The sequence below is a fragment of the Haematobia irritans genome, chromosome 4, assembly GCF_050003625.1.
Source record: "Haematobia irritans isolate KBUSLIRL chromosome 4, ASM5000362v1, whole genome shotgun sequence".
Taxonomy (NCBI): Eukaryota; Metazoa; Arthropoda; class Insecta; order Diptera; family Muscidae; genus Haematobia; species Haematobia irritans.
In genome coordinates this window covers 101,881,108-102,025,286 of record NC_134400.1, presented here as the reverse complement: position 1 = coordinate 102,025,286, position 144,179 = coordinate 101,881,108, and the positions used below count along the sequence as shown (strand labels likewise).

Genomic DNA, 144,179 nt, shown 5'->3' with positions numbered 1-144,179 from the left:
TGTTCTCTAATGATCATGCAAAAATTGGTCCATATCGGTCCATAATTATATATAGCCCCCATATAAACCGTTCCCCAGATTTGATCTCCGGAGCCTCTTGGAGGAGCAAAATTCATCCGATCCGGTTGAAATTTGCAACGTGGTGTTAGTATAAGGCCGCTAATATCCATGCCAAAATTGGTTCATATCGGGCTATAGTTATATATAGCCGATACCCAATCACACAAAAATTGGTTCATAATCATGGTTGCCACTCGAGCCAAAAATAATCTACCAAAATTTTATTTTTATAGAAAACATTGTCAAAATTTTATTTCTATAGAAAATTTTGTCAAAATTTGATTTCTATAGAAAATTTTGTCAAAATTTTATTTCTATAAAAAATTTTGTACAAATTTTATTTCTATAGAAAATTTTTCCACAATTTTATTTCTATAGAAAATTTTTTCCAAATTTTATTTTTATAGAAAATTTTTTCCAAATTTTACTTCTATAGAAAATGTTGTCAAAATTTTATTTCTATAGAAACTTTAAACTCAATTATATACGAATTTAATCGGCCTTTTTTAGTTTAATATATACCACGTATGGACTGTGTGGTATATATTACGGTGTTAGGAAGTTTTAAGATACCTTGCCATCGGCTTCAGTAGAAGTGTCTACGCCATCCATGGTGGAGGGTACATAAGCTTCGCCCTGGCCGAACTTACGGCCGTATATACTTGTTTCAAATAAATCTTTAAGTAAAATAAAGTTTATAATCTTTGCTTCAAATTTTGTTTTCATTAAATTTAGGACACGCATCTTGGAAATTTGCGTCTCATCGGTAAAGTGGTATGTCTCTGACCTAAGGCAGAAGTTCCTTAAACTAAAGGAAAACATAATATATTGAATCTTTAGATTTAAGATAAACAAGTATATACGGCCGTAAGTTCGGCCAGGCCGAATCTTATGTACCCTCCAACATGGATTGCATTGAAACTTGTACTAAAGACTGTCAACCACAATCAACTTACTTAGGTGGCGGTAACACTTGCCTATGGCAAGGTATGTTAAAACTTCTTAACACCGTCTTCTCAATCCTAAGTTAGTCCCTACGGGGTATATATTAAACAAAAAACAAGTACATACGGCCGTAAGTTCGGCCAGGCCGGAGCTTATGTACCCTCCATCATGGATTGCGTAGAAACTTCTTCTAAACACTGCCATCCACCATCGAATTACTTAAGTTGCGGTAACGCTTGCCGATGGCAAGGTATCTTAAAACCTCCTAACACCATCTTCTAAAGGGTGATTTGTTAAGAGCTTGATAACTTTTTTTAAAAAAAAACGCATAAAATTTGCAAAATCTCATCGGTTCTTTATTTGAAACGTTAGATTGGTCCATGACATTTACTTTTTGAAGATAATTTCATTTAAATGTTGACCGCGGCTGCGTCTTAGGTGGTCCATTCGAAAAGTCCAATTTTGGGCAACTTTTTCGAGCATTTCGGCCGGAATAGCCCGAATTTCTTCGGAAATGTTGTCTTCCAAAGCTGGAATAGTTGCTGGCTTATTTCTGTAGACTTTAGACTTGACGTAGCCCCACAAAAAATAGTCTAAAGGCGTCAAATCGCATGATCTTGGTGGCCAACTTACCGGTCCATTTCTTGAGATGAATTGTTCTCCGAAGTTTTCCCTCAAAATGGCCATAGAATCGCGAGCTGTGTGGCATGTAGCGCCATCTTGTTGAAACCACATGTCAACCAAGTTCAGTTCTTCCATTTTTGGCAACAAAAAGTTTGTTAGCATCGAACGATAGCGATCGCCATTCACCGTAACGTTGCGTCCAACAGCATCTTTGAAAAAATACGGTCCAATGATTCCACCAGCGTACAAACCACACCAAACAGTGCATTTTTCGGGATGCATGGGCAGTTCTTGAACGGCTTCTGGTTGCTCTTCACTCCAAATGCGGCAATTTTGCTTATTTACGTAGCCATTCAACCAGAAATGAGCCTCATCGCTGAACAAAATTTGTCGATAAAAAAGCGGATTTTCTGCCAACTTTTCTAGGGCCCATTCACTGAAAATTCGACGTTGTGGCAGATCGTAAGTCTATTCATGATGAAATGTCAAAGCATACTGAGCATCTTTCTCTTTGACACCATGTCTGAAATCCCACGTGATCTGTCAAATACTAATGCATGAAAATCCTAACCTCAAAAGAATCACCCTTTAAATTGTATGTAAGTCCATACGTGGTATACATTAAATCAAAAAAGATCGATCCAATACGTATATAATTCAGTTTGACAAAGTAGACATAAAATTTTGACAACATTTTCTACAGAAATAAAATTTTGACAAAATTTTCTATAGAAATAAAATCTTGGTAGATTATTTTTGGCTCGAGTGGCAACCATGATTATGAACCGAATAAAATTTTAACAAAATTTTCTCTAGAAATAAAATTTTGACAAAATTTTCTATAGAAATAACATTTTGGTAGACTATTTTTGGCTCTAGTGGCAACCATGATTATGAACCGATATGGACCAATTTTTGTGAGATTGGACCAATTTTGGTATGGTTGTTAGCGACCATATACTAACACCACGTTCCTAATTTGAAACGGATCGGATGAATTTTGCTCCTCCAAGAGGCTCCGGAGGTCAAATCTGGAGAACGTTTTATATGGGGCTATATATAATTGTGGACCGATATGGACCAATTCTGGCACGCTTGTTAAAGATCATATACTAACACCATGTTCCAAATTACAACCGGATTGGATGAAATTTGCTTCTCTTGGAGACTTCGCAAGCCAAATCTGGAGATCGGTTTATATGGGGTCTATATATAATTATGGACCGATGTGGACCAATTTTTGCATGGTTGTTAGAGACCATATACCAACATCATGTACCGAATTTCAGCCGGATCGGATGAAATTTGCTTCTCTTTGAGGCTCCGCAAGCCAAATCTGGGGATCGGTTTATATGGGGGCTATATATAATTAAGGACCGATGTGGACCAATTTTTGCATGATTGTTAGAGACCATATACCAACACCATGTACCAAATTTCAGCCGGATCGGATGAAATATGCTTCTCTTAGAGGCTCCACAAGCCAAATCTGGGGATCGGTTTATATGGGGGCTATATATAATTATGGACCGATGTGGACCAATTTTTGCATGGTTGTTAGAGACCATATACCAACATCATGTACCAAATTTCAGCCGGATCGGATGAAACTTTCTTCTCTTTGAGGCTCCGCAAGCCAAATCTGGGGATCGGTTTATATGGGGGCTATATATAATTATGGACCGATGTGGACCAATTTTTGCATGGTTGTTAGAGACCATATACCAACACCATGTACCAAATTTCAGCCGGATCGGATGAAATATGCTTCTGTTAGAGGCTCCACAAGCCAAATCTGAGGGTCCCTTTATATGGGGGTATACGTAAAAGTGGACCGATATGGCCCATTTTCAATACCATCCGACCTACATCGATAACAACTACTTGTGCCAAGTTTCAAGTCGATAGCTTGTTTCGTTCGGAAGTTAGCGTGATTTCAACAGACGGACGGACGGACGGACGGACGGACGGACGGACGGACGGACATGCTTAGATCGACTCAGAATTTCACCACGACCCAGAATATATATACTTTATGGGGTCTTAGAGCAATATTTCGATGTGTTACAAACGGAATGACAAAGTTAATATACCCCCATCCTATGATGGAGGGTATAAAAAAGACGACGAAATACGTATATAATTCAGTTTGACAAAATTTTCTATAGAAATAAAATTTTGACAACATTTTCTATAGATATAAAATTTTGAAAAAAAAAATTCTATAAAAATAAAATTTTGACAAAATTTTCTATAGAAATAAAATTTTGACAAAGTTTTTTATACAAACAAAATTTTAACAAAATTTTTTATAGATATAAAATTTTGACAATATTTTCTATAGCAATAAAATTTTGACAAAATTTTGTATAAAAATAAAATATTGACAAAATTTTCTATAGTAATAAAATTTTGACAAAATGTTCTTTATTAATAAAATTTTGACAAAATTTTATGTAGAAATAAAATATTGATAAAATTTTCTTTAGAAATAAAATTTTGACAAAATTTTCTATAGAAATAAAATTTTGACAAAGTTTTCTACAGAAATAAAATTTTGACAAAATTTTCTATAGCAATAAAATTTTGACAAAATTTTCTATCGAAATAAAATTTTGATAAAATTTTGTATAGTAATAAAATTTTGGGAGATTATTTCCGGGGATCGGCTATATATAAGTATAGACCTATATGGATATTTGGCATGGTTGTTAGCGGCCATATACTAGCGCTATGTACCAAATTTCACCACGTACAAAATTTCAACCGGATCGGATGAATTTTGCTCCTCCAAGAGCTCCGGGGCTCAAATCTGGGGATCGCTTTAAATGGGGTTATATATAATTAAGAGCGATATGGACCAATTTTTGTATAGATGTTAGAGACCATATACTAACACCACGTACCAAATTTCAACCGGATCGGTTGAAATTTCGCTCTTCCAAGGGGCTCCGTAGGTCAAATCTGGGGATCGGTTTATATGGGGGCTACATATAATTATGGACCGATATGGACGAATTCCTACATGACCGTTAGATATCATATACTAACACCACGTAACAAATTTCAACCAAATCAGATGAATTTTGCTCATCCATGAGACTCCGGAGGTCAAATCTGGGGATCGGTTTATATGGGGGCTATATATAATTATGGACTGATGTGGACCAATTTTTGCATGGTTGTTAGAGATCGTATTCTAACACCATATCAAATTTCAGCCGGATCGGATGAAATTTGCTTCTCTTTGAGGCTCCGCAAGCCAAATCTGAGGATCGGTTTATATGGGGGCTATATACAATTGTGGACCGATGTGGACCAATTTTTGCATGGTTGTTAGAGACCATATACCAACACCATGTACCAAATTTCAGCCAGATCGGATGAAATTTTCTTCTCTTTGAGGCTCCGCAAGCCAAATCTGGGGATCGGTTTATATGGGGGCTATACGTAACATAAAAGTGGACCCATATGGCCCGTTTGCAATACCATACGACCTACATCAATAACAACTATTTGTGTCAACTTTGAAGTCGATAGCTTGTTTCGTTCGAAAGTTAGCGTGATTTCAACAGACGGACGGACGGGCATGCTTAGATCGACTCAGAATTTCACCACGACCCAGAATATATATACTTTATGGGGTCTTAGAGCAATATTTCGATGTATTACAAACGGAATGACAAAGTTAATATACCCCCCATCCTATGGTGTAGGGTATAAAAATGCTACAAATATAGGCAAAGTCTTATTTTGTGGATTTTGCATCTTTGGTTTAATATTTTTTTTGATAATTAGGAAAACTGATTTTACTTTGAAGTTTCTGTTATACTGGCATTTATTTTTACGTAAATAACTTTATCAGTATATCGCAAAAGATAATGAAAATTCAATAAATTATATCTGAATCCTAATTTCAAATTTTTCGAGTCTTGTTTTAAAGCTAGATATGTCGGTCTTTATTTTAAAGAAGCCGAATCTTTGGCTCGGAATCAATACAAAAATTCTTAAGGGAAGGTCAAAATCTTTGAATTCAGGTAGAGATTTTTTTGGGTGTAATCATTGGCCAAGCTTTAAGGATTTTTAAAACAGAGATTTCTTTCGAAATGGTATGAAAAGGATTTCCCACACACAAATGAGCAAGTATTAGGTAGCCTGCTATAGCAACTTTACATAAACATAAAAACTAGGAATGTAGTTGAAAAGCTAGAGATTCAAAATTTCCATTAATTAAATGTGATTTGCAAATGAAGTCCTTAGGATACGTTTGTTGATAACTTATTGAATATTGTGAACAGAAATTTATTTATCTTTTAATTAGAGGTGTGCACAGGTCACATGAAATTGTCGTGATTCACTCGTGGCTCGTGAGTAACGAATTTCAGAAATAGACTATCACGAACATACACTGAAAAAATATTGACCTAATATGAAAGTTTATGTATCTTAAATTTTGGACACGCGATTTACACAATATTAAGGACAACTTTCTTTACAAAAACAAAAAATGAAATTTAGTTTAAAAGATAATAACGTGCGTGAGTAAGATTTTTCCGCCATGATTGCGCGTGAGTAAAATATTTTCCACGTACACACCTCCATTCTTAAAAAGAAGTTTGATTTGCATTTTGCAACATGTGATTCTCACCAAAACACAAACTGTTAGAAAAATATTTTTTTTTTCATATGTTCCGATATAAACAAAATGTGTTTCGGGCACAAAATATTTAAGTGCAAAAATTTAATGTTCCTAAACTAGCATTAAATGTTTGGGACAAGAATGTTTCATAAAAATAATATGTGTGAACGTAAACATATATAAATTTACTAATTTCGAGTAAACATATATATGTTGTGATATTTTATTAATTCATATCTCAAAACGATTTAATGTACACCTACCACAGCAAACACAATATTATTATATACTATCATATTATAATATACTACGTTTAAGTCTGTAACATTCATACATCTAATTAAATGAAACAAATGGGAATACTAAAATAAGACTTACCGTAACATATTTTCAATTTCTCCTTATCGAAATCACACCCATCCATCATATTTTAAATGTCGAAAATTCTGAAAATAAAAGGAAAGGACAAGTAAATACATAGAAATTTCCAAAGTTCGTACAGACTTTAATATTACGTGTAAACGGTAAGGAAAAATGTTAGAGTTTTTTCCAAGTCAAGCTGAATAGCAATTTTCATGTCTCATTTGCTGCCATATTAGCATTAGCCTTTTTAAGGGTGTAGTTATTTCCCTCCGGTTTTTTTTATTTTATACTAATATACAAACTCATAAATCATCACATTTATTATTTGTCAACATTTCCGAATTATTTTATTTGGTGAATAATACAAAATGATTTTGTCGCTGTTTAACACTTTTAGTTTCTTTCCAATTTTGCGTGACTACTCGGTATAAGCCGCAAAACTTGGCTACAATACAATTGAATCCAGTCATAAGCGTGGATATGTTTAACATAAACTAAGCCATTATTGCAAGATAAACATCATGCTGTAGTCTCTCAGCAATATCGCGTTTCAGATGTAAAACAATATAAGCAAGTATATACGGCCGTAAGTTCGGTCAGACCGTATCATATGTACCCTCCACCATGGATGGCGTAGAAACTTCTACTACTACAGACTGTCATCCACAATCGAATTACTTGGGTTGTGGTATCTTAAAACTTCTTAACATCGTTTTCCATACGTAGTAGAGAGCCAGAATTGAAATAAATATGGGGGTCGCTTATATGAGGGCTATATACAATTATGAACTTGATATGGACCAATTTTTTGTGATTGGGCATCGATTTATCTGAGGGCTATATATAACTATAGACCGATATGGACCTAGTAAGGCATGCTTGTTAACGGCCATATAACATACTAGCACAATGTACCAAATTTCAAGTGACTCGGATGAAATTTGCTCCTCCAAGAGGCTCCATAACCAAATCTCGGGATCGGTTTATATGCGGGCTATATATGATTATGGACTGATATGGACCGCTTTTGGCATGGCTATTAAATATCATATACTACCACCACGTACCAAATTTCAACCAGATCGGATGAATTTTGCTTCTCCAAAAGGCATCGGAGGTCAAATCTGGGGGTCGGTTTATATGGGGCTATATATAATTATGGACTGATATGAACAAATTCCTGCATGGTTGTTGGATAACATATACTAACATCACGTACCAAATTTCAACCGAATCGGATGAATTTTGCTCTTCCAAGGGGCTCCGGAGGTCAAATCTGGGGATCGGTTTATATGGGGGCTATATATAATTATGGACCGATTTCGACCAATTTTTGCATGGGTGTTTGAGGCCATATATTAACACCACGTACCAAATTTCAACTGAATCAGATGAATTTTGGTCTTCCAAGAGGCTCCGGAGGTCAAAACAGGTGATCGGTTTATATGGAGGCTATATATAATTATGGACCGATATGAACCATTTTTGCATGGTCATTAGAGACCATATACTTACACCATGTACCAAATTTCAGCCGGATCGGATGAAATTGGCTTCTGTTAGAGGCTCCGCAAGCCAAATCGGAAGATCGGTTTATATGGGGGCTATATATAATTATTGACCGATGTAAACCAATTTTTGCATGATCATTAAGGACCATATACTTACACCATGTACCAAATTTTAGCCGGTTCGGATGAAATTTGCTTCTCTTAGAGGCTCCGCAAGCCAAATCGGGGGATCGGTTTATATGGGGGCTATATATAATTATTGACCGATGTGGACCAATTTTTGCATAGTTGTTAGAGACCATACACTTACACCATGTACCAAATTTCAGCCGGATCGGATGAAATTTGCTTCTGTTAGAGGATCCGCAAGCCAAATCGGGGGATCGGTTTATATGGGGGCTATATATAATTATTGACCGATGTGGACCAGTTTTTGCATGGTTGTTAGAGATCATATGCTGACACCATGCACCAAATTTCAGCCAGATCGGATGAAATTTGCTTCTCTTAGAAGATCAATAACAACTACTTGTGCCAAGTTTCAAGTCGATAGCTTGTTTCGTTCGGAAGTTAGCGTGATTTCAACAGACGGACGGACGGACATGCTCAGATCGACTCAGAATTTCACCACGACCCAGAATATATATACTTTATGGGGTCTTAGAGCAATATTTCGCTGTGTTACAAACGGAATGACAAAGTTAATGTACCCCCATCCTATGGTGGAGGGTATAAAAATTAGCAATGTGGGATTCAAACACGTAATTTGTCTTGTAATGACATAACTTTGGAAAAGGAAAAATCAGGGGTAATTAAATTGGTTATAGAAAAAATTATTTGTCCTGTAACAATCTATGAAGTATATTAATGTTCTGTGAACAAGTTTTTTTTTTTGTTATAAGCTCCATCATAGGCTGCGGTTAAGAATTTTACTCTGAAGTTAGTAAAATTTTGAACTTTAAGCTCTTAAGGAAAATCAAAATTTTTGATATTATATCAAATCTTTCAAAATTTTGGGAGCTATATAAAGGTTTATATTGTCATATACATATATTTAAATTTGAACTAATTTGACAAAAGTTTTTTAAAACCCGGCCATTACAGTATGTAGGATATGTGTATTTTATGGGGAATCATCATTGACATTGTGTGTAAAATGTGGGTATACATTAGAAAGGGTCACGAAAAAAAGTTGATGCGGTCACCCCCCGGTTTTGTAGCATATTCGAAGACAATTTCAGAACACCAAAACTTTTTTTTTCCGTGCACCCTACGACCCCCCGAAATACAATTTATTGTGCTATGTCGTCATTTGAAGTCCGATCGAAAAGAAACGCATATCGTTATTCGTGGTTGATCAGGGGCTATATTTCGTGCATTGGTCATTTTTGACTCCGACGTCAAATTTGATTTTTAATTTTTTTATTTCGCTTCGTATACCCCTATGATGTCCATTTCTGATAACCATTATAAATATCTTAACAAAATATGAAACTTTTGCTTTTGAAGTATTTACTTATATTCATAAACAAAAAAGTTACAGAGTTTTTAAAAAGTCAATAGGTCACCCTACACACCGCCAAATAGTTTTTGCTGTGTTGTCATGATGTCCGATCGAAACCACATGCACATCGTTATTCACATCTACGAAATTAATTTATAAGGCATTTAGAACACAAAACCTGTTTATCTGTAAATTTCTAACGGTACCTTTGTATACATACTCGTTGTTTGCACTACGGCATTTTCTGCGTTATGCAAAGTGCATGTGTTTTTGCTAGAACAATTTGAGAGCCTACTGTTTTAAAATTCTAACAATCACTTTCGCTACATGATTTTTAAAGTCTGTCCATATTTTTGTGAGAGAAGACTGTTGATAGTATTTGAAAAAAGTGAAAACAACAGCCTTCTCTCACACAAATATGGACAGACTTTAAAAATCATGCAGCGAAAGTGATTGTTAGTCAAAAATGACCAATGCACGAAATATAGCCCCTGATCAACCACGAATAACGATATGCGTTTCTTTTCGATCGGACATCAAATGACGACACAGCACAATAAATTGTATTTCGGGGGGTCGTAGGGTGCACGGAAAAAAAGTTTTGGTGTTCTGAAATTGTCTTCGAATATGCTACAAAACTGGGGTGTGACCGCATCAACTTTTTTTTTTTCCTTTAGGCCGTGACATATTTGCCCAAATCGGAAGAACATACACTCAATAAAAAGTTTACTTGGATCCAAAGATTTTGACCTTCCTTTAAGGATTTTGTATTGATTCCGTTTTTGTATAAAGCGAAACCCTTTTATAAACATGGTAGTTTGGATACAATATGAAAGCTGCTACATTTACCTCATTCTCTGTCTACCTATTCGATGAGGAATACACCAATCCACGACAATTTCGTACACAAACTGATTAATCAAAACCCATTAGACTTGTGTCACATATATTCTCAACCATATGAGTATAAACCAATTTCACTTCAACTCTTGTACATGTGCGTGTCTGAAAATTTCGTCCCAAAATGCTGGGACACGGATTTTGTAGTCTGCGAACTATTTCATGAATAACACACAACAAAATCTTCATCGCTACTTCCTTTCAAGTCATTTAACTATTCTAGCGATTTGTTGTCACGACATGCTTGTACCTTAAATTTGGTGTTGTTGAATCTAATCATAAAAAAAAACAGAATATAATATCAACATGCAACTTGAAGCTAGACGAAAATTTGATAACAATTTTTTACATATTTAAAAAAAAAATACAAAAACGAAAAGCTCATATAGTGTAAGAAACCTACCATATTTGGATAAGTACAAAACAAATCTTTGGAGACCAGAAGGTTCCTAGCAAAAAAAAAATCTTCGCCAAAAAACTAGTAAAAATTATATTTCTGGATCCGGAAGTGATGCAAAATTGGCTCAGAACGATGAATTTACCATGGGCTTGTCGTAGGACCGAAATCCACCATTTCAACAGCATTAGCACAGAATTTATATCACTTCTTAAATGTGATCCAATTTCAGAGTTTTGAAAAAAAAAAAAAAATATGTAAATTGTTATGATTTTTATCGCATTCTAACCCTTGTCTGAAACATTTGACCTCAAATATTTTCAAAAATTTGCTATCTTTCTAGAATGGATTTTGCATTTTTTCGACAAAATTTCAATAATTTGCACCATTTTATTAATTTTTATTCTTTTGTTAACTTATTTAAAACAAACAAAGTTATAATTACCCATTAAAAATATGAAAAAATAGCGAGTTATAAAAAAATGGATCAAAAGAACTGTCTGTGTCATTAAAATAAAGAGAGAAGTTCACCAATGTGGTATCACAATGTACTGAATACTCTAAGTGAGCCTGATACATCGGGCTGCCACCTAACCTAACCTAAAACAAGTAAGGCAAGTCTAAAGTCGGGCGGGGCCGACTATATTATACCCTGCACCACTTTGTAGATCTAAATGTTCGATACCATATCACATCCGTTAAATGTATATAAAGGTTTGTCCCAAATACATACATTTAAATATCACTCGATCTGTACAGAATTTGATAGACTTCTACAAAATCTATAGATTCAAAATTTAAGTCGGCTAATGCACTAGAGTGGAACACAATGTTAGTAAAAAAATAGGAAACATTTAAATCTGCAGCAATTTTAAGGAAACTTCGCAAAAGTTTATTTACGATTTATCGCTCGATATATATGTATTAGAAGTTTAGGAAAATTAGAGCCATTTTTACAACTTTTCGACTAAGCAGTGGCGATTTTACAAGGAAAATGTTGGTATTTTGACCATTTTTGTCGAAATCAGAAAAACATATATATGGGAGCTATATCTAAATCTGAACCGATTTCAATCAAATTTGGCACGCATAGCTACAATGCTAATTCTACTCCCTGTGCAAAATTTCAATTAAATCGGAGTAAAACATTGGCCACTGTGGTCATATGAGTGTAAATCGGGCGAAAGCTATAAATGGGAGCTATATCTAAATCTGAACCGATTTCAACCAAATTTGGCTCGCATAGCTACAATGCTAATTCTACTCCCTGTGCAAAATTTCAACTAAATCGGAGAAACAAATTGGCCTCTGTGGTCATATGGGTGTAAGTCGGGCGAAAGCTATATATGGGAGCTATATCTAAATCTGAACCGATTTCAACCAAATTTGGCACGCATAGCTACAATGCAAATTCTACTCTCTGTGCAAAATTTCAACCAAATTGGGGTAAAACTCTGGCTTCTGGGACCGTATTAGTCCATATCGGGCGAAAGATATATATGGGAGCTATATCTAAATCTGAACCGATTTCAATAAAATTTAGTACACTTGACTATAGTACTAATTGTTCTTCTTGTGCAAAATTTTATGCAAATTAGGGTAAAACTCTGGCTTCTGGGGCCAAATAAGTCCATATCGGGCGAAATATATATATGGGAGCTATATCTAAATCTGAACCGATTTCTTCCAAAATCAATAGGGATCTATTCTGAGCCAAAACACATACTTGTGCCAAATTTGAAGTCGATTCGACTAAAACTGCGACCTAGACTTTGATTACAAAAATGTGTTCACGGACAGACGGACATGGCTATATCGACTCAGGAGCCCACCCTGAGCATTTTTGCCAAAGACACCATGTGTCTATCTCGTCTCCTTCTGAAGCAATTTTAAGGAAACTTCGCAAAAGTTTATTAACGATTTATCGCTCGATATATATGTATTAGAAGTTTAGGAAAATTAGAGTCATTTTTACAACTTTTCGACTAAGCAGTGGCGATTTTAAATTTAAAAAAAAAATTTTTTTCATGAAACCTAATATTGTAATTATATTATATTTATTTAATTGTACATTATGATTTTAAACTTCTCATGCTGAAATATGAGACTCAAGTGGTCTTGTGCATGGGAAAGCAAATAAAGAAAGAAAGAAAGAAAGAATGTTGGTATTTTGACCATTTTTGTCGAAATCAGAAAAACATATATATGGGAGCTATATCTAAATCTGAACCGATTTCAACCAAATTTGGCACGCATAGCTACAATGCCAAGTCTACTCTCTGTGCAAAATTTAAATTAAATCGGAGTAAAAGATTGGCCACTGTGGTCATATGAGTGTAAATCGGGCGAACGATATATATGGGAGCTATATCTAAATCTGAACCGATTTCAATAAAATTTGGTACACTTGACTATAGTACTAATTGTTCTTCGTGTGCAAAATTTTATGCAAATTAGGGTAAAACTCTGGCTTCTGGGACCGTATTAGTCCATATCGGGCGAAAGATATATATGGGAGCTATATCTAAATCTGAACCGATTTCTTCCAAAATCAATAGGGTTCTATTCTGAACCAAAACACATACTTGTGCCAAATTTGAAGTCGATTGGACTAAAACTGCGACCTAGACTTTGATTACAAAAATGTGTTCACGGACAGACGGACATGGCTATATCGACTCAGGAGCCCACCCTGAGTATTTTTGCCAAAGACACCGTGTGTCTATCTCGTCTCCTTCTGGGTGTTGCAAACATATGCACTAACTTATAATACCCTGTTCCACAGTGTGGCGCAGGGTATAATAAAGAACATCTTTAGGAGCCACCGTGGTGCAATGGTTAGCATGCCCGCCTTGCATACACAAGGTCGTGGATTCGATTCCTGCTTCGACCGAACACCAAAAAGTGTTTCAGCGGTGGATTATCCCACCCCAGTAATGCTGGTGGCATTTCTGAGGGTTTCAAAGCTTCTCTAACTGGTTTCACTGCAATGTGGAACGCCGTTCGGACTCGGTTATAAAAAGGAGGTCCCTTGTCATTGACCTTAACATAGAATCGGGCAGCACTCAGTGATAAGAGAGATGTTCACCAATGTGGTATCACAATGAACTGAATAGTCTAAGTGAGCCTGATACATCGGGCTGCCACCTAACCTTAGGAGGACATTTTTGGAAGTGCTTTTCAATTTATGTCTTTAGAAGAACTTGCAAATTTTTTTGCTTGGGTCCAGAAGGTTCCCAGCAAAAAAGGCTTCGCCAAAAAACTAGTGAAATTTATCTTTTTGGATCCGGCAGTGGTGCAAAATGAGTGCAGAGCGATGAATTTAACATCGGCTTGTCATAGGACGGATGAGCACCATTTCAGCAGATGTTGCACTGAATTTGCATCATTCGAATTCAGAATTTTGGATGTGAATATATAATTTTTTACGATTTTTAATGCATTCCAATGCGTGTCAGAAAGATTTGCCCTGAAATATTTTAACAATTTTTTTTGTGAGGACATTTTTGAAAGAACTTTCAAAATTGTGCCTTTAGAACAACTTCCGAATTCCAAACTTGCTGGATTGTAATAAAAATTCTATTAAAACATATAAACTACATCATGGATGGATTATTGAATACAATGAAATTTTATTCGAATACGTTTATAACGAACTACCGACAATAATGAGCAGTTCGTTAGGTCCACACGATTTTTCTTGAATTGTTCCTACAAATGACTGCGTTTATAAGAAACTATACTTGTGGTCCTACAAGAACTTTTTCATTTTTGTAATTAACAATTTTTTGTTTGTAGTTAGATTTTATTATTTTTTCGAAATTTTTCACAGCTTAATGAAATCTTATTTTTTAGGTATGTCTCAAACATTTTATGAACTAAATGTGCACCCAGAGAAGGAATATGATCACCTCAAGCATGTTTTAAGAGCAAAATGTTATTTTTGGGTGGTGACCATGTAACATGGTTTTCGCAACCATGTTATTTTCTCGGAAATCATGTATCTGATTTCAGCAAGCAGGTTATATTTGACGAGAAAATAACATTTTAGTGACAAACATATTACATGGTCACCATACAAAAATAACATTTTGCTCTTGAAACATGTTTGAGGTGATCATATTCCTTCTCTGCGTGTGGGTGTAAAGTTTAATGACCATACACATAAGTTCAATATGAACTAAAGCTAAATAAAATATTCGTACGATTTTCAAAAATAGTAAGAATGAATGGTTAAAATGGTCATGATGTGTGTACTTTCGTGAACTGCAGTTTAAAATTACAACATGCATTAAATTTTCCTGGTTTTAACAACGCTTTGTGGGAATCTCAAAATTTGGAGTACAATCTTCGCACGACGTAGTTCATTCTTGATATCAAAAAGTTCTGTGTAGACCTTAATTGTAGGTTTTAAGCCAATGTCCGAATTGGAGCATTGTCTAAATCTCAACCGTTCTGTGGAAATTCTGGCATTGTAGGTAGGATTTTACTACAATATCATCTCAGAATTTTGTGTAAAATGTGGATATTATGGCCATATTTGCCTAATCCGGAACAAATATGTGAAGGTTTATCTAAATCTGAACCGAATTGGATTGAATTCAACATACTTGAATATAATGTCAAATATTCTCTGTAAAATGTCAAGTAAATTGGAGTAAAACTCCATTAATTTGAAATATTCTGCGTATAATATTTGAAATATTCCATCATATTTACCTAAATCAGTCATATATGAGTATTAATAGATTTAAACCAAATGTGGCAGATATTGCTAAAATATTAATTATAATATCAGTGTAAAATTTCAAATGAATCGGAAACTATGGCTTCCAGTTGTCATATAAATCTATATCTCTCGTAAGATATATATGGGAGTTATATCTAAATCTGAACCGATTTCATATGAATCTAAATCGGATAAAAAATATCTATGGGAGCTATAAATAAATCTGAACCAATTTCAACTAAATTTGTCCCAATTGAGAACACTATCAAGACTAAGACCTGTATGGACCAATTTTTGCACGGTTTTTAAGACCATATACTATCCACGTACCAAATTTCAACCGAATCGGGTGAATTTTGCTCTTCCAAGGGCCTCCGGAGGTTAAATCTGGGGATCGGTTTATATGGGCTACATATAATTATGGACCGATATGGACCAATTCCTGCATGGTTGTTAGAGACCATATACTAACACCACGTACCAAATTTCAACCAACTCGGATGAATTTTGCTTATCCATGAGGCTCCGCAGGTCAAATCTGGGGATCGGTTTATACGGGGGCTATATAAATTTATGGACCGATGTGAACCAATTTCTGCAAGGTTGTTAAAGACCACATAACAGGTTGGCTGATAAGTCCCCGGTCTAACATATAGATGGCGTCGCTAGTATTAAATGCATATTATTTTTATATAGTACCAACCTTCAAATTATTCGTGTCAAAAGTTGACGTCTGTACGTCAATTAGTTTGTAAAATAGAGCGTCTTTTGTGAAGCAACTTTTGTTATTGTGAAAAAAATGGCAAAAACGGAATTTCGTGTTTTGATAAAATACTGTTTTCTGAAGGGAAAAAATACGGTGGAAGCAAAAACTTGGCTTGATAACGAGTTTCCGGACTCTGCCCCAGGGAAATCAACAATAATTGATTGGTATGCAAAATTCAAGCGTGGTGAAATGAGCACGGATGACGGTGAACGCAGTGGACGCCCGAAAGAGGTGGTTACCGACGAAAACATCAAAAAAATCCACAAAATGATTTTCAATGACCGTAAAATGAAGTTGATCGAGATAGTAGAGGCCTTAAAGATATCAAAGGAACGTGTTGGTCATATCATTCATCAATATTTGGATATGCGGAAGCTTTGTGCAAAATGGGTGCCGCGCGAGCTCACATTTGACCAAAAGCAACAACGTGTTGATGATTCTGAGCGGTGTTTGCAGCTGTTAACTCGTAATACACCCGAGTTTTTCCATCGATATGTGACAATGGATGAAACATGGCTCCATCACTACACTCCTGAGTCCAATCGACATTCGGCTGAGTGGACAGCGACCAGTGAACCATCTCCGAAGCGTGGAAAGACTCAAAAGTCCACCATCAAACGCTCCAATAACGCCATATAATAGGGCGTTATTGGAGCGTTTGAAGGTCGAAATCGCGGCAAAACGGCCCCATATGAAGAAGAAAAAAGTGTTGTTCCACCAAGACAACGCACCGTGCCACTAGTCATTGAGAACGATGGCAAAAATTCGTGAATTGGGCTTCGAATTGCTTCCCTAACCATCGTATTCTCCAGATCTGGCCCCAGTGACTTTTTCTTGTTCTCAGACCTCAAAAGGATGCTCCCAGGGAAAAAATTTGGCTGCGATGAAGAGGTGATCAACGAAACTAAGGCCTATTTTGAGGCAAAACCGAAGGAGTACTACCAAAATGGTATCAAAAACTTGGAAGGTCGTTATAATCGTTGTATCGCTCTTGAAGGGAACTATGTTGAATAATAAAAACGAATTTTGACAAAAAATATGTTTTCTTTGTTAGACCGGGGACTTATCAGCCAACGTGTTATATGTACAGTCATTGAACTTTATACCCACGTTTAGCTCATAAAATGTTTGAGACATACTCAAAAAAGAAAAATTTCATTGGCCTGTAGAAAATTGCGACACAAATAATAAAATTTAACTACAAACAATAATTTTTTGCAATAAAATAAGTTAAATTTAACGTTACTTTACAAACGGATTTTTTTTTGTCGGTGTACAGTCAAAGAGGCTCCCTCAAAATATAAAAATTTCATGAACTAAATTATAATTAAATTGGCTTTAGTGCCATATAGGGTTCACTTTTTTTTTTTTGAATGCAACGCCATAAATCTTTTCGGTATTTGGCCGAAACTTGTATAGAATCCATGAGCCTTTCTTTTCTTGCCAGGCGGTATATTCTTAAAAATGCATAAGTATAAAACCATCAAAAGTTTGCGTGAGTAAAAAAATTTAAAAAAAAATTCTTGTAGCTTGTTAATACTTTTTTCTTGTTCCATTAAGGCACGTTCAAATTCGTGAATGTTTATCGGTAATGAATTCCAACATGCCTCCTTGGTAGGTAAAAGAAGACATTTTATGTACACTTTCATTGGATTAAGTTGATGGTTATATAAAATTCATGAAATTTGAGTTCGTGGGGAGATTGGCATGAAAATGGGTCCACTTAAATTTAATTCAAAAAGTCTTAAGGAAATAAGTATCATTTTTGTTTTAAATACAAATTCGATTTGTTTTATATACTTTACTTGCAAGATTTTAATTAAGATAATGTTCGTGAGTATTTGAACTTCTGAAATTGTTACAGCATAATTCAGCATACCCGGTTGTATTTATGTACACAGAAAAAAAAGTGTCTTGTAAATTTAACTTACACATAGTTCAAAAAATTTACTCTAATATAGTTCATTTTTCGTAACCATAACGAAAATTAACTTAGCTAAAGGAAAACTTGTAAAATTTCAGTAAATACTTTTTTGTTCACTAACTACGAAATGAGAAGAATTTTTCCTTAAATAAATTTCCAACACAGTAGTTAATGCATCGTTGATTGTATTATAACAAGTATATACGGCCGTAAGTTCGGCCAGGCCGAATCTTATGTACCCTCCGCCATGAATTGCGTATAAACTTCTACTAAAGACGGTCATCCATACTCGGGTTGCGGCCGATGGCAAGGCATCTTAAAACTTCTTAACATCATCTTCTAAATTGTAAGTTAGTCCATGCGGGATATAAAGTAGACAAAAAAAGGTCAATCAAATATTCAATTCTTGACCGCTATATAAGGGAAGAAATAATTACGAACCGCTATGAACTTTTGTGCGGTAATTATAGGGTCAGAATTGAAATATGGGGTCGCTTTATATGGGGACTATATACAATTATGAACACGAGTCTACCAAAAATGGCAGATTGTTTACTATTTGGTAGATTGTTAGAATTCTTGATGTTTTGGAAGATTTTGCAAAATATTCCTCTCCAACTATGAAATGCTTCAAAAATTTTTTATAGAAGTAACATTTCAACAAAAGTTTCTACAGAAATAAAATTTTGAAAAAAAAATCTATAGAAATATAAAATTTTGACAACATTTTCTATGGCAATAAAATTTTGGTAGATTATTTTTGGCTCTTAGAGGCTCCGCAAGCCGAATCTGCGGATCAGTTTATTAGATGATTAGATTAGATGTATGTTTATTGATATATATTATTTACAATTTGGTTAACCACTATATGTACAATTCAAAGAGTTTAAGGTTTTTTTATACTTTTTCTACTTAAACATAGCACTGGAATTAATGAATTAACTTAATGAGATTAATATTTTAATTGAAGGGAAAAATTTACAAAAACCTATACAAATTTTGTTAGTTAAAAATCTTATAAACTAGGCTCATATCTTAGGAGACTAGCTCGGAGATATGATTATATTCAGAATATGAACATTTGACATTAAAACGTTCTATTAAATCGTTTATTTTGACATGTACAAGTTCGATTCCAGCGTCCTTGTGTAAACGGGCCGTAGAATAATATCTAGGCAAATTATTGATCAGTTTTAAGATTTTATTTTGTATTACTTGAATCCTCTTAATGTGAGCTATGGCTGTTTTACCCCAGACGGGAGCTGCATTATATATAACAGCCTGTAAAAATTACTTTAAATATTAACATTTTATTGTCAATGTTCAGAGCAGAAGATCTATTAATGAATGGATACAAAGTTCTAATTAATATATTACATTTATTTACAATATATGAAATATGTTCTTTAAAACTAAGTTTAGGATCTAAATAAACACCTAAGTATTTGACCTTATCTTCCCACTTAATAACACCACTGCTAATACTAATATCTTCCTGAGGGAGGAAACATAATTTCCTTTTCCTTGTAAAGTATATAGCCTGACTCTTACTGCAATTCACAGATATTTTCCATTATGGGAAATAGTCGAATAAGATTCCAAGTCCCTGTTGTAAATTTGCAATGATATCGGCAGATAATTTTCCTGAACAAAGAATCGCGGTGTCGTCCGCGAATATCGAAATGACGCAGTTATCCATAATGGGGATATCTGAAGTATATATGTTGTAAAGAACTGGGGATAAACATGAGCCTTGTGGACAACCTGTGTCAATACTAAATCTCTCGGAGTAAGATGAACCAATATGTACCCTGAATGACCTTTACGTAAGGAAGTTCTTAATGATTCTAACTAAATAAAGTGGAAATTTTAAGCGAATAAGTTTAAAAATTAGCCCTTCATGCCAAACCGAGTCAAACGCAGCTTTAATGTCAATTAAAACCATTCCGGTCGACATTTGTTTATCGAAATTGGATTTAACTAATTCTCTTATCCTCACGAGGGGATGCACTGTACTGTGATCCCTACGAAAACCGAATTGTTGTGGAGGCAAAATATCATGATTGTCTATAAAATCAGTTATTTGATTCTTAATTACCCTTTCTAGCAATTTGCTAATAGTTCAAAGCAGACTGATTGGGCGGTAAGAGGTTGGTGAATCCGCGGGTTTATTTGGTTTCACAATAGCTATAATTTTTGCCTCTTTGAATTCATTGGGGAAATACCCCGTTTTTAGGCAACTGTTGATGAAAACTGTTAAAAACGATATTCCTTTTTTTGGAAGCGATTTCAGACATACGTTATTGATACCATCAAGACCGGGAGATTTTTTGCGTTTAAGGCCCTTAATTATGTTGGTGATTTCGGCTTCTGTAGCAGCAGTAAATATCTGGTCAAGGCAGAGATTGAATCGAGTGACTTCCCCTCTGACAAGATAATCTACAGAGGAGTTTGCATTTTGAGAAATCTGGTGTTTTCCACTAAAAGTTTTAACGAAAATGTGACATTTGTCAATAGTAGTTACGTAACGGACACTATTCTATTTTAAAATAGGAATGGCCCTCGATTTCTTCCTTATGACTTTCGTGAGATTGTAGAAAGGGGCGGAACCCTTATTGAGTGATTTTAATAGTTTATTCCACGATTTGTTTCTGAACTTCTCGATCTACCATTTATGGGCTACATATAATTATGGACCGATATGGACCAATTCCTGCATGGTTGTTAGAGACCATATACTAACACCACGTACCAAATTTCAACCGACTCGGATGAATTTTGCTTATCCATGAGGCTCCGCAGGTCAAATCTGGGGATCGGTTTATATGGGGTCTATATATAATTATGGACCGATGTGGACCAATTTTTGCATGGTTGTTAGATACCATATACCAACATCATGTACCGAATTTCAGCTTCTCTTAGAGACTCCGCAAACCAAATCTGGGGATCGGTTTATATGGGGGCCATATATACTTATGGACCGATGTGGACCAATTTCTGCATGGTTGTTAGAGACCATATATCAACACCATGTACCAAATTTCAGCAAGATCGGATGGAATTTGCTTCTCTTTGAGGCTCCGCAAGCCACATCTGCGGATCAGTTTATATGGGGGCTATATATAATTATGAACCGATGTGGACCAATTTTTGCATGATAGATACCATATACCAACACCATGTATCAAACTTCAGTCAGATCGGATGAATTATGCTTCTCTTAGAGGCTCCGCAAGACAAATCTTGGGGGGTCCGTTTATATGGAGGCTATACGTAAAAGTGATCCAATATGGCCCATTTGCAATACCATCTGACCTACATCAATAACGACTACTTGTGCCAAGTTTCAAGTCGATAGCTTGTTTCGTTCGGAAGTTAGCGTGATTTCAACACACGGACGGACGGGCATCGCTTGATCGGCTCAGAATTTCACCACGACCCTGAAAGTATTGACTTTATGGGGTCTGATGCAAATATTAGTGTGTATTACACATGTAATGAGAAAGTTAATATAGTAATATTTTGTTTGCAGGCAGATCAAGTTCAAAGATGGGCTGTATCGGTCCAGGTTTGGATATAGCCCCTATATAAACCGATTTGGGGTCTTGGGTTTCTAAAAGCCGTATTTTCTATCCGATTTGAGTGAAATTGCAAATCTAGAGGTACTTTAATGGGTGTGCCGAAAATGGTTCCTATCGGTCTATGTTTCGGTATAGCCCCATGTAGACCGATCTGCCGATTTTATTTCTTGAGCTTCTAGAAACCGTATTTTCAATCCGATTTGCCTAACATTTTAAATCTAGAGGTATTTTATGACCACAAATAGGTTTGCAGAAAATAGGGTCTATCGATCCCTTTTCTGGTATAGCCCCCATATAGACCGATTTTCCAATTTTACTTATTGAGCTTCAAGAAACCATAGTTTTTATCCAATTTTCCTGTAGTTGTTCCCAAATTTGTCGGAAATTTTAACGGATTTAGTTTTTATCGGTCCATTTGGTAAGGTCTCCATATAGACCGATTTCACTTCTTGAGGGTATAGAAGGCGCACTGATCATGAAAACTGCATGAAACTGAAAGCAAAATTTCAGGATTTTATTTCTTCTACAGTGTTAGAAAAATATGTTTTTCATATGTTCCTATATAAACAAAATGTGTTTCGGGCACAATTTTTAAACACAATATATTTAAGTGCAAACATGTAATGTTCCTAAACTAACACAAAATGTTTGGGACACATATGTTAATATGTTAGAATATATTATGTTTGGGGTATGAATGTTTCATAAAAATAATATACTATACTTTGTTCAAAGAGCGACAGAGAGATATGGATTGCTTAGTATAGAGAAAGAAATAGAGATGGAAACCGGGAGGGTTGAATAAAAAGATATCAACATAACACAGCGAGAGAATGAAATGAGAGCAATTTCTGTGAAACCGCTTGTATGTTGTTTCGGAAAACTGTTTCATGATAAGGCCAAATATGCTTAAGTCTAAATATTATTTAATTTGAATATTAGAAGGAGTATTCGGAATAAAGACAATAGACATTCGGAACCAAGAGAATAGACATTTGAAAAAAAACCGACATATTTGTATTACAGAAAAGGATGCGAAGAACTAAAAAATTTCGTGGAAGTGAAAATTATGTGAGGGAATGAACACAATCTTCTTTGGGAAATTCTTCCAAGCATATACTATTTTTGGACTCAAAATGCTTCCAAACATATAATATGCTCACATAAAACAAACATATTAATGTTTCGGCGGTATCCAATAATATATGTGCTTCCTGCAAAATAGGTTTGGAACATATGTTTGAGGGTGTAATCATTTGAATAATGGGGGTAAAAATCTACAGATTTTGGATTTCAAATCAAGGCGTTAGTTCTTGCACACCTACACGAGATGTTTGTGATTCCCCTAAATCTCAAACAAAAATGGTTGTTATAAATCCAGAATCTGATCTAGTCTTCATAGGTAGAATCTTTAAATTTATCTTCGGGAAGCGTACTGGTTGAACTGGACTGCATAGAAGAATATCTGTCATAACCCACCCCCCCTGGAATTTTCAAAGGAAACTATTATAGTTGATTCATGGTGGTGGGCATTTAAGATTCGGCCCGGCAGAACTTACTACTGTATATTCTTGTTAATTATAAAATTACATGAATTTTGCAATCAACACAATTTATATTTTTAATTGAATCAATTAAATGTAATTTGTTAACGAAATTAGTTAATTTTTTAATCACGTATGTTTTTGGTGCTCAAATAAAACAGTGATTGATACTACAAATTTTGTATGTGAAGAAATTTTATTTGAAAAAATTTTATTGGATCAATTAGTTTCGTTATTGAATCAGAAAAAAATGTTTCTGTGTGTGAAAACTATAAATTGTCGAATTTAACAAAAACCAAATCCCTTAATTGATAATTTATGTCCATTTTTATATCTCAACCGTTTTTGTAATGTTGTTCTAGTAGACTGTCGATTACAAACTATTTATAAACACTTCTCCAAATCGATAAAAACAAATCTTTAAAAACTAAGAAACAAATTTTCCTCGATGCTTGGAAAATTGTAAATAAACTATAAGATTCATTATCCATGGAGAATTAATTTCATAAAGCAACAAAAAACAAAGAATTGTTTCAAACATTTACTTTAAAACACACACAAATCTAAAAGTTTTTCATGCCAGATATTTAACTAATTAGAGATACCAACCCGTGGGACTGGTGCCGGTTGAGAGCAACATTCTTCCTTTATCCAAATAAAAATTAAAATAAATTATTTCTGTATATCATTTTGCCGTTGATGTGGTGGTAACCACCATTTACTCCATTACCTCTGTTGGGAGTTTGGCATTTTTTCCATCACTTTAAAACTTTTTCAGCTTTAATGCTCATTCGTGCCATAACACTTAGGACTTAAGTTCAGTTTAAGCTTTTTATGTTTTGGCTCTTTATCCTTAAATATTTTCATCAACACTATTTTTCTTTATAATTTTCAATGTCTGCAAAAGAAAGGCTTTTGCCAGTTTGTGTGGAATAAACGTTGAACAATGTCATAAACAAGGCGTACACGTACATACCTAAAGTGCATGTACAGAAGCAGAATTTCGTTCAAAGACATACGTACACTGTGAAATTGATAAATAGAGAAGTTTTAAAAACAAAAAGCGTTTCACAACATGAGTTGTTTTCCTGAACTATGCGGTATTACTTTATGAAGTCTGAGACCAATATTTCGATGTGTTACAAGCTACACTCGAAAAAAAAAACAATATACGTGGACGTAAAGGTTTTTATCTTCCCCTAAGAATTTTTGAATTGATTCCGAGCCAAAGATGATTGGCCTTTAAAATAAGATTTTTTTTAGGAAAATATCTAGCTTTAAATCTACGCTACAAAAAATAATAATTAGGTTGCATATCTTCTTCTACATATTTTTTTTCTTCAATCACGAAATTAATAGATACAATTAATTTTTAATTGAAATGTCTTCAATCGCAAAAATGATAGTATCAATCGCGAAAGTCAATTAAAAAATTAATTGATACAATTAAGTTTTGTAATTGATTTTTATTTCATTAAAAAATTTGTTGAAACAATTAAATATTTAATTGAATATTTTGTTAAATTAAATTAAAATTTTAATTTGAACAAGTATATACGTAAGTTCGTAAGTTCGGCCAGGCCGAAGCTTATGTACCCTCCACCAAGGATTGCGTAGAAACTTCTACTGAAGACTGTCATCCACAATCGAATTACTTGGGTTGCGGTAACACTTTCCGATGGCAAGGTATCTTAAAACTTCCTAACACCGTAATATATAACACATAGTCCATACATGGTATATATTAAACTAAAAAAGAACGATTAAATACTTATATAATTAAGTTTAAAGTTTCTATAGAAATAAAAATTTGACAAAATAAAATTTTGACAACATTTTCTATAGAAGTAAAATTTTGACAAAATTTTCTATAGAAATAAAATTTTGACAACATTTTCTATAGAAATAAAATTTTGACAAAATTTTCTATAGAAATAACATTTTGACAATGTTTTCTATAAAAATATTCTACAGAAATAAAATTTTGACAAAATTTTCTATAGAAATAAAATTTTTGACAAAATTTTCTATAGAAATAAAATTTTGACAAAATTTTCTATAGAAATAAAATTTTGACAAAATTTTCTATAGAAATAAAATTTTGACAAAATTTTCTATAGAAATAAAATTTTGACAAAATTTTCTATAGAAATAAAATTTTGACAAAAATTTCTATAGAAATAAAATTTTGACAAAATTTTCTATAGAAATAAAATTTTGACAATGTTTTCTATAAAAATAAATATTTGGTAGATTATTTTTTGCTCGAGTGGCAACCATAATTATGAACCGATATGGACCAATTTTTGTGTGATTGGGGATCGGCTATATATAACTATAGACCGATATGGACCAATTATGGCATGTTTATAAGCGGCCTTATACTAACACCACGTTGCAAATTTCAAACGGGTCGGATGAATTTTGCTCCTCCAAGAGGCTCCGGAGATCAAATCTGGGGAACGGTTTATATGGGGGCTATATATAATTATGGACCGATATGGACCAATTCTTGCGTGTTTGTTAGATACCACATTCTAACACCATGTTCCAAATTTCAACCGGATCAGATGAATTTAGCTCCTCCAAGAGGCTCCGGAGGACAAATCTGGGGATCGACTTATATGGGAGCTGTATATAATTATGGACCGATATGGACCAATTCTTTCACGGTTGTTAGAAACAATATACTAACACCACGTACCAAATTTCAATCGGATCGGATGACTTTTGCTCCTCTAAGAGGCTCCGGAGGTCAAATCTGGGGATCGGTTTATATGGGGGCTATATATAATTATGAGCCGATGTGGACCAATTTTTGCACGGTCATTAGAGAACATATACCAACACCACGTACCAAATTTCAACCGAATCGGATGAATTTTGCCCCTCTAAGAGGCTCCGGAGGTCAAATCTGGGGAACGGTTTATATGGTGGCTATATATAATTATGGACCGATATGGACCACTTTTGGCATGGTTGTTAGAGACAATATACTTACACCACGTACCAAATTTCAATCGGATCGGATGACTTTTGCTCCTCTAAGAGGCTCCGGAGGTCAAATCTGGGGATCGGTTTATATGGGAGCTGTATATAATTATGGACCGATATGGACCAATTCTTGCACGGTTGTTAGAGACCATATACTAACACCACGTACCAAATTTCAACCGAATCGGATGAATTTTGCTCCTCTAAGAGGCTCTGGAGGTCAAATCTGGGGATCGGTTTACATGGGGGCTATATGTAATTAAAGACCGATATGGACCAATTTTTGTATGGTTGTTAGAGACCATATACTAATACCATGTACCAAATTTCAGTCGGATCGGATGAAACATTTGGTTCTCTTAGAGGCTTCGCAAGCCAAATCGGGGGATCGGTTTATATGGGGGCTATATGTAATTATGGACTGATATGGACCAATTTTTGCATGGTTGTTATAGATCGTATACTAACACAATGTATCAAATTTCAGCCGGATCGGATGAAATTTGCTTCTTTTAGAGCAATAGCAAGTCCAATTTGGGGGTCCGTTTATATGGGGGCTATACGCAAAAGTGGACCGATATGGCCGATTTGCAATACCATCCGACCTACATCAATAACAACTACTTGTGTCAAGTTTCAAGTCGATAGCTTGTTTCGTTCGGAAGTTAGTGTGATTTCAACAGACGGACGGACGGACGAACATACTCAGATCGACTCAGAATTTCACCACGACCCAGTATATATATATACTTTATGGGGTCTCATAGCAATATTTCGATGTGTTACAAACGGAATGACAAAGTTAATATACCCCCATCCTATGGTGGAGGGTATACAAATTTTTTTGATATTTTTTTTTCTGTGTAATGCGTAGTACTAAGTTCGTTTCTGCGAAAAACGAATATCTTCATATTTCTCCGTAAATAGGGTCTCAAACCCAGGGATGTTACCTTATTTATGTGAAATTATATATCTGCCTATTTTTTCGTGGGAAAATTCCAGGGTTGTATAAATATATGTCTGAAAATGCTCAAAACAAAGATTTCGCATTTATTCCGCTCTAACGTTTTTTATATGGAGTATAACAGTTTTTCATGCGAAAACGTGATCTTAGTACTAGGCTTAAGCTATTATGGGGTATCATTGGGGTATCAAATTTCCCACTTATTACAGAATAATTTTTTTTAAGAGGAAATAAAACCTAATTTTTGGAAAGCGTTGCTAAGATAATCTCTAATTTCTATTATTTTTGGCAGCCTTAGTTTATACTGTCTTTAAATTTTCGACATTTTGTTTCTTCCTTACAAAGCAAAAAACGCTTCATTAATACCGAAATCGGTAGTATTAAGACAAAATCGTTGGAACCGGACATGCTTTTTGTCAGTGTATATCTAAATCGGAACACATATAGTACGTACAACAGAAGATTTCATTAAGCTAACTTTGGGTAAAATCGTTTGGTTTTATGGCCAAATTTGGGAATATTGGGCGATACATGGGAGCTATGGATTTCGATGAATGTTTTCACTCTTAAAGGGTGATGAATTGGAGGACAATGTGACGAAATCGGGCGACACATATATATGGGGGGCTATATCTAAATTTGATTGGATTTTTTTAAAATTCAATAGCGTTCTTTCCTGTACCAAATTTCATCAAAATCGGTTAATAATTTCGACCAGAATCCTGCAAACAACAAATACATGGACAGGCGCACGGACGGACACCAAGGGCTAGATCGACTCAGGCGGTGATTCTGAGTCGTTTGGTATATATTTTACTAAAATCAATTATTGTGCGACATTTTTTGGCAGATCAAAGTTACTATACACTGATCACTATGTGGTTTAGGGTATACAAATGGTATTTGGTTACGAAACGCAGTCCTTAATAGTAAATCATAATGAATCATTATCATTCTGGACGGACTATTAGATCAAGCACAATAACAAATTTCTATTTAATTTATCCCCAACAAGGTGGGAAACTTAGTATTTTTTCTAAGTGCTAATGTCAGCTTATCTTATGAATGGGATTGCATTTTGCCTTCTACATTGCCAACAAAATTTAAGTTTCTATTGTTCGTTCGATGCAAGAAATGTGATATTTTTTCATTATCTTCAAATGATATGTTACACATTTCTTTTTTTTTTTTTTGTGGGAAAATTGCCATAGTTATTTGTGTGTCCGTATGTCGATGGTACTAGATTTGTTCTTCCAAGCCATACACAAGACAACCATTATTTATGAATGTGTACATATATATTTCAACATCTTTTCTTGTACTTAAGGCATGTATCTGTGAGCGGCAAAGGAACTTAAGTACAACTTCTACCATTTTCCAGAAATACACTTACTATAAGTATTTTTCTTTATATACACAATAAATTTTTAACGGCAATTTAGTTTATCACACTTGCAACTATTTAGTTAAATTTTTCGAAAATAAATAGAGCAAGTATATACGGCCAAAAGTTCCGGGCCGGGCCGAACCTTAATTACCAACCCCACTATAAAAATAAAATTTTTACAAAATTTTGTATATAAATAAAATTAAACTTATTTTTATTGCAAAAAAATTATTGTCTGTAGTTAAAGTTTATTATTTGTGTCGAAATTTTCCACAGCCCAATAAACATTTCGTTTTTTAAGTATGTCTCAAACATTTTAAAAACTAAACGTGAGTATAAAGTTCAATGACCGTACACATAAGTTCAATATGAACTAAAGCAAATGAAAATTTTCGTACGATTCCCAAAAATAGTAAGAATGAACTACTGTATGGGTTAAATGGTCATGATTTGGCGCCAATGATGTTCTTCTTTAATTGTAGTTAATTTCTTCTTCTATGAGAGGGTGTAATTTCGAGAAATGCAGTTAGAAAGTACAACGGGGCATTAAATTTTCCTGGTTTTAACAACGCTTTGTGGAAATCTCAAAATGTGGAATAAAATTTAGTTCAATTTTCGTACGAGTTATTTTATTCTTCCTATAAAACAGTTTACTTTTTTTCGGTGTATACATTAAGAGTATGTATACTGTTGCTTAATTTAGTCTAAATTATACTGAAAGATAAATAAACGATTAAAAAAATAATAATAAAATTTTGATAAAATTTTCTATATAAATAAAATTTGTAGAAAATTTTCTATAGATATAAAACTTTGACAAATTGTTTTATAGAAATAAAATTTTGAGAAAATTGTCCATAGAAATACCAGTTTGACACAATTTTCTATAGAAATACAATTTGTCAAAATTTTCCATAGAAATAAAATTATGACAAATTTTTCTACAGAAATAAAATGTTGACAAACATTTCTTTAGAAATAAAATTATGACAAAATTTTCTATAGAAATAAAATTTTGACAAAATTTTCTATAGAAATAAAATTTGGACAAAATTTTCTATAGAAATGAAATTTTGACAAAATTTTCTATAAAAAATAAACTTCGACAAAATTTTCTATAGAAATAAAATTATGACAAAATTTTCTATAGAAAAAAAAATTGACAAAATGGTATAAATAATTAAAATTTACACAAAATTTTCTCCAGAAATAAAAATTTTCTGTAGAAAAAAAATTTGGACAAAATTTTCTGTAGAAAAAAATTGGACAAAATGGTCTAAATAATTAAAATTTTGACAAAATTTTCTCAAATTTTTTATTTTGTTCTTTAAGCATTGTTGTTGTTTTTATTGCAGCTTTAAACTATACATTGACTAAACTACTTCTCAAGAAATAAAAGTGTGACAAAATTTTCTCCAGAAATAAAATTTGGAAAAAATTTTCAGGGTTTGTGAAATAAAATTTAGACAAAATATTGATAAAATTACCTATTTACAGAAAATTTTGACAAAATTTCCTATAGAAATAAAATTTTGGAAAATATTTTTTTGTTTTTGTTGGTAGTTTTTTTGTAAATTTTTTCCAAATTTTGGTAAATTTATTTTTTTTTTCGAGTGACAACCGTGACCCCAATATATTAAGTAAATCAAAAATCACAAACACTGAATTTCAATAGAAATGGGTTGATGAGAAAATATTGTGCGCCACGAGATATCATATATTTTTCCGATTATTTAAATCAACCAAAACTTAATTATGGATCAAATTATAGTTATGTTATATTGTACTATATATAAAATCCGAGTATGTCCGAGTTAATTCGGAAAAGGCTGAATCGATTTATTTGAATTTTTCCGAGAAGATAAGGATTCATTAGGTGGTGAAAATATGGTACATCATATTTCCAGAGGAAGTTGGAAGAGGTTACGAAGTTAATACGGTGCACCTATTTTTTTTTTTTTGTTATATTTTACCAACTTTTCTCAAATTGGACCAACATTTTCCGCAAACCAAAAAAAATGATTGATTGATCTTCAATCACAAAAATGATCTATCACAGTTTTATATGTTTAATTGTTTGCTTGGTCAATACGTTCTCTTCCCTTTCATGTTACAGTTTTAATTGGACATAAAACAAGTATTTGATTAAAAAAATAATTGATTTTATTTGAAAATTTCACTTAAATTTTTAATTGATTCAACTCGATCTATTATTTTTTTAATTAAATTGTTAATTGGAACAATTAATTGTTTAATAAAAACCAAGAAAATTTTTAATTGACCCAGCGAAAAAATTTGGAAGTTTTGGTGATATTTTTTCTGTGCGGTTTACTTTTTGGTTTGATAACATCAGAAGCGGTCCATTTTAATAATTCTGCATATTTCATTACACATTTTATTAAAATCAAAAGTCGATTCGAGAAATTTAAATACACAATACATGAAACTCTTCCATGAAGGATAAAAGAGTGAGTGCTGCCTATCGACTAATAATGCTATGGGTGACATCATTTAAAGAGAAATAAGCCACAGTTGTAAAAAAGGTGTTTTTCGCCTGGAAGCATTGTTTGTTACGGTGGTTTTATCTTCTTCATTAACATCAAACAAAAAATGTTGCGATCAAATCCACCAATAAATTGAAATCCGTATTTATCGGAATTTCGGGAATAACTTTTGGAAATTCCTTTTTTTTCAGAAGTTAACTAAAAATGTTCCTTAAAAATGTTATATTTTTAACATATAGTCTCTCAGTTTTAAAAAGTCGAAAAGGCGCAGCCAAGCGGGCCTGGTTCGGCTAGAGATATAATTATAAGAAATTTAAAATCTCAATTAAAATCTTTTGGTACATAATGTCAGCCATAATTCATATCATAAAAGGGGTTTCATCATTTCTATTGATAATAAGCACTTCTTATTGCCAAGTACACACAACTAAAATCACATTGCACATCCTAGCATCAATAGGATGTTACGAAAGGATTAGACTTCTATACTTAACAATAGGCTATGTCGTACATATATCGATGGCCTCATTCCAGAGTACGCTAAGTCGACTTAGCATTTTTTGATGGAGTTCGTGTTATAGCCTCCACCATAGGATTAACTTTGTCATTCCGTTTGTAACACATCGAAATATTGCTCTAAGACCCCATAAAGTATATATATTCTGGGTCGTGCTGAAATTCCGAGTCGATCTGAGCATGTCCGTCCGTCCGTCCGTCTGTTGAAATAACGCTAACTTCCATTGCACCGCCACCGTGGTGCAATGGTTAGCATGCCCGCATTGTATACACAAGGTCGTGGGTTCGATTCCTGCTTCGATCGAACACCAAAAAGTTTTTCAGCGGTGGATTATACACCCAGAGAAAGAATATGATCACCTCAAACATGTTTTAAGAGCAAAATGTTATTTTTGGGTGGTGACCATGTAACATGGTTTTCGCAACCATGTTATTTTCTCGGAAATCATATATCTGATTTCGGCAAGCAGTTTATATTTGACGATAAAATAACATTTTAGTGACTAACATGTTACATGGTCACCATACAAAAATAACATTTTGCTCTTGAAACATGTTTGAGGTGATCATATTCCTTCTCTGCGTGTACCACCTCAGTTATGCTGGTGACATTTCTGAGGGTTTCAAAGCTTCTCTAAGTGGTTTCACTGCAATGTGGAACGTCGTTCGGACTCGGCTATAAAAAGCAGGTCCCTTGTCATTGAGCTTAACATGGAATCGGGCAGCACTCAGTGATAAGAGAGAAGTTCACCAATGTGGTATCGCAATGGACTGAATAGTCTAAGTGAGCCTGATGCATCGGGCTGCCACCTAACCTAACCTAACTTCCGCACGAAAAAAGCTATCGACTTGAAACTTGGCACATGTAGTTGTCATTGATGTAGGTCGGATGGTATTGCAAATGGGCCATATCGGTCCACTTGTACGTATAGCCCCCATATAAACGGACCCATAAATTGGGCTTGCGGACCCTCTAAGAAAAGCAAATTTCATCCGATCCGGCTGAAATTTGGTACATGGTGTTAGTATACGGTTTTTAACAACTATGCAAAAATTAGTCCACATCGGACAATAATTATATATAGCCTCCATATAAACCGATCCCCCGATTTGGCTTGCGGAGCCTCATAGATATGCAAAATTCATCCGATCCGGCTGAAATTTGCTACATGGTGTTAGGATATGGTCTCTAATGACCATGCAGGAATTGGTCTATATCGGCCCAATTTTATATGTAGCCCCCATTATAATTATATGAGCCACCGTGATGCAATGGTTAGCATGCCCGTCTTGCATACACAAGGTCGTGGGATCGATTCCTGCTTCGACGGAACACCAAAAAGTTTTTCAGCGGTGGATTATCCCACCTCAGTAATGCTGGTGACATTTCTGAGGGTTTCAAAGCTTCTCTAAGTGGTCTCATTGCAATGTGGACGCCGTTCGGACTCGGCTATAAAAAGGAGGTCCCTTGTCATTGAGCTTAACATGGAATCGGGCAGCACTCAGTGATAAGAGAGAAGTTCACCAATGTGGTATCACAATGGACTGCCACCTAACCTAACCTAACCTAGCCCCCATATAAACCGATCACCAGATTTGACCTCCGGAGCCTCTTGGAAGACCAAAATTCATCTGATTCAGTTGAAATTTGGTACGTGGTGTTAATATATGGCCTAAAACACCCATGAAAAAATTGGTCGAAATCGGTCCATAATTATATATAGCCCCCATATAAACCGATCTCCAGATTTGACCTCCGGAACCCCTTGGAAGAGCAAAATTCATCCGATTCGGTTGAAATTTGGTACGAGATGTTAGTATATGGTATCCAACAACCATGCAGGAATTGGTTCATATCAGTCCATAATTATATATAGCCCCCATATAAACCGATCCCCAGATTTGACCTCCGGTGCCTTTTGGAGAAGCAAAATTCATCCGATCTGGTTGAAATTTGGTACGTGGTGGTAGTATATGATATTTAGTAGCCATTCCAAAAGTGGTCCATAATCATATATAGCCCCCATATAAACCGATCTCGAGATTTGGTTTTGGGGCCTCTTGGAGGAGCAAATTTCATCCGATCCAGTTGAAATTTGGTACATTGTGCTAGTATATGGCCGCTAATAACCATGCCTAACTAGGTCCATATCGTTCTATAGTTATATATAGCCCTCAGATAAATCGATCGCCAATCACACAAAAATTGGTCCATATCAAGTTCATAATTGTATATAGCCCCCATATAAGCGACCCCCATATTTCAATTCTGGCGCTCTACGTATCGTGCAAAAAGTCCATGTCGATTCTTAATTATTTCTATACTTACCTATACATAAGTTTTTTGTCCAATACACGCACAGAAAAACCATGTTTGGACATGGTTGCCGCATCCATTTAATGCTTATCTAGAGCAAGTAATTGCCGCGAAAACCATGTATTTTGTCTGTGTAAAAATAGTTTTCGATCGGAGAAAAATGTCTGGTGGCTATAAGCATTTGAATGGTTCTCAAATACCGCAAACATGTTCTGTCATTTAAATGATAAAATTTGAGACCATTAAATGGTCGGGAAAATCATGTACCTGACCATTCAATTTTTTTACTTTTTCACAGGGAAAAAAGTATTTTTACAGGTTAAGTATAGACATGTCTAGAACCATTACATGGCCATAAAGACCATATACATTCTTTTTTCGTGACCATTTAATTTTTTAACTTTTTTGCAGTGAAAACAATTTTATAAAAACATTGAGCAGGTACACACGATTTTCATTTTGCGCGTCAGTCGTGTGTTCATTGTTTCTTGCAATGGACGGAGAATACGCATTTACTGTGTTTTGTGTTAATTTATTTATTCAGAAGTGACACCTGGTTTTATGTGAACACAAAAAAGGAAAGTGTAATTGAAAAAAATGTACCTGTTTTTTGTTCTGCATTTTGCTATATGGATCATTTATTTTTATTTGCAGTTACATGATGGGCTCGATGTAAATATGGAATAATTACTTATTGTTGAAATTGAAATAAAATAGAGTGTGTAAAAATATGTGATGTTTGCTTGAACGGCATTATAAATACAAATAAACAATGATTTAGTTTATAAATAAATAAAAACAAACAAATAAAGTTAATTTTGTGTTTTCTTTTCTCAAGTGGCGTCCTTTTTCGACGATAAAAAAAGTTTTTTCATAAAGATCAAAACATTTTAGGTTGTTACCATGTTCTTTTAACTAGAAGAAAAACATTTTTAATGAATACCATAACATTTTAAATCGTGACCATTGTCTTTTCATTCAAACAAAATTCTTTTTATCAATATAATAACATTTTAGATAAGGGCAATTATATTTTTCTTAGAACCATGTTCACTGAGCCAACAGGGTTGCAGGTTAAAATGTTACATGGTCGCCGCAAAAATAGCTCCTATCATATTATTTTGCTCTTCGAATATGATTGTGACAATCATGTTTCTTCTCTGCGTGTATATACCACGTATGGACTAACTCACAATTTAGAAAACGAGGCTAAGAAGTTTTAAGATACCACAACCCAAGTAATTCGATTGTGGATGACCGTCTTTCGTAGATCCATGGTGGAAGGTACATAAGATTCGGCCTGGCCGAACTTACGGCCGTATATACTTGTTATACCCACCACCATAGAATGGTGACGGGGGTATAATAAGTTTGTCATTCCGTTTGTAACACATCGAAATATCGATTTCCAACTATATAAAGTATATATTCTTGATCAGGGAGAAATTCTAAGACGATATAACGATGTCCGTCTGTCTGTCTGTCTGGCTGTCTGTTGTAATCACGCTACAGTCTTCAATAATGAAGCAATCGTGCTGAAATTTTGCACAAGCTCGTCTTTTGTCTGCAGGCAGGTCAAGTTCGAAGATGGGCTATATCGGTCCAGGTTTTACTATAGTCGCCATATAAACCGACCTCCCGATTTGGGGTCTTGGGTTTATAGAAATCGTAGTTTTTATCCAGTTTGCCTGAAATTTGAGATCCAGAGGTATTTCATGGCCATAAAGAGGTGTGCCAAAAATATTGAGTATCGGTCAATGTTTTGGTATAGCCCCCATATAGACCAATCTCCCGATTTTACTTCTTGGGCTTATAGAAACCGCAGTTTTTATTCAATTTACCTGAAATTGGAAATCTAGAGGTATTGTAGGACCACAAATACGTGTGCCAAAAAATGTGAGTGTCGGTCCATATTATGGTATAGCCCCCATATAGACCGATCTCCCGATTTTACTTCTTGGGCTTATAGAAACCGCAGTTTTTATTCCATTTACCTGAAATTGGAAATCTAGAGGTATTGTAGGACCACAAATACGTGTGCCAAAAATTGTGAGTATCGGTCTATGTTTTGGTATGGTCCCCATATAAAACGACCTCCCGATTTGGGGTCTTGGGCAGTTTTTATTCAATTTACCAGAAATTGGAAATCTAGAGGTGTTGTAGAACCACAAATACGTGTGCCAAAAATTGTGAGTATCGGTCCATATTTTAGTATAGCCCCCATAAGAACGATATCCCGATTTAACTCCTTGGGTTTCTAGAAACCGTAGCTTTTATCTGATTTGCCTGAAATTGTAAATATTCTGGTATTTTAGGCTCACAAAAACGTGTATCGGATTGCGTTTTTATCGGTCCATTTGGTAATGCCTCCATATAGACCGACTTCACTTCTTGAGGGTGTAGAAGGCGCACTGATCTGAAATTTGCTTGAAACTCAATGTAAAATTTCCAGATTTTACTTCTACAGTTTTAAGATTTCGAATCAAGACGTTATTGTATAATTGTCTTGCACACTTACAAGAGATGTTAATGATTCCTCTAAAGCTCAAACAAAAATGGTTCTTATAAATCCAGAATCTGATATAGTCCTCATAGGTGAAATCTTTAAATTTATCTTGGGGAAGTGTCCTCAAGTCCTCAAGCTCTCCTGAAATTTCAAAGGAAACCCTAATATTTGGTTCATGGTGGTGGGTATTTAAGATTCGGCCCGGCCGAACTTACTGCTGTATATACTTGTTATACCCACCACCATAAAATGGTGACGGGGGTATAATAATTTTGTCATTCCGTTTGTAACACATCGAAATATCGATTTCCGACTATACAAAGTATATATATTCTTGATCAGGGAGAAATTCTAAGACGATATAAGCATGTCCGTCTGTCTGTCTGTCTGTTGTAATCACGCTACAGCCTTCAATAATGGCGCTATCGTCCCGAAATTTGGCACAGATTAGTTTTTTGTTTGCAGGCAGGTCAAGTTCGAAGATGGGCTATATCGGTCCAAGTTTTGATATAGTCCCCATATAAACCGACCACCCGATTTGGGGTCTTGGGCCTATAAAAACCATAGTTTTTACCAGATTTGCCTGAAATTGGACATCTAGAGGTATTTTGGGACCATAAAGAGGTGTGTCGAAAATGGTCCGTATCGGTCCATGTTTTAGTATAGCCCCCATATAGACCGATCTCCCGATTTTGCTTCTTAGGCGTCTAGAAACAGTATTTTCTATCCGATTTGTCTGAAATTGAAAATCTAGGGGTATTTTAGGACCATAAGGAGGTGTGTCGAAAATCGTTCGTATGGGTCCATGTTTTGTATAGCCCCCATATAGACCGATCTACCGATTTTGCTTCTTGGGCGTCTAGAAACTATATTTACCATCCGATTTGCGTGAAATTGGAAATCTAGAGGTATTGTGGGACTATAAAGAGGTGTGTCGAAAATGGTCCATATCGGTCCATGTTTTGGTATAGCCCCCATATAGACCGATCTCCCATATAGACCGATCTCCCGATTTTGCTTCTTACGCGTCTAGAAACAGTATTTTCTATCCGATTTGTATGAAATTGAAAATCTAAAGGTATTTTCGGACCATAAAGAGGTGTGTCGAAAATGGTCCGCATAGGTCCATGTTTTGATATAGCCCCCATATAAACCAACCTCTCGATTTGGAGTCTTGGGCCTATAAAAACCGTAGTTCTTATCCAATTTGCCTGAAATTGAAGTGTGCCTAAAATGGTTTTCATCCGTCCATATTTTTGTACAGCCCCCATATAGACCGATATCCCGATTTCGCTTTTAGGGCTTCTAGAAACTATATTTACATCCGATTTGCCTGAAATTGGAAATCTAGAGGTATTTGAGGACCATAAAAGGTGTGCCGAAAATGGTGCTCATCGGTCCATGTTTTGATATAGCCCCCATAGAGACTGATTTCCCGATTTTGCTTCTTGGGCTTCTAGAGACTATATTTTCTATCCGATTTTCCTGAAATTGAAAATGTAGATTTCTTTTGGGACCATAAAAAGGTGTGCCGAAAATGGTACCAATCGGTCCATTTTTTGGTATAGCCCCCATATAGACCGATCTCCCATTTTGCTTCTTGGGCTTCTAGAAACTATATTTAACATCCGCTTTGCCTGAAATTCTTGAGCTACAATAAACTGTATTTATTACATGATTTGCCTGAAATTCGAAATATAGAGGGATTTTTAGACCACAAATAAGTGTACCAAAATTGAGGTATATCGGTCCATTTTTTGGTATAACCCCCATATAGACTGATCTTCTTGGGCGTCTAGAGACTATGTTTTCTAGCCAATTTGTTTGAAATTCTGGAGGTATTTTAAGATCACAAATATATGAGTAGCAAATGGTACCTATCGGTCCATGTTTTGGTATAGCCCCCATATACACCGATCTCCCGGCTTTATTTCTTGGGCTTCTAGAATCCGTAGTTTTTATCCTATTTGCTGGAAATTAGTAATCTATAATGAAATTTTAGACAAACGAAATTTCCTTTTCTTATAAAGCATGTTCGTTTATTCAACTCTAAAATTCTCTAAAATAGCAGGCGCACTGATCATGAAAATTGCTTCAAACAGAAAGTAAAAGTTCCAGATTTTACTCATCGTATTTAAATAAATGCGGAAAAATCTGCAGATTTAAGATTTTAAATCAAGGCGTAATTTCAACATATACACGATATGTTTATATTTTCTCTAAAACTCAAACAAAATTGGTTCTCATAAATCCAGAATTATCTGGCCTTCATAGGTAGAATCTTTAAAGTTTGTCTTCGGGAGCTGGCTCGTTTGGGAGAAGATTTGTCATCAAACCCCCTACAATTCTATATATTATCAAGTAACCCACTACGACGAAGAGTTTTCATACTAAACTATTATACTTAATTCATGGTGGTGGGTATTAAAAATTCGGCCCGGCCGAATTTACTGCTTTATATACTTGTTTTTTATTCGGATTGATGTGAATTGGATTCTGTTAAAACTTCGAATTTATTACACTTCTGTCAAAAGTTATGGTTAATATTGTACGAGCCTGCGACTAAAGTTTTAAAGTGGTCGAAGTCATTTTTAGACATGTTCTATTATCACTATTTTGAATTCGTACATACTAAAAAAATCTACAATAAACATGATTTTAAGGCCGAAAAAGTGAATTTATATCTTATACGCACTGAAAAAAAAGCATGCCCGGTTCAACGATTTTGTCTTTACTTTAAAAATTTTGGTATTGATTCCGAGCCAAAGAAGCGGAGAATATAAGTCAGGATATTTTTATACCCACCACCATAGAATGGTGACGGGGGTATAATAAGTTTGTCATTCCGTTTGTAATACATCGAAATATCGATTTCCGACTATATAAAGTGTATATATATATATATATTCTTGATCAGGGAGAAATTCTAAGACGATATAACGATGTCCGTCTGTCTGTCTGTCTGTCTGTTTTAATCACGCTACAATCTTCAATAATGAAGCAATCGTGCTGAAATTTTGCACGAACTCGTCTTTTGTCTGCAGGCAAGTCAAGTTCGAAGATGGGCTATATCGGTCCAGGTTTTGATATAGTCCCCATATAAACCGACCTCTCGATTTGGGGTCTTGGGCTTATAGAAATCGTAGTTTTTATCCAATTTGCCTGAAATTTGAAATCTAGAGGTATTTTATGACCATAAAGAGGTGTGCCGAAAATGGTGAGTATCGGTCCATATTTTGGTATAGCCCCCATATAGACCGATTTCCCGATTTTACTTCTTGGGCTTCTAGAATCCGAAGTTTTTATCCTATTTGCCTGAAATTGGAAATCTAGAGGTATTTTCGGGTCATAAAGAGGTGTGCCGAAAACGGTGAGTTTTCGAGACGGTCCATATTTTAGTATAGCCCCCATAAGAACGATCTCCCGATTTAACTCCTTAGGTTTCTAGAAGCCATAGTTTTTATCTGATTTGCCTGAAATTGTAAATATTCTGGTATTTTAGGCTCACAAAATTTGTATCGGATTAAGTTTTCATCGGTCCATTTGGTAATGCCTCCATATAGACCGACTTCACTTCTTGAGGGTGTAGAAGGCGCACTGATCATGAAAATTGCTTGAAACTCAATTTAAAATTTCCAGATTTTACTTCTACAGATTTAAGATTTCAAATCAAGACATTATTTTATAATTTTCTTGCACACTTACAAGAGATGTTAATGATTCCTCTAAAACTCAAACAAAAATGGTTCTTATAAATCCAGAATCTGATATAGTCCTCATAGGTGAAATCTTAAAATTTATCTTCGGGAAGTGTCCTCAAGTCTCAAGCCCTCCTGAAATTTCAAAGGAAACCCTAATATTTGGTTCATGGTGGTGGGTATTTAAGATTCGGCCCGGCCGAACTTAGTGCTGTATATACTTTTTAAGAGACAATTCTCTTTCAAATTTGGGTTTTGCTGCTAGGAAGCAAATTTTAATCAAAGTCCTTTAAAAACGAGTTAACAACAACTTTATTTTCCAAATTAAGACTCGACTTACAGTAAAAATTATGCTATGTTTTAAGTAAAAAACGTTTTTAAAATAAAGTGTTGAAAAACATGTCCTATGCAAAACAACAAATTTAAAGACAATTCATTAAATTTAAAGATTGTGAGGCCTATCCAAAAGATGAGACCTTAAAAAAAAATACAGCCGAATCTTATGTACCCTCCGCAATGGATTGCGTACAAAGTGAAGATTGTCATCCAAAATCGAATTATTTGGGTTGTGGTAACAGTTACCGACACCAAAACATAATCAAACTTCTTAACATTGTCTTTCGAATTGTGCATATGGAGTCTTTCTATCTAAATAGAGGGTGATTTTTTTACCTATTATTATATTTTTCAAACACCAGTTTAAATAACTGACGCACGTTTCATGTTTTTTGTTTCATGTTAAACATCTTCAGTTTGGTCTATAATCAAACAATGAGTCCTTTTAGAAACAAACAAACCATGCAAATCATTCAATTTTATTGTTCTTAATAAAAACATAAATAAATAACCGATTCATTTTCTCGACAAAACCATAAATATATAACCGACGAAGCATCCTAGTATATCCATTCATTCCTAGCGTGTATATTCTTACCATTATCCTTACATTTATGATTATGTACGCACCTTCAATAAGATTTTATGTTCAAGATGGGTTTTTGGGAATGTATGTACATGTAATACAAGCATTCCAGTTCAATTATTTTCGGCTTAGTTTTAGGTACGCGTTGCTATGTGTCGTCATAGTAATTGCACTGAGAATGAATTTGGAGGAAATCTTTAATTATTGAATATGTTATTAAATCTTTTCATATGTAGATATTTTTGCAATACGAATATCAAATTCTTACCCAATAGTAAATATCCTCTTCCTCTAAAGGGAACTCAATTTAACATACCGTAACATATAGCATTAGTGTTTTCAAGAACGAAATCTTTAACAAATGAAAATTGATAAGACACAATTTGTAGTAGAAAAGAAAGAAATAAAATATTTTATTGTAGAAGAGAAATACTTTTGCCAAAAATTTCCATTTTGGGAGCAAAGTATATGTGTTTGTATACCCACGCAGAACATTTGCAATAAGAATTTAAATGGTCGTCATAAACTATAAAATTGATTTATTAATGGGTGGTAAAATAATTTTGTAGATTTTTTTCACCATGATGCATTTTTTTTTTTGTAAAACCTATTGATTAAAGACGCGTCAAAATCGCCATTTCTATACCGACAACCATTGAAGTGGCTATAAAAAAATGTTTGTCATATTTATATAGTCGATTTCCGACTAAAGGGTGATACGGTCAAAATTTGGTCAATATAAACTTGACGTATTTTTTTCAATTTTGCATTTAAAAAGCCTGAAGACCCCTCATTTTGAAGGTGTGTGTGTGTGTGTATGTAGAATGTTTCTCCTATTTTGATTTTGGAATTCACTCTTCAGTTGTCAAAATGCCGTCCAAGCAAGAAGAGCAGCGTATCAAAATTTTGCTCGCGCATCGCGAAAATCCGAGCTACTCGCACGCAAAGCTGGCAAAACTGGATCGGGGGGAAATCGAAAACCGGAAGCCGCTGAGACGACAAAGAGAGATGCCGGTACACACAGAGAAGAGATTGTTTGGAAATCGATTGAAGTAATGAACATTCTGCATTTATAATTAAATATCAATTGTCTCAACATATATACTATATTTACAATCATACGTGGATCTTTACTACAGTATTTCATCTATTTCAATGGATTTACGGTTGTGCTAGAAGACATACAGTTGTAGGAACTAAATGTCTCTATATTGAAAATTTTTGCCTGAATTCGGATGACACGACCTGCCGCAATTAATTGTCGAAACTATCACTTAGTTATCAGCACTTACGGATGGTTTTCACAACCGAATATAATTTGAATTATTTTACAAATGTCATTTCTATTAAAATATTAATTTCATGTCAAAACAGACGATTTCAAATTAAAACGGAGAATTCTCAGCAGCGGCAATTTCTTAAATCTTCTATAGAAACATCTACCAAATTATCTGAAGAACTTGGGAGGAAATAGATTGGATCAGAATCAATGGTCAAGGAGTCAAATATACAGGGAAATCAAGATAAGATGGAAAATGTAACCCTGTAATTCTACAAACAAAAACGGTAAATATTGGATACACCAGGCATGTAGGTCCAGATTAACTTATACGAGTATGTTCCAAAATGGATTGGGATATATGCCAATTTCTAATTCAATATGTTTGTAATTGCTATTACATGGGAAAACGCCCTTTGTGCTCCGAGGTACCAGTTGTATGTACCAATCGATACAGTTTCGACAGGTATTTATCCCTAGCATCGTCTAGCCTTAAATCCGATCAATTAACCACAACCTTTTTCTTTTAATTTAGTAAAATACTGGCCTGAGAGGTTGATAACTGAAATACATTTTTTACAAAAGAAATATGAACTTTCTCGATAGCTGGTGAAGTCGGCAAAATTTCAGATTTTACTTCTGAACCATTAAACATTTGTAATCTGTAACAGTGTCAATAGTACCGATTTCACCATTTTTCGTTCATATCATTTAAATAGTTGAACTCCTTGACCACATGTTCTTGATTTTTGCCGCATAGGGTGATTTCCAATTCATGGCGAAGGGTATACGAGCTTATTTATAACGAACATAATAGAGCCATTTTAATGATTTGATATCAAATACATTGTTTTTAGATTATACTATACATATATTTAAATAAAATAAAATATAATATTTGATTGGGAAGGAATTGGTTTTTAATTCAGTCAGGAGTAATATTAATGTCGGGCAACAGAACCGTATGATGAAGGTAGCTATAACCGATGTCGTCGGCAGACCCAACCAACACCATATGAGCTATTAGTTGTGCCGACCGAATCAGTCGGGTGACACAACTGCCAACTGGTAGTTGCTACAACTGCCAAAAGGAGGTTGGCAATAAATTCGATTGTCACAACCAATCTGTATTCTCTGTGTAGTTTCAAGCGAAACCCTAGGTTAGGTAAGGTTAGGTGGCAGCCCGATATATCAGGCTCACTTAGACTATTCAGTCCATTGTGATACCACATTGGTGAACTTCTCTCTTATCACTGAGTGCTGCCCGATTCCATGTTAAGCTCAATGACAAGGGACCTCCTTTTTATAGCCGAGTCCGAACGGCGTTCCACATTGCAGTGAAACCACTTAGAGAAGCTTTGAAACCCTCAGAAATGTCACCAGCATTACTGAGGTGGGATAATCCACCGCTGAAAAACTTTTTGGTGTTCGGTCGAAGCAGGAATCGAACCCACGACCTTGTGTATGCAAGGCGGGCATGCTAACCATTGCACCACGGTTGGCGAAACCCTAACCTCTCTCTCCGAGATGCCGCAAATAAGCTGGGTGTGTCGTCTACAACCGTGCATCGAGCCAAAAAAACGAGCCGGACTATCGACTTACAACAAGGTAGTGACTCCAAATCGCGATGATAAACAAAATACGACGGCCAAAGCGCGATCCCGGAGGCTGTACACGACGATGCTGACGACGTTTGACTGCGTGGTAATGACGAAACCTACGTCAAAGCTGACTACAAGCAGCTTCCGGGACAGGAGGTTTATACGGCAAAAGGAAGGGGAAAGGTAGCAGATATTTTCAAGCACATAAAACTGTCAAAGTTCGCAAAGAAATATCTAGTTTGGCAAGCCATCTGTACCTGTGGCTTGAAAAGCGGCATTTTCATAGCTTCCGGGACTGTCAACCAAGAAATTTACGTGAAAGAGTGTTTGAATAAACGTCTGCTGCCTTTCCTGAAGAAACACGGTTGTTCCCTACTGCCATTACGGTAAAAAGGCCATGGAGTGGTACGCCGCCAACAACGTGCAGGTGGTTCCCAAGGACAAGAACCCTCCCAACACGCCAGAGCTCCGCCCAATTGAGAAATACTGGGCTATTGTCAAGCGGAACCTAAAGAAGACCAAAAAAACTGCTAAGGACGAGCAGCAGTTCAAGGCAAACTGGCTTTCTGCGGCGAAGAAGGTGGACAAGGTGGCTGTACAAAATCTGATGGTAGGTGTCAAGCATGAGGCCCGGCAATTCGGATTTGGAAAAGCGAAAGCCTAACTGAATATTTTTCCTGAATTTTATACTAATTGAACTTGAAAAAGAAATTTAATTTGATTTTTTAAATAAACGATTTCACCGATTTACACGCGTTTTCCCTTGACCAAATTTTGACCGTGTCACCCTTTATTAAATTAAAACAGACCGATTATTTTTGGTTCGAGTTTGCCACTCGAACCAAAAATAACCATGATTATGAACCGAAATGGACCAATTTTTGTGTGATTGGGGATTGGCTATATATAACTATAGACCGATATGGACAAATTTTGGAATGGTTGTTAGCGGCCATATACTGACACCACGTTCCAAATTTGAACCGCATCGGATGAATTGTGCTCCTCCAAGAGGCTCCGGAGGTCAAATCTGGAGAACGGTTTATATGGAGGCTATATATAATTATGTACCGAAATGGACCAATTCTGGCTCGGTTGTTAGAGACCATATACTAACACCATGTTCCAAATTTCAAGCGAATCGGATGAAATTTGTTTTTCTTAGAGGCTCCGCAAGCCAAATCTGGGGGCTATATATAATTATGAACCGATGTGGTCCAATTCTGGCACGGTTGTTAGAGACCATATACCAAAACCATGTACCAAATTTCAGTGGGATCGGATGGATTATCTTCTCGAATGCCTTGGAAAGAAAACACAAAATGGAGATTGGACGGTACTCACCACCATTTTTTGGTATAGGGATAACCTTACTATGTTTCCAGGCAGAAGAAAAAATGCTAGTCGTTATAATTCCATTGAAAAGACTGGCTACATAGGGCAGTAAAAGTGGTAGTAAAATCTTCAAAAACCGCGGATCGATACCATCTTGGCCAACAGAATTCGATTTCACGGATGAGATGCTAAAAATCACATCTGCAAAATCGACACAGGAGAATTGAAATCCATCGAGATTACTTCCAAAGTCTGTGATATCAACGTCGAAGTCGTAGAAGTTTTCAACTCTTGGGATGACAAGAATATCAAAAAATTTCATGTTCAATTCACCGACATCAACGTTATCATTACAATGCAAAAGCTTTTCCTTTACTTTTCTTCGCAAAAAGTTCGTACTTTTAACGAAACTTTCTTTAAATTTCATGATTTGGAAGAAGAACTTTTTACGAAACATTCTGTGTTAAAATTTCTTCGTAAAGAGTACGATACAGTTTCTTTGAAATAACGAAGAGGTTTCATTGAAGTGCAACTTAGTTGTAAGTGAACAACGAAATGCGCCTTAATTGATTGTGTCAATTAATTTTTGTTTTAGTTAATCTATTTTTCAAAATACAATTAACATTTTATTTGGAAATATTTTGTTGAGAATTTTTTTCTGTGCACATGGGTCCCTAAAAATATTTTTTAAAGAAGCCACATTTTTGGTTCGAAATCAATACAAAACCCCTAAGGGAAGGTTAAAATTGTTGGAGCAACGTAAACTTTCTGGAATACACACAAACAAATATTTTTTGGATTCAATCACGAAATTAATTTATCAATTAATTTTTAATTGAAATGTCTTCAATCACAGAAATGACAGTATCAATAAACCAACATCAATTAAACAATTAATTGATACAACAAAATTTTGTGATTGATTGTTTTTTGTAATTAAAAATTTGTTGAATCAATTATTTTTTTAATTGAATATTTTTTAAAAATCAATTAAAAATTTAATTGGAAAAATTTTTGTGATATTTTTTTCTGGACAACTTCTCCGACTGTTTTTTGGACCACGATTAAAAGCAGATTTTGTAAATGCAGAATTCTTCCTCTAGATGAACAATTGCTTACTTTTGAGTCATACCCTACCAATGGCAATAATGACTTACTATCACTAAACTGTCTCGCTTACCATACATCAGTGGTTCATGAGCACTAACATACATTGTTGATTTATTTCTCCCACACTACATTGTGTGATTTTGGACATGTATTTGTTTAAACAAAAGTCAACGAAAATTTGTAAACTAAATTTAACTGTGCACTTGTTAATTAATGAGTTATAACAAGGTTTAATTGAAAAGGGTATCAGACGCGCTTGTTTCAACATTCCTCTTGTCATAATATTCCAAAATGCTAACCATAATACCAACATTAAATGAAGCAAATTTGTTTCTATTCTAATGGCATTTTATTTAAAGCCAAGTTTGAACCACATATACCACTTTCAATTAGTTCTAAAATATTCTTTCATGTCCTCATTCAAAAGCAATTGAGAGTATTATACGATGGCTTAGTTTAGCCCCATATTATGGCATTTCACTATACGAGTATAGGACAGACGCCATACTTTTACTTTGACGAAAGTGGTAATTAGTAACGTTTTGTAACGATGAAAGCCACAAAAGTTAAAATGAATAAGGGCGTTATGTACACGAACGAGAATGTATAAGTACGTTTCTGTGAATGGCTTTGTCTTGAAATATTATTTTCCTACGAGAGTACATTAATTATACCACCCCTCATTTCAAACAATTAAACTAGAAAAGTTTGATGTCAACTATACTTTTAACCATGTAAGTATTTCCATACCCAAATACCCTTTTACATCCATATATGTGTATGTATGTTTCTATGAATGTATAGGTTAAGTTTTTTACTATTAAACTAAACACATAGCTCCACATCTAATGGAATACTTAAATTAAACAATAAAATCTGTTTAAATCATTTCTAATGAATATATATATACATATATGTTCATTGGGGGTGGAACAAATATAAAAAAGTTTTTTTTTTTTTTTTTTGAGAGAAATAATTAGAGCAAAATTCATTAGAACATCCTCAAAACCAAATAATGCTTCTCTAATATATATTTTAAATAATATATATTTTGCATGAATCTCGTATATTTTCTCGGATATTGCCGGAACATTATGATGTGTATTTAATATGAACATACAATACGTTTGGAAGCACTTTGCAACATGCCTTCACAAATAATTTTGTGCTTTTCTTCAAACTAAAAATTATTTGTAGCAAGTTATATATGAACATTAATTTTATTCCCATCGAACGACAAATACATTTTTTTAACTCCTTTTTCATATGTTTGGGTGTAAAAATTATATGTTTGGAACTCAAATTTTTTAGCAAATTATTTTTAACTGCAAGCATAAAATGTTCATAAACTAGCATAAGTTCTTATGAGAAGGTTTTGTAAATTACGAGAATTTTTAATTCTTTTGTTGATTTTTAATGGAAAAACTATATTTATAAGAAAATATATGCCGAAAATAAATAAAAAAACATGAAAACGATGTATAACAAGAAAAAATAATTTTTCAGAAAAAAATTTGATAAAAAAAATTGCCGCTGGTGTGTTTTGAACCTGTGTTTCTTATTTTTCGATCATACTAATAAAGAACATCTCGAGAAGCAGTTAGAATGTTATTACTTGGTGTCGTATAACGATCATATCACAAACATTAGAATTGACCTTTCGGCGCTTTACGTTCAATGGCGTTTGCTAAGGCGTTCTTTTATGGTGCCAACAAACCCAGGTTCATCCCCTGGTCGGAGCGAAAAAGTTTTTCAAATTTTAAAAATTAGATAATAAGAAAATAACAGTGTAATAAAAAACATGGAAATTGGTTGAAAAAAGTTTTTTTTTGCCTTTTAAATTTCTTCATTCAAATGAACTTCCAGAGCACAACTTCTAAAGCAGAGCTTCCCAACCCAATTTGCGCCCCCCCCCCCCAACCTAATACAAATTTTGTTTACCCAAACAAACAGAAATACATATTAACAAAAGCTGAAAATATGATTAACATTAATTAATTAAATAATTAAAAATAACAAGTATATACGGCACAAGCTGAAGTACCAAAGCGTATAACATAAAAATGGATGAAATCATAATAAACAACAACAACAACTGCCATACACAATCGAATTACTTGGGTTGCGGTAACGCTTGCCGATGGCAAGGTATCTTAAAACCTCCTAACACCGTCTTCTAAATTGTAAGTAAGTCCATACGTGGTATATATTAAATTAAACAAGTATATACAGCACTAAGTTCGGCCGGGCCGAATCTTAAATACCCACCACCATGAACCAAAAATTAGGGTTTCCTTCCCGAAGAAAATTTAAGGATTTCACCTATGAGGACTATACCAGATTCTGGGTTTATAAGAACCATTTTTGTGTGAGTTTTAGAGGAATCATTAACATCTCTTGTAAGTGTTATAAAATAATGTCTTGATTTGAAATATTAAATCTGTAGAAGTAAAATCTGGAAATTTTACATTGAGTTTCAAGCAATTTTCATGATCAGTGCGCCTTCTACACCTTCACGAAGTGAAGTCGGTCTATATGGAGGCATTACTATATGGAGGCATTACCAGAATATTTACAATTTCAGGCAAATCAGATAAAAACTACGGTTTCTAGAAACCCAAGGAGTTAAATCGGGAGATCGTTCTTATGGGAGCTATACTAAAATATGGACCGATACTCACCGTTTTCGGCACACCTCTTTATGACCCGAAAATACATCTAGATTTCCACTTTCAGGCAAATAGGATAAAAACTTCGGATTCTAGAAGCCCACGAAGTGAAATCGGGAAATCTGTCTATATGGGGGCTATACCAAAAAATATGGAACGATACTCATCATTTTCTGAAAACCTCTTTATGGTCCTAAAATACCTCTAGATTTTCAGTTTCAGACAAATTGGATAAAAACTACGGTTTCTATAAGCCCAAGACCCCAAATCGGGAGGTCGTTTTATATGGGGACCATACCAAAACATGGACCGATACTCACAATTTTTGGCACACGTATTTGTGGTCCTACAATACCTCTAGATTTCCAATTTCAGGTAAATTGAATAAAAACTGCGGTTTCTATAAGCCCAAGAAGTAAAATCGGGAGATCGGTCTGTATGGGGTCTATACCAAACCATGGACCGATACTCACCATTTTTGGCACACCTCTTTATGGTCATAAAATACCTCTAGATTTCAAATTTCAGGCAAATTGGATAAAAACTACGATTTCTATAAACCCAAGACCCCAAATCGGGAGGTCGGTTTATATGGGGACTATATCAAAACGTGGACCGATATAGCCCATCTTCGAACTTGACCTGCCTGCAGACAAAAGACGAGTTTGTGCAAAATTTCAGTACGATTGCTTCATTATTGAAGACTGTAGCCTGATTACAACAGACAGACAGACAGACGGACAGACGGACATCGTTATATCGTCTTAGAATTTCTCCCTGATCAAGAATATATATATACTTTATATAGTCGGAAATCGATATTTCGATGTGTTACAAACGGAATGACAAACTTATTATACCCCCGTCACCATTCTATGGTGGTGGGTATAAAAAGACCGAAAAAAAGTAAAAAACGGGGAAAAAGTATGCACAAATGAAGTAAGATTTACTTAATTCGTACTTCTCACAAAATAGTTCATTATTTCTTTAAATTTGTAAATTTTACTACAAATGTGCCCACTTTGAACTTCGTATAGCACTAAAGACATTTTTGTGTAATAAATTTTTATTATTCAACATAGTTCCCTTCAAGAGCGATACAACGATTATAACGACCTTTCAATTTTTTGATAACATTTTGGTAGTACTCCTTCGGTTTTGCCTCAAAATAGGCCTCAGTTTCGGCGATCACCTCTTCATTGCAGCCAAATTTTTTCCCTGCGAGCATCCTTTTGAGATCTGAGAACAAGAAAAAGTCGCTGGGGCCAGATCTGGAGAATACGTTGGGTGGGGAAGCAATTCGAAGCCCAATTCATGAATTTTTGCCATCGTTCTCAATGAGCTGTGGCACGGTGCGTTGTGTTGGTGGAACAACACTTTTTTCTTCTTCATATGGGGCCGTTTTGCCGCGATTTCGACCTTCAAACGCTCCATATAATAGTCATTGTTGATGGTTTTTCCCTTCTCAAGATAATCAATAAAAATTATTCCATGCGCATCCTAAAAAACAGAGGCCATTACTTTGCCAGCGGACTTTTGTGCCTTTCCACGCTTCGGATATGGTCAACCGGTCGCTGTCCACTCAGCCGACTGTCGCTTGGACTCAGGAGTGTAGTGATGGAGTCATGTTTCATCCATTGTCACATATCGACAGAAAAACTCGGATGTGTTACGAGTTAACAGCTGCAAACACCGCTCAGAATCATCAACACGTTGTTGTTTTTGGTCAAATGTGAGCTCGCGCGGCACCCATTTTGCACAGAGATTCCGCATATCCAAATATTGATGAATGATATGACCAACACGCTCCTTTGATATCTTTAAGGCCTCTGCTATCTCGATCAACTTCATTTTACGGTCATTCAAAATCATTTTGTGGATTTTTTTTATGATTTCGTCGGTAACCACCTTTTTCGGGAGTCCACTGCGTTCACCGTCCTCCGTGCTCATTTCACCACGCTTGAATTTTGCATACCAATAAATTATTATTGATTTCCCTGGGGCAGAGTCCGGAAACTCATTATCAAGCCAAGTTTTTGCTTCCACCGTATTTTTCCCCTTCAGAAAACAGTATTTTACCAAAACACGAAATTCTTTTTTTTCCATTTTTTTCACAATAACAAAAGTTGCTTCACAAAAGACGCTCTATCTCACAATCTAATTGACTTACAGACGTCAAATTTTGACACGAATCAATTGAAGGTTAGTACTATATAAAAATAATATACATTTAATACTAGCGACGGGGACTTATCAGACTGGGGACTTATCAGCCAAACTGTTACTAGCACAATGTACCAAATTTCAAATGACTCGGATGAAATTTGCTCCCCGAAGAGGTTTCAAAACCAAATCTCGGGATCGGTTTATATGGGGGCTATATATGATTATGAACTGATATGGACCACTGTTGGCATGGTTGTCAATTATCATATACTAAACCACGTACCAAATTTCAACCAGATCGGATGAATTTTGCTTCTCCAAAAGGCACCGGAGGTCAAATCTGGGGATCGGTTTATATTGGGGCTATATATAATTATGGACTGATATGAACCAAATCATGCATGGTTGTTGGGTACCATATTCCAACACCACGTACCAAATATCAACTGAATCGGATGAATTTTGGTCTTCCAAAAGGCTTCGGAGGTCAAATGTGGTGATCGGTTTATATGGGGCTATATATAATTATAATTTCATAATTTCAGCCGGATCGGATGAAATTTGCTTCTCTTAGAGGCTTCGCAAGCCAAATCGGGGGATAGGTTTATATGGGGGCTATATATAATTATGGGCCGATGTGGACTAAGTTTTGTATGGTTGTTAATGACCATATACTAACACTACGTACCAAATTTCAGCCGGATCGGATAAATTTTATTCTCTTAGAGGCTCCGCGAGCCAAATCTGAGGATCGGTTTATATGTGGGGTATATATAATTATGGGCCGATGTGGACCAATTTTTGCATGGTTGTTAGAGAACATATACTAACACCACACTGGTAGAAAAAGTTTCGTTATGTTAATGAAATGTGTCATTAAAATTGAGCCAATGAAAAAAATTCATTGATATAAAGAAATTTTTCGTTATTATAACGAATTTTCTGTGAGTCAACGAAACGTTTCGTACTATTAGCGAACATTTTCATTGTCTTAATGAAAATGTTTCGTTGTATCAATGAAAAATTTTCGTTGGCTCAATTTTAATGAAATTTTCTTTGTGTGCATGTACCACATTTCAGCCGGATCGGATGAAATTTGCTTCTCGTAGAGGGTCTGCAAGCCAAATTTGGGGGTCCGTTTATATGGGGGCTATACGTAAAAGTGGACCGATATGGCCCATTTCCAATACCATCCAATCTACATCAATAACAACTACTTGTGCCAAGTTTCAAGTCGATAGCTTGTTTCGTTCGGAAGTTAGCGTGATTTCAATAGACGGACGGACCGACATGCTCAGATTGACTCAGAATTTCACCACGACCCAGAATATATATAATTTATGGGGTCTTAGAGCAATATTTCGATGTGTTACAAACGGAATGACAAAGTTAATATACCCCCATCCTATGGTGGAGTGTATAAAAACTCGGGCGTTACATTTTCCTGGTTTAAACAGCGCTTTGTGAATATCTTAAAATGTGGAGTACAATTTAGTTGAATTTTCTTATAAAACAGTTTACTTTTTTCTGTGCGCATCTCTGTAATTTAGTGGCAAGACATAAATATTTGCAAATCCCAAGTAATTGGAAAACTCCCCAATCGGAATTTGGTCGCGTGAAAATGCAACACAAATTGTATGGCAATCACACAACATCAATCTGTCAATTACTTTGCATCACTTTTTGTCAATGGTCGCATTGGCTACGTCGGAGGTTTTTAGTACGAGTTTTTCATTGAGTGTGGTCAATACGATCGATCGGTCGGTTTATACAATTCTAATTAAAAAAAAAAGATCTTTATATATATCAAAGTTCATTCCAAATCAAATTCGTTCATTTACCCACACGTGCATTCATACACATATACATACATGCATTTGTATGCATTTGTGTGTGTGTATACATAGTGCAATAATCTTTTTTCTTGTATCTTTTGCAAAAAAAAAAAATATATATATTTACAGTGCATAAGTGTTCAGTCAATCTGTCAAAATGGTGATTGATATTAAAATGTGCCGATTTGAAAATGTACCATGGGGCTTTAGTCTCGTCGGTGGTTCGGATTTCGAATATCCATTAACGGTGGTTAAGGTTAGAATGCAATGCAGCCATCATGAATACCTCATAAGACCCCCCTATACACACGCACCCATCACCAGCCTCACTTTATGTGAATAATAACACTCAGTTGAGTGTCATGCTCCCATATAAACACACACACACACAAATATATGCAAACAACTCAAGCCGCCCACCTGGCCACCTGTGTGCGATTGTATGTGCGATTTGTCAATATTGAAGACGGATCTGTGAATTAAACCGGAAGGCGAGAAAAAACAAATGGTAGCACAAAAAAAAACTTATCGATAAATTGCATCTAATGCATTTTCAATGTTACGTAATTGAGAGATGGATTTAACTGAATGAAAATTGCAAAAAAATATATATATTTATATATATCTCGCCTTTCCGCTGCTTTGTGAGCTCTTTGCTTTGATACTTTATTCGCTTTATGCTGCTGTAATGTAATGCGGAAATGTAATTTCCGCTTTTTTTGTTGGTAATGCCAAAGGTTATGCAAAAAGTGTTTGAACCATAACGACCCCCCATTCCCCCAATCATCCTTACACCGAATGTACTTAGTACAATATTTTTACTGTAATAAGAAGAGAAATGTATCAATACAATATACCTTAACCTCACAAAATCATAATGCAAAAAATCGGTCTGTCATTTGGAATATTCTGTTTTAGCTGTTATATTTTAAAGTGTCATAAATCTAGAGTGCTTAACATAAATAAAAAAAAAACAAATGAAAATACTATTTCAATCAAATAATAGCATATTATAATCCAATAATTATAGCTTTTTATTTCAATTACTTTGAAGAGTTTTTGTGAAAGTGAAGTAGTCTACATAAGTGTGATGACAACATCCAATTAAACACCATCATGAGAATGATAATATAAATAAATAATTTTTAAAGTGCCACAATATTCATTCATTATAGACTGTAAAAGTAAAACAAAACTCAGTAAATGTTTTTCCCAACAGAATGTCTAATACTGCATAAGGTTTAAAACAAAACACGTATATACGGCCGTAAGTTCGGCCAGGCCGAATCTTTCGTACCCTCCACCATGGATTGCGTAGAAATTTCTACGAAAGACTGTCATCCACAATCGAATTAATTGGGTTGTGGTATCTTAAAACTTCTTAACATCGTTTTCTAAATTCTTAGTTAGTCCATACGTGGTATATAGTACAGATTGGTTGTGATAACCGAATTTATTGCCAACCTCCTTTTGGCTGTTGCACCAACTATCAGTTGGCAGTTGTGTCACCCGACAAATTCGGTCGACTCAATCGAATTATGGGAACTCCAACTAATACTATATATGGAGTTGGTTGTATCAGACGATGGAATTTTTCGTTGTTCCCTTCATTTGGTTGTGTCACCCATCCCCAATTACAAATTAATTTCATTTAAATTTTATTTTTTTTATTTGATTTAAATACGTTTAAATATTTGTATTAAAGATGTATAGCTAAATACAATGTATGATAACAATTAATGTCCTTAAAATGTTTTGGCGGTTGGGCAAACAAAATTTAATACACATCCCATTATGACCTTCAGTTGAAAGTCGACTTTTTTAAATATTAAAATGCATAAAAATGAACCCGTATTACTAGTTTTTGCATATAAGTTATTTTTGGTCGCTATAAGTTATTTTGGTCTGTGCCTACAGACACGTTTGGACAAGCAAGCCAATTTTGAAACCACAAGTGATGAACTTCTTCTTATTGCTGAGTGCGTCCCGATAGTGTGTTAGGCATTATGAAAAATAATCTGGCCCATGGCCCTTTGTATCCACTTGGGTCTGTTGTACAACGTTGACATATTGGATTATTGTTTAAAAATAAATCAAATAAGATTAGTTAGATTTTGGCGCACTCATGTTTATATAAACAGTTCAGAACCTACCAATTTATTCACAATGACATCTCTGTGAGGTTCCAAGTACACAAAGCATCCTGGAGATATGTCATTAAATCCGATTGGGGTACGTATGATTTTTATGCCCTATAATATACCCAACATAAATGATCCACTCCTATATCGTTACGTATATTTTACTTACGTCCTCAAAATAATGCTTTGAACAACATTGTGGATGCCACTTTGTAGCGCTTTAAAAATCGTCATTTGTTACGTTTAATTGAAAAACAAACAAAAAAATATCTTCTTTGAGAACCAAGTAATTAACAAAAATTAAAGTGACATTTAAAAATATTTCAAATAGGATTCGGTTGTGAATACTGTATGTCAGTTCTGATTGCTAAATGGCAGTTACGAAATTTATTTAAAGTTGGTTGTGCCAACAGAATTCGAAACAAATGCTTCAAAATATATTGATTTTGTTGTTTGTCTTGTATCACAAACGAAATTCTATTGAAATGATTGCCAAATGATAGTAAGCATAAAAAGATAATTGCATTAAAGAAAATAGGTTGACACACCTAATATATAATTCTAAATGTAGAATTTTCATTATCAGAACCGATTTCCAACCAAATTGTTCTCTGTGTGCGTATACTTACACCATGTACCAAATTTCAGACGGATCGGATGAAATTTTGTTCTCTTAGAGGCTCCGCAAACCAAATCTGGGGATCGGTTTATATGGGGGCTATATATAATTATTGACCGATGCGGACCAATTTTTGCATAGTTGTTAGAGACCATATGCTAACACCATGTACCGAATTTCAGCCGGATCGGATGAAATTTTCTTCTTTTAGAGGCTCCACAAGCCAAATCGGGGGATCGGTTTATATGGGGCTATATATAATTATGGACCGGTGTGGACCAATTTTTGCATGGTTGTTAGAGACCATATACTAACACCATGTACCACATTTCAGCCGGAGCGGATGAAATATATAAATAAAGTATATATATTCTGGGTCGTGGTGAAATTCTGAGTCGATCTGAGCATGTGCGTCCGTCCGTCCGTCTCTTGAAATCACGCTAACTTCCGAACGAAACAAGCTATCGACTTGAAACTTGGCACAAGTAGTTGACATTGATGTAGGTCGGATGGTATTGCAAATGGGCCATATCTGTCCACTTTTACGTATAGCCCCCATATAAACGGACCCCCAAATTTGGCATGCGATTGTTCTAAGAGAAGCAAATTTCATCCGATCCGGCTGAAATTTGGTTCATGGTGTTAGTATTTGGCTTGTGGAGCCTCTAAAAGAAGAAAATTTCATCCGATCCGGCTGAAATTCGGTACATGGTGTTAGCATACGCCGTTCGGACTCGGCTATAAAAAGGAGGTCCCTTGTCATTGAGCTTAACATGGAATCGGGCAGCACTCAGTGATAAGAGAGAAGTTCACCAATGTGGTATCACAATGGACTGAATAGTCTAAGTGAGTCTGATAAATCGGGCTGCCACCTAACCGATGCTATGAACAATATATGGGGTCGTAGACCAATATTATGACGTGTTATAATCGGAATTTCAAAGTTTATATATATCCTATGGCGGAGGGTATAAAAATTTGGGCAACTGGGAGGTCCAAATATCGAAAAATAAAGTGGTGGTTCTTTGTCTACATGCCACGCCCTTCATTCACCACCTCTCTACATCAGAGCTTCCCAGATGGGGGGTCGCAGAGTCATTTTTGGTTGAGAAGGTTTTGTATCATTACAACCCAGCAAAAAAAATTGGTAGTTCTTCCAAAGGCACAACTTTAAAAGCACTTCTAGAAGATGCACTCCCAATGATGTTCTTTATTTTAACTACCCAGGAAGTTCTTTTAATTAAATTTTTTATAACTTGGGTTTTTCATACTTTTAATGGATAATTTTAACTTTTTTTGTTTCAAATAGGTTAAAAACATAATAATAATAATTCATAAAATGGTACAAAACATTTACATTTTGTCGAAAAAAATGCTAAATTCCATCCGAAAAAATTTTGAATTTTTGAAAATATTTGAAGTCAAAAGTTTCCGACAAGCATTAGAATCCATTAAAAATTGTAAAAATTATTTATTTGACAAAATAACACAGAATTTTTTAATTTACATCCAAAACATTGAATTCGGATCACATCTAAAGAAGTGATGCAAATTCAGTGAAACGGCTGTTGAAATGGAGGACTTCCATCCTATGACAAGCCCGTGTTAAATTCATCGCTTCTGCGTCAATTTTGCACCACTTCCGGATCCAAAAAGAACATTTTCATTAATTTTTTGGCGACGCTTTTTTACTGGGAAAGCAAAGCAATTTGGGTTGGGAGGCTCTGCTCTACATTCTATGAAAATTTCAAATGAATCAGATCACCTATTTCCCCAGTAACCCCGTGATTGATCCTCAAAATTCGTCAATTTCTTCGTCCTAAAAATTAACGAAATCGCCTTTTGTAACAACACCATGCTGTTGACCTAATTTGCACCATATTCGAATCGAAATGATAATGCCTTTTAGAGTGTTTCCCATACATTGTAAGGAACACTTTGAATGGATGGACACTTACTGTAATGGATAAACATTCTTAAATTTCACCAAACATGTACTCTTGACACCCATCTCTTTTGCGTATCATAAGACAATGCGAACATATTGCAATATGCCACCACCACATCGCATCTGCGATAGCGGAGGCAAGTACTTTCCTGTTATTTTTATCTTTCCGCAAAAATGTATTCATAGCAATTTAGCACGCGTTTCATTTAATTGTCATTTAAACGCTAATACCACAAGATAAACATTAAAAGAAAAACCAAAACAAAACGAAAAAAAAAACAGAAAACGTTTCACGAAATGAGATGACCTGCTAGCAAACCCATGTCGTAGCAATCAAAAGTTGGCGCTGAAAAAAATGCGATTAGAGAACAACAACAACAACAATATCCTCCCTAAAAATTGAATTTCGTCTATTTTAAATTTATGTGGCCAATGATTTGCACTTTGTCTTGCCAAATGAAGCCAGAGGTTGTTATATTATACAACAACGCACAACAAACGGACGAAATGCTAAAAACTAGGGCTGTCACTCGGGATAAATCCCGTCCCGAAATCCCGGGATTTTCGGGACGGGATTTATCCCGAATCCCGGGATTTTTTATTTTGAATCCCGGGATTTTTCGGGATCCCGAAAAAATAATACCAATGTGATAAAATTGTGGTTTTTTAAGATTGTTTATTAATAAATTGGAGTCTTCACTCAGTGTAAACGGCCCTTAGATTTCATAACCGACAAATTGAGTTAATAAACATCTTGAGTAAGAATTTATTATACATGAGGTATACTAAAGAGCACAATTTCATCAAAAATCGAAATAAACGAGAAGGACCTTTGAATAATGAGTTCATGTGAAATGGAATTCGTGCCACATAAAATAAAAAGCAATGATAAAAGGTCCGTCGAAAATATGACAAGATCGCGATTATCTGACAAAAATTTGGATGTTGCGATATTTTTACTTAAATCGAAGTACAAAAGGATTATCACAAGTATACGAAAATACGCCTAATCTAACCTAATCCTTAAAATGTTTGCTGAGTAAGATTGCGATAAGAAATGGCTTTTTTCATTTATTTTTTTTTTCGCTAAGTATGATAGCAATTTAAAATTGCTTTTAAATTTACTCTTATGTTCTTTTGTTGTTAATAAAATTGAATTAATTAAATAAATTGGTTTAATGTACAACAATTTTTTGGCGCTGTAAATTGTTATTAATTAAAATATTTAAAGAATCCCGAAAATTTCGGGATCCCGAAAAAAATCTCGAAAAATCCCGGGATCCCGGGATTCAATATTTTGAAATCCCGAATCCCGGGATTTTTAAAAATCGATCCCGAACGACAGCCCTACTAAAAACCAAATGAAGAGTCGTAAAAGAATTTAAGGTTTGACCACCGCCTTCTGAAGGAAAGAAGCTAGCTGACAACCTTTCAGCAATGGTGTTGTAATTTTGGATTCTCTGGGTTTTTTCCTTGACTTTTTGTTTATTGTTTTGGTAATTCATGAACATGCAGGAATGTGGGTACGACTACTACACGCGGAAAAATGATACTGGAATGCATTTATATAAGATATGAAAATTGTCGAACAAAGACTCCTTGAGCCCAAACGGCCGAACCTTATGTACTCTCAACCATAAAGGGTGATACGGTCAAAATTTGGTCAAGGGAAAACGCGTGTAAATCGGTGAAATCGTTTATTTAAAAAATCAAATTAAATTTCTTTTTCAAGTTCAATTAGTATAAAATTGAGGAAAAATATTCAGTTTGGCTTTCGCTTTTCCAAATCCGAATTGCCGGGCCTCACGCTTGACACCTGCCATCAGATTTTGTACAGCCACCTTGTCCACTTTCTTCGCCGCACAAAGCCAGTTTGCCTTGAACTGCTGCTCGTCCTTAGCAGTTTTTTGGTCTTCTTTAGGTTCCGCTTGACAATAGCCCAGTATTTCTCAATTGGGCGGAGCTCTGGCGTGTTGGGAGGGTTCTTGTCCTTGGGAACCACCTGCACGTTGTTGGCGGCGTACCACTCCATGGCCTTTTTACCGTAATGGCAAGACGCCAAATCCGGCCAAAACAATTCGGAACAACCGTGTTTCTTCAGGAAAGGCAGCAGACGTTTATTCAAACACTCTTTCACGTAAATTTCTTGGTTGACAGTCCCGGAAGCTATGAAAATGCTGCTTTTCAAGCCACAGGTACAGATGGCTTGCCAAACCAGGTATTTCTTTGCGAACTTTGACAGTTTTATGTGCTTGAAAATATCTGCTACATTTCCCCTTCCTTTTGATGTATAAAACTCCTGTCCCAGAAGCTGCTTGTAGTCGGCTTTGACGTAGGTTTCGTCGTCCATTACCACGCAGTCAAACTTCGTCAGCATCGTCGTGTACAGCCTCCGGGATCGCGCTTTGGCCGTCGTATTTTGTTTATCATCGTGATTTGGAGTCACTACCTTCTTGTAAGTCGATAGTCCGGCTCGTTTTTTGGCTCGATGCACGGTTGAGGACGATACACCCAGCTTATTTGCGGCATCTCGGAGAGAGAGATTAGGGTTTCGCTTGAAACTAAAGGCAACTCTCTTTGTCGTCTCAGCGGCTTCCGGATTTCGATTTCCCCCCGATCCAGACTTCCTGGCTGTCGACAAACGTTCCCCAAACACTTTAATTACATTTGTAACGGTTGATTTGGCAACTTTTAGCGATTTTGCCAGCTTTGCGTGCGAGTAGCTCGGATTTTCGCGATGAGCAAAATTCTACACACACACACACCTTCAAAATGAGGGGTGTTCAGGTTTTTAAAATGCAAAATTGAAAGAAATACGTCAAGTTTATATTGACCAAATTTTGACCGTATCACCCTTTATGTTGCATGGAAAGGTATCTTAAAGCTTAACATTATTTTCTACACCGAAAGAATTTTCTTCGTAAAAGGAATGAATATTTTGGTTAAATGTACGAAATTTGTCAATGTTTTACAACAAAAGAAACTTTTCATTAAATGAACGAAATATTACGTTCTTTTAACGAAATTTATTCTTCATAGTTGTATGTAAAAATGTCGTACTTTTTATGAAACAGTTTCGTACTTTTTTTGAAACAGCTTTTCCTCTGTTGGTTAAGCTACACTTGTAGTTTAGTCAATACATGGTTTTAAGCTGAAATCAAAAACAACAATAATGATTGAAGAATAAAGCAACAATAAGAAACAAAACGAATGAAGATAGGGGAAGCACGCTCAAAAATAAACCAAGCCAATTACATTCAAATCTATGATTTGAGTTTGGCAAAGGAAAAGAGATGTGCTTGCAAATTTGTTTAGGCAGTAGCCGACTATCAAACCCTTTTTTCGGAAGGTTCAAATGTAGTTCACTTTGGGTTGAGTGAATTACCCGAATTTATTCTGATAATTGATAGTATTGCTGCAAGTAGAGGATGCCGATGAGGAATGTGGTAATTTCGAAACGTGAGTCCATCCAACCATCTTGCAGTCTATAGGGCTTTACCCAAATAAATTTGACAAGCCTTCTTTTCCTCTGTTGGTTAAGCTAAACTTGTAGTTTAGTCAATACATGGTTTTAAGCTGAAATCAAAAACTACAATAATGGCTGCTTCGTATTTTTTGTGAAAAACTTTCATTTTTTTTGTGTGAAAAATGTTCGAACTTTTAGAAAAAAAAAATATAGTCCAAAGTGAATTTGATTGTAGTAACAAGTGTGAAAAATGTCATCACTACTTTACATCTTAAGTTTTTGATTAATTTTTAGTTTGGTTGCTTCACTTTTATTCATGTCAGCCAAACGAGAAGTAGCATAGACATGTTTCGTACTTTTTATGAAGAAATTTTAACGCAGAATGTTTCGTAAAATATTCATAAATTCGTAACAACTTTTTCACAAAAATCATGAAATTTGAAGAAATTTTCGTTAAAAGTATGAACTCTTTACGAAGAAAACTTAATGTATAATATTTCGTAGACGTTTCTTACACTCAAAAAAAAACGTGAACTCTCTATTTCACTAAAGCCAATTTAACTTTATTTTAGTTCATAGAATTATTATGTTTCGAGAAAGTTTCCTTTACTCTAATAATCTCTTGCAAGAGGCTCTGAAGGTCAAATCTGGAGAACGGTTTATATGGGGGTTATATATAATTATGGCCCGATATGGAACAATTCTAGAACGGTTGTTAGAGACCATATACCAACACCATATACCAAATTTCAGCAAGATCGGATGGAATTTGCTTCTCTTTGAGGCTCCGCTAGCCACATCTGGGGATCGGTTTATATGGGGGGCTATATATAATTATAAACCGATGTGGACCAATTTTTGCATGGTTGTTAGAGACCATATACCAACACCATATACCAAATTTCAGCAAGATCGGATGGAATTTGCTTCTCTTTGAGGCTCCGATAGCCACATCTGGGGATCGGTTTATATGGGGGGCTATATATAATAATAAACCGATGTGGACCAATTTTTGCATGGTTGTTAGAGACCATATACCAAATTTCAGCCGAATCGGATGAAATATGCTTCTGTTAGAGGCTCCGCAAACTAAATCTGAGGGTCTGTTTATATGGGGACTATATATAAAATTGGACCGATATGGCCCATTTGCAATACCATCCGACCTACATCAATAGCAATTACTTGTGCCAAGTTTCAAGTCGATAGCTTCTTTCGTTCGGAAGTTAGCGAGATTTCAACAGACGGACGGACATGCTTAGATCGACTCAGAATTTCAACACGACCTAGAATATATATACTTTATGGGGTCTTAGAGCAATATTTCAAAATGTTTCAAACGGAATGACATAGTTAATTTTTATACCCCCCATAATATGGTGGAGGGTATAACAATTTCTTTAACAAATGAAAAAAATTAATCATGTCTAATAAATTTTCTTGAATTTGTCAAAAAATATTTACTTATTTTTGTGATATCGGCGTGTTGCTAGCGATTGTAATACTGTTTAGTTAAAATTTTCTAAAATTAACAAAAAGTTTTCTTCCTGGTCGTTTCACTGTTTTTTCAGTGTATATTCGTAAAATTTACGAAAATGAATGAAAATTTCGTTGTTTTAATGAAGAATTCACGAAGAATAGTTATGTTTCGTAAAATTAACGAAGATAATTCTTTCGGTGTATGTTAAATTGTATGGAGTCTCTGTTTGTTAAAATAAAACAGAATAAATATCTAGATAAGCCTTCCTTGATGGGTTTATAAAAAATATTTTTTTTTTTGAATAACGAAATTAATTTATCCAATGGATTTTTTAATGCAAATTACTTTAATCGTGAAAATGATAGTATCAATCACATAATTAATTAGATACTACAACAAGAGAGTAAAGTAAAAAAGTACCTTGAAGGACTCCTATTGACATAGTAAATCTATTCCCTTTGGGGAGTATTATTAAACAAGTAAATAAGACTGAAAGTTCAGCCAGACCGAATCTTATGCACCTTCCACCATGGTTACGTTAGGTTAGGTTAGGTGGCTGCCCGATGTATCAGGCTCACTTAGACTATTCAGTCCATTGTGATACCACATTGGTGAACTTCTCTCTTATCACTGAGTGCTGCCCGATTCTATGTTAAACTCAATGACAAGGGACCTCCTTTTTATAGCTGAGTCCGAACGGCGTTCCACATTGCAGTGAAACCACTTAGAGAAGTTTTGAAACCCTCAGAAATGTCACCAGTATCACTGAGATGGGATAATCCACCGCTGAAAAACTTTTTGGTGTTCGGTCGAAACGGGAATCGAACCCACGACCTTGTGTATGCAAGGCGGGCATGCTAACCATTGCACCACGGTGGCTCCACCATAGATTGCGTACAAAGTTCTACTAAAGACTGCCATCTACAATCGAATTGCTTGGGTTGTGGTAACAGTTACCGAAGTTAAGTCTTGGCGGCCGGTTTATATTGGTGGGCCTATATATAATTATGAAGCTATATAGACGATTTTATCCTTTCTAACGACCAACCACGCTAGGTCGTTAGAAAGGATCCATGCACGAAATCTAGCATTACATCTAGGCTAGAGGTGTGCACGTGAGTAATATCTTACTCACGTACACTCATACACGATATTGTTTAGTAGGACTCACACACACTCACGAAAAGTAAATTTGTACTGGCGCACGAAAATGTCGTGACTCACGAATAATTGTATGAGTAATTTACCTTAGGGACGTGTCTGAAAACATGAGCACGATTAAAATCGCGAGAGTTATTAAACTCTTAACATCCCAGATGTCACTAAATTTGTAAATTAATTCAACTCGTAAGCGTTTTATGTCCATGGGCGGGATTATTTTCGTGAGGGTATTTTTCCGAAATTCGTTACTCACGCACTCACAAAGAAATAATTTTCGTGACTCACTCTCACGCGCGACATTTGGTTTGTTAATCACGCTCACTCACGTCTTTGCCATCAGCGTGACGACAATTTCGTGTCACATGCACACCTCTAATACTAACATTGTCATTCCGTTTGTAACACATAGACACACGATTTCGATGACATTCCAGATACGACATACTTTTACCTGAAATGAATTCCGCATTATCAGGGTACTAAAGCGAGGACATATCAGGGAATGAGATCTGATAGATGACCCAAACCGAAAATGAGATGATAAATATTGTGAACTTCTAGCCTTGTATGCTTTATAAAATAGTGTCACCAGCCTAATCTTTATAAAACTATTAAAAGTACAACCCAAGAAGTCCCTAACATATGGCGATACGTGATCATGTGTACGCAGTCCGTAAACGTACCAAATTACCCTATTAAAACACCCCCCTTGTATACACATCTAACCCGTACAAAATTGTAGGCATTAAAAAGCTATGGACCATTTATCTTATCTCTCAATATATTATTTTTGCAGCAAAACAATTATATAGTCACAATATGTAATAGTCGTGGGAAATAAATGGGCATATTCATTCACATTGGCATGACAATACAAAAATTTACATCCTCGTTTCCTCCGTGTAGTATATTGCCTCAATTATAGTATTATGGATTAAAGCTTTAAAAATTTCCAAACAAATGCTTTGCAGGTCACTGAAGGCAGCATTGCTGAAGAATCTGGCCTTATGGTTGGTGATGTAATTGTACGCATTAATGATATTGCCGCCACACCTTTGACCCATGAGGAATCTAACAAAGTTATAACAAGCTGCGGCAATGTATTTTTTCTAGGCATTCAAAGGTAAAATTCCCATTCCGTTTTGTCATTATCAAACGAAAGTATCACTTTATCCTTTGGCCTTTTCAGGGAGAACGAAGAGCAATTTTTACAGCCCGTATGCTTTCCCACTACCACCAATGCTGGCATCTCAACACCAAAAAGTTTTCTTGAGGTTACAGCTCAGCCACAGGTCCCACAAAATGGAACGGAAGTTGCCCAGCAACCCCAACATCCAACAGCCGTTTTTGATTATATTGCGGAAGTTAGGGCAATCTCCCCCATACCACAAATTGTCTTGGAACAGCCGATGGAGTACAATGTTGAAGGCGTGTCCGTTGCCATGGAACAACCTATGGCAGACCAAGTAATGTCTGAACGAAATTCACCAATGCGAGATGGAAATTTAGAACGGGAACACTCGGTTCCAATGGAAAACCCGAATGTTCTCTATATGAACGATCTGGAAGAGAGACCTTGTTCGGCTCTTTCTGAGAGTGGCGAGCATAAATTAGTCGAAGAAGAAATAGCTGCTGTCCTATCCGGAGAAACGGAAGTTCTTAAGGAGCACAACACCTTAGGGTTCGTATAGGTTTTTTTTTTCCAACAGTCTCAAAGCATGATGTTTGACAGTAATATGTAACTCCTCTTTGGTTCTCAAACTATACAATTAGTGTTAATTTCTATAGGCTTTTCCCTAAACCCGGTGTGTGTATGAGCAGTGATGTTCTGCGTACACTGAACGAAGAAGCTACCAAAACCAAGCTGGAGAAGGAGCAAGAGAATCGTAGGTGGACAACTTTTCTGCAAAAACCCAATCGTCCCATACCGAAAAGTAAACAACAACTGGAGGCTGAGAGACGTGCTGCAAATGCCTACAAAGTTAAAATTGTTAAGTCTGCACCAAGGTCACGATCTGTGACTCCAGTGCCCCAGGTGAGACATAAAAAAAACTCCTAAAACATTAAATTTTTCAATATACCTTAAATTTTCATAAAGCCTATTCCTGAGCCAGCCAAGGAGCCTACACCACCACCAGTACTCCCAGAACCAGAGCCCGAGCCGGAACCAGAACCAGAAGCCCCAACTCCCATTGACACGGAAGTACCAAATTTAGAAGAGGTGCCCATTGATAATAGTGCAGAGGTAGAAAATGGTCAATCAGAAGATGTTGAAAAATCCGACAAAGAAAAGGAACTAACTCCGGAATCCAAAGAAACCGAGGAAGCTGATGTGGACGATAATGTGGTAGAGACTGTGGCCACGGATAAGAAATTAGAAGCTGAATCTGCTTTGCAAGTTGTGGAAAAAACCGAAGAGGAATTGGCATTGGAACGCCAACTTGCTGATGTCCAACGACAATTGGCTGCTTTATCTTGTCTCCCGAGTACCATACAATCCACCCTTGATGCGGTTACACGCCAATTGGCCGATTTACTGCCTACATTTAAATTGCAAGAACAACATGAAAAAAGCATTGAACCACGTGAAATTAACTTAGAAAAAGACGATGAACAATCCCACAAGGAACAGGAATCACAAGGTAAGACTCCCATGATTGTTGGCATATTAGAAAATGCCAAAAGTTTCCAAAGGATTCTCTTTCATTGTCGTACAATTTTGTGTTTTCGCTATGTGGTGGCATAATGGATTCCATAGCATTAGGGTGTCTGTAGCAATGGCCCCATAATCATACTCTTGAAGAATACGATATGAAATCTTTAATTATTTCAATACGGCTGGTGTAATCTGAATTGGATTGAATACGACTTGCTGCTCATAAAAAATATGTTTTCCGTTGAGACGAACTTTTACACCAAAGAAATTGTTTTCTCTTTTTAAATTTCTTTCCTTTTTTCGGGAGGTTCAAGTTACTTTGGATTTAGTGAATTACCAGAATTTATTCCGATAATTAGTAGTAATAGTGTCGCTGCAGGTAGACAATGCTGATGAGGAATGTGGCAATTTCGAAACGGCCGTCCATCCAACCATCTTGCAGTCAAAAGTGCTTTGCTCAAATAAATTTGACAAATATACTTTTCCTCTATTGGTTAAGCTACTCTTGTAGTTTAGTCAACGTATGGTTTTAAGTTGAGATAAAAAACAATAATGATTGAAGAAGAAACCGACAATAACAAACAAACCGAAGGAAAATATAAAGTAAGTTTAATTTAGCGTTAGTTCAACTACGGAGTTTTTTTTAGTGTGGCGTTTTCTCTTCAATGACTCAATTGATCAAGTTCCTTAACCTTCTCTGTCCATTAAGCTATAATAGTAATAGAAATTATAAATTAAAACAAGTATATACGGCCATAAGTTCGACCAGGCCGAATCTTATGTACCCTCCACCAGGTTTGCGTAGAAAGTTCTCCTAAAGACTTTAACCCACAATCAAATTACTTGGGTAGGTTAGGTGGCAGCCCGATGTATCTGGCTCACTTAGACTCTTCAGTTCATGAGTGCTGCCCGATTCCTTGTTAAGCTCAAAGACAAGGGACCTCCTTTTTATAGCCGAGTCCGAACGGCGTTCCACATTGCAGTGAAACCACTAAGAGAAGCATTGAAACCCTCAGAAATGTCACCAGCATTACTGAGGTGGGATAATCCACCGCTGAAAAACTTTTTTTTTGGTGTTCGGTCGAAGCAGGAATCGAACCCACGACCTTGTGTATGCAAGGCGGGCATGCTAATCATTGCACTACGGTGGCTCCCAAATTACATGGGTAGTGGAACAGTTACCGATGGTATGGTATGGTATATTAAACCTTCTTAACATTGTCTTCAAAATTGTATGTTAATCCATATGGAGTCGACCAATACTTGTCGAGGCATATGGTGATCATGCTCTATCAGAAGTAACATCCAAAAGATGGTTTCAACGGTTCAGAAATCATGATTATGATGTGAAAAATGGAGAACGTGGAAAACCACAAAAAAAAATTGAAGACGCCGAATGGCAAACGATATCGGATGGAGATGACACTTTGAGTCAAAAGCAAATGGGAGCAATGTTAAATGTTGCACAACAAACAATTTCAGACCGATTCGGCAAGACGACAACGCTGTGTGTTTGGTGGGACCAGAAAGGTGTGGTGTAACAAGAACTGCTAAAACCTGGTGAAACCGTTAAAACTGATCGCTACCGACAACAAATGATCATTTTGAACCATGCATTGATAGAGAAACGACCAGAATGGGCCAGAAGACATGGCAAGGTAATTTTGCTCGATGGTAATACACCTGGACACGATACAATCAAAACACTAGGCTGAGAGCAGCTACCCCACCCGCCGCATTCACCAGACTTGGCTCCTTTCGACTACCATTTGTTTACATTGATGGGACACGCATTGGCTGAGCAGCACTATGATTCCTACGAGTAAATCCAAAAGTGGTTGTCTAATTGGTTTTCTTTAAAAGACGGTATTCACAAATTGCTAGAAAGGTGGTCAAAATGTCCGGATCAAATTTGCTCCTACAAGAGCGCCCGCAAAACAATTCTGGGGGCGGTTTATATGAGGCTATACCTAAGTTCGGCCAGGCTGAAGATTATGTACCCTCCACCATGGATTGCGTAGAAACCTCTGCTGAAGACTGTCATCCACAATCGAATTACTTGGATTGCAGTACCACTTGCCGATGGCAAGCTATCTTAAAACTCCCTAACACCGTCTTCTAAATTGCAAGGTAGTCCATACGTGGTATATGTTATATTAAACTAAAAAGGCCGATTAAATACGTATGTAATTAAGTTTGACAAAATATTCTATAGAAATAAAATTTTGACAACATTTTCTATAGAAGTAAAATTTTGACAAAATTTTCTATAGAAATAAAATTTTGAAAAAAATTTCTATAGAAATAAAATTTTGAACAAATTTTCTATAGTAATAAAATTTTGACAAAATTTTCTGTAGAAATAAAATTTTGACAAAATTTTCTATAGAAATAAAATTTTGACAAAATTTTTAATAGAATTACAATTTTGACAACATTCTCTATAGAATTAAAATTTTGAAAAAATTTTCTATAGAAATATAATTTGACATATATATGTTATAATTATGAACCGATATGGACCCATTTTTGCATGGTTGTTATAGACCATATACTAACACCACGTACCAAATTTCAACCGAATCGGATGAATGTTGCTCCTCCAAGAGGTTCCGGAGGTCAAATCTGGGAATCGATTTATATGGGGGCTATATATAATTATTGACCGATATGGACCAATTCTTGCGTGTTTGTTAGAGACCACATACTAACACCACGTTCCAAATTTCAACCGGATCGAATGAATTTTGCTCCTCCAAGAGGCTCCGGAGGACAAATCGGGGGATCGGTTTATATGGGGACAATATATAATTATGTACATATATGGACCAATTTTTGCATGGTGGTTAGAGACCATATACTAACACCACGTACCCAATTTCAACCGGATCGGATGAATTTTGCTCCTCTAAGAGGCTCCGGAGGTCAAATCTGAGGATCGGTTTATATGGGGGCTATATATAATTATGGACCAATTTTTGCACGGTTGTTAGAGACCATGTACTAGCACCACGTACCAAATTTCAACCGAATCGGATGAATGTTGCTCCTCCAATAGGCTCCGGAGGTCAAATCTGGGGATCGGTTTATATGGGGGCTATATATAATTATGGACCAATTTTTGCACGGTTGTTAGAGACCATGTACTAGCACCACGTACCAAATTTCAACCGAATCGGATGAATTTTGCTCCTCCAAGAGGTTCCGGAGGTCAAATCTGGGAATCGATTTATATGGGGGCTATATATAATTATGGACCAATATGGACCAATTTTTGCATGGTTATTACAGACCATATACTAATACCATGTACGAAATTTAAGCCGGATTGGATGAAATTTGCTTCTCTTAGAGGATCCGCAAACCAAATCGGGGGATCGGTTTATATGGGGGCTATATATAATTATGGACCTATATGGAACAATTTTTGCAAGGTTGCTAGATACCATATAAAGGGTGATTCTTTTGAGGTTAGGATTTTCATGCATTAGTATTTGACAGATCACGTGGGATTTCAGACATGGTGTCAAAGAGAAAGATGCTCAGTATGCTTTGACATTTCATCATGAATAGACTTACTAACGAGCCACAACGTCGAATTTTCAGTGAATGGGCCCTAGAAAAGTTGGCAGAAAATCCGCTTTTTTATCGACAAATTTTGTTCAGCGATGAGGCTCATTTCTGGTTGAATGGCTACGTAAATAAGCAAAATTGCCGCATTTGGAGTGAAGAGCAACCAGAAGCCGTTCAAGAACTGCCCATGCATCCCGAAAAATGCACTGTTTGGTGTGGTTTGTACGCTGGTGGAATCATTGGACCGTATTTTTTCAAAGATGCTGTTGGACGCAACGTTACGGTGAATGGCGATCGCTATCGTTCGATGCTAACAAACTTTTTGTTGCCAAAAATGGAAGAACTGAACTTGGTTGACATGTGGTTTCAACAAGATGGCGCTACATGCCACACAGCTCGCGATTCTATGGCCATTTTGAGGGAAAACTTCGGAGAACAATTCATCTCAAGAAATGGACCGGTAAGTTGGCCACCAAGATCATGCGATTTGACGCCTTTAGACTATTTTTTGTGGGGCTACGTCAAGTCTAAAGTCTACAGAAATAAGCCAGCAACTATTCCAGCTTTGGAAGACAACATTTCCGAAGAAATTCGGGCTATTCCGGCCGAAATGCTCGAAAAAGTTGCCCAAAATTGGACTTTCCGAATGGACCACCTAAGACGCAGCCGCGGTCAACATTTAAATGAAATTATCTTCAAAAAGTAAATGTCATGGACCAATCTAACGTTTCAAATAAAGAACCGATGAGATTTTGCAAATTTTATGCGTTTTTTTTAAAAAAAAAGTTATCAAGCTCTTAACAAATCACCCTTTACTTACACCATGTACCAAATTTCAGCCAGATCGGATGAAATATGCTTCTCTTAGAAGCTCCGCAAGCCAAATCTGGGGGTCCATTTATATGGGGGCTATACGTAAAGGTGGACCGATATGGCCCACTTGCAATACCATCCGACATCAATAACAACTACTTGTGCCAAGTTTGAAGTCGATAGCTTGTTTCGTTCGGAAGTTAGCGTGATTTCAATAGACGGACGGACGGATCGACTCAGAATTTCACCACGACCCAGAATATATATACTTTATGGAGTCTTAGAGCAATATTTCGATGTGTTACAAACGGAATGACAAAGTTAATCCTATGGTGGAGGGTATAAAAAGTTCAAATTACTCATTAAAAACATGAAAAATGTTAATTAAATTAAAAATTTGATTTAAGAGAACACCTTTTGGGACGACATTTTTGGAAGTGCTTTTAAATGTGTGCCTTTAGAAAAACTTGAAAATTTTTTGGCTGGGTACTTATACCAATTTTCAAGTCGATAGCTTGTTTCGTTCGTAAGTCAACGTGATTTCCACAGACAGACGGACAGACACCGCTAGATCGACTCCGAATTTCACCACGACTCAGAATATATATACATTTTGGGGTCTGAGACCAACATTTCGATGTGTTACATATGGAAAGACAAAGTTTACTAACTACCTGCCATCCTATGATGGAGGGTATATATTACATATCAGTCATTTATGGTATGGTGCTAAGGTTACCGGCTATGAAAAGTTACCACTTGGCATTTTCATTGTCATTTTCGTTTGTGGTGGGTTTAAGTTGTTTTGGGACCTATATAGCCGATCTTCGAAAAAGTGTCGCTAAATTGTCACTTTTGTTTGTGGTTAGTTTATAAAATTCAAGATATACATTCACCATTCATCTCCAAACTGTTGGAAAATGAACTCTGAACATATAAATGCATTATCGATGTTCATGCGTTGTCTCAAATAGACTTTAATTTGAAATGACTTGCTACAGAAAAATTTCATCTGACACAAAGTGGCAGCCAAGCAAGCGAAACGAAGATTTATTAGCCTAATCCTAATTTTACAATACCGTTGAGATTCGTACGGGTGGTTGGAGAAATTACTTCAAATAAATATGAAAATCGTTTTGCACTTTTTGTTTGTGTTGTACTTTGTCCTTCCCGAATTAAATCATCTATGCTCTGGGCTAATGTTTATTCCTCCTTTTTTTCTACTTCTTGGTCTACATTCTCTTTGACATCCGCCTTCCATGGAGGGTTCATCTTTGTCCCGGGGTACTTTACTTTACTCGTACCAGATGATAAAAATACGGATATTAAGCAAAACGACAATGAAGCTGGAAACTGTCATGAATCAGGAGAAAAGCGAGCCAGAAGCGACGAGAACGCCATAAACCAACAACAACAACCAGAGTTGGATAATAAAGCCAACGAACAAATTGCGAATGACACTAATGAAGCGCGTGATACAATTGACAAGAATCCAATTAAGCAACAGGAAGTGAGTACCACCTCTTCCACAACCATGGCCGAGGAGACCCAACAAATGGAGGATGAGCAAAAATTAAAAAAACAAAAGGTATGCTATTCTGCAAAACGATCTAACCAACATTTATTGTTTGTCTAACTGTTTGTAAAACGTTGCAGTGGTCCTCATTTAGTTTTATTTGTCTTTCCTTCGATTTAGTTTTGTTTTTTTTTTTTAATATAACTCTCCCTCACTTTTCCCGATAACTTCTTGTCTTATTTGCCCCCTTTTTTTGAAGATATTTCTGCCAAAGTGCCATAGTAAAGCATCAATTCAAACCCAAGGAGGTTTGGTTACACATTCCTTAAAATTCTTTTACACCAAGCTGTGGGGCCAACAAAAGTCTAATCCCACAAGAAAGAGGAGTTTTTCAACGTTTTTATTTGCAATCGTTTCAAATTCTTCCTGTTTTTCTCTCCCCTGTAAATAATCACCTTTTAACCATTTGAACGAATTAGATCAATTAACGAGATTACTGAAACGGAAACTAATATTTTACAGGATTTAAAATAGCTGAGGTCTTTACGGTCACTAATTCATGCTTACACTTTGGACAATAGTAATAGAATGTTTTGTAAAAATCTAAAGCAAATATGAATTCAAAGGTATATTTACCTAAATTTGTTCTGCATATTATGACAATTTATTATCTTTTATTAATAGAGAGATACAGTTTGTACAGAACCAATGATCCACCGAAAAATATGATATGGCTACAATATCATAGTTATTACTTTATTTATATTTACAAAAATGAATTTTATTTAGTTAAATCAATTTTAATATACTAAAGGCTATGGAAATGTTCTTTCGCTAGTGTTGAAACATGTAGAGCTAGGCGTGTATAGATTTGTATCTGACATTTTCTTTTCAGCAACTTAATCAATGAATTTCCCTAAACTACTTTGTTCCACAAAGGTCATTTCTAATTTAATCCACCACCGAAGGATGAGGGTTTAGTAACATTGTTATTCTGCTTTCTCATATTCTGTGTCGGACTAGTCATTTTCGTCCGTCGGGTATTGCAAATGCGGCATATCGGATGCTATATGGAGACAGTCACCGATTGTTTTTTGGAATGAGCGCAAGATGTGTTCTAAAGTTTTGAAGATGTGTCCTTAAGTTACTCCGCTAATGACAAACTCATATTAAAGCGATCGGTTCGGTCCACACGTTTTGACCAAAACTGGGACAGGTTCATCCACAGCAGGTACTAGTTCCGTACGGGTCCTGGAGTTGATCCATTTCCCGTGTACTGAAAAAACATTGTATAACACTAGGAAGAAACATTTTGGTTGGTTTTAGCAAATTTACATTGTTTTTAGAAAATTTTAATTAAATAGTTTTACAAACGCTGACGTCATGCCAATATCATAGAAATAAGTAAATATTTTTCGACAAATTCAAGAAAATTTATTAGACATAATTATTATACCCTTCCACCATAGGATGGGGGGTATATTAACTTTGTCATTCCGTTTGTAACACATCGAAATATTGCTCTAAGACCCCATAAAGTATATATAGTCTGGGTCGTGGTGAAATTCTGAGTCGATCTAAGCATGTCCGTCCGTCTGTTGAAATCACGCTAACTTCAGAACGAAACAAGCTATCGACTTGAAACTTGGCACAAGTAGTTGTTATTGATGTAGGTCGGATGGTATTGCAAATGGGCCATATCGGTCCACTTTTACGTATAGCCTCCATATAAACGGACCCCCATATTTGGTTAGCGGATCCTCTAAGAGAAGCAAATTTCATCCGATCCTGCTGAAATTTGGTACATGGTATTAGTATATTGTCTCTAACAACCATGCAAAAATTGGTCCATATCGGTCCATAATAATATATAGCCCCCTTATACACCGTTCCCCAGATTTGATCTCCGGAGCCTCTTGGAGGAGCAAAATTCATCCGATCCGGTTGAAATTTGGAACGTGGTGTCAATATATGGTTTCTAATAACCATGCAAAAATTGGTTCATGTCGGTCCATAATTATATATAGCCCTCATATAAACCGTTCCACAGATTTGATCTCTGGATACTCTTGGAGGAGCAAAATTCATTCGATCCGGTTGAAATTTGGAACGTGGTGTTAGTATATGGCCGCTAATAACCATGCCAAAATTGATCCATATCGGCTTATAGCTATATATAGCCGATCCCCAATCACACAAAAGTTGGTCCATATCGGTTCATAATCATGGTTGCCACTCGAGCCAAAAATAATCTACCAAAATTTTATTTCTATAGAAAATTTTGTCAAAATTTTATTTCTGTAGAAAATTTTCTAAAAATTTTATTCCTGTAGAAAATTTTGTCAAATTTTATTTCTACAGAAAATTCTATAGAAAATTTTGTCAAACTTAATTATATACGTATTTAATCGGCGTTTTTTAAGTTTAATATATACCACGTATGGACTACCTTGCAATTCAAAAGACGGTGTAAGAAAGTTTTAAGATACCTTGCCATCGGCAAGTGTTACTGCAACCCAAGTAATTCGATTGTGGATGACAGTCTTCAGTAGAAGTTTCTAAGTAATCAATGGCGGAGGGTACATAAGCTTCGGCCTGGCCGTATATACTCGTTATACCCTCCACCATAGGATGGGGGGTATATTAACTTTGTCATTCCGTTTGTAACACATCGAAATATTGCTCTAAGACCCAATAAAGTATATATATTCTGGGTCGTGGTGAAATTCTGAGTCGATCTGAGCATGTCCGTCCGTCTGTGGAAATCACGCTAACTTCCGAACGAAACAAGCTATCGACTTGAAACTTGGCACAAGTAGTTGTTATTGATGTAGGTCGGATGGTATTGCAAATGGGTCATATCGGTCCACTTTTACGTATAGCCCCCATATAAACGAGCCCCCCAATTTGGCTTGCAGACCCTCTAAGAGAAGCAAATTTCATCCGATCCGGCTGAAATTTGGTACATGATGTTAGTATATGGTCTCTAACAACCATAGGTTAGGTTAGGTTAGGTTAGGTGGCAGCCCGATGTATCAGGCTCACTTAGACTCTTCAGTCCATTGTGATACCACATTGGTGAACTTCTCTCTTATCACTGAGTGCTGCTCGATTCCATGTTAAGCTCAATGACAAGGGACCTCCTTTTTATAGCCGAGTCCGAACGGCGTTCCACCTTGCAGTGAAACCACTTAGAGAAGCTTTGAAACCCTCAGAAATGTCACCAGCATTACTGAGGTGGGATAATCCACCGCTGAAAAACTTTTTGGTGTTCGGTCGAAGCAGGAATCGAACCCACGACCTTGTGTATGCAAGGCGGGCATGCTAACCATTGCACCACGGTGGCTCCCAACGTATTTAATCGACCATGCAAAAATTGGTCCACATCGGTCCATAATTATATATAGCCCCCATATAAACCGATCACCAGATTTGGCTTGCGAAGCCTCTAAGAGAAGAAAATGTGGTACATGGTGTTAGTATATGGTCTCTAACAACCATGCAAAAATTGGTCCACATCGGTCCATAATTATATATAGCGTCCATATAAACCGATCCCCCGATTTGGCTTTCGGAGCCTCTAAGAGAAGAAAATTTCATCCGATCCGGCTGAAATTTGGTACATTATGTTAGTATATTTATGGTCTGTAACAACCATACAAAAATTGGTCGAAATCGGTCCATAATTATATATAGCCCCCATATAAACCGATCCCCAGATTTGACCTCAGGAGCCCCTTGGAAGAGCAAAATTAATCCGATTCGGTTTAAATTTGGTACGTGATGTTAGTATATGGTATCCAACAACCATGCAGGAATTGGTTCATATCAGTCCATAATTATATATAGCACCCATATAAACCGATCCCCAGATTTGACCTCCGGTGCCTTTTGGAGAAGCAAAATTCATCCGATCTGGTTGAAATTTTGTACTTGGTGGTAGTATATGATATTTAACAACCATGCCAAAAGTGGTCCATATCAGTCCATAATCATATATAGCCCCCATATAAACCGATCCCGAGATTTGGTTTTGGAGCCTCTTGGAGGAGCAAATTTCATCCGACTCAGTTGAAATTTGATACATTGTGCTAGTATATGGCCATTAACAACCATACCTAACGAGGTCCATATCGGTCTATAGTTATATATAGCCCTCAGATAAATCGATACCCAATCACACAAAAATTGGTCCATATGAATAATTGTATATAGCCCCCATATAAGCGACCCCCATATTTCAATTCTGGCTCCCTACGTACCGTGCTAAAGTCCATATCGATTCGTAATTATTTGTAGACTTACCTACACATACTTTTTTTGTCTAATGTATACCACGAATGGACTAACTCACAATTTAGAAAACGATTTAAGATACCACAACCCAAGTAATTCGATTGTGGATGACAGCAAGGCCGTAGCCAGGATTTTAATTCGGGGGGGGGGGTTCAACTTAAAAAAAAAAATATTCATATAATCTCATGTGTAGAAAATTTTATTTATGCATAGGTATGTATACAATATTTGTATACCCTAAACTACATAGGGGTTATTATACCCTAAACCACATAGTGGTTAGGGTATAATAAGTTTGATCTGCCAAAAAATGTGCCTACCAGAAATATTGATTTTAGACCCCATAAAATATGGGGTCTATATGGGGTCAGAATCACCTCCAGAGTCGATCTAGCGCTTGGTGTCCGTCCGTCTGTCCATGTATTTGTTGCTCACAGGATTCCGGTCGCAATTATTAACCGATTTTGATGAAATTTGGTACAGGGAGTTTTTTGGCCCAAGGACGAACGCTATTGAATTTGGAAGAAATCGGATCAAATTTAGATATAGCTCCCATATATGTATCGCCCGATTTCGACAAATGGGGTCACGTTGTGCTATTTTCAAACGGATCGTCACCAAATTTGGCAAAAGGTAATCTTTTTTACCGCCCTTCAAGTCTTCAAAATTTCATCCAAATCGGTTCAGATTTAGATATAGCTCTCATATACATGTATCGCCCGATTTTCCCAAATTTGGCCACAAAACCCTAATTTATCAACCGATCTTACTCAAAGTTAGCTAAATGTAATCTTCCATAGCATTAACTGTATGTGTAAAAAATCATCGAAATCGGTTCAGGTTTAGCTATAGCTCCCATATATATGTACCGCCCGATTTTTCTAAATTCGGCCATAAAACCCTTATTTATCAACCGATCTTACTCAAAGTTGGCTAAATGTAATCTTCTGTAGCACTAACTATATGTGCGAAATATCATCGAAATCGGTTCAGATTTAGATATAGCTCGCATATATATGTATAGCCCGATTTTCCCAAATTTGGCCATAGAACCCTTATTTACTAACCGATCTTACTCAAAGTTGGCTAGATCCAGTCCACTATAGTACTAACGGTATGTGCAAAATTTCATCAAAATCGGTTCAGATGTAGATATAGCTCCCATATAAGTATCGCCCGATTTTGAAAAATTCGCCCCTAATAACCTTATTTTTGACCATACAGGCCTCATTTCTTAACTGATCTTTCTCAAATTTTGCACAAGGTAACCTTTTGTGATATTAATCAAACCCGCAAAATATTATGCAAATTGGTTCAGATTTAAATATAGCTTCCATATATATGCATCGCTCTATTTTCCCTAATTTGGCCATAGTACTCTTATTTATTAACCAATGTTACTCAAATTTTAAATTTCGATTTACTACCCGATCGTATTTATACGTATTTGTAGCTGTTACATAAGAATATTGCTCGATTTTTACAAATTTGGAGTTATTACCCACACTAATTGAACGATTTTCTCTTTTTTAATAATGGGCTCAATATTAGTGGCATACTAACTCTTTTGGTGCAAAATAAACTATAGCTCCTAATATTAGACATTTCTGCTCAGATTGTGACACGACACCCATAAACATGTACCCCCCTTTATGTTCTCCAAAACCTATACCAATGATACAACACAAATGCTTATGTTTACTAATTCAGTAGGGTTGGTTTAGGGTATGATATAGTCGGCCCCGTCCGACTTTCTACTTTACTCACTGGTTATAATATTAAATTGAGCCGACGGGCTTTTTGGGCAGCAAATAAATCAATGACTTCTTCAGTCGGCACATTTATTCGGCGATGAACCGACATTAATGTCAATCCTTTGAGTCTACTCTCGCTACTCGAATTTCTTAGATACGTCTTTAATCTCTTCATTGTTGAAAATGAACGTTCGGATGAGCACGTAGTAACTGCAGGGATGGAAAATGCAGTACTATAGTACTTTTTTCAAACCTTTTTCACCCCGGTCAGTACCGTAGTACCCCCGTGAATGATTTAGTACCTTTTGTGTAGACATTTTTGAGTCGATATCAGATTTATGGTACAATAGCTTTGACAAAATATTTTAATATTTTGAGAAAGTCTTTATCAACCTTATTTGCTAATAGTCTTTTACAAATATGGCAAAACAGACATGTTCATGTGGGAAGAAAATCTCGATTTTGTAAGACATAGTCAAAAACAGGATTTTATTGAACTTCAAGAAAGTTTTAGTCGAAAAAAGAATGCGATTCTATATTATCGATTTTTTATTTCGGTAGAAAATGTTGTCAAAATTTTATTTCTATATAGAATTTTTGCAAAATTTCATTTCTATAGAAAATTTTGTCAAAATTTTATTTTCTTTAAAATTCAGTCTCTCGACAATAATCTTTCCGCTCAAAAAATAGCTTTTTTGTACTTTCTTAAAAATTGTATTTTCCATCCCTGAGTAACTGGCAAAGTGACCAAAATTTTTAAAAGAATATGCACTTTTGGAAATATCTCTTTATTGCTTCCATCGCTGAATTAGGCAGGTTTTTTCGCAGGTTTTGCGCCATTTCATTTACACTTGTGTGTTTGGCTGTTTCGTTGTTGTTGCTATGGCCAAGTTTTATAGGTAAGCGTTTTTCAAAATAAAACCTCCAGCTTTTCTTCAACATCTTCGGTAAGATTTTTCTATGCAGCTAAAAATATATATTTATTTATATAAAAATATTCATTCATTTCGGGGGGGGGGGGGGGGGGGGGTTTGATCCCCTCATCCCCCCCCTGAATACGGCCTTGGATGACAGTCTTTCGTAGAAGCTTCTACGCAATCCATGGTGGAGGGTACATAAGATTCGGCCTGGCCGAACTTACGGCCGTTTATACTTGTTCTTTTTTTTTTTTTTGTAGAATGTCAACTACAAGATGATTTCTACAAAATCGTTTAAAGCATCTTTACATCTTTTTCTTTAAGGTCATATTTTGAAAATTGGGAAATAATAGCATATATTATTTGCATTAATCTAATGTGAGGTTAATTTTATAAATTCCAACCAAAATATGCTAGGTAATTTGCAATACAAATTTCCATAAGGTCCTTTCTTTTCTCTGGTCACATTTATCCCGCCAAACAAAAAATAGGTACCTATATTTTCACCATGGAGGGTGTGTCTAATATCGCGTATATTATGGCATTATACCTTACTTATTTTAAATTCCACAGCTAATTTCATTTTGTCCTAATTTTATTTTGGTACGTATGCAATGTGTCTGTTATACGAAGGAAATTCAACTAAATCATTAGCATATTTTTCATATAAAACTCGGTATTTATCTGCCTATTTGGGAATAACAGGCAGCCCCTCTATTTCCATGGGACCTATACCGGCAAGTTAAGCCTAATTAATTGTAACTTTTGCCCTCGCAGTATCACAGTATTAGCCAAATTGGTTAGTTCGATGATGTAGATGGTGTGAAGGAAAAATCACAAAGTGCACGGTGAGGAAGAAGTATGAACAAGTCAATACAGATGAACGGCAAGTCGTGTCGTATGGCATACAAGAAATTCCCGCAACGACAATAACTAAACTAGCATTAATTATGTTGTAGATAGGATTAAAGATGGAAACTTAGCTTATAAGGGCTTAACATCCCAGCACAAAAAAATGGAAGTTCTTCCCAAGTCATTACTTTTAATAAATATCGAAAAATGCTATTTTCCGAATAGTTATATCTTCACAGAAGTTCTATCGAGGTAAAATACAAACAAGTAAATATGGCCGAAAATTTGTCCTCCATCGTCGATTGCGTACAAAGTTCTGCTAAAGGATGTTATCCACAATCGAATTACTTAGGTGGTGGTAACATTTACTTATTAGTATTGATTTCTAAATTGTATTTTAGTCAATATGGAGTCTATCTTATATAGATAAAAAATTCAAAGTATGTTTGGTTGTATATTCCGAAAACGGCTGGACCGATTTACTTAAAATTCGGAGAACGTAGAGGGTGATGTTGTGGTGAAAATAGCGTACCTCGTCTAGTGGGAAAATAGGGTACCTCATCTGGTGAGGGAGATCCCCCTCCCCCACCACATACCAGATTTTTTAATATTTGGAGGGTGACCTCCCTCTTGTTCGACTTTTTTTGTTGTAAATTGGAACAAAATTATCCGATTTGCTTGAAATTCAGGGAAGGTTGAAGTGGGTGTATAGGCAAAGATTCGACACTATATTTTTTAATATTTGGTCGGGGAGGGGGCCTTCTCTCTTCACGAAAGTACAGTGAAAGAACTTGAATTGTCCCACATACTGAAATTTTACGAAGAAACTGGGTGAGGTTATGAAACGGCTGGACCGATTTACTTAAAATTTTCGGAGAACGTAGAGGGTGATCATGTGGTGAAAATAGGGTATCTCATTATTTTATATTTGGGTCGGCCAAAGTTCTCCGATTTGGGTGAAATTTCAAGTGAAGGCAAAGACCCGCTACTTGTATTTTCCGATATTTGGTCGCGAAGGGGAACATCTCCTTTGTCCTACCTTTTTTTTCAAGGTACAGTGAAAAAACTAAAATTCTCTGATTTACATGGGATTTACAGAGAACATGAGGTGAAGTTACGAAAGTAATATGGGGTACCTGATTTTTATACCCTCCACCATAGGATGGGGGGTATATTCACTTTGTCATTTTGCTCTAATACAACATAAAGTATATATATTCTTGGTCGTGGTGAAATTCTGAGTTGATCTAAGCACTTCCGATCGTCCGTCCATCTGTTTAAATCAAGCTAACTTCCAAACGAAACAATCGAATCAACTTGAAACTTGGTCGTTGTTATTCCTGTAGGTCGGATGCTATTGCATATGGGCCATATTGTACCACTTTTGCGTGTAGCCCCCATATAAACCGACCTCCAGATTTGGTTTGAGGAGCCTTTTAGAGAAGCAAATTTCATCCCATCCGGTTGAAATTTGGTACGTGGTGTTACTATATGGACACTAACAACCATGCAAAAATTGGTCCATATTGGTCCATAATTATATATAGCCCCCATATAAAACGTTCTCCAGATTTGACCTCCGGAGCCTCTTGGAGGAGCAAAATTCATCCGATCCGGTTCAAATTAGGAACGTGGTGTTAGTATATGGTCGCTAACAACCATACCAAAATTGGTCCAATCACACAAAAATTGGTCCATATCGATTCATAATCATGGTTGCCACTCGAGCCAAAAGTAATCTATCAAAATTTTATTTCTATAGAAAATTTTGCCAAAATTTTATTCCTATAGAAAATGTTGTCAAAATTTTAATTCTATAGAGAATGTTGTCAACATTTTAATTCCATTGAAAATTTTGTCAAAATTTTAATTCCACTGAAAATTTTGTCAAAATTTTATTTCTATAGAAAATTTTGTCAAAATTTTATTTCTATAGAAAAATTTTGTCAAAATTTTATTTCTATAAAAAATTTTGTCAAATTTTATTTCTATTGAAAAATTTTGTCAAAATTTTATTTCCATAGAAAATTTTGTAAAAATTTTATTTCTATAGAAAATTTTGTCCAAATTTTACTTCTATAGAAAATGTTGTCAAGATTTTATTTTGTCAAAATTTTATTTCTATAGAAACTTTTGTCAAACTTAATTGTATACGTATTTAATCGTCCTTTTTATACCCTCCACCATAAAGTATATATATTCTGGGTCGTGGTGAAATTCTGAGTCGATCTAAGCATGTCCGTCCGTCCGTCTGTTGAAATCACGCTAACTTCCGAACGAAACAAGCTATCGACTTGAAACTTGGCACAAGTAGTTGTTATCGATGTAGGTCGGATGGTATTGAAAATGGGCCATATCGGTCCACTTTTACGTATAGCCCCCATATAAAGGGACCCTCAGATTTGGCTTGTGGAGCCTCTAACAGAAGCATATTTCATCCGATCCGGCTGAAATTTGGTACATGGTGTTGGTATATGGTCTCTAACAACCATGCAAAAATTGGTCTACATCGGTCCATAATTATATATAGCCCCCATATAAACCGATCCCCAGATTTGGCTTGCGGAGCATAAAACAGAAGCAAATTTCATCCGATCCGGCTGAAATTTGGTACATGGTGTTGGTATATGGTCTCCAACAACCATGCCAAAATTGGTCCACATCGGTCCATAATTATATATAGCCCCCATATAAACCGATCCCCAGATTTGGCTTGCGGAGCCTAAAAGCAGGGCTGTGGAGCCGGAGTCGGAGTCGGAGTCGAAGTCTTGGAGTCGGAGTCTGAAGATTTTGCTGGAGTCGGAGTGGTAAAAATTTTGCTCGACTCCGACTCCGGCTAAACCAAATTTTTTAAAACACTTCACATTTTTGTAACTAAGCAAGTTTTTACGCAAATTAGTTTCCATTGCGTTGTTCATTCGATCAATGTACAGCATGATTGTAAATGAAAATCAACTTCCAATTACGGCTATATTTTCATGTTTCCTAGATGGGCTGGATCGATCCATTTTAATACCCGAAATTATTTTTTTTTAATTTTGTTTTAAGGCCTTATACATATGTGGAATATTGACAGAAAATTTTTTCAAAGTTGTTTTTTATGGAAAATTTTGTCAAAATGTTATTTCTATAAAAAGTTTTGTCAAAATTTTATTTCTATAAAAAATTTATTCAAAATTTTATTACTATAGAAAATTTAGTCAAAATTTTATTTCTATAGAAAATCGAGTCAAAATTTTGTTTGTATAGAATATTTTGCAAAATTTTATTTCTATAGAAAATTTTGCAAAAGTTTGTTTGTTACACACTTTTTTTAAAATTTTATTTCTATTGATATTTTATTTCTATAAAAATTTAAGTCAAAATTTTATTTCTATAGAAAATTTTGCCAAAATTTTATAGTAATAGATTTTTTATTAGAAAATTTCATTTCAATAGAAAATTTTGCCAAAATTTTATAGTAATAAATTTATTTATTAGAAAATTTTGTCAAAATTTAATTTCTATAAAAAATTTAGTCAAAATTTTGTTTCTGTAGAATATTTTGCAAAATTTTATTTACTACACAAACATTTTTCTAAAATTGTATTTTTATTGATAATTTTTTCAAAAATTTTATTTCTATAAGAAAAAATTGTCAAATTTTATTTCTATAGCAAATTTTCTCAAACATTTTTTTTCTTACTGATGCTCACTGCTATAAAAAATGTATTCGAAATGTTATTACTATAGAAATATTTTTTCTATATAAAATTTAGTCAAAATTTTATTTCTATAGAAAATTTAGTCAAAATTTTGTTTCTATAGAAAATGTTATTTTGCAAAATTTTATTTCTATAGAAAATTTTGCAAAATTTTGTTTGCTACACATTTTTTTAATTGTATTTCTATTGATAACTTTTTCAAACTTTTATTTCTATAAAAATTTTTGCCAAATTTTATTTCTATAAAAATTTTATTCAAAATTTTATTTCTATATATTTGGTCAAAATTTGATTTCTATAAAAAATTTTGCCAAAATTTTATTTCTATAAAAAATTTAGTCAAAATTTTGTTTCTGTAGAAAATTTTGCAAAATTTTATTCACTAGACAAAAATTTTTCCAAAATTTTATGCTCACTGCTAAGTCGAAAACTTGTAGAAATGACTCAAATTTTGAAATTTTTCAATGAATGAATCATAAATGCATTTTTGCGAAATTTTCTAAACAATTATAAATATTTCCCAAATATTGCCCGAGATTTTGTAGAAGTCTTATTTGAGATTTTATCAAAATGTAGATCTAAATACAAAGTTGTGCAGATTATATTATAATCGGCCCGCCCGACTTTAGACTTTCCTTGCATTTTTATTTTTTGTTAAAATTGTGTTACGTCCCATAACGTTAGATTTAAATTTTAAGTTCATAGGTTTTGTAGAAGTATATACAATTTGGTGTAAATCGATTCAGATTCAAATTCATGCATATGGGACTATAAACCTTTATATAGCTCGCAACAAATTTAAAGGATTTGAGATAGTATCAATAATTTTGGTCCACAAATACATAAACTGTTGGTATCTTCTCATATTATGATGGGTATTTATATAATTATTTTATTTATTAAACATTGCCCTAAATTTGAAATATAGAGTTCAATTGGCATCTAATGTGATGCCAACATAAATAAATACGATACTTTATATCGATCCACTTACGGTATCCCCACAGTAGAACTACAAATTAGTGGTATTAAAATGAGATTTAGTTATATTACCCGGAGTCGACTCCGGAGTCGGAGTCGAGCTGATGAAAAATGCTGGAGTCGGAGTCGGAGTCGAGCAAAATTGGCTCGACTCCACAGCCCTGCCTAAAAGAGAAGCAAATTTCATCCGATCCGGCTGAAATTTGGTACATGGTGTTGGTATATGGTCTCTAACAACTATGCCAAAATTGGTCCACATCGGTCCATAATTATATATAGCCCCCATATAAACCGGTCCCCAGATTTCGCTTGCGGAGCCTAAAAGAGAAGCAAATTTTATCCGATCCGGCTGAAATTTGGTACATGATGTTGGTATATGGTCTCTAACAACCATGCCAAAATTGGTCCACATCGGTCCATAATTATATATAGCCCCCATATAAACCGGTCCCCAGATTTCGCTTGCGGAGCCTAAAAGAGAAGCAAATTTTATCCGATCCGGCTGAAATTTGGTACATGGTGTTGGTATATAGTATCTAACAACCATGCAAAAATTGGTCCACATCGGTCCATAATTATATATAGCCCCCATATAAACCGATCCCCAGATTTGGCTTGTGGAGCCTCTAAGAGAAGCCTATTTCATCCGATCCGGCTGAAATTTGGTACATGGTGTTGGTATATGGTCTCTAACAATCGTGCAAAAATTGGTCCACAGCGGTCCATAATTATATATAACCCCCATATAAACCGATCCCCCGATTTGGCTTGCGGAGCCTCAAAGAGAAGCAAATTTCTTCCGATCCGGCTGAAATTTGGTACATGATGTTGGTATATGGTCTCTAACAACCATGCCAAAATTGGTCCACATCGGTCCATAATTATATATAGCCCCCATATAAACCGGTCCCCAGATTTCGCTTGCGGAGCCTAAAAGAGAAGCAAATTTTATCCGATCCGGCTGAAATTTGGTACATGGTGTTGGTATATAGTATCTAACAACCATGCAAAAATTGGTCCACATCGGTCCATAATTATATATAACCCCCATATAAACCGATCCCCAGATTTGGCTTGCGGAGCCTCAAAGAGAAGCAAATTTCATCCGATCCGGCTGAAATTTGGTACATGATGTTGGTATATGGTCTCTAACAACCATGCAAAAATTGGTCCAATCACACAAAAATTGGTCCATATCGGTTCAAAATCATGGTTGCCACTAGAGCCAAAAATAATCTACCAAAAATTTAATTTCTATAGAAAATTTTGTCAAAATTTTATTTCTATAGAAAATTTTGTCAATATTTTATTTCTAGAGAAAATTTTGTTAAAATTTTATTCGGTTCATAATAAAATTTTCATAATTTTCAAAATTTTATTTCTATAGAAAATTTTGTCAACATTTTATTTCTATAGAAAATTTTGTTCAAATTTTATTCGGTTCATAATCATGGTTGCCACTCGAGCCACAAATAATCTACCAAGATTTTATTTCTATAGAAAATTTTGTCAAAAGTTTATTTCTATAGAAAATTTTGTTAAAATTTTATTTCTGTAGAAATTTTTGTCAAAATTTTCTTTCTATAGAATATTTTGTCAAAATTTTTATTTGTATTGAAAATTTAGTGAAAATTTTATTTCTATAGAAAATTTTGTTCAAATTTTATTTCTGTAGAAAATTTTGTCAAAATTTTATGTCTACTTTGTCAAACTGAATTATATACGTATTGGATCGATCTTTTTTGATTTAATATATACCACGTATGGACTTACATACAATTTAGGAGATGGTGTTAGGAGGTTTTAAGATACCTTGCCATCGGCAAGCGTTACCGCAACTTAAGTAATTCGATTGTGGATGGCAGTGTTTAGAAGAAGTTTCTACGCAATCCATGATGGAGGGTACATAAGCTTCGGCCTGGCCGAACTTACGGCCGTATATACTTGTTTTTTGCTGGGCTGTAATGTCAAAAATCTTTACGGAATCTTTTTGGAATTTTTGGACCAATTTTTGCATGGGTGGTAAAGGTCATATATTAGCACCACCAACTAAATTTCAACCGGATCGGATGAAATTTGCTTATTTCCGTAAACAAAATTTGGGGGTCGTTTTATATGGGGCTATACGTAAAAGTGATCCGATATGAACCATTTGCAACACCATCCGACCTACATCAGTAATAACTACTTCTAACAAGTTTCAGGCCGATAGCTTGTTTCGTGCGGAAGTTATCGTGATTTCAACAGACGGACGCTAGATCGACTCAGAATTTCACCACGACCCAGAATATCAGATATTTTACATGTGCATCAGTTGAATATCTACAATTACGACATATTTTGCTGGCGAGCCTCATTTGCATTACCCGACGACCCACTAGAAAATGTATTTATAGTGCAGGGTATAAGACAGTTGTACAATTAACATGGGATTATCCCTCAATATTTTCCCGAGAATAAGAATAAGAATTGCTTCTTTTTGTCTATATTCAATAGTATTTTTCTATATAGCCTGATTACTGATTATCTAACCCAATTCTGATATACTAAAACTCAACTCAACTACTAAAATTCCAATCCATTAAATAAAAGTACAAATTGAAGAATTTACTTTTTTGCAGCATAAGGTTCATTTTGAAATCTAATTTCAAACACAATAATGGTTGATATCCTACCCATCCAAACAGACCAAAACAGAAACAAAAAATCCTAATTAAAAAACAAGAAACCGGGCAATTTGAAATACATGTAGTGTAAACTTTATTTACAATGAATTGTATTTAAAATCCTGTTATTAAAACCACAGCAGAAAAAAAACTGTCTACAGTAGTAATATTTTTAATGAAATAATAACAATGTAATTTCTCCCTTGCAATATGTTCTATTTATTTTATTTCGTTTTTTCTCTTCTCCCTCTTTTGTGATTTTATTTCATGCCAAAACAAAAAAAAAAAAAAAAAAACAATCGTGCTTAAAAAACAAACCTTACGTCCACAAAATCCTTAATCTAAAAATTGACCACACAACCTTTGTTCTATTGCCAAACAATACACAATTCAAATAAATAAATTCCGTTTTTTCGGATGGGCTTTTGTAAGCGCCTCCCTTTTTTTGTGGCAAAAAAATAAAAAAAAAAATAATTAAATTAAAACAAATAAACCATTATAACATTGTCATTAAATATGTGCTTGAGTGTGGCAACAACATAATAATAATAATACGACTGATTGTCCTGAAATCTGTAACATATTCTACGCTGACTAAACAACCAACCCCCCGATGATGGTGACGGCGATGGCTTCGATATCCTTGAAATGAATGTATACACTGATGATGATGATGATGATGCTGATGGTGCTGCTTTGAAATAAGGATAATAAATACGATGTCATTGGTGAGTTGGAGGAGCATTTGGAGCGTAAAAGCAATCCAAAACGTTCGAAACGCGCCTTTGGACCCCTTACACCAGCCTCAGATCGTCCATTGGTGTTGCCTGGTGGTCGTCGTTGGTATCGACCCAAAGATGCCTACAATGATGAATTCATTGCTGAGACATTAAGTGCTCAAGCTGAGCTTATTACCGGTTCCACTTTGGGGTAATTGTTTTTGTTGTTTCTTTTTATTATAAATTCATATTTATTGTAACAGCCTGTCCAGGCCGTTCGTCCGTCTATCCATTTGCGTTCATTTATATCTTGGCAGTTTTATTTGTGCTATGACTTTGTGTGTTTGTGTGTTTTTCTTTTCCTCTCATTTTCTCCACTCCAACTTTTCATTAATTCCTTTGAGGGAATTTCATTTAAATTCTCCAACAACTTATGGCCAGCCATCACAGTCATCGGATGTGTCTTGGATTTTAATGTCTAACACCTATAGAGATTCCGCGCCCCGTAAACCCACCCCGTGCTCGTTCACTTGGTCTGTCGGTCATTAATGTTACGACCAGATCGTTGTGTGCCAGGCCAGCAACATAATTTTCCCCGAGTTTTTTTTACATGAACCTACATAATTTTATTTTCTTGATAACATCTCATTTTTCCATTCCATTTCCATTATGACGTTTTCTTCTTCGTTCTTAAGGTTCGTTATTTTCTATTTTTTAGCATAGCTGGTTCCCTTCATATTTGTCCATTCAATTCATAAATCTTTGCTTTGTACTTACAACTTAATTACACTCGGAAAAAGTGTGACCTTAGCCCATACCTGTAAAGAGATTAGAATCCAATTAATATATTTTATGAATAGTCTTCACAAAAAATTATATAATGAATTAATTCATACATTGTGCGAACAAATTCATAAATTTCATAAAAAACATGGTTTGAATGACTACGAATATATACATAATATTAATTAAATGTTTTATATTAAAAATGAAATATGTTAGTCACTGCAAAATATGTACCTTTACATAATATTTACGAAAAACCTTATACATTACATTAAACTTTCTTTTTTATACCCACCACCATAGAATGGTGAAATATGTTAGTCACTGCAAAATATGTTCCTTTACATAATATTTACGAAAAACCTTATACATTACATTAAACTTTCTTTTTTATACCCACCACGATAGAATGGTGACGGGGTATAATAAGTTTGTCATTCCGTTTGTAACACATCGAAATATCGATTTCCGATTATATAAAGTATATATATTCTTGATCAGGGAGAAATTCTAAGACGATATAACCATGTCCGTCTGTCTGTCTGTCTGGCTGTCTGTCTGTTGTAATCACGCTACAGTCTTCAATAATGAAGCAATCATGCTGAAATTTTGCACAAGCTCGCCTTTTGTCTGCAGGCAGGTCAAGTTCGAAGATGGGCTAAATAGGTCCAGGTTTTGATATAGTCCCCATATAAACCGACCTCCCGATTTGGAGTCTTGGGCTTATAGAAATCGTAGTTTTTATCCAATTTGCCTGAAATTTGAAATCTAGAGGTATTTTATGACCATAAAAAGGTGTGCCAAAAATGGTGATTATCGGTCCATGTTTTGGTATAGCCCCCATATAGACCGATTTCCCTATTTTACTTCCTGGACTTCTAGAATCCGCAGTTTTTATTCAATTTATCAGAAATTGGAAATCTAGAGGTATTTTAGAACCATAAAGAGGTGTGCAAAAAATGGTGAGCATCGGCCAATGTTTTGGTATGGTCCCCATATAAACCGACATCCCGATTTGGGGTCTTGGGCTTATAGAAACCGTAGTTTTTATCCAATTTGCCTGAAATTGGAAATCTAAAGGTATTTTAGGACCATAAATATGAGTGCCGAAAATGGTGAGTATCGGTCCATGTTTTGGTATAGCCCCCATATAGACCGATTTCCCGATTTTACTTCTTTGGCTTCTAAAGGGTGATTCTTTTGAGGTTAGGATTTTCATGCATTAGTATTTGACAGATCACGTGGGATTTCAGACATGGTGTCAAAGAGAAAGATGCTCAGTATGCTTTGACATTTCATCATGAATAGACTTACTAACGAGCCACAACGTCGAATTTTCAGTGAATGGGCCCTAGAAAAGTTGGCAGAAAATCCGCTTTTTTATCGACAAATTTTGTTCAGCGATGAGGCTCATTTCTGGTTGAATGGCTACGTAAATAAGCAAAATTGCCGCATTTGGAGTGAAGAGCAACCAGAAGCCGTTCAAGAACTGCCCATGCATCCCGAAAAATGCACTGTTTGGTGTGGTTTGTACGCTGGTGGAATCATTGGACCGTATTTTTTCAAAGATGCTGTTGGACGCAACGTTACGGTGAATGGCGATCGCTATCGTTCGATGCTAACAAACTTTTTGTTGCCAAAAATGGAAGAACTGAACTTGGTTGACATGTGGTTTCAACAAGATGGCGCTACATGCCACACAGCTCGCGATTCTATGGCCATTTTGAGGGAAAACTTCGGAGAACAATTCATCTCAAGAAATGGACCGGTAAGTTGGCCACCAAGATCATGCGATTTGACGCCTTTAGACTATTTTTTGTGGGGCTACGTCAAGTCTAAAGTCTACAGAAATAAGCCAGCAACTATTCCAGCTTTGGAAGACAACATTTCCGAAGAAATTCGGGCTATTCCGGCCGAAATGCTCGAAAAAGTTGCCCAAAATTGGACTTTCCGAATGGACCACCTAAGACGCAGCCGCGGTCAACATTTAAATGAAATTATCTTCAAAAAGTAAATGTCATGGACCAATCTAACGTTTCAAATAAAGAACCGATGAGATTTTGCAAATTTTATGCGTTTTTTTTAAAAAAAAAGTTATCAAGCTCTTAATAAATCACCCTTTAGAATCCGAAGTTTTTATCCAAGTCGCCTGAAATCGGAAATCTGGAGGTATTTTTGGACCATAAAGAGATGTGCCGAAAATGGTGAGTATTGGTCCATGTTATGGTATATCCCCCATATAGACCAATTTCCCGATTTTACTTCTTGGACTTATAGAAACTGTAGTTTTTATCAAATTTGCCTGAAATTGGAAATCTAGAAGTATTTTATGACAATAAAGTGGTGTGCCCAAGAGGGCGTTTATTGATTCATGTTTTGGTATATCCCCAATAATGACCGATATCCGGATTTTATTTCTTGGGATTATAAAAACCGTAGTTTTTATCCAATCTGTATTTATTTATTGGATCATAAAGAGATACGCCGAAAATGTGAGTATCGGTCAGTGCTTTAGTATAGCCCCCATAAGAACGATTTCCCGATTTAACTCCTTGGGTTTCTAGAAACCGTAGTTTTTATCCGATTTGCCTGAAATTTCACTTCTTGAAGGTATAGAAGGCTCACCGATCATGAAAATTGCTTGAAACTCAATGAAAAATTTCCAGATTTTACTTCTCGGGTGAACATCTACAGATTTAAGATTTCAAATCAAGACGTTATTTTATAATTTTCTTCCACACTTACAAGATATGTTAATGATTCCTCTAAAACAAAAATGGTTCTTACAAATCCAGAATCTGATATAGTCTTCATAGGTAAAATCTTTAAATTTATCTCCGGGAAGTGTATTGATTGAACTGCTCTGCTTGATTTGTCCTCAAACCCTCCTGAAATTTCAAAGGAAACCCTAATATTTGATTCATGGTGGTGGGTATTTAAGATTCGGTCTGGCCGAACTTTCGGCCGTATATACTTGTTCTTTTTCGATGTTTGTTTTCTATTTCGTCTTAATACTGAATTATGCATACATAAATGTGTGAACCCATAGAAAAAATGTGTGAACCAATATATTTATAAAAAAATCGTCATTAAAGTCAACTATACATAGAGCATAATTTTATAGGATTTTATTATACCCTAAACCAAATTTAAATATATGGTCCCATATGTATGTATCACCCAATTTCGAAAAACGGGGTCATATTGCGCATATTTAATAACCGATCCTTTTCAAATCTAACATGAAATAATTTTTTATTGTTCCCCTCAAGTGTGGAAAATTTCGTCTAATCAGCTCCGATATAGTCATTGCCCAATTTTCCTAAATTTAACCATAAACCGATCTTGCTCAGAATTTAATCTTGTATAGTACACCTGCAAAAAAATCATAGAAATCGGTTCAGATTTAGATATAGCTCCCATATATAGGTATCGCGTGATTTTTAAAAATTTGAACATAATACACTCAAAAAACAGTGAACCCCCTAAGAAGGACAATTTTGGATAATTATAGAAAAATTAGGTTAATTTCAAAAAATTTAAACTAAACTGTATTACAAACGTAGATGTAATGTAATGCCGATTTCACGAAACTAAGTAAATATATTTCGTCAAACTAAAAAAAATTATTAGATATAATTATTTTTTTTTCACTTCTAGAAAGAAAATTTTGTAGTGTGAAGGAAAAAATTGGAGTTCAAAAATGTCTTTAGTGCCCCATACGAATTTCATGATGGGCGCATTATTGGTAAAATTTACAAATTTGAAAAAACTCTGAACTACCAATTTAGTAAGTCTTTAAAATTCATAACTTCCCCCTATTTTAGTTAATTTAACTGATGTACACAAAAAAATATTAAAGTCAGAAAACCTTCTGAAAATAATTCCTAATATAAAATAGAATTAAATTGGCTTTTGTGTCATAGACACACAAAAAAAATATTTATTTATAATTTAAAATAGAATTAAATTGGCTTTTGTGTCATATACACACAAAAAAAAATATTTTTTGTCTTCAATCAGGAAATTAACTGATCCAATTAAATTTTAATTGAAATGTCTTCAATCACAAAAATGATACTATCAATTAGAAAACTTATTGAAAGTCAAAATGTTTGCGATAAATTTTTGTTTCAATTAAAAGTTGTGTTGAATCAATTACATTTTTAATTGAATATTTTTTAAAACTCAATTAGGACTTTAATTGGATAAATGTTAGTGAATTTTTTTTCTATGTAAGTTCACTTGTTTTTGGGTACACTTCATAACAATATTTTTTAAAAAACTATTCATCAAATTTTGGGAAGAATTTCTTAGTTTCTATGAAATTTTCTTAGATGTGAAGTAGTTTGTAATGAAAAACCTATAAAAGTTATTTATAACAAGTAGGGAAACTCTAAAGTCGGGCGGAGCCGACTATATTATACCCTGCACCACTTTGTAGATCTAAATTTTCCATACCATATCACATCCGTCAAATATATTGGGGGCTATATATAAAGGTTTGTCCCAAATACATACATTTAAATATCACTCGATTTGGACAGAATTTGATAGACTTTTACAAAATCCATAGACTCAAAATTTAAGTTGGCTAATGCACTAGGGTGGAACACAATTTTAGTAAAAAACAAGTATATACAGCAGTAAGTTCGGCCGGGCCGAATCTTAAATACCCACCACCATGAACCAAATATTAGGGTTTCCTTTGAAATTTCAGGAGGGCTTGAGGACTTGAGGATATTCCCGAAGATAAATTTAAAGATTTCACCTATGAGGACTATATCAGATTCTGGATTTATAAGAACCATTTTTGTTTGAGTTTTACAGGAATCATTAACATCTCTTGTAAGTGTGCAAGAAAATTATAAAATAACGTCTTGATTTGAAATCTTAAATCTGTAGATTTTCACCCGAGAAGTAAAATCTGGAAATTTTACATTGAGTTTCAAGCAATTTTCATGATCAGTGCGCCTTCTATACCCTCAAGAAGTGAAGTCGGTCTATATGGAGAAATTACCAAATGGACCGATAAAAACTTAATCCGATACACATTGGCGGAGCTAGAAATTTTCTCTGGGGGGGCTATGCCCCCCCCAGACACCCTTCAAAATTTTGTCGAAATTTCTGAAGCGATAAATTACGCCTATTGATAAAACTATACATCCTCAATTTTATTGCGGTGTTAAAGGCAATATGCAGCAAAATCAATCAAAAACAAAAAAAAAACTCAATCACAAAAATTAGTTGTATCAATTAATTTTTTAATTGGCTTTGATGATTGATACTATCATTTTTTTTATTGAATACATTTCAATTAAAAACAAGTAAGTAAAGTCTAAAGTCGGGCGGAACCGACTATATTATACCCTTCAACACTACGTAGACAAACATTTGTGTTACCATCTCAACTACTTAAAATTTGCTGGGAGCTATATAAAGGTTTGCATTTCCAGATACAAATACTTTTAATGGAAACAATTTTTTGTACTTCTACAAAAACTCTAGAATTAAAATTTAAATCGGCTAACGCCCTGGGATGATACACAATGTTAGTAAAAAATATGGGAAATATGAAGCGAGAGAAATTTTAATGCAATTGTACAAAAGAGATTTATGATTTTTCAGGCGATACATATGTATTCGAGATATAGGACAATTAGAGTAATATTTACAATTTTTGCTACTCAGCAGTGGCGATTTTACAAGGATATTGGTTAGATCTCGCCAAGATATGTGTAGGGCGACTTGAAGCCTTATTTAAAACTCATCCGTTCTGTGGAAATTTTGGCATTGCAGTGTGTAGGATATGGCTAAGATATGGGGAAATCATCACAGAATTTTGTGTAAACTGTGAGAATTTTGGCCATATTTGTATTCTCTGTGGAAACTATCCAGTCAATTGGAGGAAAATCCCATTGAAAATGGGTTTAAAATATGAAACAGTCGACCATATTTCCCCAACTCTGGTGTACGTATATATGGGAGCTATATACAACCTGAACCAATTTTGACTTAATTTGGCATGCATAGTTAGAATAATAATTCTGCTATCTATGCGAAATTTCACGTAAATGGGAGTATAACTTTGGGCCCCCTGGTCATATGAGTGCAAATCGTACGGGAGATATATATGGGAGCCATATCTAAATCTGAATCGATTTCAACCAAATTTGGCACAATTACCTATACTACTAAACGTACTCCTTGTGCGAAATTTGAAGCAAATCACGGCAAAACCCTGGATTTTGAGGCCATATAAGTTCAAATCGGACGAAAGATATATATGGGAGCTATATCTAAATGTGAACCGATTTCAATCAAGTGTACCAAGCATTGGTAGAATGCCAATTCTACCCTCTGTGCAAAATTTCATGAAGATCGGTAGTAAACTTTGGGCTCTGTGGTCATATGAGTCTAAATCGGACGAAAGATATATATGGTAGCTATATCTAAATCTGAACCGATTTGGCTGATATTTTGCAAGATTTGCGAGATTCATTAAATATTTGGATGTACAGTATTTCAAGAAAATCGGTTGATAAACACGCTAACTATGACCACATCGTAGATAATTATATATGGCAGCTATATCTAAATCTGAACCGATTTTTTTTCCAAAACCAATAGCAATTGTCTCTGTCTCAAGAAACGGCCCTATGCCAAATTTGAGGACGATCGGACTTAAATTGCGAGCTGTACTTTGTGCACAAAATTACATATACAGACAGACGGACGGACAGACAGACAGACGGACATCGCTAAATCGACTCAGATTTTAATTCTTACCCGATCGGTATACTAAAAGATGGGTTTATGACCACTATTTCTTGGCGTTATATACAAATGCACAAACTTATTATACCCTGTACCACAGTAGTGGTGAAGGGTATAATTAATTAGATCAATTAATTTCATGGTTGAAGACAAAAAATATTTTATTGTGTGTGGGAGCCGGTTCCACGACACCGCTATAAATAATCAAATAGCAACTTACCATTATTTAATATAACAAAAAATAAAAGCATTGCTTTAAGTATGTGTTTGAAAAATATTTTATTTAAAATGTGTGTTTTAAAACAGGACTAGAAATCATAAAGCAAAACATAAACTTAACATATTCATCGTGTATAAAAAATACTAAGAATAAAAAATTAAATAAAAGGCGAAAATTAAATTGAATATTATAAAACGTCTATCTTCGATTAGTTTTTAAAAATTCTGTGAGAACAGAATACAACGAAGCAACTGTTGAGAGCAGCGGTGCCAACTCTGTGGATTTTTCGTGATTTTGACGATTTTAGATGGTAAATTGGGCATGTGACGATTCATGATTTTAATCAACGTAGTTATAAATTGACTATTTTTGAAAATGTGCGTCTCAAGTTTCCTTTTAGTGTTTTTATTACGTGTTTTTAGTTGTAATGTAAATATCAATACTAAAAAATATGCTTAACATACTCTCTCTGCCACAATCTTAATTGGATTAAACACATCGCAAAGCTTGAATTAAAATATAAAACAACTGTAGCTTTGAATATTCTGGGGGGCAAGAACTATTCTGGGGGGGCATAGCCCCCCCCAGCACCCCCCTAGCTACGCCAATGCCGATACACATTTTTGTGAGCCTAAAATACCAGAATATTTACAATTTCAGGCAAATCGGATAAAAACTACGGTTTCTAAAAACCCAAGGAGTTAAATCGGGAGATCGTTCTTATGGGGGCTATACTAAAATATGGACCGATACTCACCGTTTTCGGCACACCTCTTTATGGCCCGAAAATACCTCTAGAATTCCAATTTCAGGCAAATTGGCTAAAAACTTCGGATTCTAGAAGCCCAAGAAGTAAAATCAGGATATCGGTCTATATGGAGGCTATACCAAAACATGGACCGATACTCACCATTTGTGGCACACCCCTTTATGGTCCCAAAATACCTATAAATTTCCAATTTCAGGCAAATTGTATATAAACTACGGATTCTATAAACCCAAGATATAAAATCGGGAGATCGGTCTATATGGGGGCTATACCAAAACATGGAACGATACGGACCATTTTCGGCACACCTTTTGATGGTCCTCAAGTACCTCTAGATTTTCAATTTCAGGCAAATTGGATAAAGCCTACGGTTTCTATAAGCCCAAGACCCCAAATCGGGAGGTCGGTTTATATGGGGACCATACCAAAACATGAACCGATGCTCACCATTTTTGACACCCCTCTTTACGGTTCCAAAGTACCTCTCGATTTTCAATTTCAGGTAAATTGGATAAAAACTGCGGTTTCTATAAGCCCAAGAAGTAAAATCGGGAGATCTGTCTATATGGGGGCTATACCAAAATATGGACCGATACTCACAATTTTTGGCACACCTCTTTATGGTCATAAAATACCTCTAGGTTTCAAATTTCAGGCAAATTGGATAAAAACTGCGGTTTCTATAAGCCCAAAACCCCTAATCGGAAGGTCGGTTTATATGGGGACTATATCAAAACCTGCACCGATATAGCCCATCTTCGAACTTGACCTGCCTGCAGACAAAAGACGAGTTTGTGCAAATTTTCAGCACGATTGATTCATTATTGAAGACTGTAGCGTGATTAAAACAGACAGACAGACAGACAGACAGACGGACATCGTTATATCGTTTTAGAATTTCTCCCTGATCAAGAATATATATACTTTATATAGTCGGAAATCGATATTTCGATGTGTTACAAACGGAATGGCAAACTTATTATACCCCCGTCACCATTCTATGGTGGTGGGTATAAAAAATATGGGAAACATTTAAATCTGAAGCAATTTTAAGGAAACTTCGCAAAAGTTTATTTATGATTTATCGCTCGATATATATGTATTAGAAGTTTACGAAAATTAGAGTCATTTTTACAACTTTTCGACAAAGCAGTGGCTAATTCTACTCCCTGTGCAAAATTTCAACTAAATCGGAGCAAAACATTGGCCTCTGTGGTCATATGAGTGTAAATCGGGCGAAAGATATATATGGGAGCTATATCTAAATCTGAACCGATTTCAACCAAATTTGGCACACATAGGTACAATGCTAATTCTACTCCCTGTGCAAAATGTCAACTAAATCGGAGTTAAAAATTGGCCTCTGTGGTCATATGAGTGTAAATCGGCCGAAGGCTATATATGGGAGCTATATCTAAATCTGAATCGATTTAAATAAAATTTGGCACACCTGACTATAGTACTAATTGTTCTTCTTGTGCAAAATTTTAAGCAAATTAGGGTAAAACTCTGGCTTCTGGGGCCATATAAATCCATATCGGGCGAAATATATATATGGGAGCTATATCTAAATTTGAACCGATTTCTTTCAAAATCAATAGGGTTCTATTCTGAGCCAAAAACACATACCCATATTCTAGTCACACCTAATTTTTACATCACCGTGAAATTTCACCTGTATAAATACACTTTGAATGGCCTGAAATCCAGTACTTCATTTTCCGTTGTTCGATTGAAAACCCTAATGGAATCTGCGCAGAAAAAAATTTCAGGAAAATTTTTCCAATTAAAATCTTAATTGAGTTTTAAAAAATACTCAATTAAAAATTTAATTGAAACAACAAATTTTTTAATTGAAATAAAAATCAATCACAGAAATTAATAGTATCAATTAATTTTTTAATTGGATCAGTTAATTTTTTAATTGACTGTCATTTAATTTTTTAATTGATACTATCATTTCTGTGATTGAAGACATTTCAATTAAAAAATTAATTGGATCAATTAATTTCATGTTTGAATCAGAAAAAAAAAACATTTTTTGTGTGTAATTTGTGGAAATATTTCTTTAGTTAGAAATAAATATATGAAGTGTTTTTCAAATTTTGTTTCGCCGGAGTCGGAGTCGACTCCGACTCCAGCAAAATCTTCAGATTCCGACTTCACAGCCCTGGGTAAAGGAGCGCAATCTGATATATGGGAGCTATATCTAATTTTGATTCGATTTTTTTCAAATTCAATAGCGTTCGTCCTTGTACCAAATTTTATCAAAATCGCTGAATAATTGAGACCAGAATCCTGTGAACTCTAAATAGTTACATGGACGGACGGACTCCAAGGGCTAGATAGGTGATTCTGAGTCGATCGGTATATATTTTATGGGGTCTAAAATCAATATTTTTGGTATTTAGTCACATTTTTTGACAGATCAAAATTATTATACTCTGACTACTATGTGGTTTAGTGTATATAAAAATTATTAATTTACAGTTTATTATTAAAGTTTAATAGAATTTCATATTTTTGCAAGAAAAAAATGGAATTAAAATTTGTTAAAAAATGGTCAGAGCAGACACAATTCAAGAAAAATTTACTTATTTGAGAAACTTATAAACTCAATTTAAGCAAACTTCACCCATTTTATGAATTATTATACCCACCACCATAGGATGGGGGGTATATTAACTTTGTCATTCCGTTTGTAACACATCGAAATATTGCTCTAAGACCCCATAAAGTATATACAGTATGTCAAGAAAGTGTTTTGACAATAGGATAAAACTTATGTTTTGTTCCAAAATTAAATATAATTTAATTTTAAAAAATATTTTATTATGTATTTTGCAAAGTATACATATTTTATTTTTCTCAAAACGAATTAACAACTCGATTTTTACTTCAATTATTTCTGGAATTTGAAATATTTGGCAATGTCAAAAGACTTTCTTGACATACTGTATATTCTGGGTCGTGGTGAAATTCTGAGTCGATCTGAGCATGTCCGTCCGTCCGTCCGTCCGTCCGTCCGTCCGTCCGTCCGTCTGTTGAAATCACGCTAACTTCCGAAGGAAACAAGCTATCGACTTGAAACTTGGCAAAAGTAGTTGTTATTGATGTAGGTCGGATGGTATTGCGAATGGGCCATATCGGTCCACTTTTACGTATAGCCCCCATATAAACGGACCCCCAAATTTGGCTTGCAGACCCTCTAAGAGAAGCAAATTTCATCCGATCCGGCTGAAATTTAGTACATGGTGTTAGTATGTGGTCTCTAACAACCATGCAAAAATTGGTCCACATCGATCAATAATTATATATAGCCCCCATATAAACCGATCCCCCGATTTGGCTTTCGGAGCCTCTAAGAGAACCAAATTTCATCCGATCCGGCTGAAATTTGGTACATTGTGTTAGTATATGGTCTTTAACAACCATGCAAAAATTTTTCCACATCGGTCCATAATTATATATAGCCCCCATATAAACCGATCCCCAGATTTGGTTTGCGGAGCCTCTAAGAGAAGAAAATTTCATCCGATCCGGCTGAAATTTGGTACATGGTGTTAGTATATGGTCTCTAAAAACTATGCAAAAATTGGTCTACATCGGTCAATAATTATATATAGCCCCCATATAAACCGATCCCCCGATTTGGCTTGCGGAGCCTCTAAGAGAAGCAAATTTCATCCGATCCGGCTGAAATTTGGTACATAATGTTAGTATATGGTATTTAACAACCATGCAAAAATTGGTCCACATCGGTCCATAATTATATATGGCCCCCATATAAACCGATCCCGAGATTTGGTTTGGAACCTCTTGGATGAGCAAATTTCATCCGAGTCAGTTGAAATTTGGTACATTGTGCTAGTATATGGCCGTTAACAACCATGCCTAACTAGGTCCATATCGGTCTATAGTTATGTATAGCCCTCAGATAAATCGATCCCCAATAACACAAAAATTAGTCCATATCAAGTTCATAATTGTATATTGCCCCCATATAAGCGACCCCCATATTTCAATTCTGGCTCCCTACGTACCGTGCAGAAGTCCATATCGATTCGTAATTATTTGAAGACTTACATACCTTTTTGTCTAATATATACCACGTGTGGACTAACTCACAATTTAGAAAACGATTTAAGATACTACAACCCCAGTAATTCGATTGTGTATAACAGTCTTTCGTAGAAGTTTCTACGCAATCCATGGTGGAGGGTACATAAGATTCGGCGTGGCCGAACTTACGGCCGTTTATACTTGTTTTCATATTTGATATTATTTGTATACAATTTTTGTTCTCATTTTTAGTTCACGTCATTAAGTAAGCAAAAAAGTAATTAAGGAAAAAAAAAGATTTTCTCACATTTGGCGAAACTGAGTTAAAATCAACAAATTTTCATGAACTGAAATAAAGTTAGATCGGCTATAAAAAATTTCGGTTTCTTGTATCTAGGTGTACTTGTATGTCCATTCATTGAATTTATGAAGCCTATTGTCATTGGGGTCAAATTAAAGATTTTTTTCTTCAAGTCTATGATGGTTTTCATCAATATGATGAAGGGTTTCTTTGCGTTTGTGTAGTCACATTTCATTAAATAATATTTTTGTTTGAAAACTTAATTCTTTGCAGTCAGGTTAATTACTTTCAAATTCACAGAAATTTAAAATAAAATTCAAGTGTTACCACTCCAGTCAACAATTTGCTTATGTTACGAAGAGAATATTTGTGTGAAAGGTAAAAGAAGATAACATAGCAATGAAGTCCTTAAGGCTACCTTAAACTTATACGAAAGGTTTGCTTCATAAATAATAAATAGTCATAATAAATGACTGTCCGTGTAAAAATTGGGGGATCTAATTAGATATGATTAGATCTCAAAATTGACCACTTTAGATCTAAGCAGATTTACCGAGATATGATGAGACAGAATTGGATATAATTATATATAATTCCACATATGCCGAAATCTAACATCAGATCCAACTATATATAGGGATAGACATAATCATATTTAAGACATTAGATCTAGGCCAATATTGAGATCTGATCAGATGTAATTCCATAGTAATTAGATATGATTAGATCTTACCATTTTTCGGATCTACTCACTTCTAATTGTATCAAATTAGATCTATAAAATTCTGCTGCTGCACTTTTTCTGAGTGTTTTTTTGTTTGTGTTCATATATTCGAAACATACATCATCTACATTCATATATAAATATATACCTTTCTCGTTTTTTTTTTCTTTTCATCACTTTGTCTATCATCATCATCATCGTCGTCGTCATCATATAAAAAAATTAACACTAGAAGGTGTTCGTTTGAAAGCCCATATTTAGGCTATGATTCCAGGTACATATTTATCCAATTCGTTTGCAATGTTTTGCTATGTTGTTGTTTTTTTGTTTGTAATTTAGGTGTTCAATTCGGATTGTAAAAGTCCTATCTGTTTTTATTTTTCACAAAGCTGGGAGATTGCATTCATTTTTTATTCAAACATCCCTTGGTTTTTTTATAGTTCAGTTCTATCTCCTCTTTTTTTGGTTGGTCCCATTTGTAGTCTTGTTTTTTTTTTTTTTTTCATTAAAAATGAACCCTGTATATTCGCATCGGGTCATGTTCAGCATAATCTTCATCATTATCAGCAATCCTCAATGGCATCCTCATTACGAGAGCATTCGCATCACCTTTATATGGAGTTTGGTCTTTCAGTCAGTTTATTGTTACATTCGTTTTCGCATTACCTCCTACGTTGCGTTTCTTATTAATTTAGTTAACGTTTTTTTTTTAATTTAATGAATTTAATATTGTGTTATTTGAGGCTTTGTTCACATCTCTTTGCATGATGTAACACTTTGTTCCTTTTCAGTTGTAAAAACGTTGTGTATGCGTAGAGTGTGGTTATATGTGTGCCCCCCCTAGGCATTCTTTTACAAGAGTTCGCCTTACATGATTGCACCTGATATAAAGGGTAGTTGGAAGTGCGTTTTCTCTCCCTCCAATAAAGGATATGTGTGTTTCTTCCCGGCTTTTTGAATTAATTGCAAAATCCCACCAATGTCATTACTTGCGAATATGAGGTATAAGCAAGTATATATGAGTGTCCTCGGAGTGTTACTGGCAAATAAAGTTCAAATTCGTCGCGGGACCGAGTCATTCGTGCATAAAAGATTTTACAAATAAAATAAAAGCTTATGTTCGGCCAGGCCGACTCATATGTACCCTCCACAATGGATTGTGTACAATGTTCTAATGAAGACTTAATCGACAATCTATTTACTTGTGTTGTGATAACCGATGACAATGTATAATTTTAATTCTAAACATTGTTTTCTAAATTATTGTAGTTACTTCATATAGAGACTATAATATATAAAACAAGTAAGTAAAGTCTAAAGTCGGGCGGGACCGACTATATTATACCCTTCACCACTATGTAGACCAAAAATTTGTGTTACCATTTCACCTCCTTTAAATTTGTTGGGAGTTATTATGAAGGCTTTTATTAGAAATATTTATATAATTTATATACAATATGGAGACAATTTTTTGTACTTCTATAAAATCTCTAGAATTAAAATTTAAATCAGCTAACACCCTGTAACGAAACACAATGTTAGTTAACATACAAAATATGGGAAATATAAAGCTAGAGCAATTTTAATGCAATTGTACGAAATAATATTTTCGATTTATCGAGCGAGAAATACGTATTCGAGATAAAGGGAAATTTAAGTAATATTTAAAATTTTTGCTACAATGGCGCTTTTACAAGGATATTGGTTAAATCTCGGCATTATATGTGGTCAATTGTGGGTTGTGATATATTATTTGGCCTAGTTTATTTAAAACTCGACCGTTTTGTGGAAAGTGTGGTATGACAGTGTGAAATATGACTACGAAATCTGAACCAATTAGATCAAAAATCATATTAAATATATTCTCTGTGGAAACTATCGAGTCAACTGAAGGAAACTCCCATTGAAAATGGGTCTAAAATATGAAACATTCTACTCAACTCTGGCGTATATATACAAAATTTGAAGCAAATCAGGCTTCAACTCTGGCTTTTGTGCAAATCGGATGAAATATATATATATGGGAGCTATATCTAAATCTGAACCGAGTCCATCCAAATTTGGCACAGTTAACCATACTATTAAACGCACTCCTTTTGCAAAATTTGAAGCAAATCAAGGTAAAATTCTGACTTTTGAGGCCATATAAGTGCAAATCGGACGAAAGGTATATATGGGAGCTATATATAAATCTGAACCGATTTCAACCAAATTTGGCACAGTTAACGTACACTTTGTGCAAATTTTGAATCAAATCAGGGCAAAATTCTGGCTTTTGAAGCCATATAAGTGCAAATCGGACGAAAGATATATATGGGAGCTATATCTAAATCTGAATATATATATATATATATATATATATATATATATATATATATATATATATATATATATATATATATATATATATATATATATATATATATATATATATATATATATATATATATATATATATATATATATATATATATATATATATATATATATATATATATATATATATATATATATATATATATATATATATATATATATATATATATATATATATATATATATATATATATATATATATATATATATATATATATATATATATAAACATTCATATGTACGAAATTTCAAGAAGATCGGTTCATAAATACGCGAATTATGATCAAATCGGTGATAAATATATATGGCAGCTATATCTAAATCTGAACCGATTTTCAATACCGATTGTCTTTGACCCGAAGAAAAACCCCATGCCAAAATTGAGGACGATCGGACTTAAATTGCGAGCTGTACTTTGTGCACAAAATTACATATACAGACAGACGGACGGACAGACAGACAGACAGACGGACATCGCTAAATCGACTCAGAATTTAATTCTAAGCCGATCGGTATACTAAAAGATGGGTCTATGACTATTATTTCTTGGCGTTACATTCAAATGCACAAACTTATTATACCCTGTACCACAGTAGTCGTGAAGGGTATAACAAGTAAGTAAAGTAGAAAGTCGGGCGGGGCCGACTATATCATACCCTAAACCACCCTTACTGAATTAGTAATCATAAGCATTTGTGGGGTAACATTGATATAGGTCTGGGAGATAAACCGCAGTTATATAGAAAATGGGTACATGTTTATGGGTGCTTTGTCTTAATCGGACTGTAGCTCATAGTCAGTGTTGCCAGGGAAAATATTCGCTTTATCCTACAAGGACAAAAAAAGTTCCCTACTTTCCCATACATTCCCAAACAATTTTCGCTACAATAGTTTTCGTTAAATTTAAAAAAATTTTACAAAACAAAAATGGTTCTAAGTACTTTATTATCTTAAAACATAAAAATGCAATGTATATATCCTAGAAAATAAATTTGTATTGCCACCACGGTTGCCACAGTTGGTAGAATTCTACCAAAAATAGCAATTTTTTTTGCTAAATCTCTATAGAAATAAAATTTTGGAAAAAGTTTCTATAAAAAATTTTTTTTGAGAAATTTTTCTATAGAAATAAAATTTTGATAATAAATTCTATAGAAATAAATTTTTGAGAAAAAAATTCCATAGAAATAAAATGTTGAGAAAATTTTTATACAAATAATATTTTGAAAAAAAATTCTATAGAAATACAATTTTGAGAAAATTTTCGATAGAAATAAAATGCTGACAAATTTTTCTACAGGAATAAAGTTTTGACAAAAATTTCTATAGAAATATTTGTTTGGTAAATTTGTGGTAATCTTCAAAATTTGTTAGATTTTTTTTGGCACCAGTGGTAACTGTTGTTACCACACATTGTTAAAGGTCAAGCCTTGCCGGCTCCTCTAGAGCCACCAAAATGTAAAAATTATTACAAATTGTGTTGAGTGAAAATGTCCCTACATTGTGGCCCTACGTCCTACAAGACGCTAAATATTAGAAAAAACTTACATATAGGGAATTTCTCCTATTTCTAGCAACACTGGCTGTAGTTGTTATTGCACCTACGGGGTTAGCCACTAATATTGAGCCCATTATTAGAAAAAGAGAAAATCGCTCAATTAGTGTGGGTAATAAATCCAAATTTGTAAAAATCGAGCAATATTCTTATGTAAGAGCAACAAGTACGTATAAATATGATCGGCTAGTGCATCAAAATTCGAAATTTGAGTAACATTGGTTAATAAATAAGAGTACTATGGCCAAATTTGGGAAAATCGAGCCATGTATAAATATGGAAGCTATATGTAAATCTGAACCAATTTGCATAATATTTGACGGGTTTGATTAATACCACAAAAAGTTACCTTGTGCACTATTTGAGTAAGATCAGTTTAGAAATGAGGCCTCTATGGTCAAACATAATCTCTAGACTTCAAATTTAAATCTGGGACAGAGCACAATGTTAGTAAAAACAAGTAAGGAAAGTCTAAAGTCGGGCGGGGCCGACTATATTATACCCTGCACCACGTTGTAGATCTAAATTTTCGATACCATATCACAAAGGTTTGTCTCAAATACATACATTTAAATATCACTCGATCTGGACATAATTTGATAGACTTACTAGGGTGGAACACAATGTTAGTAAAAACAAGTAGGGTAAGTGCAGCAAATGTGGTATAGGCTGGTAATGTGGTATAGTAGCTTTTTTCTGTATCTAACAACATACGAATAACTAAACCAAGCTGAATAGATTGTGGCTGTCAGAAAATGAAGCAATCAAAGGTCAATTTGATTTTTGCAACTCTTTCTTTGTGTCAGTTGAAAGAATTCACATTCACCCGTGCTCGAAGGTTTTTTTTTTGGTGGTTCTTAATCATTCCGTTTTGTGTGAAGATATATTTTAAATTTATCAATTTTCGGTTGTAAATAACTGTCGAGTACTAAATAAGCATAAAATGTATGAAATTGCGATACATATATTGCATTTATTTTTTTTTACAAAAAAATCTACATTATGGTGTACCACATTACCTGCATATTTTATGAATTCGTACTGAATGTGTTTTTTAATAAATTCGCAAATATATCCGAAATTATGGGTTTTTTTATTTTTCGCTCATAGTTGCGTGAATAGCTAACACTAGTAAAATGAATGTGGTATAATCTTAGCCTCGTCGAAGAAACACAAAAATTTTGGCTTTCGAAAAACAAATGGGTATACCACATTTGCTGCATTTACCCTATATACGGCCGTAAGTTCGGCCAGGCCGAAGCTTATGTACCCTCCATCATGGATTGCGTAGAAACTTCTTCTAAACACTGCCATTCACAATCGAATTACTTAAGTTGCGGTAACGCTTGCCGATGGCAAGGTATCTTAAAACCTCCTAACACCATCTCCTAAATTGTATGTAAGTCCAAACGTGGTATATATTAAATCAAAAAAGATCGATCCAATACGTATATAATTCAGTTTGACAAAGTAGACATAAAATTTTGACAACATTTTCTATAGAAATAAAATTTTAACAAAATTTTCTATAGAAACAAAATTGTAACAAAATTTTCTATAGAAATAAACATTTTGACAAAATATTCTATAGAAAGAAAATTTTGACAAAAATTTCTACAGAAATAAAATTTTAACAAAATTTTCTACAGAAATAAAATTTTAACAAAATTTTCTATAGAAATAAAATCTTGGTAGATTATTTGTGGCTCGAGTGGCAACCATGACTATGAACCGAATAAAATTTGAACAATTTTAATCGGTTCATAGACATAAAATTTTGACAAAATTTTCTATAGAAATAAAATTTTGAAAATGATGAAAATTTTATTATGAACCGAATAAAATTTTAACAAAATTTTCTCTAGAAATAAAATTTTGACAACATTTTCTATAGAAATAAAATTTTGACAAAATTTTCTATAGAAATAAAATTTTGGTAGATTATTTTTGGCTCTAGTGGCAACCATGATTATGAACCGATATAGACCAATTTTTGTGTGATTGGACCAATTTTGGTATGGTTGTTAGCGACCATATACTAACACCACGTTCCTAATTTGAACCGGATCGGATGAATTTTGCTCCTCCAAGAGCCTCCGGAGATCAAATCTTTAGAACGTTTTATATGGGGGCTATATATAATTATGGACCGATATGGACCAATTCTGGCACGGTTGTTAAAGATCATATACTAACACCATGTTCCAAATTACAACCGGCTTGGATGAAATTTGCTTCTCTTGGAGACTTCGCTAGCCAAATCTGGGGATCGGTTTATATGGGGGCTATAAATAATTATGAACCGATGTGGACCAATTTTTGCATGGTTGTTAGAGACCATATACCAACATCATGTACCAAATTTCAGCCGGATCGGATGAAATTTGCTTCTCTTTGAAGCTCCGCAAGCCAAATCTGGGGATCGGTTTATATGGGGGCTATATATAATTATGGACCGATGTGGACCAATTTTTGCATGGTTGTTAGAGACCATATACCAACACCATGTACCAAATTTCAGCCGGATCGGATGAAATATGCTTCTGTTAGAGGCTCCACAAGCCAAATCTGAGGGTCCCTTTATATGGGGGCTATACGTAAAAGTGGACCGATATGGCCCATTTTCACTACCATCCGACCTACATCGATAACAACTACTTGTACCAAGTTTCAAGTCGATAGCTTGTTTCGTTCGGAAGTTAGCGTGATTTCAACAGACGGACGGACGGACGGACATGCTTAGATCGACTCAGAATTTCACCACGACCCAGAATATATATACTTTATGGGGTCTTAGAGCAATATTTCGATGTGTTACAAACGGAATGACAATGTTAATATACCCCCTTCTAAGCAGTGGCGATTTTACAAGGAAAATGTTGGTATTTTGACAATTTTTGTCGAAATCAGAAAAACATATATATGGGAGCGATATCTAAATCTGAACCGATTTCAACTAAATTTGGCATGCATAGCTACAATGCTAATTCTACTCCCTGTGCATAATTTCAATTAAATCGGAGTAAAAGATTGCCCACTGTGGTCATATGAGTGTAAATCGGGCGAACGATATATATATATATGGGAACTATATCTAAATCTGAACCGATTTCAATAAAATTTGGCACACTTGACTACACTACTAATTGTACTCCTAGCGTAGAATTTCAACCAAATTGGGGTAAAACTCTGGCTTCTGTGACCGCATTAGTCCATATCGGGCGAAAGATATATATGGGAGCTATATCTAAATCTGAAGTCGATTAGACTGAAACTGTAATTTAGTCTTTGATTACAAACGGACATGGCAAGATCGATAGAGATAGACACACCATGTGTCTATCTCCTCTACTTCTGGGTATTGCAAACATATTCACTGACTGACACTGTCCCACGTTTCTCAAATACAAATCGATCGACCTATAAATCATAGTTATATGCACTTTTGCGAAATTGCATAATGACGGCTTTAGATTTAATTATCCCATATCCCATATTTATACCCACCACCATACAATGGTGACGGGGGTACAATCAGTTTGTCATACCGTTAGTAACACATCGAAATATCGATTTCCGACTATACAAAGTATATATATTCTTGATCAGGGAGAAATTCTAAGACAGACAGCCAGCCAGACGTCTGTCTGGCTGGCTGTCTGTCTGTTATTCTCAGGCTACAGTCTTCAATAATGACGCAAGCGTGCTGAAATTTTGCACAAACTCGTCTTTTGTCTGCATGCAGATCAAGTTCGAAGATGGGCTATATCGGTCCAGGTTTTGATATAGTCCCCATATAAACCGACCTCCCTATTTGAGGTCTTGGGCTTATAGAAATCGTAGTTTTTATCCAATTTACCTGAAATCTAGAGGTATTTTATGATCATAAAGAGGTGTGCCAAAAATAGTGAGTATCGGTCCATGTTTTGGTATAGCCCCTATACAGACCGATCTCCCGATTTTACTTCTTGGGCTTATAGAATCCGAAGTGTTTATCAAATTTGCCTGAAATTGGAAATCTAGAGGTATTTTCGGACCATAAAGAGGTGTGTCACAAATTGTGAATATCGGCCCATGTTTTGGTATAGCCCCCATAAGAACGATCTCCCGATTTAACTCCTTGGGTTTCTAGAAACCGTAGTTTTTATTCGATTTGCCTGAAATTTTATTTTAGGCTTAAAAAACGTGTATCGGATTAAGTTTTTATCGGTCCATTTGGTAATGTCTCCCTATAGACCGATTTCACTTCTTGAGGGTATAGAAGGCGCACTGATCATGAAAATTGCTTGAAACTCAATGTAAAATTTCCAGATTTTACTTCTACAGATTTAAGATTTCAAATCAAGACGTTATTTTATAATTTTCTTGCACACTCACAAGAGATGTTAATGATTCCTCTAAAACTCAAACAAAAATGGTTCTTATAAATCCAGAATCTGATGTAGTCTTCATAGGTAATATCTTTAAATTTATCTGCGGGAAGTGTTGAACTCTCTATGGTTGGGAGAATATCTGTCATCAAACCCTACATGAAATTTCAAAGGAAACTATAATACTTCATTCGTGGTGGTGGGTATTTAAGATTCGGCATGGCCGAACTTACGGCCGTATAACAGGTTGGCTGATAAGTCCCCGGTCTAACAAAGAAAAACACATTTTTTTTTCATTATTCAACATAGTTCCCTTCAAGAGCGATACAACGATTATAACGACCTTCCAATATTTTGATACCATTTTGATAGTACTCCTTCGGTTTTGCCTCAAAATAGGCCTCAGCCAATTTTTTTCCCTGCGAGCATCCTTTTGAGGTCTGAGAACAAGAAAAAGTCGCTGGGGGCCAGATCTGGAGAATACGATGGTTGGGGAAGAAATTCGAAGCCCAATTCATCAATTTTTGCCATCGTTCTCAATGACTTGTGGCACGGTGCGTTGTCTTGGTGGAACAACACTTTTTTATACCCACCACCATAGAATGGTGACGGGGGTATAATAAGTTTGTCATTCCGTTTGTAACACATCGAAATATCTATTTCCGACTATATAAAGTATATATATTCGTGATCAGGGAGAAAATCTAAGACGATATAACGATGTCCGTCTGTCCGTCTGTCTGTCTGTCTGTCTGTCTGTCTGTCTGTCTGTCTGTTGTAATCACGCTACAGTCTTCAATAATGAAGCAATCGTGTTAAAATTTTGCACAAACTCGTCTTTTGTCTGCAGGCAGGTCAAGTTCGAAGATGGGCTATATCGGTCCAGGTTTTGATATAGTCCCCATATAAACCGACCTCCCGATTTGGGGTCTTGGGCTTATAGAAATCGTAGTTTTTATCCAATTTGCCTGAAATTTGAAATCTAGAGGTATTTTATGACCATAAAGAGTCGTGCCAAGAATGGTGAGTATCGGTCCATGTTTTGGTATAGCCCCCATATAGACCAATCTCCCGCTTTTACTTCTTGGGCTTATAGAAACCGCAGTTTTTATTCAATTTACCTGAAATTGTAAATCTAGAGGTATTGTAGGACCACAAATACGTGTGCCAAAAATTGTGAGTATCGGTCCATGTTTTGGTATGGTCCCCATATAAAACGACCTCCGGATTTGGGGTCTTGGGCTTATAGAAATCGTAGTTTTTATCCAATTTGTCTGAAATTGAAAATCTAGAGGTATTTTAGGACCATAAAGAGGTGTACCGAAAATGGTGGGTATCGGTCCATATTTTGGTATAGCCCCCATATAGACCGATTCCCCGATTTTACTTCTTGGGCTTCTAGAATCCGAAGTTTTTATCCTATTTGCCTGAAATTGGAAATCTAGAGGTATTTTCGGGCCATAAAGAGGTGTGCCGAAAACGGTGAGTATCGGTCCATATTTTAGTATAGCCCCCATAAGAACGATCTCCCGATTTAACTCTTTGGGTTTCTAGAAACCGTAGTTTTTATCTGATGTCCCTGAAATTGTAAATATTCTGGTATTTTAGGCTCACAAAAACGTGTATCGGATTAAGTTTTTATCGGTCCATTTGGTAATGCCTCCATATAGACCGACTTCACTTCTTGAGGGTGTAGAAGGCGCACTGATCATTAAAAATTGATTGAAACTCAATGTAAAATTTCTAGATTTTACTTCTACAGATTTAAGATTCCAAATCAAAACGTTAATGATTCCTCTAAAACTCAAACAAAAATGGTTCTTGTAAATCCAGAATCTGATATAGTCCTCATAGGTGAAATCTTTAAATTTATCTTCGGGAAGTGTCCTCAAGTCCTCTAGCCCTCCTGAAATTTCAAAGGAAACCCTAATATTTGGTTCATGGTGGTGGGTATTTAAGATTCGGCCCGGCCGAACTTAGTGCTGTATATACTTGTTCTTCTTCATATGGGACCGTTTTGCCGCGATTTCGACCTTCAAACGCTCCAATAACGCCATATAATAGTCACTGTTGATTGTTTTTCCCTTCTCAAGATAATCGATAAAAATTATTCCATCCGCACCCCAAAAAACAGAGGCCATTACTTGGCCAGCGGACTTTTGAGTCTTTCCACACTTCGGAGACGGTTCACCGGTCGCTGTCCACTCAGCCGACTGTCGATTGGACTAAGGAGTGTAGTGATGGAGCCATGTTTCATCCATTGTCACATATCGACGGAAAAACTCGGGTGTATTACGAGTTAACAGCTGCAAACACCGCTCAGAATCATCAACACATTGTTCTTTTTGGTCAAATGTGAGCTCGTGCGGCACCCATTTTGCACAGAGCTTCCGCATATCCAAATATTGATGAATGATATGACCAACACGTTCCTTTGATATCTCTAAGGCTTCTGCTATCTCGATCAACTTAATTTTACGGTCATTCAACATCATTTTGTGATTTTTTTTGATGTTTTCATCGGTAACCACCTCTTTCGGGCGTCCACTACGTTCACCGTCCTCCGTGCTCATTTCACCACTCTTGAATTTTGCATACCAATCAATTAAAGGGTGATACGGTCAAAATTTGGTCAAGGGAATAATCGGTGAAATCGGTTATTTAAAAAATCAAATTAAATTTCTTTTTCAAGTTCAATTAGTATAAAATTCAGGAAAAATATTCAGTTAGGCTTTCGCTTTTCCAAATCCGAATTGCCGGGCCTCACGCTTGACACCTGCCATCAGATTTTGTACAGCCACCTTGTCCACCTTCTTCGCCGCAGAAAGCCAGTTTGCCTTGAACTGCTGCTCGTCCTTAGCAGTTTTTTTGGTCTTCTTTAGGTTCCGCTTGACAATAGCCCAGTATTTCTCAATTGGGTGGAGCTCTGGCGTGTTGGGAGGGTTCTTGTTCTTGGGAACCACCTGCACGTTGTTGGCGGCGTACCACTCCATGGCCTTTTTACCGTAATGGCAAGATGCCAAATCCGGCCAAAACAGTACGGAACAACCGTGTTTCTTCAGGAAAGGCAGCAGACGTTTATTCAAACACTCTTTCACGTAAATTTCTTGGGTGACAGTCCCGGAAGCTATGAAAATGCTGCTTTTCAAGCCACAGGTACAGATGGCTTGCCAAACCAGATATTTCTTTGCGAACTTTGACAGTTTTATGTGCTTGAAAATATCTGCTACCTTTCCCCTTCCTTTTGCCGTATAAAACTCCTGTCCCGGAAGCTGCTTGTAGTCGGCTTTGTCGTAGGTTTCGTCGTCCATTACCACGCAGTCAAACTTCGTCAGCATCGTCGTGTACAGCCTCCGGGATCGCGCTTTGGCCGTCGTATTTGGTTTATCATCGCGATTTGGAGTCACTACCTTCTTGTAAGTCGATAGTCCGGCTCGATTTTTGGCTCGATGCACGGTTGTAGACGATACACCCAGCTTATTTGCGGCATCTCAGAGAGAGAGGTTAGAGTTTCGCTTGAAACTACCGGCAACTCTCTTTGTCGTCTCAGCGGCTTCCGGTTTTCGATTTCCCCCCGATCCAGACTTACTGGCTGTCGACAAACGTTCCCCAAACACTTAAATTACATTTGTAACGGTTGATTTGGCAGTTTTGTGTGCGAGTGGCTCGGATTTTCGCGATGCGCGAGCAAAATTTTGATACGCTGCTCTTCTTGCTTGGACGGCATTTTGACAACTGAAGAGTGAATTCCAAAATCAAAATAGGAGCAACATTCTACACACACACACACCTTCAAAATGAGGGGTGTTCAGGTTTCTTTAAATGCAAAATTGAAAGAAATACGTCAAGTTTATATTGACCAAATTTTGACCGTATCACCCTTTATTGTTGATTTCCCTGGGGCGGAGTCCGGAAACTCATTATCAAGCCAAGTTTTTGATTCCACCGTATTTTTGCCCTTTAGAAAACAATATTTTATCAAAACACGAAATTTCTTTTTTTCCATTTTTTTCACAATAACAAAAGTTGCTTCACAAAAGACGCTCTATCTCACAAACTAATTGACTTACAGACGTCAAATTTTGACACGAATCATTTGAAGGTTGGTACTATATAAAAATAATATGCATTTAATACTAGCGACAGCGACTTATCAGACCGGGGACTTATCAGCCAACCCGTTATACTTGTTTTTTTTTAATTACATTGCCATCTGCCCCGGGGCATTAGCCGATTTAAAATTTGAGTCTAAAAATTTCGTAGAAGTCTAAAAACATTTTGTCGAATCGCCTCCGAATTAAATATGAGACCATAAACACCCAAGAAATTTGAAACAATAGGCTTCAGGCCTGACTTTAGACTTTCCTTACTTGTTTACTTCAATAGAATTTTTTTTTATCATCACAATTTCGTTCCTCAAAAAAAAAAGAAAACTCTTCTTTCAGTGTATATAAAAATTTCGAAATTATTCAGGTAAATAGAAACTTAGATTTATGAAATCATAGAGAAATTATGTCAAGTTTGATATGTCCGCTATATGGGTATTTTAGACACAGTATGCACATTGCTGGGGGAGAGCGCTTAAAATAAGTCTTCATTTGTTGTCTTTATAAAAAAGTACCATAATATTTATATCTGCAAGTATATGTTATTGACACTTACTCACGTGTAGGCATTCCAATTTAATTTATTTGATTAATACTTTGTTTATTTGTCCTTTGTATTTGGCTTTAATGGCATATATTCCCAAACGTTCTTTTCCGTCTGTTTGTCTGTCCTCGTTTTTTTATGTTTGGTGTTGGGTTCATACAATTTCTTTCACATTTTCATTGTAGATTGAACTTTGGAATCGTTTATTTAATGGTGAACATATTTCCCGTTCAGTCTTTTGGTAAGTACAAAATATTATTGTTATTATTTGGCTTTCCTTATCCTCTTGCTATCCCCAAACCTACCACGAAACCTTGCAATTTGGCTTTATATTCCCTGATTACTCCCTTTGCGGTCTTATAAGACTCGACTCGTCTTGTGTGTGTGTGTGTGTGTGCCTGTAAAAGGCAAACTTTACGCTTGACTTGTTCAATTTCATTTCATTTTTGGTCTGGTATCATGAAGTACACTCCACAATTGGATTTCTGTTCCATGGTTAAATAATGAACAAATATATATATTGGGAAAATTCAATACAGACCAAATCAAAGGTATAGCACAACAACCTGCTAGAGATTCTCATTGTAAGGATATGAAAAAATGATTACAAACCAATTGCAATGTTGTGGACTCGTAGAGCCCAGTCATGATGTAAAAGTCCTGATAAGTGATCTTTGTTGGCCACTTACTCAAAAAGCCAAACGCCAAGAAATAACATATTTGAAAACCGGTTATTGCAAACGTTCTTATTTTGTTACTGTTTTTCTAATTTGTTTGACAAATTTTTTGTTTCGCAAAATGGTTGCAAATGTTTCAAAAATCATGGTCCATTTTACTTAAGCCGCAAATATGAAACATTTTGAGCATTCCTACACGGACGAAAAAGACTGTTTCTTATATGTTTGGGTGTAAAAATTATATGTTTGGAACCCACATTTTTTAACACAATATTTTTATGTGCAAGCATACAATGTTCATAAACTAACATAACGTGTTTGATATATATATGTTAATATGTTCCAACATACTAGAGAGTAAGCTGCAAGTAAAAGAATGGAAGTAATCAGTTGGCGCCTTAAAAATATAGAAAATTTCATTAAAATTTTATTCTACCTAAGGTGAAACATAATATGTTTAAACAATATAAACAATATTTTGTTTGGACAAATCCTGAAAATATATATGCTTGAAGCAGAATGTGTTTGGGGTATATGTTACAGAAGCGATTTTTTTTTTGAGGGAGTAGTAAAAATATACTTTTATATTTCGGGATTGGATAAATTTTTACCATCGAAAAGCACTATTATAGCTTGCCACACTGTGGAACAGGGTATTATAAGCTACTTCATATGTTTGCAATAACCACACCCTTAAAAAAAAACAAGTAAGGAAAGTCTAAAGACGAGCGGAGCCGACAATATTATACCCTGCACCACTTTGTAGATCTAAATTTTCGATACCATATCACATTTGTCAAATGTGTTGGGGGCTATATATAAAGGTTTGTCCCAAATACATACATTTAAATATCACTCGATCTGGACAGAATTCAGAACTTCTACCAAATCTATAGACTCAAAATTTAAGTCGGCTAATGCACTAGGGTGGAATACAATGTTAGTAAAAAACAAGTATATACAGCACTAAGTTCGGCCGGGCTGAATCTTAAATACCCACCACCATGAACCAAATATTAGGGTTTCCTTTGAAATTTCAGGAGGGCTTGAGGATTTGAGGACACTTCCCGAAGATAAATTTAAATATTTCACCTATGAGGACTATATCAGATTCTGGATTTATAAGAACCATTTTTGTTTGAGTTTTAGAGGAATCATTAACATCTCTTGTAAGTGTGCAAGAAAATTATAAACTACCGTCTTGGTTTGAAATCTTAAATCTGTGGAAGTAAAGTCTGGAAATTTTACATTGGGTTTCAAGCAATTTTCATGATCAGTGCGCCTTTTACACCCTCAAGAAGTGCAGTCGGTCTCTATGGAGGCATTACCAAATGGACTGATAAAAACTTAATCCGATACACGTTTTTGTGAGCCTAAAATACCAGAATATTTACAATTTCAGACAAATCAGATAAAAACTACGGTTTCTAGAAACCCAAGGAGTTAAATCGGGAGATCGTTCTTATGAGGGCTATACTAAAATATGGACCGATACTCACCGTTTTCGGCACACCTCTTCATGACCCGAAAATACCTCTAGATTTCCAATTTCAGGCAAATAGGATAAAAACTTCGTATTCTACAAGCCCAAGAAGTAAAATCGGTCTATATGGGGGCTATACCAAAATATGGACCGATACTCATCATTTTCAGCACACCTCTATATCGTCCTAAAATACCTCTAGATTTCCAATTTCTGGCAAATAGGATAAAAACGTCGGATTCTAGAAGCCCAAGAAGTAAAATCGGGAAATCGGTCTATATGGGGGCTATACCAAAATATGGACCGATACTCACCATTTCCGGCACATCTCTTTACGGTCCTAAAATACCTCTAGATTTCCAATTTCAGACAAATTGGGTAAAAACTACGGTTTCTATAAGCCCAAGACCCCAAATCGGGAGGTCGTTTTATATGGGGACCCTACCAAAACATGCACCGATACTCACAATTTTTGGCACACGTATTTGTGGTCCTACAATACCTCTAGATTTCCAATTTCAGGTAAATTGAATAAAAACTGCGGTTTCTATGAGCCCAAGAAATAAAATCGGGAGATCGGTCTATAGGGGGGATATACCAAAATATGGACCGATACTCACAATTTTTGGCACACGTATTTGTGGTCCTACAATAGCTCTAGATTTCCAATCTCAGGTAAATTGAATAAAAACTTCGATTTCTATAAGCCCAAGGCCCCAAATCGGGAGGTCGGTTTATATGGGGACTATAACAAAACCTGGACCGATATAGCCCATCTTCGAACTTGACCTGCCTGCAGACAAAAGACGAGTTTGTGCAAAATTTCAGCACGATTGCTTCATTATTGAAGACTGTAGCGTGATTACAACAGACAGACAGACAGACGGACATCGTTGTATCGTCTTAGAATTTCTCCCTGATCAAGAATATATATACTTTATATAGTCGGAAATCAATATTTCGATGTGTTACAAACGGAATGACAAACTTATTATACCCCCGTCACCATTCTATGGTGGTGGGTATAAAAATATGGGAAACATTTAAATCAGAAGCAATTTTAAAGAAACTTCGTAAAAGTTTATTTATGATTTATCGCTCGATATATATGCATTAGAAGTTTAGGAAAATTAGAGTCATTTTTACAACTTTTCGACTAAGCAGTGGCGATTTTACAAGGAAAAAGTTGGTATTTTGACCATTTTTGTCGAAATTAGAAAAACATATATATGGGTGCTATATCTAAATCTGAACCGATTTCAACCAAATTTGGCACGCATAGCTAGAATGCTAATTCTTCCCCTGTGCAAAATTTCAACTAAATCGGAGTTTAAAATTGGCCTCTGTGGTCATATGAGTGTAAATCGGGCGAAAGCTATATATGGGAGATATATCTAAATCTGAACCGATTTCAACCAACTTTGGCATGCATAGCTAGAATGCTATTTCTACTCCCTGTGCAAAATTTCAACTAAATCGGAGCAAAAAATTGGTCTCTGTGGTCATATGAATATAAATCGGGCGAAAGCTATATATGGGAGCTATATCTAAATTTGAACCGATTTCAATAAAATTTGGAAGACTTGACTATAGTACTAATTGTTCTTCTTGTGCAAAATTTTAAGCAAATTAGGCTAAAACTCTGGCTTCTGGTGCCATATAAGTCCATATCGGGCGAAATATATATATGGGAGCTATATTTAAATCTGAACCTACTTCTTCCGAAATTAATAGAGTTCTATTCTGAGCCAAAACACATACTTGTGCCAAATTTGAAGTTGATTGGACTAAAACTGCGACCTAGACTTTGATTACAAAATGTATTCACGGACAGACGGACATGGCCATATCGACTCAGGAGCCCACCCTGAGCATTTTTACCAACGACACCATGTGTCTATCTCGACTCCTAACTTATAATACCCTGTTCCACAGTGTGGCGCAGGGTATAAAAAACTCGCTTCTGTAACATACTCGTATACCCCAAACACATTTTGCTTCAAGCATATATATTTTCAGGATTGGTCCAAACAAAATATTGTTTGTAGTGTTCAAACATACTATGTTTCACCTTAGGGCCAGTGTATGGTAGAAAAAATTTTAATGAAATTTTCTTTGTATGGTTATATATGTAAGGCGCCAATTGGTTACTTCCATTATTTTACTTGCAGCATACTCTCTAGGTATCTCTTTCTAAACACATATATGTTTATAGGCTATTTCCAAATTAATATATGTTTGCATCTAAGCATATTATATTTACAAACAGATTATATCCCAAACATAGTATGTTCTAACATATTAACATATATGTCCCAAACATGTTATGCTAGTTTATGAACATTATATGCTTGCACTTAAAAATATTGTGTTAAAAATTTTGAGTTCCAAACATATAATTTTTACACCCAAACATATGAAAAACAGTCTTTTTCATCCGCACTGTTAGAAAAATATGTTTTTCATATGTTCCGATATAAACAAAATGTGTTTCGGGCACAATTTTTTAACACAATATATTTAAGTGCAACCATGTAATGTTCCTAAACTAACACTAATTGTTTGGGACACATATGTTAATATGTTAGAATATATTATGCGTGGGACATGAATGTTTCATAACAATAATATGTGTGAATGTAAACATATATAAATTTACAAATTTCGAGTAAACATATATACGTTGTGATATTTTATTCAAAGAGAGAGAGAGAGAGAGAGAGAGAGAGAGAAAGAGAAAGAAACAGAGATGGAAACCGGAAGGGTTGACGAAAGATATCAACATAACACAGCGAGAGAATGAAAAGAGAGCAATTTTTTGAAACCGCTTGTATGTTGATTCGGAAAACGGTTTTAGGATAAGACCAAAAATTTGATATGTCTAAGTCTAAATATTATTTAATTTGAATATTAGAATGAGTATTCGGAGTAAAGAGAATAGACATTCGGAACCAATACTGGCCTTAAAGATAAAAATGAAATTAAGTACAAAACACGATAAGTTTTAAATGCGTTTAAAATGGTGTTAAATGCTAGTAAAAAAACTGTTCACGCCTAAATAAATGTATGTGTATATTATAAAATTATTAATGTATATTTATATTCGACTCCACGTGCTTCGTTTGTTAGAGTTTTTGAATCCCTTGCAAAATTTCAAACTTTTATGCCAAAAACCGTTTTTTGTTACAAAATAGTTATTTTTGCAATAAAAAAATAATATTTTATCCAAAAGCTAAGTCCATTTTGTTTAAGTCATAAATGTGTAAATTAAAAAAAATGGTGTTCGGTCGGAGCAGGGATTGAACCCACGACCCTTTGAATGCAAGGCGGACATGTTAACCACTGCTCCACGTGGCCAACAAATGTATGTTTCTGTTAAATAATGTTATGTTTGCATGGGCTCATGGGCGCTGCAAACTATGCTATATAAATGTAACTTATAACGACAATTGTCTACTGGTGACTATAACATCTACGTAGCCCAGTGGATAGTGTGTTGGCTTACAAACTGTATGGTTCTCGGTTCGATTCTCCGTGCAGGCGAATGGTAGAATTTAAAAAAATTATAAAAGTGAATAATTTCTTCAACATTATTTGTATTACAGAAAAAGGTGCCAAGAACTAAAATATTTCGTGGAAGTGAAAATTACGAGTATGTTAGGCAATGAGCACAATCGTCTTTGGGAAAAATTCTTCCAAGCATATAATATTTTTGGGCTCAAAATGCTTCCAAACATATAATATGTTTACATAAAACAAACATATTAATGTTTCGGCAGTATCCAATACTATATGTGCTTCCTGCAAAATATGTTTGGAACATATGTTAAAGAAGCGATTTTTTTTTGAGGGTGCGTGCACAAGACAACGAGATAGACAAATGGTGTCTTTGACAATAATGATCATGCTCGGCCCCTGAGTAGGTCTAGCCATGACCGTCCATCCGTCTGTCTGTGAACAGATTTTTGTGATCAACATCTAGGTCGCAGTCTTAGTCCGATTGAATTCAAATTTGGCAGAAATATGTACTTTGGGTCAGAATAGGATTTTGGATTTAGATATAGTTCCCACATATGTCTTTCGCCCGATATGCACTTATGGTATATGAACCCAGAAGCCAATGTTTTACACCGATTTACGTGAAATTTCGTAGGGAGTAGAATTAACGATTTCGAATTTGGTTCAAATTCAAAGTCGGTTCAAAGAATGAAGCCGATACATTTTTGTCGGCGGCAGCTGACACCAGAGATGGTCTGTATCAAACTTTTTAAGGTTTGCGACTGTCGCAAAGTTGTAAACGTCGTAAACGTCACATTCACGTCATAAATATAGATAAAGTAGCAAACATCGCAAACTCAAAATATTTCAATTGGAAACTCCAAGCCTAAATTACTACACCCTCAAAAAAAATCGCTTCTTTAACATATGTTCCAAACATATTTTGCAGGAAGCACATATATTATTGCATACTGCCGAAACATTAATATGTTTGTTTTATGTGAACATATTATATGTTTGGAAGCATTTTGAGCCAAAAATATTATATGCTTGGAAGAATTTTTCCCAAACACGATTGTGCTCATTCCCTAACATACTCGTAATTTTCACTTCCACGAAATTTTTTAGTTATTGGCACCTTTTTCTGTAATACAAATAATGTTGAAGAAATTATTCACTTTTATAAATTTTTTAAATTTTACCTTTCGCCTGCACGGAGAATCGAACCGAGGACCATACAGTTTGTAAGCCAACACACTATCCACTGGGCTACGTAGCTGTTATAGTCACCAGTAGATAATTATCGTTTTAAGTTACATTTATATAGCATAGTTTGCAGCGCCCACGAGCCCATGCAAACATAACATTATTTAACAGAAACATACATTTGTTTGCCACGTGGAGCAGTGGTTAGCATGTCTGCCTTGCATACAATGGGTCGTGGGTTCAATCCCTGCTCCGACCGAACATTTTTTTTTTTTTTTTTTTTTAATTTACACATTTATATTTATACTATATTAAATTTTTTTAAATGAAACTTCGAAATGTGTGTTATTAAAGATTTATAGTCAGTAACAGTGCTTAATATAAACGAAATTGACTGATTTTTTGATAAAATATTATTTTTTATTGCAAAAATAACAATTTTTTAATAAAAAACTGTTTTTGTACAAAACTTTAAAATTTGGAAGGAATTCAAAAACTAACAAAAGAACGTGGAGTCGAGTATAAACATACATACATAATTTTATAATATAAACATAAATTTATTTAGGAGTGAACAGTTTTTTACTTGCATTTAACACCATCTCTCTAAAATTCCTTTTATTTTTCTTTAATAATTCATTTTAAAGAAAATAAACTTTTTAAATTGTTTTAGCTGTAAAACTCGAACTTAATGCCCGCTTTTATATTTGATGGTGTCCGTCAACTCCTCGTGGACTACTTTTTAATAAAGAGGAACTAAAGTTTGTATTTTTACATTTTACTGTGTAATTTTTCACTATTTCCTCCTTATTTCATTTTACTGTCCCAACTCTAAAAAGAGTATAGTGCCCTTTCGTTATTTTTATGAAGACCCCTGATTTATTTTAACGAAAAATTGTGCCCATAATGCCAAAATGATAAACAAAACACATGTTCACACATGCATAAAATGCTGCTCTCAAGGCGAAAACATTGCAGTTAGTTTTTCAAATGTATATTCTCTTGGTTCCGAATGTCTATTCTCTTTATTCAAATTAAATAATATTTAGACTTAAGCATATCAAAATTTTTAGCCTTATCATAAAACAGTTTTCCGAAACAACATACAAGCGGTTTCACAGAAATTGTTCTTTTTTCATTCTCTCGCTTTGTTATGTTGATATCTTTCGTCAACCCTCCCGGTTTCCATCTCTATTTCTTTCTCTATACTCTCTTTTTGTCGCTCTCTGAATAAAATATCACAACATATATATGTTTACTCGAAATTTGTTAATTTATATATGTTTACATTCACACATATTATTTTTATGAAACATTCATGCCCCAAACATAATATATTCTAACATATTAACATAGATGTCCCAAACATTTAGTGTTAGTTTAGGAACATTACATGTTCGCACTTAAATATATTGTGGTTTAAAATCGTGCCCGAAACACATTTTGTTTATATCGGAACATATGAAAAACATATTTTTTTAACAGTGTATGAACTACTCGATGGAGCAGTAAACGTGACGGTCGGTACTCGCTCATAGTTAACCTTTCACAAATTTCTGCAGAAACTGGAAGGAAGGAAAACTACTTAAGTCTCTTATAAGTGAATTGCTGTTTAGAAAGAATTTTATAAAATCACTTTGTGGCATATTAGATCCAATTTCCATACTAATTAAAAATTTTCGAAATTGTAGCTAGACATACGATGATGCAACTAAAGCTTGGATGGACATTATGGACCTCGAAAATCAAGAATAGTTTGAAGTTGCGAATGAGAGATGTAAATCTAAATAGTAGAGTTTTAAATAAATACAATATGAAACATTTTTTGTGTACCTTTTATCGAGGACCCTAACTAAATTCAATTAAAAAATATTCACAATTTATTTAATTCAAAAATAGGTTTTCTACACAAGGTTTACAACTTTTGCTACATACGTATTATATCGTCGTAAACGTAACGGGTTGGCTGATAAGTCCCCGGTCTAACAAAGAAAACACATTTTTTTTGTCAAAATTCGTTTTTATTATTCAACTTAGTTCCCTTCAAGAGCGATACAACGATTATAACGACCTTCCAATTTGTTGATACAATTTTGATAGTACTCCTTCGGTTTTGCCTCAAAATAGGCCTCAGTTTCGGCGATCACCTTTTCATTGTAGCCAAATTTTTTCCCTGCGAGAATCCTTTTGAGGTCTGAGAACAAGAAAAAGTCGCTGGGGCCAGATCTGGAGAATACGGTGGGTGGGGAAGCAATTCGAAGCCCAATTCATGAATTTTTGCCATCGTTCTCAATGACTTGTGACACGGTGCGTTGTCTTGGTGGAACAACACTTTTTTCTTCGTCATATGGGACCGTTTTGCCGCGATTTCGACCTTCAAACGCTCCAATAACGCCATATAATAGTCACTGTTGATGGTTTTTCCCTTCTCAAGATAATCGATAAAAATTATTCCATGCGCATCTCAAAAAACAGAGGTCATTACTTTGCCAGCAGACTTTTGAGTCTTTCCACGCTTCGAAGACGGCTCACTGGTCGCTGGCCACTCAGCCGACTGTCGATTGGACTCATGAGTGTAGTGATGGAGCCATGTTTCATCCATTGTCACATATCGCCGGAAAAACTCGGGTGTATTACGAGTTAACAGCTGCAAACACCGCTCAGAATCATCAACACGTTGTTGTTTTTGGTCAAATGTGAGCTCGAGCGGCACCCATTTTGCACAGAGCTTCCGCATATCCAATCGGAAACCTTATGACCACCTCAGGTTTACGATCATGGATTTATGCAGCATCCCCAATTTCACTCACATTCATCTCTATTATCCTTTGATGATTCGTCATGTTTCCATCCATTCACCCAATATCTTCAGTCACAGCAATAGTGGCTGCGCTTTTATCGGAACCTCAAAGTCCCGTATCGCTGGCAAGGCTCTGATTGACGTGGTCTTCATTGCCCAAGTTATTCCATGTCCGTTGGATCCGTTGTAAAATTTAGTTCAATTTTCGCACGACGTAGTTCATTCATGCTATAAAACAGTTTACTTTTTTTCTGTGTATATCATGCGATCTTGTTTTTTGACTTGCTATCAAGTGGGGGTTTCCAGTGTGGTTCAATATGCCGGCTGCAATCAGCCGGATAATTCAATCTTTTTTTGAGTTAGTCTCCATTAAATTGTTTCCAGATCCTCTAAAAGATTTCCACCATTGATCAAAAAATACAAAATTTCTCCATCAAAAAAACTCTTTTTCTTAACCTTTATGTGCACAAGATAGCCGATTCCTCCGAAAAAAATATATAATATGCAAAATGGTAAATAAGAAACCACTGCTTACCACATTTTTTTTTTTTTTTTTTTTTTGAAAAATAGTGGTTGTATCTTAAAAAATAGAGTGCACATTAAACTATGTTTTTATTTCATTTTTAAAGAGAAAATAAACATTTTTACACAACACAGTAATCTCCGGTAAATATTATTTAACTTAAAATTTGTTTTTTTTTTGTTTTTGTTGAATTTTTGGTCAAAATTTGATTTTTAATTTTGACCACAGATTACTCAGAAGTACAACAAAGACCATATTTATACCCTTCACCACTACTGTGGTACAGGGTATAATAAGTTTGTGCATTTGTATGTAACGCCAAGAAATAATTGTCATAGACCCATCTTTTAGTATACCGATCGGCTTAGAATTAAATTCTGAGTCGATTTAGCGATGTCCGTCTGTCTGTCTGTCTGTCCGTCCGTCCGTCTGTCTGTATATGTAATTTTGTGCACAAAGTACAGGTCGCAGTTTAAGTCCGATCGTCCTGAAATTTGACATAACGTCTTTCTTCGGGTAGAAGACAATCGCTATTGATTTTGGAAAAAATCGGTTCAGATGTAAAATGTAAAATCTATAAGTATTGCAGAACTCTGTACAGATCTGCTCAGATATACAGAATATATGTGTATGGATTCATATAGCATCCAACACATTGGACGGATTTGATATGGTATCGAAAATGTGGACTAACAAAGTGGTTAAGGGTATAATATAGTCGGCCCGCCCGACTTTAGACTTTCCTTACTTGTTTTAGAAATAGCGTTATGATGTATTAAATACAACAAACTTGATTTCATAGAATTCGGTCAAAAATGTACGACGATAGAATTTTTTCTGTCTGTATCTTAAAAGAAACAGTGTGCATTCAAGGGTTAAATCACAAATGTTAATGCTATACCCAATAATTTAGAACAATAGATTTATATTTCTCCCAATGTCAGTCTGTGCTATTTCATGAACACAGTTGTATATACGATTTTATACAAACGTTTCTTTGTTTTATCGAAAACTGTACAAAGTTATGAAATATACTTAGACAAATATGTACAGACATTTGTGAATTGCTTTTTTGCCTTAAAGTCATAATATAGTCAGTGAATGACTTAATAACAAGTTACCCTCCCTTCCTGATATAACGGCACAAAATGGCTAAGAAAATTTCTTATTGGATCTATTATTCAAAATTATTGAAGCAAAACAATAATAGAACAATTGAAACCCAGCAATTACATAAAGAGACAATGACTAGTGGTCAATATTATGACAAGCTCTTTGACCGTCATCTATTTGGAATTTAATATAACCAATATTTGCTTTTACAACTAAAATATTTTTTTTTTATGAATATGTAGAAAGAACATTAATTAACATATTAACATACATATGCCTCGAACACATATGTATCGTTCGATAAATCATATATGCACTTTTGTGCTCTGGCTCTAGCTTTATATTTTTACTAACATTGTGTTTCGTCCCACACAGAAAAAAATTTCCGTAGTTAAACTAACGCTAAATTTAACTTATTTTTATTGGAAAAAATTTATTTGCTAGTAGTTAAATTTTATTATTTTTTCGAAATTTTCTACAGCTTAATGAAATCTTACTTTTTTTAAGTATGTCTGAAAAATTTTATGAACTAAACGTGAATATAAAGTTCAATGACTGTACACATAAGTACAATATGAACTAAAGCAAACAAAGATTTTCGTACGATTCCCAAAAATAGTAAGAATGAACTACTGTATGGTTAAAATGGTGATGATTTGCCACCAATGATTTTCTTCTTTATTTTTAGTTCATTTTTTCTTCTATGAGAGGATGTTATTTCGTGAACTGCAGTTAAAAAGTACAACAGGGCATTAAATTTTCCTGGTTTTAACAACGCTTTGTGGAAATCTCAAAATGTGGAGTAAAATTTAGTTCAATGTTTGTGCGAGGTAGTTCATTCTTCCTATAAAACAGTTCACTTTTAAAAAATTTTTGTCCAAATTGGTTTAGATTTAAATATTTGTTAATGGGAATATAAACCAACAAATTTGAATGAGTTAAGATGGTATAAAAAATTTTGGTATACATAGTGGTTAATTTTAGAAAATTTAGATTATTTTTTGGAAAATTTTAACCAAACAGTACTACAAACGCAGACATCACGCCGATATCACAGAATTAAGTAAATATTTTTCGACATATTCAAGAAAATTTCTTAGACATAATTAATTTTTTTTCACTTGTTAAAGAAAATTTTGTAGTTGGAAGGAAAAAAATTTAGTGAAATAGAGGGTTCACTTGTTTCTGAACCAAGAAAATGTAATGAATTTGAAATGCTACCAAAAATGTTGGTCTGCACTTTGGCGAAGGGTATAATATAGTTGGGTCTGTCCGACTTTAGTCTTTCCTTACTTGTGTTTTTATACCCTTCACCACTACTGTGGTACAGGGTATAATAAGTTTGTGCATTTGTATGTAACGCCAAGAAGGAGTAATCGTACACCAACCTTTTAGTATACGGATTGGCTTAGAATTAAATTCTGAGTCGATTTGGCGATGTCCGTCTGTCCGTCTGTCTGTCTGTTGGTGTATTTTTGTGTGCAAAGTACAGCTCGCAGTTTTAGTCCGATTGTCCTAAAATTTGGTATAGGGTCCTGTTTCGGCTCAAAGACGATCCCTATTGATTTTGAAAAAAATCGGTTCAGATTTAGATATAGCTGCCATATATATTTTTCACCGATCTGGTCATAATTGGCGTGTATATCAACCGATCTTCCTCAAATTCCGTACATCCGAATATTTTATAAGTCTCGCAAAACTTGCAAAATATCAGCAAAATCGGTTCAGATTTAGATATAGCTCCCATATATAGCTTTCGTCCGATTTACACTCATTTGCCCACAGAGGCCAATTTTTTGCTCCGATTTAGTTGAAATTTTGCACAGGGAGTAGAATTAGCATTGTAGCTATGCGTGCAAAATTTGGTTGAAATCGGTTCAGATTTAGATATAGCTCCAATATATAGCTTTCGCCCGATTTACACTCATATGACCACAGAGGCAAATTTTTAACTCCGATTTAGTTGAAATTTTGCACAAGAATTAGCATTATTGCTATGCGTGCCAAATTTGGTTGAAATCGGTTCAGATTTAGATATAGCTCCCATATATAGCTTTTGCCCGATTTACACTCATATGACCACAGAGGCCAATTTTTTGCTCCGATTTAGTTGAAATTTTGCACAGGGAGTAGAATTAGCATTGTTGCTATGCGTGCCAAATTTGGTTGAAATCGGTTCAGATTTAGATATAGCTCCCATATATAGCTTTCGCCCGATTTACACTCATAAGACCACAGAGGCCAATTTTTAACTCCGATTTAGTTGACATTTTGCACTGGGAGTAGAATTAGCATTGTAGCTATGCGTGCCAAATTTGGTTGAAATCGGCTCAGATTTAGATATAGCTCCAATATATAGTTTTCGCCCGATTTACACTCATATGACCACAGAGGCCAATTTTTAACTCCGATTTAGTTGAAATTTGGCACAGGGAGTAGAATTTGCACTATTGCTATGCATGCCAAATTTGGTTGAAATCGGTTCAGATTTATATATATCTCCCATATATAGCTTTCGCCCGATTTACACTCATATGACCACAGAGGCCTATTTTTAACTCCGATTTAGTTGAAATTTTGCACAGGGAGAAGAATTAGCATTATTGCTATGCGTGCCAAATTTGGTTGAAATCGTTTCAGATTTAGATATATCTCCCATATATAGCTTTCGGCCGATTTACACTCATATGACCACAGAGGCCAATTTTTAACACCGATTTAGTTGAAATTTTGCACAGGGAGTAGAATTTGCATTATTGCTATGCGTGCCAAATTTGGTTGAAATCGGTTCAGATTTAGATATATCTCCCATATATAGCTTTCGCCCGATTTACACTCATGACCACAGAGGCCAATTTTTAACTCCGATTTAGTTGAAATTTTGCACAGGGAGTAGAATAAGCATTGTTGCGATGCGTGCTAAATTTGGTTGAAATCGGTTCAGATTTAGATATAGCTCCCATATATATATTTTTCTGATTTCGACAAAAATGGTCAAAATACCAACATTTTCCTTGTTAAATCGCCACTGCTTAGTCGAAAAGTTGTAAAAATGGCTCTAATTTTCCTAAACTTCTAATACATATATATTGAGCGATAAATCATAAATAAACTTTTGCGAAGTTTCCTTAAAATTGCTTCAGATTTAAATGTTTCCCTTATTTTTTTACTAAAATTGTGTTCCACCCTAGTGCATTAGCCAACTTAAATTTTGAGTCTATAGATTTTGTAAAAGTCTATCAAATTCTGTCCAAATCGAGTGATATTTAAATGTATGTATTTGGGACAAACCTTTATATATAGCACCCAACACATTTGACGGATGTGATATGGTATCGAAAATTTAGATCTACAAAGTGGTGCAGGGTATAATATAGTCGGCCCCGCCCGACTTTAGACTTTCCTTACTTGTTTTTTTATTATCGAAGGTGTGACATCACCACTGAAAAAAAAACATATACCATGTGTTTCATATATTCTTGTTTATTGTTAATATTTCAGCGAATATAACCGGAGTTCAATAACAAAACAAATTGAAATGGAAAGGTTTGTAGACCCTTAACCCACCTCCCATTACCAGGAACAGGATCGCTTTTGAACAGTCCGTGTGATTTATCGTTTAAAAACTATTGTTGCTTTTTTCCCCTTCATATTTTTAATTAAGATTTTAATATGCATGATATGGATGATTTTCCGTTTTTGCTTGTACTGCATTTTGTAAATATTTGGTATGTCCCATTTTTTTTCTAGATTTGCATGTGTTGACAGCTGATTAACTATTTGCTGTTTTTGGTCATAACGTAAAATACGTTCCATTAATCATAAAGCTATTGCACAATATCCACAATGTTCAGTACCAAAAACGAAATCCTTTTCATCATATTTGCATGTAAAAAACATTTTCATTATACCTGTAGTTTTCAATTTATCATTTGAATATATTTTATAATAAAAGTCCTTTTATATATTGTATTGAGTACTGCCATTCGCTTTAAATAACAATGACAGAACCCATCACCGATATTTGTAAAAATGAATTAAATTTTCCATACGTATTTGTATTATGAAATGCAGGATATTTTATGCGTCTGAAGAGAGTTTTGCAAATAAAAGACATATCATGGAAACCGATTATATAAATAAAATTAAATTTTATACAAAACAACGAACTAAAGTAACATATCGATTTTGAATATTTAAATAAAATTAAGTTTTATAAAAAGCGAACAGGGGTGTCATATTCATTTGGATATTTTGTTTATTTTCATCACAGCAAAAAAAATAGAAGTTGTTCCACAAACATTTCTTTTTAAGGAAATGCCGGGGTCATCCAAAATTTTTCTTTTTGGTCATTTCCAATGAAGTTCTTAAGGACCACTATCAGAAAATACGCTATTTGACCGATTAAAGTAAAAATGTATAATATGAATAATTAAATATTGCAAAACAGAATTGAAACCCAACTAAAAAGTAAAAACATTGAAAATAAAATCAAAATGTTCACACCTGCTGGATTTGTATTTGTTTCAGTTGATTTTTTTACTTCTATGGAAATTCTTTTGAGATATAACGAAAATTTTAAATTTTAAATATAACAAGTATATACGGGCGTAAGTTCGGTTAGGCCGAATCTTATGTACCCTCCACCATGGATTGAGTAGAAAGTTCTACAAAAGACTGTCTTGGGTCGTGGTAACAATTGCCGACGACCTTCCCATCTTAAAACTTCTTAACTTCGTGCTCTAAATTGCAAGTTATTCATACGTGGTATACTAGACAAAAAAAAAACAGATTAAATACGTATATAATTCAGTTCTTGACCCGGTATATGGTATATAGGGAAGTGTATAAATAATTACCAATGGATATGAAGTTTTGAGCCGAATTGAAATATGGGTGTCGCCTTATAAAAGGCTACATACAATTACGAACCGATATGGCCCAATTTTTGTGTGATTGGGGATAGGTTTATTGGGGGCTCTATATAACTATAGACCGATATGGACCAATTTTTGCATGGTTGTTAGATACCATATACTAACACTTTGTACCAAATTTCAGCAGGATTGGATGAAATTTGCTTCTCTTAGAGGCTCCGCAAGCCAAATCTGGTGATCGGTTTATATGAGGGCTATATATAATTATGGACCGATGTGGACCAATTTTTGCACGTTTGTTAGCGACTATATACTAACACCACGTACCAAATTTCAGGCAGATCGGATGAAATATGCCTCTCTTAGAGGCTCTGCAAGCCAAATCTGAGGGTCCGTTTATATGGGGGCTATACGTAAAAGTGGACCGATATGGCCCATTACCATCCGATCTACATCAATAGCAACTACTTGTGCCAAGTTTCAAGTCGATAGCTTGTTTTGTTCGGAAGTTAGCGTGATTTCAACAGACGGACGGACATGCTTAGATCGAATCAGAAAGTCATCACGACCCAGAATATATATACTTTATGGGGTCTTAGAGCAATATTTCGATGTGTTACAAACGAAATGACATCCTATGGTGGAGGGTATAAAAACTGTATTTATACAAAAATATATGGCAAACATCTCGGGAAGTAGGATGAATGTTATGCTAGATGTCACAGTTTGTAGAATTCTACCAAAATTGGTACATTTTTTTTTACTGTTTGGTGAATTGGTAGAATTCTTGATGTTTTGGTATATTTTGCGAAACATTCTTCTCCTACTACGAGGTACTTCAATTTTCGGTAGAAATTTTGACAAAATTTTCTATAGAAATAAAATTTTAACAAAAATTCTATAGAAATAAAATTTTGACAAAATTTACTATAGAAAAACAAAATGTTGACCAAATTTTCAATTGAAATAAATTTTTAGCAAACTATCCTATAGAAAGAACATTTTGACACAATTTTCTATAGAAATAAAATTTCGATTAAAGTTACTATCAATAAATAAAATTTTGACAAAATATTCTATACAAATGAAATTTTGATCAAATTTTCTACATAAAATTAAATTTTAAGGACATTTTCTATAGAAATAAAATTTTAACAAAATTTTGTATTGAAATTAAATTATAACAAAATTTAATATTTCTATAGAAATAAAATTTTGACAAAATTTTCGATATATATAAAATTTTGACAAAATTTTTTTATAGAAATAACATTTTAACAAAATTTTCTGTAGAAATACAATTTTGACAAACTTTTCTACAGAAATAACATTTTCTCTATAAATAAAACTTTGTTAAAATTTTCAACATAAAATAAAATTTTAAGAACATTTTATATAAAAATAATTTTTTTACAGAATTTTCTATAGAAATAAAATTTTGACAAAATTTTTTATAGAAATAAAATCTTTACAAAAATTTCTAGAGAAATAAAATTTTGACAAAATTTTCTATAGAAAATTTTCAACACAAAATAAAATGTTAAGAACATTTTAATTTAAAATTTTGACAAAATTTTCTATAGAAATAAAATTTTCTATGGAAATATAATTTTCTACTTAAATATAATTTTGATAAAATTTTCTACAAAAATAATTTTTTACAGAATTTTCTATAGAAATACAATTTTGACAAAATTTTCTATAGAAATAACATTTTTACAAAATTTTTTATACAAATACAATTTTGACAAAATTTTCTATAGAAATAAAATTTTGACAAAATTTTCTATAGAAATAAAATTTTGACAAAATTTTCTATAGAAATACAATTTTGACAAAATTTTCTATAGAAATAAAATTTTGACAAAATTTTCTATAGAAATAAAATTTTGACAAAATTTTCTATAGAAATAAAATTTTGACAAAATTTTCTATAGAAATAAAATTTTGACAAAATTTTCTATAGAAATAAAATTTTGACAAAATTTTCTATAGAAATAAAATTTTGACAAAATTTTCTATAGATATAAAATTTTGACAAAATATTTTATAGAAATAAAATTTTAACAAAATTTTCTACAAAAATAACATTTTCTTTATAAATAAAATTTTGTTAAAATTTTCAACAATTTTAAGAACATTTTATATAAAAATAAATTTTTTACAAAATTTTCTTTAGAAATGCAATTTTGACAAAATTTTTTATAGAAATACAATTTTGACAAAATTTTTTATAGAAATAAAATTTTGGCAAATTTTTTTATAGAAATAAAATTTTGACGAAATTTTTTATAGAAATAAAATTTTGACAAAAATTTCTACAGAAATAAAATTTTGACAAAATTTTCTATAGAAAATTTTCAACATAAAATAAAATGTTAAGAACATTTTAATTTTAAAATTTTGACAAAATTTTCTATAGAAATAAAATTTTATTTGTTTTGTTTTGTTATTGTTGGTTTTGTTCTTTAAGCATTGTTGTTGTTTTTTTATTTCAGCTTAAAACCATACATTGACTAAACTACAAGAGTAGCTTAACCAACAGAGGAAAAGAATGTTTGTCAAATTTATTTGGGCAAAGCCCTATAGACTGCAAGATGGTTGGATGGACGCACGTTTCGGAATTACCACATTCCTCATCAGCATCCTCTACTTGCAGCAAAACTATCAACCAATTATCAGAATAAATTCAGGCAGTTTATTAAACCCAACAAAAACCACACTTGAACCCTCCGAAAAAAGGTTTTACATTGATAGCCGGCTTATGCCGAAATAAACTGGGTTTAATAAACTGCCTGAATTTATTCTGATAATTGGTTGATAGTTTTGCTGCAAGTAGAGGATGCTGATGAGGAATGTGGTAATTCCGAAACGTGCGTCCATCCAACCATCTTGCAGTCTATAGGGCTTTGCCCAAATAAATTTGACAAACATTATTTTCCTCTGTTGGTTAAGCTACTCTTGTAGTTTAGTCAATGTATGGTTTTAAGCTGAAATAAAAAAACAACAACAATGCTTAAAGAACAAAACCAACAATAACAAAACAAAACAAATGGAAAAAGAAGAGGAGGCACGCTCAAAATAAACCCAGCCATGTGAATTCAAATCGATGATTTGACAGTGGCATAGGAAAAGAGATATGTTTGTTTCGAGTTTATTTCGGCATAAGCCGGCTATCAATGTAAAACCTTTTTTCGGAGGGTTCACGTGTGGTTTTTGTTGGGTTTAATAAACTGCCTGAATTTATTCTGATAATTGGTTGATAGTTTTGCTGCAAGTAGAGGATGCTGATGAGGAATGTGGTAATTCCGAAACGTGCGTCCATCCAACCATCTTGCAGTCTATAGGGCTTTGCCCAAATAAATTTGACAAACATTCTTTTCCTCTGTTGGTTAAGCTACTCTTGTAGTTTAGTCAATGTATGGTTTTAAGCTGAAATAAAAAAACAACGAAATAAAATTTTGACAAAATTTTCTATAGAAATACAATTTTGACAAAATTTTCTATAGAAATACAATTTTGACAAAATTTTCTATAGAAATAAAATTTTGACAAAATTTTCTATAGAAATAAAATTTTGACAAAATTTTCTATAGAAATAAAATTTTGACAAAATTTTCTATAGAAATAAAATTTTGACAAAATTTTCTATAGAAATAAAATTTTGACAAAATTTTCTATAGAAATAAAATTTTGACAAAATTTTCTATAGAAATAAAATTTTGACAAAATTTTCTATAGATATAAAATTTTGACAAAATATTTTATAGAAATAAAATTTTAACAAAATTTTCTACAAAAATAACATTTTCTTTATAAATAAAATTTTGTTAAAATTTTCAACAATTTTAAGAACATTTTATATAAAAATAAATTTTTTACAAAATTTTCTATAGAAATGCAATTTTGACAAAATTTTTTATAGAAATACAATTTTGACAAAATTTTTTATAGAAATAAAATTTTGGCAAATTTTTTTATCGAAATAAAATTTTGACGAAATTTTTTATAGAAATAAAATTTTGACAAAAATTTCTACAGAAATAAAATTTTGACAAAATTTTCTATAGAAAATTTTCAACATAAAATAAAATGTTAAGAACATTTTAATTTTAAAATTTTGACAAAATTTTCTATAGAAATAAAATTGTTACAAAATTTTCTACGGAAATATAATTTTCTACTTAAATATAATTTTGATAAAATTTTCTACCAAAATAATTTTTTACAGAATTTTCTATAGAAATACAATTTTGACAAAATTTTCTATAGAAATACAATTTTGACAAAATTTTCTATAGAAATAAAATTTTTACAAAATTTTTTATAGAAATACAATTTTGACAAAATTTTCTATAGAAATAAAATTTTGACAAAATTTTCTATAGAAATAAAATTTTGACAAAATTTTTTATAGAAATACAATTTTGACAAAATTTTCTATAGAAATAAAATTTTGACAAAATTTTCTATAGAAATAAAATTTTGACAAAATTTTCTATAGAAATAAAATTTTGACAAAATTTTCTATAGAAATAAAATTTTGACAAAATTTTCTATAGAAATAAAATTTTGACAAAATTTTCTATAGAAATAAAATTTTGACAAAATTTTCTATAGAAATAAAATTTTGACAAAATTTTCTATAGAAATAAAATTTTGACAAAATTTTCTATAGAAATAAAATTTTGACAAAATTTTCTATAGAAATAAAATTTTGACAAAATTTTCTATAGAAATAAAGTTTTGACAAAATTTTCTATAGATATAAAATTTTAACAAAATTTTCTACAAAAATAAAATTTTCTTTATAAATAAAATTTTGTTAAAATTTTCAACAATTTTAAGAACATTTTATATAAAAATAAATTTTTTACAGAATTTTCTATAGAAATACAATTTTGACAAAATTTTTTATAGAAATAAAATTTTGACAAAATTTTTTATAGAAATAAAATTTTGACAAAATTTTCTATAGAAAATTTTCAACATAAAATAAAATGTTAAGAACATTTTAATTTTAAAATTTTGACAAAATTTTCGATAGAAATAAAATTTTTACAAAATTTTCTATAGAAATGGAATTTTCTACTTAAATATAATTTTTATAAAATTTTCTATAGAAATAAAATTTTGACAAAATTTTCTATAGAAATACAATTTTGACAAAATTTTCTATAGATATAAAATTTATACAAAATTTTTTTATAGAAATACAATTTTGACAAATTTTTCTAAAGAAATAAAATTTTGACAAAATTTGCTATAGAAATACAATTTTGACAAAATTTTTTATAGAAATAATATTTTGACAAAATTTTCTATAGAAATAAAATTTTGACAAAATTTTTTATAGAAAATTTTCAACATAAAATAAAATGTTAAGAACATTTTAATTTTAAAATTTTGACAAAAATTTCTATAGAAATAAAATTTTTACAAAATTTTCTATAGAAATAAAATTTTCTACTTAAATTTAATTTTGATAAAATTTTCTACAAAAATATTTTTTTACAAAATTTTCTACAGAAATAAAATATTGACAAAATTTTTTATAGAAATAAAATTTTCTACACAAATAAAATTTTGTTAACAATTTGTACATAAATTAAAATTTTAAGAAAATTTACTATAAAAATAAATTTTTTTACAAAATATTCCATAGAAAAAAAAAAAAATTAACAAAATTTATGTTGGCGCCCAAAATTATGCTCTAGAAATATAACTGTATGCTTAGCTTCTATGTTGATTGCTATAGCGATGATTGTCTGCTGATGACGCAGCCCAAGAAAATTTATTAGACATAATTTCTATTAGACATATTTTTTTTAAGAAATTTCGTATTTTGAAGGAAACCATTGAAGTTCGAAATTGCCAAAATGTCTTTAATGTCATATGAAGTTTTATGAACTATTTTGTGGGAGACACGAATCTATTAAATCTTTATGCTTCATTTGTGTATCATTTTTCCCCGTTTCTAGTTCAATTAACTAACGTGCGCAAAAAAAACGATTAAAGTCAGGGGAACTGTTTCAAGACATAAATAATAATTCCATGAACTAAAATATAATTAATTAGTGCCATAGAGGCTTCACTTTTTTTAGTTTAGGGACATATAATGTGTTTTTTCTCTGCGTGAACTCTCTTCAAAATAAACTATGGAAATATATATATATATATATATATATATATATATATATATATATATATATATATATATATATATATATATATATATATATATATATATATATATATATATATATATATATATATATATATATATATATATATATATATATATATATATAATAATTTTTATTAATTATTTATACATATCTTCATATATCATACATATATTATATTCATATTCATGTTGTCAAAACTCCCAGATATAATGCGGGGTAAGATTGACTTCATGCTATCACCCCTTGATATTTAATTTTTCTCTATTACTTATATTTTTCTCCTGCTTCATAGATAATCAATCTTTTTCTTTTATTTACTTTTTATGCTGGCCTTTTTGTGTGTTGGAAATTTTTGCTCTTTGGCGAACACCTAAATCACCATGAATCCTGTGGCCACTGCACATCACACGTTATATCAACAAAAACCAAAATGAATCGTTCGATAAAACCCACAACATCACCATACCCAACAAAAATGCAATTCTAGAGTCAACTTCATGAAGTATCAAAAACCAGAAAAGAAAATTGACTTGAATAGGAGTGAAGTTTACAAAGTAGTACATCACTTGGACCGACAACCAATGCGGGGCATTGAAGTACGAGCCCCCATTGTGCCATCCGAAGTGGATATCAGAAAAGCTGCACAATCCACATAGATCCTGCGGCGCTACCTACAAAAGAAACTTCAACATAGCACACATACATCATGGATACAAAGAAAAAATGGCATATATTCGAATATCTCGATTAAGGATGTGAGAATGTGTTTTGTTTTTCTTCTTTCTTTCCCAAAGTCTGTATAAAGAATATTTTCAAAGAGCAAGAACACTTTCAATTTAAAATGTTTAATTGTTAAAATTCTCTAGAAACATTTCGAATAAATGCTCAAACTGAATGTGTTGAGGTACCCTAAAATTTAATATTTTCTTTGTATTGTAAAACAAAATAATTGGAAAATAAAGATATGTTCTGTGTTTGTATTTATGAAGTGAAAGATTAGGGGTTGAATAACATCTCCACCATCTTGGGTCTTCTTAGAGAAATGGTACTAAAAACAGGACTGTGAAGTCTGAGGATCTTGCTGGTGTAGGAGTTGTAGAATTTTTGTTCGATTTCGGCCAAACCAAAATTCTATACATTTTTGTAACTAAAACATATATTTGAATTCTTCAAACGAACAACCATGTATGTACTCTGGTCTAAGGTTTCAATGTGTTCCCACGGAATAATTAATCACTCGGTTTGGACTTGCGCCAAAAGCTCTGTAAAAGAGTTTGGAACATTATCGAGGTCTGCAAGGGGTCTTTAAAAAAACACACATACACACACACACACACACAAATTCTCGATTGGATTTAGACTGGGCCTAGTTCTAAACATTGAATAGTCTAAATTATTATTATTTGATACCTAATTCTTAAGATAGCCAGCGTGTTTGAATAACGACTCGACCGCTATGGTGGTCTACAGAAAACTGTCCGGAGGAATGGGACTCAAGGATACGGGAATTGAGAAGGGCTCAGCACAAGACTTGGAATGTTTAGACTGTAGTACTATTGAAAACATGTCCCAGGCTTCCAGGCAACGGTAGGTATTAGCATCCACTAACTCCACTCAGCGTTTTGATTGAATGTGCGTGAAGATAAATTGTAAATTTAACCAGTCGAGACAAAAACCAGGTAGTTTTTGCCTGCGCACCTAATGGGTTAATTACAATTTGGGGAGATAAAATATTTAATGAAATTCAGCACTTTCCAACATATTTGCGTAAAATATTTTGGTATTAAACGAATCATCTTGAAGGGTACTATAAATGCAAGTGGTTGTCATGTACGAAAGCGTCCCATAAATGTTAGTTTTGCAGCTATATTTTAAAAGTCAGTTTGTCTAACTTGAAATAAAGTTAAACTACGCCCACTGTGCAATACCTGCTCTAGATTTTTTGGTATCAAATGAAAGCTCTTGATTAGCACTATAAATCCAAGTGGTTGTTATATTCGAAAGCATCACAGAAATATCGATTTTTATCAAAAAGAAACTTAGTTTGCACGAAGTTACAATATAGGGCACCCGTGCCCACCGTGCAAAACCTGCTCCAAAAAAATTCGTTTGTTACAAAATTTTTATTTTTTCAATAAAGAAAGTTATTTTTGTAACAAAAACACAGTCCATTTCGTTTCTATCAAACACTGTATTTTTCTGACTTTAGGTCTTTAATAAGACACATGTTACAGTTCGAAATTTTATATACTACAATGTAATGTTTAACATTTTTTCGGAATCTTCCGAACAAATCTGGAATATATGTAAAACAAGTATATACGGCCGTAAGTTCGGCCAGGCCGAATCTTATGTACCCTCCACCATGGACGGCGTAGAAACTTCTACGAAAGACTGTCATCCACAATCGAATTAATTGGGTTGTGGTATCTTAAATCTTCTTAACATCGTTTTCTAAATTGTGAGTTAGTCCATACGTGATATAAAGGGTGATACGGTCAAAATTTGGTCAATATAAACTTGACGTATTTCTTTCAATTTTGCATTTAAAAAACCTGAACACCCCTCATTTTGAAGGTGTGTGTGTAGAATGTTGCTCCTATTTTGATTTTGGAATTCACTCTTCAGTTGTCAAAATGCCGTCCAAGCAGGAAGAACAGCGTATCAAAATTTTGCTCGCACATCGCGAAAATCCGAGCTACTCGCACGCAAAGCTGGCAAAATTGCTAAAAGTTGCCAAATCAACCGTTACAAATGTAATTTAAGTGTTTGGGGAACGTTTGTCGACAGCCAGTAAGTCTGGATCGGGGGGAAATCGAAAACCGGAAGCCGCTGAGACGACAAAGAGAGTTGCCGGTAGTTTCAAGCGAAACCCTAACCTCTCTCTCCGAGACGCCGCAAATAAGCTGGGTGTATCGTCTACAACCGTGCATCGAGCCAAAAAACGAGCCGGACTATCGACTTACAAGAAGGTAGTGACTCCAAATCGCGATGATAAACCAAATACGACGGCCAAAGCGCGATCCCGGAGGCTGTACACGACGATGCTGACGAAGTTTGACTGCGTGGTAATGGACGACGAAAACTACGACAAAGCCGACTACAAGCAGCTTCCGGGACAGGAGTTTTATACGGCAAAAGGAAGGGGAAAGGTAGCAGATATTTTCAAGCACATAAAACTGTCAAAGTTCGCAAAGAAATATCTGGTTTGGCAAGCCATCTGTACCTGTGGCTTGAAAAGCAGCATTTTCATAGCTTCCGGGACCGTCAACCAAGAAATTTACGTGAAAGAGTGTTTGAATAAACGTCTGCTGCCTTTCCTGAAGAAACACGGTTGTTCCGTACTGTTTTGGCATGATTTGGCATCTTGCCATTACGGTAAAAAGGCCATGGAGTGGTACGCCGCCAACAACGTGCAGGTGGTTCCCAAGGACAAGAACCCTCCCAACACTCCAGAGCTCCGCCCAGTGGAGAAATACTGGGCTATTGTCAAGCGGAACCTAAAGAAGACCAAAAAAGCTGCTACGGACGAGCAGCAGTTCAAGGCAAACTGGCTTTCTGCGGCGAAGAAGGTGGACAAGGTGGCTGTACAAAATCTGATGGCAGGAGTCAAGCGTGAGGCCCGGCAATTCGGATTTGGAAAAGCGAAAGCCTAACTGAATATATTACTGAATTTTATACTAATTGAACTTGAAAAAGAAATTTAATTTGATTTTTTAAATAAACGATTTCACTGATTTACACGCGTTTTCCCTTGACCAAATTTTGACCGTATAACCCTTATAGAAATCGTAGTTTTTTTCCAATTTGCCTGAAATTTTAAATCTAGAGGTATTTTATGACCATAAAGAGGTGTGCCAAAAATAGTGAGTATCGATCCATGTTTTGGTATAGCCTCCATATAGACCGATTTCCTGATTTTATTTCTTGGGCTTGAAGAAACCGTAGGTTTTATCCAATTTACCTGAAATTGGAAATCTAGAGGTATTTTCGGACCATAAAGACGTATGCCAAAAATTGTGAGTATCGGTATAGCCTCCATATAGACCAATTTCCCGATTTTACTTCTTGGGCTTCTAGAATCCCAAGTTTTTATCCAATTTGCTTGAAATTGGAAATTTAGAGGTATTTTCGGGCCATAAAGAGATGTACCGAAAACGGTGAGTATCCATATTTTAGCATAGCCCCCATAAGAACGATCTCCCGATTTAACTAGAAACCGTAGGTTTTATCCAATTTGCCTGAAATTGGAAATCTAGAGGTATTTTCAGACCATAAATACGTGTGCCCAAAATTGTGAGTATCGGTCCATGTTTTGGTTAGCCTCCATATAGCCCGATTTCCCGATTTTACTTCTTGGGCTTCTAGAATCCGAAGTTTTTATCCAATTTGCCTGAAATAGGAAATCTATTGATATTTCCAGGCCATAAAGAGGTGTGCCGAAAACGGTGAGTATCGGTCTATATTTTAGTATAGCCCCCAATTTGCTTGAAATTGGAAATTTAGAGGTATTTTCGGGCCATAAAGAGATGTACCGAAAACGGTGAGTATCCATATTTTAGCATAGCCCCCATAAGAACGATCTCCCGATTTAACTAGAAACCGTAGGTTTTATCCAATTTGCCTGAAATTGGAAATCTAGAGGTATTTTCAGACCATAAATACGTGTGCCCAAAATTGTGAGTATCGGTCCATGTTTTGGTTAGCCTCCATATAGCCCGATTTCCCGATTTTACTTCTTGGGCTTCTAGAATCCGAAGTTTTTATCCAATTTGCCTGAAATAGGAAATCTATTGGTATTTCCAGGCCATAAAGAGGTGTGCCGAAAACGGTGAGTATCGGTATATATTTTAGTATAGCCCCCATAAGAACGATTTCCCGATTTAACTCCTTGGGTTTCTAGAAACCGTAGTTTTTATCCGATTTGCCTGAAATTGTAAATATTCTGGTATTTTAGGCTCACAAAAACATGTATCGGATTAAGTTTTTATCGGTCCATTTGGTAAAGCCTCCATATAGACCGATTTCACTTCTTGAGGGTATAGCACTGATCATGAAAATTTCTTGAAACTCAATGTAAAATTTCCAGATTTTACTTCTCGGGTGAATATCAACAGATTTAAGATTTCAAATCAAGACGCTATTTTATAATTTTCTTGCACACTTACGAAAGATGTTAATTATTCCTCTAAATCTCAAACAAAAATGATTCTTATAAATCCAGAATCTGATGCAGTATTCATGGGTAAAATCCTTACATCTTGAACTGCTCTGCTTGGGAGAGTATCTGTCATCAAACCCCCCTGAAATTTCAAAGGAAACCCTAATATTTGATTCATGGTGGTGGGTATTTAAGATTCGGCCCGGCCGAACTTACCGCTGTATATACTTGTTGTATTTACATTTATTTAACTTTTTCTTCTATAAGGGGATGTTATTGTACATAGTTAAAAATTCTACCAGGTCATTACTTTTTCTTTGTTTTAACAACCCATTGTGGAAATCTCAAAAAGTGTAGTACAACTTAGTTCAATTTTCGCATGAGGTAGCTCCCATCAAACTGTTTAGTTTTTGTCTGTGTAAGAACGACGAACAATTTGCATCATTTCATGGGAATATGCCCATTGCTGAGTACATCTAGATTATGCTATTTGGAAAATTTCAATTATCATACTCTCTGAATGCTCTGGAGGGGATGACATATACTTATCTTTGAACTAGCATCGATTCAAGATTGCTCTCGAAATGACAACATGAAGGACAGGTTTACTGATACCGCATTGCATAAAGTAGTCAGCTTTATTGAAAGCTCACTTTCTCTCAATGAATACACATAGGCAGATAGTTTCTAGACATCGAAGGGGAATCCAATAACGTCCATCCGAGTCCAATAGTAAATGCATTGTAAACTCTGAATGTTAATCAAGGAATAGTGGGGCTAATAGGGGAACTTCTAACGAAGAGACATATTTTAGCCAGTATAGGGCAAGGACATTCAAAGGTATGTGAACAGAGGCACTCCCTAAGTAGAAGTTTTATTACGTCTTCTCTGGAATGTTGCTATAAACCACTTTCTGCTTTTCATCCGGATCGGATGAAATTTGCTCCTCCAATGGGTTCCGCAAGCCAAATCTGGGTGTAGGTTTATATAGAGGCGATACCTGAAAGTGGTCCGATATCGCCATACCATTGAACCTACATCAATTGCAACTACTTATGTCAAGTTTCAAGCTGATCGCATGTTTCGTTTAGAAGTGCATGTGATTTCAACCGAGAGACGGATGGACATCACCAGGTTAACTCAGACTTCCACCACGACAAAATATACCAATATTTCGATGTGTGTAGACTGTGATTCTTTTTATACCCTCCACTATAGGATGGGGGTATATTAACTTTGTCATTCCGTTTGTAACACATCGAAATATTGCTCTAAGACCCCACAAAGTGTATATATTCGGGGTCGTGGTGAAATTCTGAGTCGATCTGAGCATGTCCGTCCGTCCGTCTGTTGAAATCACGCTAACTTCCGAACGAAACAAGCTATCGACTTGAAACTTGGCACAAGTAGTTGTTATTGATGTAGGTCGGATGGTATTGCAAATGGGCCATATACCCCCATATAAACGGACCCCCAAATTTGGCTTGCGATTGCTCTAAAAGAAGCCA

General features: G+C 34.6%; 1 protein-coding gene and 1 long non-coding RNA gene across 9 annotated transcripts; one reads left to right on the top strand and one right to left on the bottom strand.

Annotated features, from left to right (window-relative positions):
- Window positions 1–53,105: 53,105 nt before the first annotated feature.
- Window positions 53,106–138,490, top strand: Zasp67 (Z band alternatively spliced PDZ-motif protein 67). 8 transcript variants are annotated; one of them, XM_075304149.1, is made up of 10 exons: window positions 53,106–53,218; window positions 53,423–53,549; window positions 65,080–65,231; window positions 65,298–65,789; window positions 65,897–66,143; window positions 66,207–66,750; window positions 72,458–72,738; window positions 88,543–88,766; window positions 129,947–129,991; window positions 137,998–138,490. In XM_075304149.1, exons 2-10 carry the CDS (start codon window positions 53,451–53,453, stop codon window positions 138,164–138,166), a joined length of 2,253 nt encoding a protein of 750 aa, XP_075160264.1. In that variant the 5' UTR covers window positions 53,106–53,218; window positions 53,423–53,450; the 3' UTR covers window positions 138,167–138,490. The 8 variants fall into 8 exon arrangements, with proteins under 8 accessions (XP_075160264.1, XP_075160267.1, XP_075160262.1 ...); XM_075304152.1 differs by lacking the exon at window positions 88,543–88,766 and adding an exon at window positions 115,331–115,386 and having other exon boundaries at window positions 65,882–66,143; XM_075304147.1 differs by having other exon boundaries at window positions 65,882–66,143.
- On the bottom strand, window positions 54,991–55,807 carry LOC142237168 (uncharacterized). Its single transcript, XR_012722374.1, has 3 exons — window positions 55,604–55,807; window positions 55,447–55,545; window positions 54,991–55,342 (listed from the first exon to the last, which is right to left on the bottom strand). It is a non-coding gene; the product is annotated as an uncharacterized LOC142237168 (long non-coding RNA).
- Window positions 138,491–144,179: the final 5,689 nt, after the last annotated feature.

Bases quoted from the DNA above. Each gene is read 5' to 3' on its own strand.
- Zasp67 (XM_075304147.1), top strand. From the start codon at position 53,451: ATGGTGATTGATATTAAAATGTGCCGATTTGAAAATGTACCATGGGGC. The intron at 66,144-66,206 runs GTGAGACATAAA...ATTTTCATAAAG, and splicing joins CTGTGACTCCAGTGCCCCAG to CCTATTCCTGAGCCAGCCAA. The intron at 72,739-88,542 runs GTATGCTATTCT...CTTTGAAATAAG, and splicing joins AAAAATTAAAAAAACAAAAG to GATAATAAATACGATGTCAT.